The sequence below is a fragment of the Centruroides vittatus genome, unplaced genomic scaffold, assembly GCF_030686945.1.
Source record: "Centruroides vittatus isolate TY-2023 unplaced genomic scaffold, ASM3068694v2 contig_796, whole genome shotgun sequence".
Lineage (NCBI taxonomy): Eukaryota > Metazoa > Arthropoda > Arachnida > Scorpiones > Buthidae > Centruroides > Centruroides vittatus.
The window spans coordinates 642-144,820 of NW_027122513.1; the positions used below are offsets into that span (position 1 = coordinate 642).

A 144,179-nucleotide genomic window follows, 5' to 3' on the forward strand; every position below is an offset into this window, starting at 1 on the left:
CCCAGAACGGTAGGCCAAACTTTCATTGGTCCGTGAAAGTTTGACCCTTGACCACTCGGTCATCAGGTCGTCACTTGAAGGGATAAAAAAATTTCTCTCGTCCACTATTTTTGGTTTTAAATTGCGTTAAAGTAAAATCGCAACGACTAAAACAAAATGTTCTTGTAATTTTTTTTGGATAGGGTGAAATCGAAATCTGGCAATTCGAGTACAATTCAAATTCAAGATTTGGTATTTTAAATTTTCATATTTTAAAACAAACTTCTTAAAAGTCTCATTCATTATTAAATTTATCTGGAAAACCCTTGCACATTCGTGCAGACTAGACCCCAGCTCATTGTATACAGTTTAGTTTTATTTTCTTAAACTAATTCTTTAATTTAATTATTCAGTTTGTCACGCACGATAACCAATCGTAAAACGACTTTTATGATAAAATTCCTTTTATTGTTACGTTGCAACATCCTATTTGCTGGCAACAACGAGTATCCCGGCGACAGATTATGACAACAATCCGAGTTAGTAGGCGTGTACTTTATGAACGTGTATAAAGTTATCTTTCTCATTTATTTAGTGTCGATAAAAGGAAACATCGCTGGTAAGTTTATATCCAGTTATTTGCTTTGCTATTCTAAATTTTTTATTCTATAAATTCTTATTAATACCATTATCTGCCTTCCTGGTAACTGCCCACCTCTGTATCGGTCCCTGCATTTAAGTCTGTTTTGAGAGAGCACCTTTGAGATCGCTTGATAATGCTGCCTTATCCGAAGTAATAAGATCGATTATGGTAGACTCTGGCTAGTCTAGCCATTTCTTACCCAGAGGTGCTGGATTGCATAAGCTTAAAGACAATGAATGAAGTGACCTACACCCTTTAGTACCGATTCTTTTTTGCTGCAAGTGTGTAAATAATAGAGCACAATGAAATGCAATACTGTACACAGAAATGAATTCTAAGTAAACAGGTAAATGTGGTGTATGACATGACTAATGTTTTCATGTTCTTATATTTTAATACCTTTTTAATACATAATTCCTTCTTGTGTGTTCAATGAAATCAGTCATGATTCTGTGGGAAACCTTTTGACGGTTAATGTTACCCTAAGTATCGAGATGGCGGCTCGTCTCCGATCCCAGCAATCAGAAGACAGAGAACAGTGGGGACGCACGTTCTAACCTAACCTAACCTATTCATAATAATTATGGTAATTCATTTACCATAACCTAACCTATTCATAATAATTATGGTAATTCATTTACCATAACCTAACCTATTCATAATAATTATGGTAATTCATTTACCATAACCTAACCTATTCATAATAATTATGGTAATTCATTTACCATAATAATTATGAATAGGTTAGGTTAGGTTAGAACGTGCGTCCCCACTGTTCTCTGTCTTCTGATTGCTGGGATCGGAGACGAGCCGCCATCTCGATACAGGGTAACATTAACCCTTTTGACTGCCTAAATATTAAACAGCTGACCAATGAAAGTTTTATCAAATCTCCACAACATATACCATAGTGTACAGTATATAGACAGCCCTGCTGTCATGTTCTTTGAGTAACGATATACTACTGTAAGACTAAAGATAGATCCTTATAAATGTTCCTTAGCTCTCGTATGCTGACTGTTGCACTAAAAGTGTGGCAACATGATGCTCATGTAAATGGACTGCTCTACTATCTAGTGCACTGTTAACCTTTCAGCAGTGGGAGAGTCAGGTATGGTTCTACCCCTTAGTAGTGGAGAATATACCCGAAAAATTTTTAAAGTATTTTTTCACGCAATTTTTCTCATTTCCGTTTTAGAAAAAGTATTTGTAAACAGTTATGTCTAGTAAAGAAAAGTCTTTTTTTATTGTTACATAATTCATTTTTTATGTGAATTTTTTTTTTGCGGTAGTTTTTGGCTAGATTCTGGTGATACCCCCAAAAGAATTTAACGTATATATACGTCCCTCACCACTGCCACACGATCGCCCTCGACGTATATATACGTCCCTCACTGCTGAGTGGTTAACAAGAATTCTGCTAATATAAAATATGGGAGAAAATCAGGAACTGGGAGAGTGCTCTCTCATCGAATGCCCGGTCGTACATTGCTTGCCACGCCTTCGAAAGTTGCTTTTCATCTTTAAAGTTGATAGAAAGGCCCAGGCAATCCTCTTTAAAGATCTCTAGCACCTCCAAATACTTAAGGTGGTGTACCTGCCTGGTTCTCCGTATCAAGGTCGCTTGCTGCAGCCCGGGTGTAATGCCGTTTTCATTGGCATATACAGCCAAGGCAATATTGGTCTTTTTCTTCTCGATATCCGTTTTATGCTCTCAGATGCGCTGCCCGAGGGATCTTTTCGTAGAACCGATATACACCAGATCCCTATCGAATCTGTCATCCTGGAGTGGAATTCTATATACACCCGGTGCCCTTTCAACGGAGCTATTTAAGGTTATTAGAGTAGACAAATTTACAGTATAATGGTAGATCACCTAAACTTTGATTTAGAAAAACAAGCCAACCTTAAAGCTGTTAAGATTAATTCTAATTTATTTACTACATAAGTGCATATTGTTGATTAAAATAAATTAGGAAAAGATTTCAATCCAAAGAGAATTAGAAGGGCTATAAAAAAGGAAGAATACAGTATATTGGAAGAGACTAGAAAAAATTATTGCATCTATGTATTAAACAAAAAAAAATAATAAAGTTTGCAAATGAATATAAAATAATGATATATTATTTCTGAAATCGATTGATTTTTAGCAATGAAAATGGATTGAAGATATTTGGCTCTGAGAAATGAAATGTAATATGGAGGAAACTTAGGTATCAGATACTTCATTTTTATCTCAATTCTAAGTTAAATATGGTAGAGACCAGTTTTAGTTTTGGGATGCATATTTGTATCTGGCATTGGTTAATTAGTATTTATTGATGGAAATATTTATTAAAGGTTATATTAGACATTGATAGAAATTATTTGTTTGAAAGTGCTGAAAAATGGCTCTTTGTCACACCAGAAAAACTTTCTACTATGACTCAAATCATACTGTTTGGGAAACTAGGTGTTTGTTCTATAATGTCTTATTGTATTACACCACCTCAATCATCATATTTAATCCAATAGAAACATTTATGAGCTCATTTGAAATGTAGTAGGATGACTTATGAAATATATTTCTGGTAAAGGTCTTAAAAGGATTTTAAAAATGGAAGAAAACATTTCAATGGAGATATGTAAAATATACAATCTTCAAAGATTTCAGACCATTATTAGATCTAATAATTACCCCACTAGGTATTACATTTTAAGTATATGAATCAATTAATATGGTAATTTTATTGAAAGATTACTGGTACTGTAATGCTTTTAAGAGTACAAATAAGTACAGATTCTAGTAAACATTTTGTATTTAATATAAAATATAACTGTCATAATCAGAAATTATATTCAAAAGTATATAATATAAAGTTTATTTAAAAGTTTTTAAACATTTCTGCTGTTTTCTTTGAAATATAAATTATTATAGAAAAAAGTGTTTTTGTATAAATAATTTTTTACAGATTCTGTAATTAATTTTGTATTTTTCCTGTTATGAAAGCGGAAATTGCAAAAATGACTTAAATTGCTTTTATATTTTCTATTGTTATGAAAATATCAATAAACAAATAAACATTAATATTACTCAGCGTATGGTATATATAATTGTGTAGTATAATGTCTGTATAAATTAAGTGTCATATATTTATTTAATACATTATATAGTATGTAATTTCTATAAATATATATAAGCTTATAAAAGTAATTAGTGTAAAAGTTAATTTTATAAAAATTGCTAAAAAGGCTCTTTTCAACTTTGTTTTAACTTTTAAATCTGAAAATTATATTTACAGATTATTATTAAATTGGTAATTTTTAAATATTTTATTCTATATTATTAAACTTAGATTTAAATATAAATTGTTCGGTTTCAAGATGAATTGAATTTATGTATTTTTTTGAAAATGTCACACAAATGAAAAATATTTTTCTTCCATATTAATTATGGTACTAAACTTAATTGTAAGATGTTTAATATATAATGAAGTACATGTATTAATATAAATCTGTATAAGGAATATATTGAAGCATTCAAAATTAATAAATTCTAAAATCCAATATTTAAACTTTAATTTTGTTTTAAAAATGGCTGTGATAAAAATTTTTTCTTACCGCTGTAGATTGTCTGAAATCTTTGATTTCTCATTAATAGTTAAAATGACAATTTCTTAAAATTAAAAAATAACATGATTCACATCATAACTATTCATTTCAATAATTTGATATTAAAAAATTATTCTTTTTAATCAAATATCTTGTATAAATGGATGCAGATATAGACATAAGATGGAACTTGTAACTGAATTTTCATCTGTCTTACTGAATGCAGATTTCACTATTTTTGATTAATAATAAAAGATTTTTGCTTTCAAATATTATTGATGCATTTCACCAGATATTTTGTTTTGGCAGTTGTATAATGTCTCAGAAAAAGTGAATAACAATAAGATATGAATAATCACAGAATAAAAATTCAAACAAAAACATCTGAGATGTAAAAAAATTGCATCAAGTAAAAACTTATGACAATTTAGACGATTCAAAATTTTTTTAAAAGTTTTTCTTTGGTAAAGAAAAGCTTGGCGCTTGGAAACGATTTGTAGACAACAATAATACAGATAAAAATGTTGTAGGTCTTGTGGGTACCGCTTCAAAATGCCAAGCTTATCTTCACCAAAGAAAAACTCCTAAGAAAAAGTGACTCATCTAAATTGTGATAAGTTTTTATTTGGTGCAATTTTTTTTTACATCTCAGATGTTTTTGTTTCAATAGCAATTGTTTTTTGGTAATTAAGATATACCATAATTAATTACGTAGAAACGTATGGAATTTTCTTCCGTATATAATCGACAAACACAGGTTTAACTGATGATAGAACATGAACAAAAAATTAAAATCTCAGAACAGAATGTGTTTTTTTAATTACAGATCGAACGCGCAAAGTTGCGCATGTCATATACGATGCATTGAATTAGGTGAACTCAAATAATGCTCTCCAGGCAGACGAAATTGAGTTTCTCCCCTTGAAGTTAACTCTCTCCCAATGGCTTTGTAGATTCCTATCCTTTTTAGGTGTTTCAGCCGAGGCATCATTTTCTCTCCGTGGGGTCGTTTTCATTTCTAAGTAGTGAGAAAATTGTTGGATTTCTTCTAAAAACAATTTTATACTTACTACATCAGACTAAATTATAAAAAGTACCACCTTTCTAACAATCCAGCAAATTATTTTTTTGTCATTTTTTGAAACCGTGTCGTATTTTTTATATTTGTTCTATAAGTATGATATAGCACAATAACAATTACTTGGCACGATTCACTTCTTTATTTCAATTTTGTTGATTATTTTATTTACAAATTACTTTTTTTACGCAAGTGCACTTATTATTTTTCATAATTTTAATTTCCTTATGTTCTATCAATATTTCTTTAATGTCCTTTTTATTATTATACGTTTAACTGATGAAGGCCGTTAAAGACGGTCGAAAACATTTTTACAGTATTAAATAATCTGCTGGATTGTTAGAAAGGTGGTACTTTTTTATAATTTAGTCTGATAGTCTAATTCCAGTATAATTTATTATAGCTGGAATTAGACTATCACTATAGCTGGAACAGAGGACCTTGTCATATGTGATTGTGGACAATCACCATGTGGACAAACTGCCTTGGCCAAAAAACCTGGAAAAGATAGAAATTTACAAAGTTTTCAGGAGAAGAACAGCATGAATATATAGTCCATCTGGAGTCATTGCCATGACTCCCCGCCAAGTAAAAAAAGTGACTGACTACATAAACAGGAATCAGAGTTGATGATTTTCGGAGGTCGATTTCTCTGCCACCAAACACTGTTGTATTTTTTCATTGTTTCTCCACCCTACAAACTGGCTGGCCAAATCCCAAAAACAAGAAAAGATCGGACATTGGCCATTTCCCGATTTGGCTGGACACTTTCCATTTTGGCCAATTTCGGGCTTTGGCTGTAACATAAATCTTCTTCTTTAACCATCAAATCGTGTATGACTATTGGTGACTTCATAGACGAGTTTCCTCCAGCAAGTTCTGTGTAGTGCCCAGTCTTTCAGGTATTTGAGTTCCAGGCTGGTGTCTGCTTTGATGTTGTCTATCCACCTGGTACATTGCCTTCCCCTTCTCCTATGTCCCTCTACCATTCCCAGCATGATCTGTTTTTCCAGGGAGTCAGCACGAATAGTGTGACCAAAGAACTTTGCACGCTTGAGGTTAATCATTGCTTCCAAGCAGATCTGTGGTCGAATTTTCTCTAGGACTGCTTTATTAGTTGTTCTATCTGTCCACGGGATTCTGAGAATCCGCCACCAACACTAAAGTTCGAATGCATCTATCCTTCTTGTAACATAAATAATATAATAGAAATAGTGTCTCACATTTAGAATGGAATTGATTTATTTATACTAAACATTATTTAAACACTTTAGTTAAATTAAGCGGTTATCCTAATCTTCGAATTCTTTCCATGAGACATCATTCAAAGAAATTTCAGAAAGAAGTCACTTTTGATCCATTGACATTAGGTTTTACACACAACATTAATGTTTTCTCTATTCTCAAAATTGTTGCAACAAATGTTTGCAGTTTTCTTTTTCAACTAGACAGTTAAATAACACGCAGGAGTCTATTTGAAATTTATTGAATACAATGTGTTATTTTCCCATATGTAATAAAAAACCATTTTTGTTTTCCGCCATACGTAGACTACAGTATGTATACAGACTGCTTCATTTTGAATGTGGGATGGACTAGTTTAATTTTAAATATAGATAACTTGAAATTTTTTGGTGCAGTATTTCCCATATTATTTGAATTATTACTTTTAAAAAAGTGGCTGTATATATATGGTACTTAATAAAAATATTGTTACCTTGTCTAAATTGCATAAATTATTCACTAATGAAATGTGGAAATAATAAGAATTTAAAAAATTACAGTAGTGTAAAAATTTTAATGTAATAATGTTACAATTACATGAGTAGATTATCAAAAGTTGTTGTTTTCCAAATAAATATAGTTTAATAATTAAAAATGTCTTAAAATAATCTTTTTATTTTTTCAGAAATGAATATAAGTGAAGAATCAAGTTTGAATCCAACTATGCAGTTTACATTTGAATTATATAAAACAGTTGTAACTTTAGAAGAAGGAAATGTATTAATTTCACCTCTAAGTGTAACTGTTGCTTTGAGTATGACTCTAATGGGAGGGAAAAGTAATACTGCTGAACAAATGAAGAAGGTTCTAATTATGGAGGATAGCGAAGAGACATTTTCTAAATATTCTGAAATTATTTTGCACTTTAATAAAAATTCCGATACTGTGAAAATTGCAAATCGAATGTACTTACAGAAAGATTATTCCATTGAATCAGATTTTACGTCCAGCCTTAAAAAAATATTTCAAAGTGATTGTGGAATTGTAGACTTCATAAATGATTCGATTAATGCAAAAAATAGCATAAATTCATGGGTATCGTCAGTAACAGAAAATAAAATTAATGATTTGCTTGGTGATGTTGAACCATCAACCTGTCTTATACTGATTAGTGCTATTTATTTCAAAGGATTTTGGGCTAAGAAATTCTCCACATCTTTAACCAAAACACATCCTTTTTATGTAACAAAGGATAAAATTGTTAATACTGATATGATGTATCAAGAAGGAAAATTTGGATACCTGGAAGATGAGGAATTACAAGCTCGCGTACTTCAGTTACCTTATGAGAAAGATGCATTAAGTATGATAATCATTCTTCCATCTGAAATAGATGGACTACAAGAAATTGAGAATAAACTGAATTCAGATAAATTCAATAGTTTATGCAATGAAGTTAAAAGTAACGTACAAAAATTACGTGTCTTTTTACCTAAATTCAAGTTGGAAAATGCAATAAATTTAAAAGCTATACTGTCAAAAATGGGTATAACAGATTTATTTGATCCAAGCAAAGCAGATTTGTCTGGTATCAATAATAAGAGAGATTTATATGTTGATGAGGTGATACATAAAACATTTATAGATGTGAGTGAAGAAGGAACAGAAGCAGCAGCAGCAACTGCAGTTCGGATTCAAAAAAGGAGCCTTGAAATAATACCAGAATTCAAAGCAGATCATCCTTTCTTATATTTTGTTGTTGATCATAAATATAACAATATTTTATTCATTGGATCATTAAAATCGCCACATTCAGGAAAAGAAGAATTTCGTGATGAATTATAAATCATAAATTACTATTTTTCTTTTTATAAATGTGTGATAATTATTTTTAATTAATAATTTATTAAAAAGGCATTAATACTGTTGTTGTTCTTTTTAAACAGCCTATATATAGGGTATATGTTTAAAAAGAATAATAAGAGATGTGAAAAGACCGATTTTGAGTTGTTAATGATTATAAAAATAATATTAGGTTGTATAGAAATGTAAATGTATTTTTATATTTATTAATTGATCACAAATTCAAAAATTAAAAAAGGGGGAGGGGCAGTGGTGATATTCGGCGGGTTCGCACAGGTTCGGCCGAACCCGTTGTTAAAATTTTCAGTTTCCCGAACCTTGTTAAACACACGGAACATTTCTCAGTGGGTTTGTTTTTTTTAAAAAAATATATTAAAATATGCGTATTATACTCTGTAATACTACTAAACTAGAGCCTTATACCCCGTTCGTACCGAGCATTTCACTCTAGATTTTGAGCAAGGTCAGGGAGTATGTCTTGGTGCGATGTCTCTCGACCGTTTCAATCGAGGTTTAATCGCGATCGATTCAAGAGTTCTTGAAAGTAGATCCAGTGATAAGAGAGATCCCAGAATGCCACGCGCACGAGATAATACAAGATGGCTGTCGAACACGTGTCGGGCTATGGATAGCGAAAGAAAAAGTATAATGTATCTGGAGAGATGACACGTGTGTATTTCGAGAAGCGCGATTTCGCGGTAAAGATTACCCATTACCCCTGCCTTAAAAAAAAGGTCGACAGCCCTAAAATATTATCGTTACCTGCCCTTCACCCATGGCTCGTTACGTTCCAAGTACGCCACTGATTGTTAGATATACGGTTGCAAGAAAAGGTGTTGTATTTATTTCTAGCCAAAACTTCCATTTCATTTGTCGGTGATTGTCAGGGAAAAATTTTCTGCTAGCGAACCCCTTGTTAAATATTTCGAATATCACCACTGGGGGGACCCAACTTTTGTAATAAAAGTTAATAAATACTAAAATTCGGAAAAATAATTTACATATAGAGTAATATAAGTTTTGTTAGTTTATATTATTCCATATTTAATTATTTTATTTTAGCAGGGCAGTGTTATGTTCATATACTCTATCGTAATATTTCCCAACTTTTTGGATTAACGATACACTTGATTAGATTCCTGCAACACATCATAATTTTTAAAATAAATGACGATTGATTTAAAAGTATGTTGATAATAAGGAAGTTAAAGCTTACCAAGTCAAACTCTCATAATTTTACAAATTTACTATAAAAGTAAAGCCTATTTGTATCAATGCGTAAAGACCTAGTATTGGTCTTTGAACTAGTAAGCCGGATCGCCGGTAAGCGATACAAAGATGAAAGATAAATGAAACTTTGAGAGTGCTTATTCAAAATTCCAAAAATCATTAATATTTCTTGGCACATTCGAGACAGGTTGGGAAACACTTATATCGTATATAGGGCCGTCAGTAGCTTGTGTGAAGCCCGGATGTAGAGGGCCGTCTTGCCTCTTAGCGAGCCCGGTTTGTTTTTAAACAAATGGAATACGTAGAATGTTTTTTAATTAAGAAAAAGTGCACTTAAAGTTACACTTACAGAAAATATTTAATTTTATATGGGTAGCATAAGTAATTTTTACTATAAATGGAAACAAAAATGTTTTACTATTGAGATGAGTTTGTTTTCAAAATTGCTTGCGTGTTGAATATTTTCTGTACTTTATTATTTCAAGCAGCTATAAATTTATATTGTGAAATATCCGTATTTTCGTTAAGATTGTATAAATAAATATGAAATTATATTTATTTTACTTTTATTAATACATTAACGTTCAAGCATGTGTTTGCGAATAGATATGATATATTAAAATTCGTTTGATATATTAAAGATATAATGAATTATCAATAAAGTATTTAAATTTCTCTCTGATTACATCTATCGTATTAACTTTTTAAAACAATACAAAAAATTTATGTTGGTCCCTCCATTTAAACTTCGGTGTATAAAATAATCGGCTGGCATCGTTCAAGGGCTAGCCGTTAGTAACAGGTGTCATTGGCATAATTTTAATTTGCAACCAGTCAGCGCTATTTAAGGGCACTCAGAGAAACTATCTACGTAACACAACGATTTTTATAAATATAAATTTTATCCATCGTTTAAGAAACAAACCAGCAACAAGTTACTCGACTTTCTCAGCAACATTTAAAATTTGGTGGCGGCATCTGTTATATTTTAGTTTAAAATTTAAAAAGTGTTTTAATATAAATCGACAAGAAGCTTAATTTTGAGGGTACGGATAAGTTTATAAAAAATTGTAAATACTAATAACGAGTAAATACATCATTAATCACGTCCATTTTCGGCGTCACAGGTTGTCTTGAACAGGGGCGTCTTGAGTTAGACCTAGAGGATTTGATTCCGGGATCCCGACCATTTTTTAGTCTCAAAATTTTCGGGATTAAGTTTTTCTGATCCTGAGATTTTCGGGATTGACATTATTTTAAAAAAGTTGCAAAATAGACTGCATGAAGCGAAACGTTCAGTGCCAGTGCTCTTAACAGAATTGCTTGCCTATCATTTTAATATAAAACTTCTTGTATTTTGAATTAAAATGATAGGTAAGCAGTTCTCACTCGGTTACCTGGTAATATACTTCATTTTTGTATTTTCGCTGGCTCCAATCGATTTTCTGGCGCAGTGGAGAGCACTTTTGGTTGTAACACGACCCTTCAAAAATTCTAACAAGTCATTCAATAGAGGAATATTATCACCCTTAAGTGAGCCCTCCCTTCAGCCTCTGGTTGTTGCATCCAATTTAAAATGAATAATGAACATAAATAATATGCTCGAGAACTCATCTATATTAAAATTTAGAGCTTCTAAGGATCGAATACACTCTGTAGTCGATTAAACAAAATTGTAACATGTGTCAGATGGGTTTGTTATCTAGCATTGATGTACAGTCCACAGCTCTGTCACACGTATCAGGTATGTTATGTAACTGTAGACTTAAAAATGCGGGGTGCGATCTTCCCGCCTACGTGCACAGTTCGTTTTACCTGTCAATGTGTCAGCTATCTTGTTTTGTCAGCGGATTTTAGTAGCGTTTGTTAGCGTAATTATTAACTAAATTTTATTAATATTTATTAAAAGACACTTCAACAGTTTCCTGTGAAATGTATTTAAAGAGTGAATAACAACCTTTTTAGATATCTACTCAGATTCTTAATGTTTAAATTTAACAAAAACGTTTACTTAGTAAAAATTTTGTGCTGGAGATCTACAAAGGTTTTGTTTTATATTTTTTACAAATGCATTCTTTATCTTCAAACTTCCCATTACATTTTGCCCGACTGTTTCAGTCGTGATATAAACTTGGAATGAAAGATGGATCGTCGCTAAACACGTTCAAATAAGTCCTAAAAACAGTTAACTATTAACTATTTACTTGCTGGTATCGCAACCTTAATACTTTTCTAAAAAGTTACTCTTTAAAAAGAGAGCTAATTTCTAGAATAAAAAGTATAATTTTGACAGCCGCGTTTTTGGGCCAAATCTCAAATTACGAAAAGCAAACTAATAAACTAATACATAATTTAATTGGGACAACTTTTCGCTTAATTGGGAAGGTAGCGGAAAAGGAATTCAGCAATTTTTGATATATTTTAGGCCACTTCCGAAAATAATGCTACACTACGATCGCTAATGTGTAGGCCTAACAGTTGGCGATGACAAAGCAATTTTGTCTTTCGCTCGAACTGTTCGGTTTTTCCGGAGGGGGTTAGCATAGCGGGACGTATCCTGTCTGAGGACGACTCGAATTCGAGCTCATTGTTTGTAGTAGCATAATTCAGAATAATTGCTAATATATAAACTAATGATTTTACAAGTCTAATTATCTAATTACAGTCGCTATTCGAAAGTAGTCGTATTATATCCACTGAGAATTCTTTTATCTTTTGCTGAATAAAACTCCATATTTTTAATGAAGAAATATTTATCCAATTGTGGTTATGAAGAAATGTAAACGATCAGTTTTAAATTAAAAGCTTATACATAAAAACAACATATACATTAATTATTTAATAAAACGATTCATTCGATTTTTATAATAAATCGAATGTATAGTCTTATTAATTAAATAACTAATATCAATCAATCAATCAAGTTTATTAGCGTAGTAGGCATTAGCCTGTTACAAGGGGGGTTAAAAATACATTTTTTAGGATAACATAATCTACAATTTTAGGTATCCTTTAACACTGTATACCTTTTCAATTTATTAATTAGCCATAAGGCTTAATTAACTATTAACACATTGCCTTAATAACCTATTGACAATATTATACAGCCCATAAATGTCATTACTATTGACTTTATCTAGTTTTCTATACATATCAATTTCTGTCTTTTGGTTATGACTTTGATCCTTGATAATATTTAAATCTTGTTCTTCCTTCTCGTTACATCCGTAGATTAAGTGTAGTTTTGATAATTTTTTTCCACACTTGGAGCAGGTCTGTACATTGATTATATTCTATGTATTTATTTATAGTAACTAGACCTTTTTGATTAAGTCTTAACTGAATGAAAAACTTTTTAACATTAAATGGGAGATTTGAAAGCATATAGTTGTTGATATAAGGGTAGTTAAGGATTATATTATAGTGTGAGTTATTTCTTCTTTTTCTTATATCTTCATTATCCTGGCTTATTGAATATTCCATGGCTTTATATAGTAATTGACTGATTCGTTGGTCATTATTTTTGAGATACTCAAATACTAGTTCTATCGAAAATCCGTAAGCATTAAAAATCTTCGATAATTGAGTTATTTAATTCCGTTGAATGTTTATATTCCTATATCTATTGTATAATAAGTACATTAGTTTAGATGACAAATCTTCTGCATTAATTATTTTTTGAAGCCAATTAATATATCTTTTTACCGGAATAGTATTAAGTTTGAATCTCTTAAGTTCCTTAAATAACTAATAAAAGTTATTCGAAGATTTATAAAAATTGTTTTAATAAAATTTATTTAGTAAATACAGTAAATTAATACAACAGCGAGTCAATAAATAAATAAACAGCTGAAAAACCATCATATTGCTTTTGGCTGGTTATTTGTCATCCTTAAATCTAAAAACTTTTATTGCCATTTTCATACATATATCCATATATATATATCATTAACGTCATATTAAGCATCATAAACAATAAATTAATAATAAAGATAAAATGAAATATGTGGTATATACTGTTTAAGAATAGAGATAATACAGCACATAGCTGTGACGGAGAATTTAGAATCAATAATAATATCAAAGAAGTAACTGACAATAAATAATGACGCTGGATGATAAATTTAAACTAGAATGTTCACAAACACTTCCGATATGACCAGATTTATTGGAGCATCTAAGAAATTGTGTAATTATCTTAAAAATATAGCAAAACAATAAATTATAAGGTCTGTATAGACCCGAAGATTACATTCGGAATAGTTATTTGGGAATGCGCTCCTAATTACAAGAAACAAACAGTATAAATATTATTGAATAATTTGCGCCATTATGATTCTGTGTCTGCCTATTATCTACAAGGATATCGACAGATCGGGTTACGTTAAGCAACTTTCCTTAGCCATATAGAGTAGACTACTATTATAACTATTACTCCTTTCCGCCTTCTGATTTTTCTCCTTTGCATCAAGAGGAAACGTCTGCAATTATTTTGAAACAGTTTAATGATTGAACCTTGATAATTCTAAATCGAAAAAATGAAGTTAATTTATAAATAACATATTACTTCTTTTTGATAATTTTTGTGGATAACCTTTTCATCAGTTCAGATTTGAAAAAATTTAAATCTTCGTATCAATTCAAGAATGTCGATTATAACTAATGTCAACACAATAAAATATATCTGCTTTATTTAAGTTAATCTAAAAACAGTTTTTCTCAACCAAGTCCATTATTAAATAATACATGACTAGACATTGTTTGGAAATAAAATAAAATATTTTAAGTCTCTATGTAGTGTTGTCACACATCTTACATACAGTAATTTATATATTACTGTCATATAACTTTAGATTTTAAAATTAGAGAGATTAGTTATATAAGACATATATGTTTGTAAATTTAGATATTAAATTTATAGTTTTATAGCATTTAATCTGAATTTTAAAGTAATTCGATTATTTATTATTTCATTTGTTCTGTTTTTACGGAGTTAACATCGAAAAATAAATCGTCGATGTCAAATATTAACTGGGATTTGGATATAGAACGTTACGATGTTAGAAAAGCGTAACTAGGCAAAGTTGTCAAACTGTAGTCCGCGAGCTGTTCTAAGTGACAAGAGTTAATCACGTGTTAATAATAAGACGTGGTTTGCTCTATGACGTGTTAGTGCAAAGAGAACGGATTATTCCGCGAGAAGAAAAGCTGCCGGAAACGCGTCAGAGACCTAGTCACGTGACTGAGTGACGTTGAAATTGGGTCACGTGATACGCTTCGCGTGCATCCGCCGTCCAGTGTGCACCTCCACGACGACGGCAAGCTTAAGTAATGGCGTCTCGAACGGGGCACAATCGGTAAGTAGTCCTATGATTTTTTGTTTATAGCTCTTTATATACGGGTCGGACGGAAAAACGTTATGCGTTTTCCGAACGACTATTAAATATACATTCTTTTTAATATAACATAATTAAAAAAATTCATATTCCCTTAATATGCACAATTGGCAAGCGCCAAATCTGACAGAGGGCGCTCAAGATGGCTGCCGAAACAGGTAAGGAACCGACCATGTGTTTGTTCAATGCCTGAGCCGATTCAGTTTCCATCAGTGACGACTACTGCGATGACCAAATGGAGAACAAATCATTGAATTTATGTCAAATTCTAGACTGTATCGGCGACAGGAAACGTTGTCTTGTAGAAGGTGAAGCCGTTTTGGATGCTGGACACATCGTATTTTGTGGATTAAACTCTAACAACAACACTGAAAGTTCACGTTGTTGCTTTAGTGTTGCAATCTCAGATATTGTCGTTTTAATACATCTCAATTACGGGGAGAATGCACGTGCAAAGCGGGGCTGTCTGGTTTTCGTAAACATGTGATAGCCGAGCATAATACTAAAATGAAAACAAAAAACGTAAATTAACTTATATTTTCAATTAAGAATATTTTTAAAAATTTGACTGGAAAGTTATCTCGACATATGTATATGAAGATAGAAAATTTACCTATTTTCTTTCCGATCTGCGTACAAAAACAATTTTTCGACAGGCATGTCCATTTACAAAAAAAAATTAGACATTTTTTTTCTTTTTATGTAGACGGCTTCAGATTTCAAAAGAATAATTTTCAAACTTGAATTGGAATATTACCGCTACGCCATGACTACATAAGAATTATTATTTAAAAATAAAATAAAAGACTATCGTGTGTAGAATTAAAACACTTCTCACCTGTTACACGTGAACAGTGTTGAGAAGTGTTTAAATATTTTAAGCAGTATACACCATGTTCCAATATAAAAACATAACTATTATGATAAATAAAACTATGTTCAGTGTTGTTGTTAGAGTTTAATCCACAAAATACGATGTGTCCAGCATCCAAAACGGTTTCACCTTCTACAAGACAACGTTTCCTGTCGGTTCCTTACCTGTTTCGGCAGCCATTTTGAGCGCCCTCTGTCGGATTTGGCGCTTGCCAATTACCAATTCCTCGACTGTCCGGGTGAAAACCGGTGGGTGGTAACACTAAGGTAAGGAGATACATAGATTAAAAGGAAAACAAACTCTTTTGTTTTCCATGTATATATTTTATTGTGAAATGCCTTTTACAACATGTCCGATATTAAATGGCAGTCTCGAAGCCATAATACAAGTAATTATGATTTATAATTCACCAGGAAATTATTTTGCAGAATTTGGCAATTTCAATGATCCAATGAATAAAATATTGTTATATTTATGATCAACAACAAAGTATAAGAAAGGATGATCTGCTTTGAATTCCAGTTCTGGACCTATTACTAGGCACTTTGCATTCATCCGAATTGCAGTTACTGCTGCTGCTTCTGTTCCTTCTTCATTTACATCTATAAATGCTTTATGTATCACCTCGTCAACATATAAATCTCTCTTATTATTGATACCAGACAAATCTGCTTTGCTTGGATCAAATAAATCTGTTATACCCATTTTCGACAGTACAGCTTTTAAATTTATTGCACTTTCCAATTTGAATTTCGGTAACCAGACATGTACATCGTCTACACAACTTTTAACTTCATTGCATAAACTATTGAATTTATCTGAACTCAGTTTATTCTCAATTTCTTTTAGTCCATCTATTTCAGATGGAAGAATGATTATCATACTTAATGCATCTTTCTCATAAGGTAACCGAAGTACGTGAGCTTGTAATTCCTCATCTTTCAGGTATCCAAATTCTCCTTCTTGATACATCATATCAGTATTAACAATTTTATCCTTTGTTACATAAAAAGGATGTGTTTTGGTTAAAGATGTGGAGAATTTCTTAGCCCAAAATCCTTTGAAATAAATAGCACTAATCAGTATAAGACAGGTTGATGGTTCAACATCACCAAGCAAATCATTAATTTTATTTTCTGTTACTGACGATACCCATGAATTTATGCTATTTTTTGCATTAATCGAATCATTTATGAAGTCTACAATTCCACAATCACTTTGAAATATTTTTTTAAGGCTGGACGTAAAATCTGATTCAATGGAATAATCTTTCTGTAAGTACATTCGATTTGCAATTTTCACAGTATCGGAATTTTTATTAAAGTGCAAAATAATTTCAGAATATTTAGAAAATGTCTCTTCGCTATCCTCCATAATTAGAACCTTCTTCATTTGTTCAGCAGTATTACTCCTCCCTCCCATTAGAGTCATACTCAAAGCAACAGTTACACTTAGAGGTGAAATTAATACATTTCCTTCTTCTGAAGTTACAACTGTTTTATATAATTCAAATGTAAACTGCATAGTTGGATTCAAACTTGATTCTTCACTTATATTCATTTCTGAAAAAATAAAAAGATTATTTTAAGATATTTTTAATTATTAAACTATACAAAAAATTTAAAAAAACCGTATTATTAAACTATATAACCATAAACCATATTAAACTATACCGTATTTTACGGACTATAAGACGTACTTTTTTCTTCGAAAAATTGCCTCCAAAATTAAGGTACGTCTTATAGTACCTAGCGTCTTATAGTCCGTAAAATACGGTATTTATTTGGAGAACAAGAACTTTTGATAATCTACTCATTCAATTGTAACATTATTACATTAAAATTTTTACACTATTGTAATTTTTTAAATTCTTATTATTTCCACATTTCATTAGTGAATAATTTATGCAATTTAGACAAGGTAACAATATTTTTATCAAGTACCATATATATACAGCCAATTTAATTTTAAATACCTCAATATATGCTTTACAAAAAAATTAATTATATCAAAAACATCAATACTTTGTTATATAATATATTAAAATCTTAAAAATATAGAGAAACAACAAATTTAGTACCACAATTAATATATAAGAAACTAGCAGACGAGCTCAGGCAGAATATAACAGCAAAGATTAAAATGATTAGATTATTTTATACTTTCTATAAAATTATATTTTAAAAACACTTCAAACATTTTTTATACTTTATAAACTAAAGTGGACCTGCACTTAAAATGCATACACTTGCTCCTTATTTGATTACATGGTTAGAATCGATAATATCAGTACCCTTATTATGAAGGAAATCATAAGACTTCATTAATAACTAAGAAACTGAGCCAGACCTTCCTATGATGAGACCCAAAATGCTTGGTTTTTGAGTTTTGTATTAGTATAAAATGTTTTTATTGTCTACACATGAGGAACCATTCCTGAGGCCTTGTATTTTTGAGACACCCTATAAATCAGGGATGGTGACTCACAGCCTGCATTATTTTGTGCACAAAATATTCATAAATATATCAATTTTCCTACTTAAAGAAGTATGCAGCAAAAATTTTATCCTTATTTTCTACAACTTGTGTATGTAAACAGTATAATAAGCCAACAACAACCGGATTATATTGGGCTATTAGTAAAAAGTAAAACAAAAAAAATCAGCTAACAGACTCACATCAAAACTATTTTAAAACTAGCAGTAACTAATATGTTAATTTATAATCATATAGCCTACGAATAAATAATTTTGATTTATTATCTTTTTTTTTTCATTTTTCTTTTTTATGTGACCTGAATCTGTTCTGTAGTTTTCAACGTGGCCAACATAGAAAAAGGTTGCAAATCCCTGCTGACCTTTAATCAATATTTCCATCATAATCATCCAACCAACAGCAAAATTAATTGGGCAGACAATATGTTACAAATATCAATTAGAAATTACATCATTAGGACTAGAGGTAGACATTAGGCTCTATCTCTTAATGAAAACAGTAACTATAATTTGATTTTAACTTTAGAATAATCTGGAAGAAAAGAATCTGCCTGCAGCAGGAGTCTATCCTGCAACCTCCTCTCTGCCAGATTAATTTGGCTGTTGGTTGGATGATTATTAATACATCGGGTTTCTTCGGATGTTTATATATAAATATTTCCTTGAATAAATACTAAATATCCAATGCCAGATACAAATATGCATCCCAAAACAAAACTGGTCTCTACCATATTTCACTTAAAAATGAAGTATCTGAGACCTATCTCAATTCTAAGTTTCCTACATGTTACATTTCATTTCTCAGAGCCAAATATCTTCAATTCATTGTCATAGCTAAAAATCAATCAACTTCAGAAATAATATACCATTATTTTATATTCTTTTGGAAAATTTATTTTTTTTAATACACAGATGCAGTATTTTTTTCTAATCTCTCTTCAGTTATATTCTTCCTTTCTTATAATTCTTCTAATTCTCTTTGGATTGAATTATTTTCCTAATTTATTTTAATCAACAATATGCATTTATTTAATATATTAATTTGAATTTATCTTAACAGCTTTGAGGATGGCTTGTTTTTCTAAATCAACGTTTAGATGATTTACCATTATACTGTAAATTATGTAATGATTTCAATTTTTTAACTTTTTTTATGGTAGAAAGAAAAGGGCTATATCATCTTCCAATTTCTCCTGATATTTTTAAAAATATATTTTATCTTCTTTAAATAAAACTTTTCTATTCAATTATTGCTTCTACTCCTTATTTCTACTCATTTTTAAAATTTTGATAAACTGATTTGAAGTCTGTCTTCACTATTGTTTGTTACTATTGCAATTTCATTTAGTTACAGTAATTGATCATATTATAATTTGCACTTTCTTAAAGAAATGTGAATGAGTATGTGATTCCTTTTGTGAGGAACATTGAAGTTTAATTAAACTCTATTTTCTTTTTAACTAAATGACTAATATTTCCAACTACAGTCAAGTCCACTTAACAGAACATTAGATAAGAGCCTACAACTCCTGCTTACCATGCAGATGCATTGCCAGTTACGCTATCCGGACTATTAGATAAGAGAGTACTCTTCCAGTTCCTGATTTTCTCCCATATTTTATAATGATATTAGCAGAATTCCTGTTAACAGTGCACTAGATAGTAGGGCAGTCCATTTAAATGAGCATTATGTTGTGGCATTTTTAGAGCAGCAGTCAGCATATGGAAGCAAACGAACATTTATAAGGATCTATCTTTAATATTACAGTATATCGTCACCCAAGAAACATGACAGCAGGATTCTCTACACTATGGTATACGTTGTGGAGATTTGATAAAACTTTCATTGGCCAATTGTTTAATATTTAGGTAGTCAAAAGGTTTCTCACAGAATCATAACCGATTTCATTGAACATACAAGAAGCAATTACATATTAAAAAAGTATTAAAATATACTAACAAATAGCACAAATCACGTGTATGCCTTCTCATCTCAAGTGGACAAGAGAAAAAGTGATTAGCAACCACATTTTGGAGATCAAGTGACCTTTAAGGCAGTACTTTACTTATTTCTTTTTATACTGTCCAATTAGAGAGCATTCACAAATTTTGGATAAAGGATGTTCACTTCTTTTCAGCTAGGCCATCTACTGCATTTCTGGGAAGTGAAAATAATTTGAGTATACTGTATTTATTATATGATAAAGCAGTAAAATTGATGATATATACTGGTGGATCCAAGGAAGTTACAGAGGCTTAAGTTCTCTCCATTGACACAAAAATATTAAAAATGTACTTCTTTGAACTTCAAAAATTGTTTTTTGAAAACATTTACGGTGGTAAAAATTGTTTATTGGCGTGTGCAATACAGTCTTCGTGTACACGTTAATAAAAGGATGTTATTAATTATTTACATATTTTTAAGTTTTGAGTTAGCTCCTCCTCCTCTCTGCTATTGATGATATAAGAATGAAAAGAAATATGCAGGTACAGTGAAATTATGTGATACTGAATTTTAGCATTTCCAAGTGTTTTATAAGTTTAAGCAAAACAAGTCTCATTTATTCATTACTTTTAAGCTTATACACTCTCAGCAATGTGGCACCTGTCTGTGCCAGGAATGGCCAGCTTAGTGAGAGTCTACTGTACCATTAATATCACCAAGTGAGCTTGTTACTTCAGATAAGGGAGCATTACGCAGCAATTCCCACGGATGCTCTTAAGCCGACTCAAACGTAGGATCTAAATACAAAAATTAATAGATATCTTATCAGAATCTCAATTTCAACAAAAGATGGTTAAAACTATTAATATTCTATAGTCATTAATATATGTGTTTACAGAATAAACTTTTATCTGTGTATTCAGTAAAATAGAGTAAATATATTTTCATCTGTGACTGTATATTATAGCTAGTCCATTTTTATCATACTATTACTTCATAAATAACATATTAAAACTAAGCTTCTAATCTGCAGACATATTTTCTTTACGATTCTTAAACACTTTAAAAATTACAAAGAAGATAATATTTTACATTAATTTTACTTTAAGGGTTGGTGAAGTAATTATTCTATCAATAACAACTAATAAAATAAAAAATTTAGAATATTAAAACAAATGACGTGTTATTATAAACCAGTGTTCCCAATCTTTTTGGATTAGCGTCATACTTTGAATTTAAATTAATAAGATTTCTGCGACACAATAATTTTTACGATCGATAAAAAAAACTGATAATACAAAACTGAAAAAAGTTACAAGAAAAAAGCGCAATTATACAAATTTGCTATAAGAATAAAAAAGGCTATCTAGATTAATGCGTAAAGAGTGTCGGTTTTTGCGGAGTTTATTAAACATGCTGAGTTGGTACAGGGGGCATCGCATAGAAGCACGCAACTTTTGTGCGGATTGTGCAAAGTTTGCAACAATCGGCAGTTTTGCGAATACCTCTTCCTCTCATCGATCGGCATGTGGTAAAAAGATGAAAGATAAATAAAATTTCTTTAAAGCTTATTCAAAATTTAAAAAATATTTGGAATTTACAATCTTACAACAACATAGTCTACGTAATACTTACTTCCGGTCCTTGCACGAGATGTTCGTGAAAGTTACGAGTTGTATTAATCTGATTGAGGTCGAGTTTCGTCTCCACGATTATATTGCCCCGTTGGTAAGTGCGTATCTGCCTCAAGGGCGTGCCCGTTAGTATTGATAGCGTTTCATATTAGACACGGAATCCCATGTTGCCAAGTGCCAATCTGCAGTTCCTCTGGAACGTTTGACACCGGCAATGATAAAACAGCAAAGGCTACCTTCGAAATACGATAGACACTCGTTAATTCGAACTCAGATTGGGCTGCCTTAAACAGCTCGAATTAAAAAGAGACCATTACTGGATGCTACAGAATAAAATAATAATTTTAACAACATATTAACAGCACACGTCAAGCAGAATAATGTATAATCTGTGAGAAATACAAAAATATCAGTTGGAGAACGTCCTAATCGTGCGCCAAATGATTTGAAATGTTTTAAAATTTTAATTAATTCAATTTTAATTTATCTTTACATTTAATTTTTGGAAATTAATTGTTAGTTTGAAATTCGATGTTTAAATTTCAAAAATAGAAAGATGTTAAGAGTAGACATGAGTCAGACATGGAACTGAAAAGAATGGAAGGTCGTGTGAAGGATCAACAAAATTATTTATGACTAGGAGACCCGGCGTTCTTGTGGCTCAAAATGTATTTATTATAAATGTATAAAACTTCCTTCTTAGTGTACATTCTCTTGACGAACCCTATTAAAACGCAATCAAAACCGCAAAAAACCGCATCTAAAATAGTATAAATAGAAGCAGAGTTCTTTATAGTAAGTCTTATTCCTGTCCCTCTCCCCGCGGGGGAATATCGGAAAATACCTTTTTAGTGTATATTCTGTTGACGTACCCTATTAAAACGCAAAAAAAACCGCATCTAAAATAGTATAATAGAAGCCGAGTTCTTTACGGTAAGCCTTAATCCCGTCCATCTCCCCCGGTGGGTGGGGAATTTCGACACGTATATTATATAAAAACACGTGCGTATTTGAATGCAATGTGGCGTCAAAATTTCAAAGGAATTGGTAGGAACAAACGAACGTTATATTTTATTTATATAGATAGATAGAAAATGATCTGCTTTAGTCCATTCTCACAGAAAGGCATAATGCCTCGCAGAAAAGCAAACTTAGGTCGTCGGAGTTAGCGCCATCTGTTGGACATAAAAGCCTTAATCCTAGATGATATCTTTTAATTTATATGAATGTTTAACGGAATAATATATAGCCTATGTCCACCCTGAAGGTCCATTCTAAATATTGGTGAAAGAATTTTTGAAATCGGATGAGTAGAATCGGAGATTACCTGTTACAACGAAACTTAGTTACCTCTTTATATAATAGTATAGATAAACATAGTGTAAAAATGTTTTAAAAAAGTAAAATATAAAACAGCAAAAAGAGATCAGATCCATGTTTCAACTCCCATATGTAATCTCCATCCTTTTCATCTGACATTCACCCTTCCAGTTTACTACGGTTTATATCTACTTTTTCGCTGCGCAGACTATAACATGCGCTCTTGATTCGAATAAACAGGAAGTCGCACAATCGAGATATAATTACTAATTTTACATTGATTTAAATAGGAATCAGATGGAGACTGATGTTAAGAAGAAATTCTAATTATACGAGTTCGAATTAACTAGAGTCTACTTTATTTTCAAATTTGCTATTTACTGAACAATCCCCGTCATTGCTCACTTCAGTCGAAAAACTGTGCAATTTCTGATTTTTTATTACAAATAGTCTGCCATTCCGTTTTAATAGTTGTAGCTGTAAGATAGCCGACCCGGTGGAAATAGGGGACTTAGAAACCCACTCCTCGGCACCCGTGATAGATTGCCATCTTTTAGATGGAATCAGTTAATCCCGCGTCAAGATAAACTCAAAGGTGGGTTGTATGTGGACCGTGACGGAGGAGGCAAATGATGACAAGTATTTTTCACACGAAAACCGTTTATTTGTTAACATTAGTGCTTACATTATCAATCGACAGTCCTTCACTAATCCAGACGAGAACTTTGGCGTCGGTCGCAGCCCCTGGGACGCACGAGAAGGATCGCTGGGTGTTGGGGATGATCGGAGAGTCACGGAGACGTCTCGGGCGATGACACAATTCACTATGAAGCACACAGTGAACTTAATCCAGAGGAGACTGTGTTTTTACCTTGAAGTCCTAGTTTTTATACGTTTTCTCGTCCACCATCCATATTTCGGATTGGTCCCTCGTCCCTTTTCACTCTTCCTGATTGGTCTCCCCTTTGTTTCCAAGTGCAAAACGAGACCATCTTGGGTCACGGGAAAGGTCCGATTCGAGGTGTACAGTACATCTGATACCTCTTTGTCGACTCTGCTCGGGATTGTTTATAATACAGTCAAACCTGTTTTTATGCGGGGGTAGGGACCGCATTAAAAAAGACGCATTAAAAAAATCGCACGAAACTTCACGAATGGCTGTAAAAAATAGTTTTCGCAACACAATTAAAAAATATTTTTTTTATGCGGTCAACAGGGACCGCATAAAAAAAGTCTCACATAGAAAATAACTCAAAACCGTACGAAATAGAATTTATTGACAACAGATGTCAGCACTTCACTGCATCTTCTGGTCTATCGTCTGTTTTACATATTTTTGTCCAGTTGGTGTTTTGTTGACTTAAAAAGTAAATTATTTCATTTTTCGCATATTCATGCAAATATTACTATAATAAGTGCATTTATGCTATAATAAGTTTATTTAGCTATAATAAGTCAACGTGAGACATGACGAATCGCACGAGACTAGTCGCCAACTATACCGCACAAATAAAAAAATCGCACAAAAAAAACCGCATAAATTAAAAATTCGCATTAAAAAAATCGCACAAATAAAAATCGCACATAAAAAAGCGCATAAAAACAGGTTTGACTGTACTCATGCACTCATGAGTACAGTCAAACCTGTATAACACCTGCACTCATAATTCAGGCCGTTGTTTGTAATTTCTTTGGCGTCTAAAAACTTTAACGATCTTTTCCGTCTGTCAAAAATTTCCCCCTTTTCGAGAAAGTTTATCCCGTCAAAAATTTATAAATACACGCGTCAAAGATCTACCTGTTTATGAGCGCTGGTGCTAGAGTTTACAGATTATTTGACACTTGTTCGACTAGTTCCGAGTCTCGTTGTTTACATTTTTGTGTCGCGTTGCTTAGATCAAAGGTTTTTTTCTCTTTCGTAACACAATTTATCGCTACCATTCTTTCAACGCAAGAATTTCGTGATTTATTCACTTTCGAATTCGTCTGGGGACTCACATAGCGTCTTCGAATTTCGATAACAAAGTACAGAATTGGTAGTAAGTTTTTATTACTGAGCAGTAGTCGTTGCTGGGCTTTTTACCTTCTGAAGAACATTGACATTTTTGGGTATTCGTTTTCTGAGTTCTTGACAAAAAACTAGAAAGAATTGCTTGTATCTTTCTATCACATCTCGTATCTCCTTTGCGACCATTTTTACTTCACTTACAAATGACTCAAAGTCAACCAAAATACATTACAGTATTATTAATTAATAGTATATTTGTAGCGGCCGGATGGCCGAGCGGTCAAGGTTAGCAGCCTGCCGCCCTGGGGGACCCGGGATCGAATCCGGACGGGTCGAAAAATCCCCAGGAATTTTTCGGGGGTGGTCCGTCCGGATATGTCGGTCCCCGTCCCTCACCACCCGGCCGCCCCATTGTGGGCCTGGCCGAACCCATAATGGGCTTGCTATAAGAGGCCCTCTTAGTGCCTACTGGGCGGAAAGAGTTACAAAAAAAAAAAAAAAAAAAAAATAGTATATTTGTTAAAACTGGAGTTCGTTAGTGTTTACTTTTTGGAGTCGCTGAGGCACCACAAGTTTGGTCGGCATTGACATGTACAACAAAATCAAGTCTTCAGTTTGATTGGATCAGTGTTTTCGCCCTGGAAGATCACGTTGACTCTGCCTATCTCTTATAAAATATTTTTGAAAAATATAATGTACGCTTTGTATGCTGAACATTTCAAAATGCTATGTAATTTTTTAAAACTCTTTCCGCCCTGTGGGCACTAAAAGGGCCTCTTTTTGTAAGTCCATTATGGATTCGGCCAGGCCCACAATGGGGCCTGACATATTCGGACGGACCGACCCCGAAAAATTCCTGGGGATTTTTCGATCCGTTCGCATTCGATCCCGGGTCTCCCAGAGCGATAGGCTGCTACTTTGATCTCTCAGTCATTCGGCCGAACTTCTTTGGTAGCGACTCAAATTGACAAATCGCCAAAACATCTTGAGAAATAATGACTCGACCGATTCGAACGAAATTTTGAACTAGATCTAATAAAATGGCGTGTTGTGACGGAGACCGAATTTTAAATGATAATTATTTGTATACAAGTACTCCTAAAATAAGTGTTTAGCCCCCATTGATCTAACAATAGTTCGCAAATACTCGTTTTGCTTCGGTTTGGATGGAAGTTCTCCTAGCTTAAATTGTTTTCCTCACATATTTAAAAAATATATATATTCTGTAGTGTCGGGCTCATCGGTTCAGCAATTTACTGTATTTATTTATTATTATATTTTCTAGCGTCGAATGAAGAACCATCGGGAAGAAAGAAAAGAATCAGTGGCGTAGCGTAGTGGGGGCGGCAAAATTTCACAATAAATAATAATAATATCTTGTAAAAATTTGAACCTGTACAATACACAATAATGATGATTGTTCTTGCTGAAAAGTTCTTTAGAATTACTGTATGTTTTAGTCTTTTAAATTGATATAGCTAAATAAGGGGGCGGCGAGATTTTCTTCCGCTCCGGGCGGCCGACACCCGAGCTACGCCACTGAGAAAAATAAAAAGTAAGAATGAAACAGAAGACCGCTGAACGTTGAGAACGTTTCTAATATTGCAGTAGACAACTTTTGAGTTTTATTTTGCTTCTAAAAGATAATTTAGTCATATCTAAATAATTCTGGTTAGCCATTCTATCATTTCACACCAATCACTTTTTAAAAATCTAATTGGCTCACTAGTGGCCAAGCGATTCCGTTCTCTGAACACCGATTGTGGGCCACGTTGGCCAACAACTGGTCGAGCGTGATTCCACTGACTTTCCAAACACCATTGTCAAACTTCTAGGCTTACAGGAAAGCGGCACTGAACGACCGACGTATACGTTTTCGCGTTTAAAACTTTGGCCTCAACCTCGCTATTCATTTAATGGCCGTTGCGAGTTCTTAAAGTTTAAGAAATCTGATCTAAATAGCAATACGAACTACGAATAAATTCAAAAAATATTTTTCAATTAAAATAAAATAAAAAATAATTATTAAAACTCTAGTTACTGCGGTTCCCTACTCCGTCCGTTACGATATAAAAACTTCTAAGGCCGCGACTCCACTAGCCGTAAAAGGGCCGTAAAACCCCTCACCGTAAAAGCTTTTAATCACGTGACCATGATATTTTACGCCTGAGCAGGTCGTAAAAGCTTTTACGGTGAGGGGTTTTACGTCCCTTTTACGGCTAGTGGAGTCGCGGCCTAACTTTTCTGCTAGACGGAGAAGTTACCTTGTAAATCGTTAGACGATGCCAAGGGAAAACTTGATATGGCGGATTTTTGCTAAACTGGCAACTCTTATGGAGGATGTACTATGCATAAAACGGGACGGAAAGAGTAAAAAAAAATAATAATAATAATACATAAAAAGTCAACTTTTAATTATATACAAATGAATTAATAATTGAAATTTCAGCCGTATCGGGACTTTTTAGAAAAAACAGAATGAAAAAAAAATAAAAATAAAATGGAATTATTATTATTAGAACGATTAGACAGGTTGTAATATCACTGACCATTGGTTTTGTTAATTTCAAATTTGATTATTTGAGTTAGATCGCTAATGGATAATGATCATATTTTTTTCCTATTGTAAAATTTTATTTTTATAGGTTGGCAACACTTATTATTAATAGATGATTATTTCGCTACCCATGTTGTGTATTAAATGTAATAAAAATCGATTTCACTTTGAAAATGGAAATTAAGGAAAATATCCAATGGTTATGCAAATTATTAAATCTGATTGGATTTTCTCCAGTAGTACCAGAAACATTCCGAAAAGCAAAATTTAATCAAGATGACGTTGTGAGTCAAGATTTCTGATAGGTTAATGTAAAATAGGTGGCAATTTCAAGCTTTGATGATGATAATTGAAGATTTCGATTTTGTATTCTGAGCAATCATTTTCTTTCTGAAGTCCTACAAGTTAGCATATTGTAGAATGTCACACAAATAATTGGTACATTTTGATGCAACTTCTTTCAACATTATATTCAGTTCTAAAGAAAACGTAATTGGAGTAGCTAACTAGTGGCTTAAAATGTGTACTGTTAAATTATTTTTATCTAACTGATGCTGTTATCTTTGCTCCAATGAAATTATATGCAGAGCACTGGAAATAAAACTTAAATATACTAGAAATCTATGTATTAGTCAAATTTATATAAATTTTTTCACAGGTGATACTTTAATAAACCTAATGCTAATTGTTATGAGAATATCAATAAATACTTCTAAATAAATCTTTTAAATTAAATTTTGGCATAAAATATGTTTTAATTTTCTATTTTAAATCAAATACTGAGTTATAAGTGATTGTTTTATGTTTTCATACTTAATATATACTAGAAATCTATGTATTAGTCAAATTTATATAAATTTTTTCACAGGTGATACTTTAATAAACCTAATGCTAATTGTTATGAGAATATCAATAAATACTTCTAAATAAATCTTTTAAATTAAATTTTGGCATAAAATATGTTTTAATTTTCTATTTTAAATCAAATACTGAGTTATAAGTTGATTGTTTTATTGTTTTTCATACATTAATATTATTGAATACGTTGAAATTACATAAACTATCCTAGATTAATTTGTACGTTATTCTGGATTTGAGGTGTTTCCATCAAAGTATTTCATTTTATATTTAATTCTGTAGTGTTTTTAGGTAGAAAAACAACTGTCTTGAAACAGTAATTCTTTGATTTTAAAAAGAAATATTTTTATTAAATTTTATAAAAAATTTAGTTCAGTAACATTTGTGTTATTTTAATGATGCTTATCTACTAAATACTTTCAAATTTTTTAAATTAATACTTTGTTTTGTTAAATATTTGAAATATCTAGTTGTAAAATTGATTTTTATTTTTAAAATTTAAAAGGCTACAGTATATTAGTAGAGATTTTGATTATTTTTATAAAAAAATGTAAAGATAAAAAACATTATTGTTTTCAGATATTTCAACTATGGAAATTATTATATGAATTCACATTTTGGTTACAAGAACAGAAACTTTCTTGTTGTAAAGAATTACAGAATGGTAAGTTACAACAATAGTGAATTGGTACATAGCTGTTAAATATTTTCATATATAATATATTAATATATTCTATTTTTTTTACTCTTTTGTTGTTTAATTTGTTTTTATTAGTTTTATTATCTAAATCAAATATTTCTTTTTGCTTTTTGCATAATATTTCTTTATAAAAGTAAAATAAAACATTTTATATGTACTGTAATATATATATTTCTAAAAACCATAAACTTCAGTAAGGCATGTCTTGTTCATGAAGTTTATTCACTAATATGATACATTTGCTTCACGTGTTCAGAAGCTATTTATTTATTTATGTAAAGATTAGTATTTTTAAACCATTTGACTCTTAGGTTCACAGCTTCCTTAGACTTTTTGAATAAGTTTTCAATTTAACAATGTTCTAATAAACAGCAATAGAAAAACATTTCAAGTAAACATACCACCATTTTTGAATAAATTAATGGGAACAGCATTAGAAATTTAAACAAAGAATTTTTCATTTAAAATTGCTGTAGACTTTATATTGATTTTGGCTCAGAAAGTTGAATGTAATTTTTATTAAGGTTAATGTTACCAATGATTCCAAGATGACGGCTCGTCTGATTCCTTGCTGGAATCAGACGAGCTCGTTCTAACCTAACCTAACCTATTCTAATAATTTTGTTGGTACTAATTATGGTAATTTATTAGAATAGGTTAGGTTAGAACGTGCATCCCCACTGTTTCCCTTCTTCTATTTGCTGGAATCAAAGACGAGCTGCCATCTTGGAACCATAGTTATACATTTATAATAGATACATTTTGAGCCACAGCAACGCGTGGCCGGGTCAGCTAGTAGATTATAATAATAGTCATCCATAAAAGTAGAAGCAGTTTATAGCTATATTATGCATCTAATTAATATGCTTAATGATTAAAAATCAGTTTCTTCTTAATGCCAAACACTAAATTTATCACTATACTTGGAAATTGTTTAATTTGTCTTTTTTAAATGTCTGTATCTAATAAATATTTATGCCATTGAGTAGCAGTTAACAATAAAACTAATCAAAATATTTTGTTCTGTGTTTGAAAATCTAACAAACAAAAATTATTACATATTATAGATTTGATTTCACAAATCTATAATATTTAATAATGCCTGTAAATAGGCCATTTTTGAATTGATAAATTTAATTATTTCTAAAGTCCACATTTTATCGATATTCACTTCAGTGAAATTGGGTTTCTAAGACAAGCTGTGTTATATAGTGCATAAGATAAGCCAAAATTCCCTATCAGTGTTCTATGGGAGTTTGTTGAAATTGAGACAAATCAGTAAGGTTTGATATCCAACACTTTGGTCCTTATTGAGTTGTTCATGTGGCTATTCACTTGCCATCTACTAGTAACAGAATCATATAAATTACTGAAAATGATGATTTTTATGGATAATGATGATGCTAATCTAAATAGCAGAATTTTCATACAGGTATTATATGTACAAATCTGTGTATGTATTAATTACATACCAATAGTGACTATTTCTGTTTCTAGTTAAATTTTGATTAAATTATTGAATATGCAATGGTTATTTTAGAGATAGTGACATTTGCATAATGGCATCTTGGAAAAAGGTTTATATTGTTTGTTAACACCTGAACTTGATGCTATTAACAAGTGTAAATAATAATAACTTATTTGATTTGATATGTGTTATGTTATAGAGATAAGAAATAAAATTAGATTACTTGCATTTTTTTTTTTTTTTTTGGATGACACAATGAGTTTTACAGAATATAATGTTATCAAGAGTCGAGTTTCTGAGATGCTACTGTATTGGAAATAAAATATTTTTAAAAACTTTTCTAGATAAATGGTTTTAACTTTATGAAAGTGTCTTAGTTTTTTTTTTTTTTTTTGTGTAAAGTTTCAAGATTCTTTTAACAGTTTCTCCAAAGAATAAATATCATAAAATGTTTTCAAGAGAATTTTTTGCTTGATGTTTATATTATCTTTTTATTAAATTCTGATCTCTGAGTACTAGAATAGCAAGTATGAAATTTATTAAAGTATAGAAAAATTATTAGAAAAAGTTTGAATTTTTATAAAATAAGAGTTAATTAATTAAGAGATTAATAAATAATTAAGACTTTTGCTATTTTTCAATATTTTTAGAAACATTATCTGACTTAAAACGAAAAATGCTATTACTGGGATATAATTCATCAGCATTTTTAGAATTGAATTTAATGACAAAATTTTGCAGTCGAGAATTGTTACTAGCAATTGGATGGATAATAGCAAGATATAATTTAATTGATATGTTGTCTGCATCATTTATCAAATTTTCTTTAATTAATTGTGAAGATACAAGTTGCATTAACAAGGTAAATTATTAAGAATTAATATGTTAATTATGTAAAAATTTATTGTTAGCTAATAATTTTAATATGTTTTGCAAATTATAATGCTATAGTTTTTTCAAAAGCATATACTGTAATTTTCATATGTTAATTTTCATTGGTAGTTTCTTTCGAAACTCGTTTTAGTTACTCTTCACTTGTGATTTCAATTTAAATGATAATGGATTACAATATACAGTATATATAAACAATGTATTTACCAGGATGACTTATTATTCTCCAAACTTGTTTTTATAAAGTAAAAGTTGATTATTTTTGCTTATCACAATTTCAAGATTAAATTATTCAGTGTTGACTCCAATATTAATTTTAGTATTAATTGAGGAGCTTATTTCTAAATGGACATTCAAATTTGTGATATTTGAACTAATGCCGTAATATTACTCATTGCAAGTTCTACCGTTTATATAATAAATTTGTGTCAAATAGGCCCATATACAATAGGGAAAAAAGTCTCTAATTCATGTTTGTTTAAAAATGGATGTATATTCTTTCTACTGTAGTTCCTTATTACCATATGCACTTATATCCATATGGAAATAAGCTCCTTAGTTAATAATGGAGTCAACACTGAGTAACTTAATCTTGTTAATTAATAATATTTTAATAGAGGAGTTTTTCATAGCCCTGTAAACTGATACAGTAAATATAAAATATGCATAACTAAGAAATGTACTTGCACATCATTTATCATTATGGAATTATAATTAGTATTTTATTGGAATATTTCTTTTTGAATTTCAGAATTTTGTTTTTTTAAATTTGAGGCAGGTTTATAAAATAAATCGAAAATGTATGTTTGTTTTAATGATTAAACCCATTTGCTGGAAAAGTGAATAATTTTTAATTTTAGAAGTTGTGTTGGATTTTATTTTGAAACAATTATTCATACAGTTGTTTCAAAGTTGTCATTGCTTATGATCAATTTATGTCAAACTCTAGAATAAAATATTTCATCTGTATGCTTAAAGAAATTAAAACAGCATAAAAACATTATAAGCAAAAAATTAATTAATTCTTTCAAATTCTAACTTTGATAATACGAAAAAACACCAAGTTTGAACTTCATGAAAAAATTCACCAGCAGCTTGGGTGAACACACAGCACCCCCCTTTATTTAACACTTTTATTAATTACAAATTGTTATTTCTAATAAAATTTTGTTTATATTTTTACACTTGCTTTGTTGTAATTACAAATTTATATATATATTTATTTTTATTTTATCATACATCTGTTTGATTTATTACAAATTAAAGTTGTTATTTAAACTTGAATTTATGACTATTTACAAAAATATAAAATTTTCGAGTCATTCTACTTCCTGTTTCACTCCACTACAGAAGTAACAGTGTATTGGCTTGTTCTACTGAAGTTTATTCAAGCCAATACACTGTTACTTCTGTGGTGGAGTGAAACAGGAAGTAGAATGACTTGAAAATTTTATATTTTTGTAAATAGTCATAAATTCAAGTTTAATTGATGATGTCCTGGGGTGTTCATGTTATCATGTGTGCTTGTATGTTATTTATTTTATTATTTTTTAATAATATATTTTAATCATCATAATTCTGCTGATTATGCCTTTTTATAAAAATTTTCCCATATCTTTAAATTAACAAAAAATAATATATGTTAATTTATTTATTTTTTAATTATGATTAAAATTTTCTTTGTAGGAACAAAATGTAAAAAAATTTAATGACGTCACTCAAACATTGGAACATGTTGATCAACTTATTTGGAAATTAAGGCATTTGAAATTTTCCTTACATTCTCTTTCTGCAGTTCAACAGCAAAGAATTAAATATTTGCATGAGGTAAATATATAGGTATAATCTTTAATGTGTATTAATAGAATTGTGTTTATCTAGATCTTAAGTTTTTTTTACTTTTTTGGACATTACCAAATTTAATTTGTTAATGAAAAAGCAATTATTATATTTCTTTGATTTTTATCTATTTTTTTTCATCTAAAATAGAGATACCATATATTTCCACAGATAAGACGATAGTTGAATTATAAAAAAAGGCCCCCAAAATTTGGGGTCGTCTTATAGGACAGATACAAAAAAAATTAGATTAAAATTTATATAAATTAAAACTATTATAAAAAAAACGGACAAAGTGTAATTATTTACTAGTAGAAAGCAGGGCATGTCCACAAAATAGAGTAGCCCGTACAATGTTTTTGTGAATAGTCTAGGTCAATCATTACCCGAATGCCCGAATCAGTGCGAATGTTTGCAACAATTGCAAGGCAGTGCTGACAGATGCAAAAAAATAAAATTTGTTCATTTTGAAAAATTATGAATAGGGCATAATTCTGTATATGCTATACAGTATTATTATCCAGATGATGATCATGATTGCTGATCTAAACTAAATTCATGCGCCGTTGATAATTTGGGGGTCATCTTATAGGACAGATATATGCTAAAACTGTATACAGTTTTAGCATATATCTGTCCTATAAGATGACCCCCAAATATACAGTATGTCTTATAATTAATGATGCCTTTTACATTTTCAACCCAAAACAACAATCACAACATATACTTGTCCATAGGAGGTTTAGATCCATAATGTCAGTTGTAGACCCAAGGAGCAATAAAAATGTTAGAAAGAGCCAAATGGAGGATCCAGATTTCAGACTATTAATTAATAGAACGTGTGGAGGCAGCACACAGAAAACCTACTGGTAGGATGTAACACCTTTTCAGTCCAGTAACTAAAAGATACTGGGTACTCTAGGACTTCTTATCCAAGAAATGTATCCCACCAATGGGAGATCAACATTGCTGGAAGTATTAAGTGGCAGATGTTACTACCATGTTCTTGTGTATTTAATCTATAACTTATAACAGTCCTACAGGTGGAGGTGGACATTTTGGTGTAATCAAGACCTTGAATAAAGTTCAAGAATGATGTTTCGGGATAAAGCCAGAATTGATGTACAGAGATGGTATAGCTCTTGTCATTAATGATGTGAAGTTCATAAAGGACCAAAGATTCAAATGCAAGGAAAGTTATAGAGCAGGGGTCTCAAACTCAAATCAGCAAAGGGCCAGTCAAATATGTGTATATCAGATGTGGGCCATATTCAACATTACCATACTGGTAAACCAAACCATACTGTATTAAAAAAAGACTAACAAGGGCTCTTTTGTTTACTGGTCTTTACAACTTATATAAACAGTTAGACCAATGATTCTCAACCTTTTTTTCATTATGGCACACTTTTAATAATTTAAAAATTTGGCAGTACACACTATTATTTTGGTAAGTACCACAGGACAACTGGTGACGTCATAATAGTGATTTTTAAATACAGTTGGTTATTTAGGTTATGTTTTCTAAACACCTTGGTAACTACTGGCAGTTACCAGTAACACCAGTTACAATTTCCAAATGCTCCCTAGAAAGGTAGAACTGATTGTACTACTTGTCTGACATCATTTATGTATGGATATTCACAGTGGCGGCACACTTCAAAAATCTCGCGGCACTTTAGTGTGCCATGAGATTTTTTTCAGTGGTTGAGAATCACTGAATTAGACATTTGAAATTTTTGTTTTAATGCCCACAAGATGTTAGAAACATTGATTTTTAGAAAAGAAATCATTGAGGTCAAGGGCAGGATATAAAGTCTTAACAGGCTGTATCCACCCTACAGGCCACCACGTTGTGACCATTATAGAGATATAATGCTGGAGCTTGAATGAATAGCAGTGGACAATTTGGGTTCCTTACCCCCATATAAATGAAAGTAACAGGTACTGAAATAATCCATGACCACCACTGAGTGGCTGGAGACATATCCAATCCTTGATGAGGAAGCAGCAACCAAGAAGCAGAGGTTTTAGTACAAAATTGTGAAATTATTTTGATGTTTTATTCCTTGTCCATTCTGATCAAGGAAAGAACTTTACTTTAATTATTTTTAAAGGATTATGTAAGTTATTAGCAGAGAAAAAACAAACAATACTTTTGAATTCAATTGAATTCAAGAGAACACTACATTGGATGTTGAACAATTCTCACCCAAAACCTAATGTATGGTGTCAGAAAAATGCACTTCATAAACATTTTTGGGCTTCTCTGGAGTCCTGCATATGCTCCAACATCTCTTGGTTTTAAATCCATTCCATTCTCAACAGATACCTATGTGATTTGATATATTTTTTGAACATTTAAATTTTTATTTTAAATTAGTGTTCTGTCAAAAAAAGAGCAACATTCACCTGAAGCAGGACTCTGAAGGAGCTCAAAAACATTCGTGAAGTGCATTTTTCCAACACCAGACATTAAGTTTTAGGTGAGAATTACTTTTGAATTCTTAATTAGACAATATAGTAGAGATAGTGATGTAACGAATATTCGGTTACTACTCAGTATTCGGTCTATTCGGCCTATTTTTCGCTATTCGGCCGAATACCGAATATTTAAATCACTATTCGGCCGAATACCGAATACCTGAAAACAGGAGTAAGAAATAACAAAAACACAGTAAATTAATCATTTTGGTAACTTTTATTAATGTTGAACATTAAATTATAATTATTAAAGTTAATAAGAAATAGCATCTAACTCTAGTATTAAATTATTTCGTAATTAAATAATATTATAGCCTTTATCTAGCCTCTTTATCTTATGGCATTGATGGCGTGTAGGTTAGAATGTATCGGGCATTAATGTTATTGTTTAGTTAATTATGTTATATTCATATTCTTGTATGTTTTAATATTTTTTATGATATTTTAAAATGATTTACGAAACGTTTTATTGAAACTTATCGTATTTAATGAAATAATTATTTATTTCTAGAAGATGAGTAACTACTATATAATTTATTTTATATATAAAGCAAAGAATGAGCATTTCTCATTATATGCAAAAGATAACATTTGAAATCATGTTAATTTTAAAAATATTGACAAAAACAATAGCAACAAAATATCACAAAACTTCACAAATAGAAACCCCCCAATAATATATTTGAACTGTTCCACATCTGGGGAGAAACTAGACCATATGTCTCCACTAAAGTACATATCCTTAGGGTATTATTCAGTCTACAAATACGTAGTAAAAATAAAATTTTACTGCTTAATTAAAGAGTTAAAAAGATCGATTGCAAATAAAATAACTTATAAGTTATAACTTACATCTAAATACCAACAACTGCCGAATCATATCGGGCTATTTACGGCTATTACATAAATTATAAACCAATTTGGTACTAGAAGTAGACGTTAGGCTCCATCTCATATTAAGTTTAATAATTATAATTTAATTTATTAATTTAAATAATTTAGACCTAATGGAAGAAAAAATTGTAGTGACAGCGGGCCAATAGAGAGCACGGTGCCCGATCATTGCCATAATGCGGTTTGCGCGCCAATTTTCGTACGTGCGTTAATCAAGCCGAATAGTTTGGCCGAATATTCGGCCATTCGACCACGCTCCTGGCCAAATATTCGATATTCGGCCACGCTCCTAGCCGAATATTCGGTATTTGGTTGAGGACGAATATACTATTCGTTACATCACTAAGTAGAGAGGTTCAACCATACTGTCATGAATCACTTCTCATTGTTTGTAATCAATCATAATCAACAGAATTAGGACCAAGTTCTACCTTTGTTAGCTTATTGCAGTGTTATTCCTGAAACTACAAGATTCATTTCATCTCAGATAATATTTGGGAGAGATCTTTGACTACCATGTATCATACAGTACTCTTCAACATTCTGCATGATGCATCTCTACAACCTGAAGAGTATTTGCAAGAATTGCAGGTATGAACTGGAAGATGTTTATTGCTTTGCCAGAGATAGGATTAACATTGCAACTAACAAAATGAAAACCATATATGATACTATATCAACTGGTCATATATTTTAAGTAAATGATAGTCTGATTATGGAATCTGATGAGATGGAAAAATTTATTTCCAAAGCTTTAGACTTGATGAGAAGGATCCTATATCATTGTCAAGTGACTGAACAATGTAGTGTTCCAAATTCAAAGAACTCTTTCAGCAAAACCTAGGGTTGTGCATATTGATCACCTGGCTCTTTATTTAGGAAATGTTGTGACTATGCGCAATAACACAGAAAGGGTTGAGACTATGAACTATGAACTTTATTGTTCATTTAGGAATGGGTACACGGTTAGTGGCAAGACAGGTAGAGACATGATGGGACAATGGTCCAACAACTCTCCGGTTGCACTGTAGTGATCCATCACTTAATATAACTGTTTTTCCCCTGCATTATGGATGTTAGACTTTTTTTTTTTTGTCGGGTTGTAAATTTTGTATTATTATTCACGTCCGTTTTTGTTTGTGTCGGGAGTTCACTTTATATGTAACCTCACGGGTCTCTTATTGGTTATGTGAAAGTTGACGTATACGAGCTATGACGTCAACAATGGTATAAAAGGGAAGTGCTTGACTGGAGACGGGACTTTTTGTTGACCTTCGGACTGGATTCGTCGGAGATCGTCGTGTACGATAGGAAGAGAGATTGGAGACCATTTTGAATGTGAAAGGAAATCCATTTTCATCCAAGGCCTGCCTGAAGACATCTGTACGAATTGGGTACATATTTTTTTTATAACTACAAAGGGACACATGTGAGAATGTTTTATTAAGGTTTTCGAGTTTGTGTGTATATAAATTTTTGTTACCCATAAGCCTGTAGTGTCCAGAAATAAACCTTTGTTAAGACCTCACTGTATGAGAAAGTGTAAAGTCCTTTGTTTTTCTTTTTTATTGTATCGCCTGTTTCCCAACCGTGTACCCTGTATACCCAGGTATATCAGGATCATAACACACGATTCCACTAATTCCTCTTTTCGCTATTGAGAGGCACCCTCGTAATCGCATCCCTCACATCCTCTTCACCTTGGTCCTCTGCTTCTAGTGGGAGGACCAATTGGATGGGGCAGCTGATGTGCTTCTGATCTGGGAGCCTCAGACAGCATGTCTGCACGCAACCATCATGGCAGACAATCAGCTCTTCGATTATGGCTGTCCTACATATCTGTCTTCTTCTTCTTCTTCTTCTTCTTTCCCCCGGTTCATATGGAGGCTATGGCCGATTGTCGGCTTCTCCTCCGATGGGCGCTGCCTGGCGGCTAGACGAAACGACCAGATCTCTGAATAAAGCACTTCAGGGAGAGGATGTGGTTGCGCGGTTTGGTTGCTGCACTTGGCCAGTATAGTTGGTCGAGGTCCCAGGTTAGATCGAGGGACAGAGTGCGGCCCAGGTTCCTTCGGGTCTCGTACGCTGGGCATTCCAGCCAATAATGAGTGGAGGTCTCCTCCACACCGCAGTGCGGACAGTCTGGAGAGGAACGGAGGTTGTGAGAGTAGAGGAAGGAGTACAGCGGGGCCGTGTCGGTCCATAACCTGGCCAGAAGCGATTCCGTGTTTCGCGATGATGCCAGGTGATACGACCAAAGAGCAAACGGACAGAGGTGGTTCCTCCCCTTGAGCCTAAGAGCATTCGACCAGGAGTCCATGAGGGAGTGAAGGACAGAGTCCTGATAGAGATCTCTGTCGGTATGAGCGAGCGGCTCCAAGAACCTGTAAGACTGGGGTGGCTCGCAGCGTAGTTTGCATCCTCATTGATCGCTGTGGCCGGGGGCACATCTGTCTAGGCAGTGAGTCCTCTTTTAGAAGAACAAGAGCTCCTTCACAGGGTGGTGGCAATTTCTTCCTGACACTGCAAACATGATGAAAGCTTTGTAAGTCAAGCAGATATTCTTTCTACCATCGTCTCCAGAAGCTGTTGGTGACGCCACTGTTTCACGAGGTCATGAAGTGGGGGATGGTTGTTAGGCTCTGGAAGGTTAACTCTTTTCCCTATCAAGAAGTGTGAGGGTCTCTGGCTCTTCCGTGTCATAGTTGTGTACCAGGGGCCTGCTGTTGAGGGCGGCTTCTACTCCGATGAGTATGGTAGACATCTCTTCTGCATTTACTTGGCTTTTCCCCAGTATCTTGTGGAGGCATCTCTTCATGCTCACCACCATTCTCTCTCACCATCCTCCCCACCAAGCCACCTTCTCAACATTGAAGACCCAAGTGATGCCATGGTGAGCAGGGTAGTGGGCAATCTCTGAAATCTTGCGAGGGAGTTTATTCTTTAGTTCCGAATGAGCGCTTATGTTTTGAGCACCGGATGATTTTATTTCTGCTGTCTCCTTCCTATTAATGAGATGAGTTTCTTCCAGTTCTTTTTTATGTTTTCTAAACTATTTTGGGAAAATGTTTCTCCAGCTTTCAATATGGCCTTTGCTTGTTCTACTATCTCTATTCTTCTCAGTGAGCTGAATTTCTAAATTTTTCACATTTTCCTTCAGCTTTAATATTGCATCATCATGATTGTATTTTGTGGCATGAGATGTACTAATGGTTGAGGGAGCAAAAACTGGAGCAGATGTTGTAAGTAGGGTTGTTTGTTGTATTGGTCTGTTAGCTGTAACCATCATATTGGTCTAAGTTGGATTTCCCTCGCATATCGAGATATGATGATTGCGGCCACATCGTCAACATGTTAGTTTTCCTCATCAGGGGCAGTTGCGAGCAGTATGATTTTGGCCTAAGTGCAGAAAACAGCAGTTAGTGTCACGCAATTTCCCTGCACGTTCTCTCAGATTTGTTATAAGTGTGCAGTCAGAACTGAAGTGGTGGAAGCTGTTGCAGAAGGCACATGGAGGATGGAAAGATCCTCTTCCTTTGGTGTTTCTTCCCGTAGAGTTATTCCTTGTCCGGACTGCTAGAGCAGCTGCCGTAGTTTGGGGTTCTTCTTTCGTGAGAAACTGATCACGTGGTCCACGGATTGTAGCGGCAGTAATGATATCGTCTATTTCATCTCCCAGAAACTTCAGCAATTGTTCCAGGTCAGATTCACTAGTGCCCTTATGACAGGCATGATGAGCCATCGTTCACACAAGGAATCTGGAAAGGCCTGAAGGATTTTTGTGTTAGGATGTGTCCGTAGAGGCTGATGGGCTCTCCCAGGGCTTTTGGGGCATGCATTCTCTTATTGCACTCAACGAAGAGGTCGTTCAATTCAGTGGCTGTAGGACGGATCAAAGGTTGTAGACTCTCTAGGTAGTCAATGTGTGACTGAATTATATGGTTCTTATCTCTGTATTTCTTCAATAGTCATGTCTTAGTCTCAGCAAATGTTCCTGCAGTTGTGACGATGCCATCTACTAGGCGCTTAGCCTCTCCTCAAAGATATCCCCAAAGAAAGACATGCTTCTCAATGTCCGGTATGTTAGAATCCTCATCAATGGCTGCTGTAAACTGTTTCCAGAAGCATTGCCATTTAGCGATCTCACCTTCAAACAATTCAAGAACCAAGATGGGCAATCTAATGCGAGTTGCTGCCTGTGGTTGACTGGTAAAGGAAGGGGAGTCAGGACTGATGGGGCTTGCAGGAGTGAGGTCGGATGTAGCATTCCTATGGTCAAGAACTCGTCTGACTCTAATCACAGCAAGTCTGGTAGATTCTTTCCTCTCCACAGGCAGCGGCATTGGTTTCGTATTCCACGTTCTCGAGTTTATCGTGACTGGTTTCATCTAATATCTTTAATTGCGGGACAGTTTGATTTCATCAAATGACGTCAAGTCAGAAATGGCATTGATCTTGCCGTTCATCTTTGTAACAAAGATGATCAGCAAGATCAATGCCATTTCTGACTTGACGTTCTTATGGTATTGTGGTGGCATTGGAGCTTGCTCAATTCCTTGTTGGAATTTGAATTCATTCTGGTTGGAGATGTCTCGGTCATATTTCAGTCGATGATGATGGTTGGGTAATGAAATCAGTTCTGCCAACAATGGAGAAGAGGGGGCAATATGGCGGATGAACGCATGTGGCGATATAACGGTGAAGGTATGTAGCAATTAGTGGGATGACAACGGAGCAGATAACGGTGGTAACAAGTAAATTTCATACCTGTCGGCATCAGTTCTGTCCAAATTTCGGGTTGGAAGGTATGAGCAGTAATGTTCAAGTTAAGATGGGAAAGTTCTTGATCTTTGTCGAGTCTCACAATCCTGGTCACAGTACCAATTGTATGCACAATAACACTGAAAGGGTTGAGACTATGAACTATGAACTTTATTGTTTGTTCGGGAACGGATACACGGTTAATGGCGAGACATCGGTAGAGACATGATGGGACAATGGTCCAACAACTCTCTGGTCGCGTGACTCCACTAATTCCTCTTCTCGCTGTTGAGGGGCGCCCTCGTTGTTGCACCCTTCACAGGAAAACTGCCCAAGACATATGGTTATTGCAGGCCTCGGAGTCGCTCACTTTTCTCACTTGTACTCACTTTTCTGAAGTATCCTCACTTTTCTCACTTTTCAGGTCATTTTCTCACTTTTCTCACTTTTCAGGTCATTTTCTCACTTTTCTCACTTTTTTGGTCATTTTCACGTGCTTAATTAAGATGTGGGACAAACCAAAAATAATTTTAAAGCCAAACGAATTGCCGAATTATCGGACTATCGGAATAGAACTTTTTAGAAGAAAATACGCGGCCCTGAGCAGACTCAAATTGCAACTGCCGGCTCAGTGTCTTTAGGTTATAGGAAACAAAAATTTATTTAACGTATTTAAAAAAATCTTTTATGCACTTAAAAAATCCCTCTCATTACAAATTCAAAAGCCAGTGTTGAGTAAAGTTATGTACTCATGCCATATTTTCATTATTCGCCAAAATCTACCTTATCCGAATTGCATTTTCTTCTACAGAGTTTAAAAATAAGTATTCTAAGCATCCCGCAGTTTTGGCTGTTTTCTAAGAAAATCAAAATCTAAAGTCTTTTTGCAGGGGAAAACACATTACGCAGAGGGATTAATCTCTCAAGCTGACAACACTACTGCCGCTTTTAAATTCAAAATATATAATTATTAAAATTAACACGAGATGATAGCGTAACCTCCTACCACTAAAAAAGATTTCGTTTCTGACCATTTAGTTATCCTGGTTATAGCCCAATAATTTGGCAGATTATTTGGTTTTAATTAACAATCGGGTTATGGAGTTCTCGTTTACAAAAATATTTTTTTACTTGATTTATCTTTAAATAATTTCATAAACTTGAGTTTAATAAAATTACTTTAATGATTTCATAGCATATTGTTAACGTTAAATCACATATACATCTTCCCATAAATGTATGTTTAAATTGACTACAAGTATAATTATTCCATATAGTAAGTGTTATTTTCATAAAATGTGTGATTACTTTGCTTGTGAAATATCCATTTTTTAATCTTCTCTTATGCCGATTATAATTGTGCATTAATTGAGAGACTAAAAAAGTAATCGAAAATGTAAATTCATATTTACATATAAAATTTACCAAATAAATTAAAATATTCGAAGTGTTGTAAAAAGTACAACACGTAATTGCTTGTGAGAAAGATTTTCACACGCTTCCCAAAGGTTAACAACTTTGCAACGATGTTGGTTTTTATTCATCTGCAGGAAAAAGTTCCTTTTTATTTATGAAATCATTAATAAAATATTATTTTACTTATATTATTTGGAGTATATTTATTTCAGATTTATTATTTTATTTGGAAATCAATATTTACACATCTCGAAGCATTAAAAAGTAAACAGTTTCTGATAATGATAAATATCCGGTCATATTTCAGTCGATGATGATGGTTGGGTAATGAAATCAGTTCTGCCAACAATGGAGAAGAGGGGGCAATATGGCGGATGAACGCATGTGGCGATATAACGGTGAAGGTATGTAGCAATTAGTGGGATGACAACGGAGCAGATAACGGTGGTAACAAGTAAATTTCATACCTGTCGGCATCAGTTCTGTCCAAATTTCAGGTTGGAAGGTATGAGCAGTAATGTTCAAGTTAAGATGGGAAAGTTCTTGATCTTTGTCGAGTCTCACAATCCTGGTCACAGTACCAATTGTATGCACAATAACACTGAAAGGGTTGAGACTATTAACTATGAACTTTATTGTTTGTTCGGGAACGGATACACGGTTAATGGCGAGACATCGGTAGAGACATGATGGGACAATGGTCCAACAACTCTCTGGTTGCGTGACTCCACTAATTCCTCTTCTCGCTGTTGAGGGGCGCCCTCGTTGTTGCACCCTTCACAGGAAAACTACCCAAGACATATGGTTATTGAGGTGGGGATAATGTTGTAGGGGCATACAGTTATTTTTATAATAGATTCAAACCAAGACATTTGAAACAATATATAAAATATTCAATTTAGAGAGGACATTTGATTTTAGGCCTGAACAATCTAATGATGTTTTTATCTGTATAGTTTCTGTTGTATAATTGTTCTTGGTATTTTATTCTTTAATTACTATTTATATATTTAAAATAATCTTTGTTAACTGTTTAAGAAGAGTTGTTTTTATAAAAACCTAACAATACTATGGTCAGATTGTCATATATGAAAATGCTAGTTTTCTACTGTAGTTGATCTTGTTTTGAATCTGATTCAGATCTTCATACTGTATTTTTTTGATTAAACCCAGGGAATTTGTTTGAAGTCCCAGGATTTACCTTGCAACAAGGGTAAAACTTGAAAGAAATACCTTAATTCTTAATTTTCAGAACTATCAAAATCTTTTATTTCTTGTATTTATGGGTTATGCTATATGAAATAATTACTGTTTTCATAGTTAATCTGTTCAGCAACTTCTGATTTGGTTGTTGTGTCAGTTTTGATGATGATGGAATTAGGATCTTGACTACCATTTTCTGATTCAAGTTTACTGTCTCCAATTTGAGTTTTCCTATTTGCCCTTCAGTTGATAAGCTCTTGATTTAAAAACTCAATAATGACTTTCTCAAGCTCAATATTCAACAAAATTTATAATTTTATTTCCAAAAATGTTCTCATGAACCTTGGGATAGGAAGTACTGTTTGACTCTAGATAACATAAAGATGTAGAATTTTAGGTGAATTTCTTACCTGTCACTCTAAACTACATTATCCTATACTTTGCAATACTTCAAGTTTTTCATGCTTTCAACCTTGGGTTTATTTTTAACAGCCCTTATTCCCCAGGGTTTATTCAAAGATCAAAGTTTATTTGAATCCTAGGGTTTTAATTGAGGAAATACAGTAATTTAGCATAGGTAGTACAAATGTGGTAGCATTCTCATCCTTCTTGCATGATTTCATCTAATAAATTCAGTAATAGATGTGAGGTCACCGAACTGCATGTGACGTCTGAATGTCCAAGTCATTCCAAAGTCATTTTGCATAGAGACAAACTCCACAGTTACAAATAGTTACCTGGTTTATTATAACCAAAAGAATATGCTTAAGAATATGCTTAGAAGAAGAACAGCTACAACAGTTGACAGTAGGTGAAGTCAGGTCTTCTAATTTGTTTCTTCCCTCAAAGCACCCTTTGAGGGAAGAAACTGGAAATCCCACTGGAACTATTCTTTTGGATCCCTTTTGGAAGGTCACAGGTCCCAGGGCAGTGGAAGGAGAAAGTCCGTCATGAGGTCGAGGTGCAAACCAGTTTGATACAGATATGCAGAGGCAATTTCCTTTTCAGTGTATGGTGCCACACAATAGGAAGACAGGGAGAAGCTCCCCGCATCCTTGAAAATGCCCATTTTATAAGTTTTTTCCAGATCCCAGACCAAACATTCCGATAGGTCATTTCCAACTCACCTTCGCTTTCTGATTGGTCTTCACTTGTTATGAAATGTAACAAGATCAGAACCCAGATCGCAGGAAGAATCAACACCGGCTGCCAACTCGATCCCTATGGAAGATGTTTGATTTTTGAAAGATCCCTTTGGAAGATGTTACATTATTCTTTTGTTTTAACCTGAGAAGTATGTCTTTCTTAGAAATTTCCACCAACGTGTCCTTTTATGAACATAAAATTTTCTATTTTGTTTTCCTCCCTTTTTTTGTTGGTTTATTTTTTACAATATTTAATTATTTTAAATTTTTTCTTTTATACAAGAAAAAATTTAATTTTTCTATCCTTGTGATTCTGGCCACTTTGGGAGCCTTACATAGATATAATTTTAAAAAGTAGTATGAATTATAAATATATATCATATATCTTCATTTTACTTTATAATTACTGATGAACTTATTTAATCATTTATAAATTTTCTTTTTAGATACATAAAGTAACTCTTGAGAAAAGTCTGGCTTCTAGTTATTCCCATTTAAGTATGTTAGAGAGTATAGTGATTACAAATGTAAATCTTCATGAAAAGGTATGATATTTGTATTAAAAATTCCATAACAGTAAATAAATTTACAGGAGGCACTAATTTAATATGATTAAATTTCATTATATAGAGAAAATGAAACAGTATCTGATTTAATTTTCAGATAGGCATGCATGAAATACTACAGTGATACCTCGATTTTCGTCGATAATTCTTCCAAAAATAATCAATGAAATCCAAAACCGAGACAAATTTTTCCATAAGAATCAATGTAAATCTGATTAATTCGTTCTAGAGACTCCAAAATACACACCAAAAACACATTTTTTACAGAATGAATATAGTGTTTAATACTAAAAACAATAAGAAATGAACATAAAATGAATATATAAGACTAATATAATAAATAAATGAACATTTAACATGGTATTTATCTTTTTGAAGACTCTTCTTTGCGCATGAAAGACTGTGAGGAGTATTGGAATCAATGATTGAAATTATTGTTAAATGCTATTCGACATTGTCTCCGAAACAGAATCGCCATCTAACTGTTTTTGTTTGATCCAAATTAATAATAACTGTTCAACATTTTCAATTGTTTGAGATCTTTGTTTTGTCAGTACATTTACTCCTTTCGCTACATTAGCCTCCTTTATCGCTTCCTTTTTCAACACAATGGAACTTATTGTGGATGGAGACTTCTCTGTACATGCGGCTGATTTCAGCAATCTTAATGCCACTCTCATATTTTTCTATGATTTCCTTTTTCAATTCAATCATGTTCCTCACCTTCTTCAAAGGCCTGCTGGCTCTGGAAACTTTCTTTGGGCCCATGATGGAGCTAACAGAGTCAACTTACTAAACTTGATGTGCAAAAAATTGCAACAAAAACCAAAGTGCCAATGATTGCTAATTGTTCGTATTACATATAATTTTGTTAAAAAAACACTTTTGGGAATTGCACCCTGTCGTTGGCAAGACAATGCCTTCTCTTTAACAAGATGAAAGCTGCTTCAATTTTCCTGCCTAAACTGTCCTTATATATGCGTGCTGGTGGCCAGCGGTCCTCCAATCAGCATCCCCGCTCGTCTGTAGCTCTCTGTCAAGTCCGCCGCTCATTCAAATCCAACGGATTGTATGGAATGATCACTATTGGTCCGGATTCGATCAATCCTAATGAGATAAGAGCCACCACAACAAACAGGAAATGAAAGCAATCAATTGTTTTGCTAGAAGTGCGGGTTAATGCTTGCACAACGAGAAACAATGCCATACTGCAGAGGAAAATGTGAGTCGCTTTCTGATTTCGGCAAGGTTGCATGGGTACACCAACGAAATCCGAGACAACTGACGAAAACCGAGACAAATTTTTCACGAAAAAAATGGACGAAATTGAAACCAACGATAACCGAAGTCAACGAAAACCAAGGTTTCACTGTATATGCTGTTTATTTGATCAAGAACAAACCTATACAATAGATTTTTGTTTTCTGTTTACTTACTCAGTTAAGAAATTATGAACTGAATTTCTTAAGTTGTCATCTTGTATTAAATTTAATAATTAGAATTAAATTAGAATATAGTAGACTCCTGTACAATGTGGGGATACGTTCTGCATTGTAGGAAATCACATTATAGGGGACATACATTATTGGACCAATTTATGCAAGTTCAAACATGTCTCTAAATTTTAACTGTTATTGCATATTGCTAGTGAGATGTGAATTTAGAAGATATAAATAAAGGGTTAATTCACTACTGACAGAGAAATATAGTTTTTGAAAGCAAAGTAATAAAATGATCAGCACTTTGTTGTTGTTCACAGTGGGGACCGGCAGAGTCTATTACTTTTGCCGGAGAAAATAAACGAAGTTTTACTACCCTGAAGTTGAAAAATAATATGATTCTGTGAAGTTTAACAAATCTGATGTCAATAAGTGAAAGTTGAAATTATTTATTGTGAGTTGATATTTGATAAGTTTAGTTTTTGTCTTTTTACTTTTACAGATCTAATTACAAAAAATATAAATAAAAATTCATTTTTTTAAACCCATAACATAAGTATTTCATACTGTTGGATAATAGAGAAAATATAGAAATTGAAGATATAATTGTAGTCAAGCATATATATCAGTAAAATATAAAAATTGCATTAATTTGCTTTATGTTCATAATAAACAACTGGTAAGTGTATATTTTTGCTTTTCTAAACAAAAAATCTAAAACTGTGAAAATGTTAAATTTCTCTTACACGTTATACGGGACTGTTTATCATGCTGTATGAGTTCTAGTAGCAAAATTTTCATCATGTTATACGGCAGTCTACTGTATTATGGAAGAAAAGATTGATCTGGAGTGGGACTCAAACCCATTACACCTGCTTACCATGCAAATTCTTTGTCAATTATACTATCCTGATCTTTATTTGATCTTCATTTCCAGACCAATTAATTAGCTTCATTGCCATCCTAGACTCACCTCAACACAGGTGACTGTTTAAACATCAAGTATACTGTACATTTTCAACATTAAAATCTTTTCCTATTTCATTTTTTTCAAGATCAATTTTCTATTTATTGTTATGTATTTTACTGATAATATTTTATTAAAAAAACAGCAATGAAGTGAAACAATTAAAAAATTTCATCATTCAGTGTTCACTTTGTATTTTTGATATAATTCAGTTTAGGTGTTTCTGTCTCAAATACAATATTTTTATGTTTCATGTATAAATAATTACAACTACAATGAATTGCTAATGTAAATAAAATCAAAGAGTTGGGGAAATGGAATGTTTGTGACAATACCATCCAAAATACAAATCAGCAACTTTTGGGAGATGTAGGACATGTGGTGGTAAGGGTTATGTAAAGATTTTAGTTTTGTTTTAGTAGTTTTTGATGGGATATATGACATGCCAGTATGGATTATGTGTCATTCTGCATTATTTGCATAAAATTACAGTTCTTTTCTCCAACTTTTATTATTCTAAAAATAATGGCGAGAAACTTTAACTGTTATTTATTTTAGAGAAAAACTTAAAATATTCTATTATTCTGAACTTTTGTCTAATTTTTTTTCATAGAATCATCATAACAAAAGTTATAGTAATTGTTGAAGTCAGAAATTGTTGAAGTAACTGTATTATATTATTTTACACTATATTATTTTTCATATTTTATATTTAGTTTTTTTTTAATAAACTAAATATAAACTATAAATATAATAAAATATTTTAATAAAAGAGTTGAGTTTATTAAAATCAAAACATTTTAGGCGTTTTTGGATTGAAACATCCTTTTTGAAAATTTTTATGCAATATTCTAAACAGAATGTTATGAGAATATTTTCTTAATAATTCTATTCTAATTCAAAAAGTTCTGTCTTCAATCAGTTTACATTATGACTTACAAAATGTAATGATTGTATGATTTAATCAATATTGTTACAGGGACATTTTTAAAATGTTTATCATCTTAGATGCTAATTAATTTTTATATTATAATAATTAATTATTAATTTACTATTATTTTTATATTTTTTATCAGCATCAATAAACTCTAATGTTTATATTGTTAAATAAAAATAAGAAAACAAGTATTAAATACTTATTCATATATAAATGTTTTCTTTACAGTTTATTGAACAGTTGGAAAAGGAAACAAAAATTCTAGTGGCATATATTCATTGGAAAGAAGGAGAGGAAACTTTTTGGAAATGGATGGTAAGGTTACATTTAATGTTTTTTGGAGTATTTTATTGGGTTGTTGCAAATGAAATTGCTGTTTTTCAAAATTTAAATTTCCACCATTGTAATTCTTTGTTTAAGGTTAATGTTCATTCCTGACATATAAAGGCCTTGGGGAAAATCAAGAAGCTTGACAAGTGGATATCACACAAATTCATCAAGAAAGACAATGTATGTCACTTGAAGGTCTGCTATTCTCTGATTATCTGGAACAAAAATAAATGTACACTGCCTTGTATTATAATTTGCAATGAGAAATGAATCTTCTATGACAATCATTCATGTTCTGTGCAGAGGTTAGATATAAAGAAGCACTGAAATTGAGCTATCATCTGTGCAATGTTATGGTGTCTGTATGGAGGCATGATCCATTTTTCATTTCTCCAACAAGGTGAAATGATTAATGATGAGATATGTCATCAAGAAATTGAAAAAATGTATGATAAACTGCATTTTCAGAAGCCAGTATGGTGAATAGATATGGTGTACAGTGCAGTTGCATAACAATATAAGATTACATGTTCCAAAGCAAACCATAAAAAAATTGACAAAATTGAATTGCAACATTTTTCCTCACACATGTTATTTTCCAGACCTTTTGCCAACAGATTACCATTTTTTTTTTTTTAACATCTTGATAGTTTTTTGGAAGGGAAACTCTTCAAGAAAGAGGGCACTGCATTCAACAGCTTTTTGGCCTTTCATTCTCCTGATTTTTATCAACTTGGCATTAATGCACATATATTGAATTGAGAGAAGTTTACTTGAGTTGGTGGGGACAAATTTGATTAAAATGTGTGTATTAAATTCATTTAATAAACCTTTAAAGTCAAAATAAAAAGACAACAATTTCATCTGCAACAACTCAATAATAAAATAAAATTATGTGATACAAAGAGTTCTAAAATAATTTGATGAAAATATCATGAGACTCCCCAGAAATAGTGAAAAAAAAAAAAAAAAAAGGAAATATAAAATTTATTAAGTTAAACCATCGAGAAAACAAGTTATATAAGTATTGAGTTAGTGAAACCGGACTTTGACATCATTGTTCATAAAGAATAAAATGGAAAAACAAAATTTTAGAATAAAAGAAAATTAAAAAGGGAAATTTTTAAAACTTAAGATGCAATAAAGAAAAATGAAATGAAAATGTAATAGAATGGGCATAAGTGTCACAGTCATCGATAAAGCGTGATCAAAGTTTGAATGACAATTTCATTTTTTTGCAGATCAGTAATTTCATAGCATCAGTTTTGATGAGCCAGTTAGACCATTTCCTTTCAATGATATCATGAAACTGGATTGCCAGAATGTGTGGGGAATTTGTCCACCTGTTAGTATCACATCTATCTGGATCAAGCTCTCTATTAAAGAAGAAAGAGGTGGAATTGAGCCTTCACAGCAGATTTGGGACATTTCAATGTCAATGTTTCAGAGAAACACCAAAACCCATGAAATGAAGGGCTGCTGATGCTCTCATACCTGTAGTAGGTGAGCCCTGGTGATGCTGGATTAAGTGGTGAAGTGGGCTGAAGTGCCCTCAAAAAAGGTAGTTGAGAAGGAATTTTGTGGCATGGATCTGCATCTGGTTGTGGAGTGACATGTACCGGTATTCAGCTTCAGAGTAAAGGGAGATAAGTGGTATGGAGTGGAGATTAATTGCCATCTGCAAGGCTGCATTGAGCATTGGATCTATCTGGCAAAGAAGACTGGGAACATCCACCAGGAGTGGCACCTTGAATTCCACCATTGGGCTTAGCATGGTGTAAAGCAGGTACTTGGTCCTTGTCCCATTTAATGATGATGCAAAGAACTTCATGAAGAATCCCACCCAGGCCAATTTGGTCCTCAGGAACATCCTGTGTGTTATTCAAGTGAAGGACTAATGGAAGTGGACCCAGGATCCAGAAGCTGGTTAGGGGATGTCTTCTGATTGTAAGGACAGTGCAGGGGGGGTGACTCTGTCAGGGAGAAAACTTAATTTATGCATTTTTTCTGTACCAGGAAGATCAGGCCCCAAGTGGCTGCCCAATGCTTGAAATTTCCAGGGCAATCTGTGCCCAGATTGCCACTGGAACTGGTGTGTAGATTGATGATAGCTGGCTTTGAGGAACAGATCATTAGCATACAGGATCCCTGTGATATTCTGGGGTAAAAATCTATAAATCTGCCAAGTAATAGTTAAAAAAGAAAGGGGATCAAGACACTACCCTGGGGAACCCCTGGCTGAAGTGTGATGATGTGATATCTGACCTCTCCAGTCAACCTAAAATGTGCAGTTGGTGATGACATCAGTAAGCCAGGTTTACAATCACCAATCAATCAACCAATACACTCAGTTTTTTTCACCAATCCCAAGGCAGCCAGTTTCTCCATGAGGCCCTGTTGACAAACTCCGTCTTATGTGCTCAACATAGTTCCAATGTCTTCTTAATCTTACTGCCACAATGTGGTGACAAAGAGGTTGGTATGGAATTGATGTCCTGGAAAAGTGGGTTTGAAGGCTTTTTAAGATCAGTCTTTCAAAAGTTTTGGCAACTATAGATGTAAATGAGATAAGACAGTATGACTGAGAGCTGTGGAGCCCTTTGGTTTTCAAATTGGATATAATCATGGCATTTTCCAGATAATAGGCTCTTTCCATGTCCCAAATCTGATTGTGGCCCTCTGGGGAGGTGTTTGATAAGTGAGGCACTGATCCCTTCCTGGCCTGGGGAGTTTGAGTGAATTATATGAATTACAGACGAGGTCAGAGGTGTGGAAAAAGGCATTCATCTTTCCACCGATGGTGGTCAACTTTCCTTGGTTGGGGACATAGGTCCTGATCTGCCTCTGGCAATCTCAGCCTGAGAGACTGGATAAATGATAGAAGTTCCATTGTATATGATGACTATATAGGTATCTTCAATCTGGGAGTGATGTCCAAAGAAAATAAAAGATTGAAAAAAGGGATGCACAGAACTACTACCAATATTGCCTGCTTTCACTGCAAACAGTCCTGAGAAGAGTGCTCAGTGTTTTATAATTTATCCATCAATTGATGGATTGAATTGCCTTTTTGAAGGCTTGTTTGACCTGAAGGAGGCATTCGTTCATAATTTTATTAACGTAAACAAAAACATACATATATGACCTCACACTGCAGAGCACAGTCAGGCTTTTGGAAACTGAAATTTCTGAAAAACATATTTACATTCAGTTCCACAGCATTTTGTGTGGAGAGAAAAGGGGGGAAAATAAACAAATCACAACAGAGAAAGAATATGAATCTAAAGTATGTATAACATATGTTACTGTGAATGACCGATATCTGGCAAATGTCAACATTCTTTGGTGAATGTCAGCATTCACACAGTCATTTCGTGTATGTATGAAATATTTGCTAAATATCATTATTTCTCACGTACACTGGCAAATGTCAATTTTTAGCATGCACTGTTGGTGAATGTTGAATAAAAATATTTTTATTACGTTAAGACAAAAACGTAACTTTTTAATGTCAAAATAGGAGAAAGCTTAAGTAACAGCACATGTAAATAAACTGTTGAACCTAAAACAAACAGTACATTCTAAATCATTAAAGAAAATGATATAATAATAATCACGTAATTTATGTGTAAGTTTAACGTTATACAATCTTATTTATTGCAACAACTTAAACTGTTATGGCACTTTGAATTGAATGAATGAAATTGAATGACACAAGAGTCCCTTGCTTTTACAACTGCATTTATTTGTGGAACATTTCTTTTTGCAATGACAGTGTGTATAGCCTTGCCCTCCACTTTTCGAATTAGCTGCAGCTGCTTCTTTCAGCAATATTTCTTGAGAAGAAATCTCATCTATGGAATCTTTACAAATTATGAACTGATTACAGGTATAAAGCTGACAAACTGATCCCCACCTCATGGGATCAAAAGAACAAAAATACCATCCAGTGACAAAGTGGGCAGTTTCCACCAAATCATTGCCGGGAAAAGAGGTACGACCTTGTCCTACTTCCTGCTACCCATAAAGAATTTGGCGACAGACTGTCGTCTCTCTGTCGACATTGGCTTCTCGGGTGTCGTTTTGACCTCCATCAAAGCTTATCTGTGCTTGTTGACATACACCAGTGATTGTTCAAATGTATAATAATATAACCAAATATTTGGTCTTTCACTGACATATTTTGTGTGTCAACATTCACCAGAGAATATTGATATTCTCTAATTTTGGTCTTTCACAGTAACATAGTGATTTAGACATGTTGATTACATGCTGAAAAGAGTTGGAGCACTTATCCTGTAATTGTACAATCTATAGAGGGTTAAGTAATGGGTGTTGCTGGAAGTATTTTCTTATCAGGTGTAAGAGAAACTCAAAGAGTTTCTGATCAGTTGTCAGATCTCCACAAGTACTGTACATGGCCATGTCTCTCCTTTATGCAGAATTGCTGTCTTAATTTGGTGTCTTTCTGCTCCTGTAATTAGAAACTTGAAAATGTAATACAGACTTCCATCTGCAACAGTACAGATTAGGCACAGATTATTGTTACTATGAGAGAACCTATGGAGGTAAGAATTAAATTTCCTGTGAACTACATCATTTGATGTTTGAACCTGATCTATCTGCTACTGAAGATTTCCTTGATATTGGGAAAAAGTGGTGTGTAATGAAGTCAAGGTTTTCATTCAACACTCTCTGCCAGCTCTGAACAGCATCCTTCCAGAGTAAATTCTTCAGGGTTTTGATTGAGATTTGATTGTATTCTGTGGGGAGATTATAGTCTCTGGCTGCCTCCTTGGAAAAAGATTCTGCTCTCTCATTTGCTGGGAATGCCTGAATGAGAATGGATTTAGTTAAGGAAGTATTTGTTGGTTGTGTTGCCAGGGCTCTTTTGGATATTGGTAGCAATGCGGTGAGTAGTTTTCCGTTATATCGGTATCAATGTGAAAGTACTATCAGGAAAAATAAGAATGTTTTTGTTAGTGAATGAGGTGTTACACCACTCCACTGCCTGGTCACAAGCAGCTCTGTGAGGCCCCAGAAATAGTTCAAACCTAAAAAGGATTCAATTCAATTATTTATTTTAAGGTGCAAATGCACATACCCTGGCCCGCTTTATAGCATTACAGGGATATGTCTCTCAAAGTTTATAATTAAAATTACAGAATGAGTATGTTTAAAAACAATAATCTTTAAAAAATTGTAAACTTTTTAAAAATAAACGAGTTTTAAAAAACAACTCTTTTTTATCTGATTTCGAAATGAGTGAAGAACTGAGATGGACACCTTAAAAATTAACAAATATTTCTTACTTTATTGTTCATTATCCATACGTTATTATCCAAATTATCCAAATGCATTTCACAAAATCGTTTGCCTCTTCAGTGGATATTACACCTTTACAACACTGTTACATTTATATTCTATCAAACTATCCCAGCATGCATCTACAGATAAACCAGTATTCAAATTGATAACATTTGCATAACTTTTGATGCAATAATGTTCAACGATGCATCTCGTTACAATATTTTCTATTTTATACAATATCTTAATATTATTTCTATTTATGATACAATTCTTATTTTTACAATGTTGATGCCACGGAGATTCGGTTCTTTTTAGTCGAATTGCCGCTTCATGCTCTTTAATTCGCTGTTCAAGCTGTCTTCCTGTTTCGCCGACATAGATTTTACCTTCTGGACATGTGCATATTAATTTGTAGACGACTCCCGCTATTTTCAAAGGGTCCCTTGAATGTCCTACCATTCCTCTATTCACCACATAAATACTTTTACTTAATCTATTTTTCTGTTCACCCACTAAATTGACAGAACAATTTTTAAAGTTATTTTTATATTTTTCAAAAAATTTTTTAATATATGGAATTTTAATGTATAAATTATTACTTTTCTCTTTTTTTACATTATATCTACTAATGGTATAACAATTGTACCACTTACGTATTAATTGTTGCGGATAATCGTTAAGCAAATATTTTTTAAACAGGTTTTCAGTTTCAAGTTCTATATGCTTCTGCAATGTTGTTCTATTAAGAATTTTTCTTAGTTCCATCAGAAAAACGTTTCTTTTTATACCTAAAGAACAGTACGATTTATAGTTGATTACTTTATCATTATTACAACTCTTTGCATACTTACGAAATAGTAGTGTTTTTTCCTGTCGTGTGATTGTAACATCTAAATAGTTAATTTCATTATTTCTCTCTTCTTCGTAGGTGAATCTAATATCATTGTTTAAACTGTTTGCATAAGTTTCAATGTTTTTGGCTGTAGTAATATTGGAATCATACAGGATCAATATGTCGTCTACATACCTGGCATAAAAGGAAATACCTTGGAACTGGAAAATCTTTTGATCTAGTGATGTCATGCATATATCTGCAATCTTCGGGCCTATAACGGACCCCATTGCTATCCCATCTTTTTGTTGATAAAAGTCTGTAGAAACTGAAAAATAGTTGTTTTTAAAAGCAAATTGTATAAATTCTAAAATGTAATTAGGTAAACAATAATTACTTAAACATTCTGAAACAAAATTCCACTTAATTGATGGGTACATTGATTTCACATCCAGACTCATAAGTCTAAAGGATTCCTTACTTTGGCCATATAACAGATGCGAGATTAACTGATCTGTATTTTTTATACTGTATCTAGAATCTGGTATACACTGTAAATAATTTTTTATATAATGTTCTAAATTATATAATTAGAGTACAGTCAAACCTGTTTTTATGCGGGGATAGGGACCGCATTAAAAAAAACGCATTAAAAAAAATCTCACGAAACTTCACGAATGGCTGTAAATAATAGTTTTCGCAACACAATTAAAAAATAATTTTTTTATGCGGTCAACAGGGACCGCATAAAAAAAGTCTCACATAGAAAATAACTCAAAACCGTACGAAATAGAATTTATTGACAACAGATGTCAGCACTTGACTGCATCGTCTGGTCTATCGTCTGTTTTACATATTTTTGTCCAGGTGGTGTTTTGTTGACTTAAAAAGTAAATTATTTCATTTTTCGCATATTCATGCAATAATATTACTATAATAAGTGCATTTATGCTATAATAAGTTTATTTAGCTATAATAAGTCAACGTGAGACATGACGAATCGCACGAGACTAGTCGCCAACTATACCGCACAAATTAAAAATTCGCATTAAAAAAATCGCACAAATAAAAATCGCACATAAAAAGAGCGCATAAAAACAGGTTTGACTGTATTTAAAATCCACAAGAGGTCTATAAACATTTCCTACTTTATGAGTTTTAAGTTTAATATTAAGTTGCGGTGTACGTATCTTGTTAAAATCCATTATCTTTTTATAATCTTGGCTTGGACAATTCTTTCTTATACATTTTCATCAACTTTGTTAATCCTTTTTTAATATCTTCGATTGGATTATTATGTAGCTGTTCATATTCATCAGTAGATACTATTTCTTTTTTCTTTAATTGTAAATCTGAATTCGTGATAATTATGAGTGCGTGAGATTTATCTGCTTTAATGATAGATAATTGTTTATTTTTAAAATATTTTATTAATCTATTCATCTTACTAGTTATATTAATTGCTTTTTTATCTACTATACAATCTCTATACGCACCTTTTCCTTTAAACTTGTGAAGATCTTTACTTAAATGTATTCTCAACTGTTTTTTATCTTCCGGTTTTCATGGGATTCGTCGAATGGCACTCTCTATTTCGGCCACAACTTCAATTTACTTTGAAAAAATGGGCATGTTCATGTTATCTCCATATGACAATAACCGTAAGTAATCATTCGGGACATCAACGCTTGTTAAATTTATAATTAATTTATTTAACCATTCTTCTTTATCTACTATTGAAGGGTAATCAAATTTTTTCGTTAATTTAATACTCTTTTTTACATTATACTGATCATTAGTATTCTTATTATTACTATTTTTGTTATTACTATTTCTGCTATTATCAGTTTTCTTCATTAATTTAATTTTTTTAGATAATAAATACATCTGAAATATTGGATTTTAACATTGATTCCCGACATAACAGTAAATAACACAAGTATAATCACCTAAAAAGGATGTAAAATTTAAAACTTTAGAACAAATAATGCAAAGAAAGATAGCTATTGCAAGGTGTCGAGGTTTACCGACATTGAGATGGTGACGCCAGACTTCGATACCTTTGCTGTTAGTAAGAGAAAGGATGGTGTCAAATAAACCATCCCGGATAGACCTTTCTTGCAGCCCGAACTGGTCTCAAATTCCACCTGGATACAGGTGAGAGACCAATACGGAAGTCTGACCAATGGGAAAACGAATCAAAAATGAAAAACTTACGAAAACTCCATTGTCCAAGGACAGGAGGGCATTCCTCCTCTGCTAGTCACCTTTTCTCTGTGCCATCACCAAGATGTATCCAGCTTACTGTTATCATGTATGCCACCTCTATACTCCAGACTCTAACTCACTACTGCCCTGGGGTTGCCCCATCAGGATGCAAGAAAGAGTCTTCCAGGAACAACTCCACTGATGGGATGTCAAAATGTTGGACTTTGACAATTATAATGTGTAAGCATAAACTATGAAAAATAAACAGTTTTTTTGTAAAACACTTATAATTTCTGCATCCACCTTCAACACCCAAATACACAAGGCCCTAGGTCATCCCTGATGAGAGAGTAAAATTCTCCTCCCCCTCAAAGTGGTGTACTTACAACCCTGCCTGGAAAATAGTGCAATGAGATCTCAGCCAAACTTCCTATGGTGAAATTTCAAGCTCATTCTCATCATAGACAATAAAACTACCTCCAACTTGCACTTACATCCATCCATGAAAACTGATATCAGGTTGTCAGGAGTACCATTGCAGAATGGAATATTATTCCAAAGGTTTGTTGTGTTTCAAAATGGAATGTGTCTTTCAAGATTTTCTGGTAAGATTGTGCCAGAATGCAGTTCAATGTGGTTTCTCCATTTGATATGCCATGTCCTCTGGTAGAGCTGAATAATTTTGTCTATGGGAGGTCTTTGTGCAGTAACTTGCAGGTTATTGTTTGAGACAGTTCTGTATGTTTTGGTGATCAAAATAAGCACTTTGTGCTGGGCAGAGATAAGTCTGCATTTTGGATTGACTTTGTTCACAACCTTGTTCCAACTCCCACATCCATAGGTGATGATGAGAAAAAATATCCTATCATAAATTGTGCCCATTGCTTCTAAGTTCAGGTCCCGTTTTCTTTGTGCAACCTTAGAAAAAGCATGAAGGATGGGTCCAATTCTATCAGTGATGTAATGTATGCTGATGCCATAGTAGTCTGTGGTCCAAGACTATGTCAAGGTATTTAATCTTTCTTGATCAGGATATGATGGCCATTCATTTTCAGGGAGGAACATGGGCATAAAGGTTTGTCTGGCCAGGTTTATTGAACACAATTGCTTTTGTCTTATTTGCATTAAAGTGCATTTTGTTATGTCTGCTCCGTTGGAATATATTGTTAAGGGTGTGGTTTGCCCTTATCTCCAAATTTGCCTTTGAGCGGTCTCCAATTAGCACCAGGACGTTGTTGGCATAGGTCACGTGATTGTGCCCAACAATGAGAGGAAACATGAAAATGGGTTGTTTTTCTTTAGTTAGTTGAATTGAACATAATTTCTTTATCAAAAATTTTTAATTATTTAGTACATACTTTTCTAATATGTACTAAATAATTAAAAATACTAAATAATTTTTAGGCATCCTTTTAAATTATATTAAAATATAAAAATAACAAATGTCTTCTGTTTACTGGACTGAATTAATTAATGAATTAGTTAAATTTAAATTGATTATTAGATGCATCAGTTAATTGTTGTTGTGTGTATCTGATTTTAACCTATTATTTATAAATTTTATATATGAGACAATGTGTATCTAAGGGTTGAGATTCTCTTAAAAACTATGTTACTTTTAAAAAACTAAAAACATTTTTTTTGTAAATTTTATTTCATAATTTTTCAGTACTCAAAAATTTTTATAAAATTATTTATATTTCCAGGAAAGTATTATAGTTCTCAAAAATAAGGAATTAAATATAATTGAAAATGGAAGGAAAAGTGCTACATTATGTTCTAATGTATGTATGAGTAAAATATTTTATATATAATATTTTTGATTTTAGTTTAACATTGTAGGCACATCTCTTTACTAAATCAAGTGAAAATAGGGTACAATTTCCTAAAAATATTGAAGGCATAAACATTGATTACTTATACCAAAAAGTTTGATGTTTATGAATGTCCAATAGCAAAGTAATGGTATTTAATTACTAGTATAATGTAAGATGTAATTTATGTATAAAAAAATTGATTTTAATGTTTTTATTAATTTCAGAATATGAATAAGGAAAAGTTTTTACAAGCAAAATGCATAAATGGCAACCTTTTTGGATTTTCATTACAAGAGCCAAGATTGAATTTTCAAAATGGATATTATGAAAGTAATAGAAATGCTATAGAAAAAATTAGCAAAGAATTAAGAAGGTCTAAAGAACTATATAAAAATGAATTAAATTCAAAACATCAAAAGTATTTAATGATGTTTGAAGGATTAGCTAACAAGTTTCAAGATGTAATTTATATTCCACCTTGATATATATTTTATTTAATTACAATAAATTCTTTTAAATTTTGATAAAATTTATTAAGCATCAGAGTTGATTAAAAAAAAAGAACTATTAATTGAATAAATTGACATTGAAGAATCAGAATTGATAAGATATAGACATGATAAGGCAAGGTCTATATAAATAGGTCTTGACACAAATGTTACTTTACTTATGAAACCATCATTTTGGGGCCTTTTAAATATTGCAGGTTTTAAACAAACTTGTACAGTACAAGCAGTTAGTTTTATATGACATAAACTAAACTTACATAAAACCAGTGAGATTCCTATCTAATAATAATTTTGGATGATTGTGCAATCATAATTTTATGTAACTTGATCAAAATAGTTTAAAGTAAAGAACACCCTTATAATTTGCTGTCTTGATTGAAACTAATCAAATTAACAGTTGCATTAGTTTTATTGTCTATGTATGCATTTCCGAAAGTGGTGCAATGATTGCAAAGACTGCAATACCTGTGCATTTGCTGATAGAATGTTTTATTAAGAAATGTTGTCAGCCTACTCCCATAGACCATCATCAGGTTTTTAAATCTGTTTTTAGAAAATGTTCCTGTAATACAAACAACACCTTAATGCTGAGAACTTTTTATTTTAATGATAAACAAACGTTTTCGGCTCATTCCATGAGCCATCGTCAGGCTAACTACATTCGAATACTATTTCGAACAAGCAGTTCAAATAAATAGAACTCACGTGCGTTGCTAAACTACGCAAACATAAATGATATAAATAACATAGATAATAAATAAAATAAAATAAAATATGCCAATGGTACACGTATACATTGTAAAATCTATAGTTCCGTAGGCAATCCTTTTCTCCTAGTTAATGCCTTCCTGTGAATTTTTTAATTAGAAACTTCCAAGCTGACGGCAAAATCGTCGCATCCTTGTAATTTATGCATTTGTTGGTTAAGCTGGACTTATAAATTTCACATTTTTCGGTTGTAGCTGCCAGTGTCGGCGAATGTATCGGTGTTATGATCCTGGCCTCCTCCCATTTAACAACGGACCCCTCAGCTTGCGCCATTTTTGCCAACGTTGTTGTGCATTTACTTTTTGCCACGTCATATCTGTGTTCCTTAATCCTTTTACTTAGGCTTCTCGTCGTGACCCCGATGTATTCTTTATCAATCCTTAATTGGTTCTTGCTGTACGGTATCGAGTACACACCTGGTTGCTCATTACGTTTAATTCCATCCTTGTCGTTCCTTAATAATTTATAAATCGAGGGAGCTCTTTTGTACACAACAGTGCTGTTGCTGCGGCCCGCAATACCCTCAATAACCGAGGATAGTTGTTTATTATAAGTGAATTTCGTGATACCGTTTGTCAGATCTCTTTTATTCTTGCTTTCTATAGGATTCTTGTAAGCGGCAATCAAACGCTCAACCGTTCTTGGACCAAATCCCAACATCCTAGCTACCTGCCTAATTCTATCCAGCTCACGCATCGTATCCATTATGTTAGAGCAATACTGAAACGCTCTTCTAATTAAAGCTCTAAACGCTGATAGCTTATAATTAATAGGATCATTTGATGTTGACGGTATATATAGCGGGTTGTGTGTCGGTTTGATATAAACTTTCGTGTTTATTGATCTGTTCTTAAATGTAATACCAATGTCCAAAAAATGCAATTCGTCGCTACTGACTTGCTCTAAGTTTAGCTTCAGGCCATGATCGTTGGAATTCATGTCACTTAAGAATTGTTGTATTCTTGCGTGGTTCCTCCATATAACAAGCACATCGTCCACATACCTTTTGTACATGATTATGTCCTCTTTGAAGTTGATAAGCGTGATGCGCTCCATTTTTCTTACCACCAACTCGCACAGCAAACTCGACATTGGGCTGCCCATCGGGACACCTTTTAACTGCTTATAGACTTTACCTTCGAAAACGATTGAACGCATACCAGACTTGCCATCATCTCTAGGTCCTTACTGTATGCTGCTGCCGATGGATGTAAGCCATATAATACTTCCATTAGTGCCTCAAAACATGAAGATGGTTTGATTGATGGATACATGTTCTCGAAGTACATTACCAACCGAACTTCGTTGTCCATTAACGCCAATTCCTGCAGATCCTTTACAACATTCATCAGGTTCTTTGTAACAAAATGGTGATCCCCAATCAACTCCGATAAATACGAATGCATGCGCTTTTCCAGTTTATACGTGGGGCCTTTACACTTCTCTACCACAGGTCTAATTTCCTTATTGGTTTTGTGTCTTCGCGAAACCAAACAACCTGGGTACACCTGGGTTCATGACGTGCACTCCTTTCAGGAATGGGAAGATCGATGCCAAGGGAGATTTCTCCAACCTTTTTACCTTTCTGTCGATTTTTCTTACTATTTCATGCCCTACTTTTTCGCATTCCGTTTTTCTTATGTATTCTTCTAGGGCCTCAACATATCGTTGCTTTTTCATTACTACCAAATGCTTGCTTTTATCCGCCCTGGTGATTACCAAACCATTGTCTGTCAACCATTTCTTTGCGCTTTTAATATCAGTCCATTCTTTACTCTTCCCTGCACATTTCTCACTTCTGAATGCAGCTTTCCATCTAAAATACTCTTTTTCTATCTCATCCATACCCAAGAGCCCCCTTTCGATCTCTGCAATCATGCCTCTCCAGTTTCCATTACTATCAAGAGCATAATTAGGTCCTTTGTCAAGGAGGCGTTTGACATTTTGGGGAATTTGGACCTGGTCCCATAATATGTACGGGGTTGGCTTCACATTATTCGATTTTTTATTCGGTTGTTTTAAACATAACCACCGTAGCTTCTTCCTGTACTTCCTATTTAAACGTGTTTCTATCCGGTCCGTTAATTCCACTACTTTAAAATTGCTATTTGCCAAATCATTCGGGTCCTCCGTAAACATTAGTTCTTCCAGGTCTACTAGATCCTTAATAGCCTTATATTTCAAATTTTTTGTATTCCTAATTGATTTATTCAAACAAACCGTCAACATCGAATGATCCTATTAATTATAAGCTATCAGCGTTTAGAGCTTTAATTAGAAGAGCGTTTCAGTATTGCTCTAACATAATGGATACGATGCGTGAGCTGGATAGAATTAGGCAGGTAGCTAGGATGTTGGGATTTGGTCCAAGAACGGTTGAGCATTCGATTGCCGCTTACAAGAATCCTATAGAAAGCAAGAATAAAAGAGATCTGACAAACGGTATCACGAAATTCACTTATAATAAACGACTATCCTCGGTTATTGAGGGTATTGCGGGCCGCAGCAACAGCACTGTTGTGTACAAAAGAGCTCCCTCGATTTATAAATTATTAAGGAACGACAAGGATGGAATTAAACGTAATGAGCAACCAGGTGTGTACTCGATACCGTACAGCAAGAACCAATTAAGGATTGATAAAGAATACATCGGGGTCACGACGAGAAGCCTAAGTAAAAGGATTAAGGAACACAGATATGACGTGGCAAAAAGTAAATGCACAACAACGTTGGCAAAAATGGCGCAAGCTGAGGGGTCCGTTGTTAAATGGGAGGAGGCCAGGATCATAACACCGATACATTCGCCGACACTGGCAGCTACAACCGAAAAATGTGAAATTTATAAGTCCAGCTTAACCAACAAATGCATAAATTACAAGGATGCGACGATTTTGCCGTCAGCTTGGAAGTTTCTAATTAAAAAATTCACAGGAAGGCATTAACTAGGAGAAAAGGATTGCCTACGGAACTATAGATTTTACAATGTATACGTGTACCATTGGCATATTTTATTTTATTATCTATGTTATTTATATCATTTATGTTTGCGTAGTTTAGCAACGCACGTAAGTTCTATTTATTTGAACTGCTTGTTTGAAATAGTATTCGAATGTAGTTAGCCTGACGATGGCTCATGGAATGAGCCGAAAACGTTTGTTTATCATTAAAATTAAAAGTTCTCAGCATTAAGGTGTTGTTTGTATTACAGTTTAATAGAGTCTGAGTGAAAGTAGAGAAAATGTTCCACAAATAGAACATTCCATTTAAATTTTAACTTTTGAAGTATTCTAAATACAAATTTAAAGTTAAATGAATTAAATAAATAAATTATGTAAAATATAACGTTAACAAAATACAGATAAAAATGAAATTAAGAATAATATAAAATACAACAAAAGTCAAATATGATTATAGGGACACACATAATTCAGAGGTTTTTTTGAATGATGTATTTCCAGGTTGAAGGTAATGTGCTTGCATCCCTTGCTCTTTTATACTTCACTCAAGACTACTCTGTTTATTCGTTCAATGTTTAACTTTCTCCTCTCTTAACATCCAATTGTTATCATTTGACAGTCTGTTGTTAGAGTTCTCTAACATTTGTGGACGGAAGTGCGTCATTCACTCTGTTTTCCAGTGATGTTTTTCTAACAATCGCGATGAAGAATTAGGCTTAACAAGTTTTCTAAACTTTTGCAAGATCAAACCTTTGGTTCTCACATATTTATATAAACCTTGTGATAATGAATTTTCCTACTGCTGTAAGGGACTAATTTGAATCCAATTCAAGATCTTTATCATGATATTTTGATATAGATATAATTCTCTTTCTTACCATGTTCTTCCCAATGATGTTACCATCTTATTCTAATCCGAATGCTACATACCATAATAAATCAAAACTGGTCCATAATAATACCATAATAAATCCAAATTCTTGGTGCTGAGAATATTATTTTAAAATGTCATCCATAATTTAAGAAATCCTTATGTTAAAAATGAAATTTCTGTAGTTTTTCCATAGACAGTACAAACCCGTTAATCCAGCACCTATGGGACCAGAATGGTGCCAGATTATTGAAAATTCAACATTACAGGACATTTTTATATTTTCACAAACTTTAATCAAGTTAGTGTACCAATGCATGCTTCTTTGTTTCTGATTTGTTTACACATGTTATTTAATCGATCTATAAATAATACAGTGCATGATTATATTGTGTGATTATATTTCCTTTTCTAACTGAGAACGAAAGTCGTAAGAGAAAGGTCCTTCGATGTTCCTTTCGGAGTCGACGGCCCCGGGGCGTAGTTGTAGGAAGTCCGAAGTGGGGATGTTTGGTCCTGTTTTTAGTTGAGGATGAAGATAATTCTTCCAAGGAAGGCGTGGCACAATAGGAAGCAATAGAGAGAAACTCCCAGTGTCCTTGAAATTCTGATTTTTATAACTTATTTGGGTTCCAGATCGACCACTCCGATTGGTTGTTTCTACTCACCCCGTTTTCTAATTGGTCGTCACTTGTTACTAAATGTAGGTTACTCATTTCCCGGTCTTTTGCTTGTCCCGGGATTCCGGGAAAAAAGTGAACTGTTTCCCGGAATATAATTAATTATTTTTAAAATATAAAAAGTGTCTTGAAATCGAATGATTTAAAAATGAAATATAATTATAAGTAATTTAATACGTTCTGCAACCTCCAAAATCATAATATTAATAGTGCTGTGTAAAATATATATTAAAATTACCTTTGAATTACGTAGAAATTTTCACAAATAGAAAAAAATTATGGTTGTACTATAGATTACTATCTATGGAATTTCGGGACTTTGAGTATATATCTGAACTGACGGGACCGAGACGAGTTCAACGATAACCTATTTTTGGACCGGAGACGAAAAATAAAAAAGTTATCATACTTTTTCACTTACCATACTTTCTTAATGCTCTCATGAAGACGGCACCATAGTTGCTAGTACTGCCATCTTGCGGTAAAGTCTGCAAACCATGACGTCGGACTACGGTCGTCTCCAGTAGGGTTAAACACGCGATACGAGAGCGGAGAGAGCGACGCGACTTCCGATCATCGCGCGATCGCCATTTCGGTTAATGTTACTTATGGCAGCAAACATGGCGGCCCGACTGACCTCTCGTATGGGCGCCACCACACGCTGCCATGTGCTAAACTAGTGATCGATTCACGGTAGTTCTTGAACAAAGTAAAAAAGGGGGAACGTCTACTAAAGGCAATTTTAACAACAAGCGACGGGACTCCCGATCGCGATAGCGAGGCCGACTTAGCGGAGAGCGACGCGACTCCCTATCATCGCGCGATCGCCGAAAAAAGTATGGTAACTTTTTTATTTTTCGTCTCCGGTCCAAAAGTAGGGTATCGTTGAACTCGTCTCGGTCCCCTCAGTTCAGATATATACTCAAAGACCCGAAATTCCATAGATAGTAATCTATAGTATCCCCAAAATTATTAAAGTTTATTGGAAACTGCTTACAAAAAAAAAAAAAAAAAAAAAAAAAAAAATGCCTTTGAATTGTTGAGTTTAAAATTTAAAGAAATAATTAACTTAGAAGGTAATTTTCGTTTTTTAATTAAACATAATACAATATATTATTGTAAATTTTTATAATAATTTTGAAAACCGAAGGTGGTCAATACTCCGATCACTCAATCTGGTTATTATTTTAATAGCGAAAAGTCCCGGTACCGAGAATGCCCTTTCCGATTCAATGGATGTGGGTGGAATCGTCTTTAATGCATTTAAGAGAAGACAAATGTTACGTGTTTTTTTCACCCGTAGCCTGGAAGATTTCTAGTTTCGTTTTCGTTGCAGTGCTACTTTTGCTCCCAACTATTCTTGATTTGTCTACCTTGGCTGCTTTAATAGCGGTATCGAGCTTACAGCCTGATAATTCGGCAGTTCGTTTGGCTTTAATAATCAGGTTTATGAAGAAAAACTTCATACTTGCATACTTCGTACTCGTTTGTATCCTTGCCCAATTTGCACAACCTGGCGTTACGCAGTTATTAAAGCTACTGGGCATGGTTAAAAATCAAGAAAGCATAAGCACAATTATTCCAGATATTACAGGCTCTGACAATAAAGAATTTTCAGAGTCCTGCCACAAATACATATTGATTATTGACATTATGTGAGATATCATAACAAGCAAAAATTTAAAAAAACGAATAAGCGAGCTTAAAATTATTAAATACAAATGTATTCTGACAGTTTATGAGTTAATTATGCTTTCTATTTGCAAAATTTTCGTATAGACTTATTACAATTAAATATATAATCCTTATTGATTGACGTATTTCAGTTTAGCACACCCTCGATTTAGTACTAATTTCATAAACGAGTGGCAACTACAGTGGCAATGAATGGCATATACAGTCAATCGAGGTTTGACTGTATATTGTATATATTTATATTCCCGAGAGCCACAAATGCACCATACTTCCCTGATTTCATTTTTTAAAGATTCACTATACAGCAAATCTGTGGCACTTAAAAAGTACACTGTAAAGGCATTTTAAATTGAAATAATATCCAATTCTTAAAAGTATACAATTAATAAATAAATTAATAAAAACTTAAATTGTTTCTGGTCGTACAAATTGAAATCTGTAATACTTCAATAAGCAAAATTCATGTTTAATTTTTTTTTTAATTTTGTTTCTAAATTATTAAAACTCGCCATTCCATTATTAACGATTACACTTGACTAATGAGAACAAATAAATAAATATCAATTTATGAGTTAAACGTATTCAAATTTTTAAAAATATTTTTTATTTTGAAAATAATAACAAAAATTAAATTAATTTATTTCCTATTATTTTATTTTATTAATGTATTAAATTTATACTTCACTACTTACACCACTACTGAAATAGGTACTACTCGACTGTCTCTTCTAAAATGTAGATTTATAATATATTTTATATTAATTTATATATGCAAAAATGAATAATAATATAACAAATATAACTCGAAACTATTTTCAAATATTACTGATATATCTATTTTAATTTAAACTGCTATTAAACCTATTAGCCTATATACCAGTGGTGGCAAAAGAATAAAAATATATTTTATTCTTTTTGAAATCATAACGATACACAAAAGATTTAAATTTCTAATTTCGTTATGGCAAAACAGAATCCACTAATTGAAAAATATTGCTTTGAGAAACTATTTTTGAATGTAAATGTCAAAACGTATCAACAATATTTGAGATAACGTGAAGTAACAATTCGAAATAATGTTTTATGCAACAATATCCAACAATCGGTTTAAGAACAGTGCTTCGTTATCGAATGAAAAATCAGACAAGATAAAGAATTTCCAAGAATTTGTGCATTTGGATACTCGCATATTTGACATTTCTATATATTTTATCATGAGTATATCATATAAACATATTTAAATTTCGTTTTCTTTAGTAAGGGAATCGATGGAGTCTTCATCATTAATGTTTGTCTTTCGTTGCTGTCTGTTATTTGTTGCATCTTAGATTAACGAAACAGTTAAGAAAAATTTCATTTTTTCTAATTAAATTCTTAATATTTTTTTAAGTTCAGATTAAAATTTATTATAATTTTTAATTTAGGACAAATAAGGATTTTGGAAATCCTCATACCACTACTGAGGCAGTAGAAAAAGAGATTGATCTTAAACGGAAAAAGAAAATTGTTTGTTTTGTTATTAAAAGGTTTGTAAAAATTTGTATAACTTGTGTTTGTACATATGTATTATAGGTAATTAAACGAATCTGTGGCCCGTGAGAGCGAAGATCCTTCGGGAGTCAAAATACATTCCGAGGAAACAGTTCTGATCGGTGACGCACAATCGACAAGAGAGAAATATTCCAGTCAGGCAGGTGATTTACAGCATTGTACCGTGCCCGAAGCCGAATTATTTGCCATTTATAGGGCGCTGTCCTATATCCTACACCTAAGAAATTATACTGGACGGGTTAGGATTTGCACGGATAGTCAAACTGCACTGCGAAGGATCAATGGTAACAACAGACAATGTCACACGACCAATCACATTCATAAGATTTTAAATACTATCAGGAACTTCAAAGTCAGCTTTTCCTGGATTAGGGGTCATGGTGGAATACAAGGAAATGAAGAGTCCGATAAAATTGCGAAACAGTACGCCAACAATACTGGGGAAATTATTTTTCCTCATCTTACGTATAAAAACATCAAAACTCTGCTTGAGAATACGGCGTTGCAACTCTGGCAAACCGAATGGAGTGCAGGTGATACAGGAAGAGTCACGTTTGATTTCTTCCCCAACGTGCTGCAGCGGCTTCATATGAAACACTTCAAACTGAACCACATCATAATGCTAACGCTTACTGCCATGGTAACTTTAAAAAATACAGTGGCGTGCCGTGACATTTGATGATAGGGAAGCTGTTTCTGTAAGAAGCCGACTTTCAGGGGCAATCAATTAATTGCGCGTCAGGGCCCGTTCGTATTCGTTTGTTCGATAAGCCAGTAAAAACCGTATACTTCTTTAAATGTATTTTTAATAGATTATCTGACGTACTTAATAAATAAAAAAGTTCAATATAATTACCGATATCTTACACCTAAGAGATATCTTACACCTGTTATTAGATTCAATAAATTCCCTACGCCCTCTAAATGCCAATTCTCGCTTTGAGAAAAAACATATAACATCTATTAATTTAGATATATCTATTAATCGTAATTATCTTGTTATAATTTTCAATATTTATTTTATATTGTCTACCAATGTTAAATTCTACTCCGCTTTGATTTCCAAATCGCTTCAATTTTACGAAAGAATCGTCATTCGTCATAAATTTTATCGTCAAAATGTCGAAATTTTTTTGTCGACGTATTTATATTTAATTCAGGCATTGGTCTTTCTCTTTTAATAATGTTTTCTTTTTCATTATATGGTCTTGAGCCAAAACTTTTTTAAAATAAATTTTTTAATCACTAGCCACGATATAAGGGCTAAAATTAAAATTATATAAAAAAACTTACTTGGTAAAACAAAATGTGTGACGAATATACACTGGATGACAAAAAAATAACGCACCATGAAGGACTTGTTGGATTTGAATAAAAATTGGTATGTTGCATCATCATAGCTAGATATGCAAATGATTAGCTTTTGGGATCAGGTTCTTGTGTTGTATCGCCACCAGAGGGTAGAAAAGTGCTTCATCTGTCTGGTATAAAGGTGCACGCTGTGACGACTTGTGCATATGTCCTGCTCCTTGTGTTGATGGTTGTGACTTCGTTGAGTGAAAGACATGCCTTTACGACACATTCGACGGCCTTACACTCAGTTAAGTGAGTTTGAGAGAGGCTACATCGTTGAATTGAGAGGAGGAGCATGGTCATATTGCCAGATTGACCACCATCTGAACCATTCTGATGGAACTCTTAGGATGTGTTATGAGCAGTGGGTACGTAGGGGTAAGCATGAACGGCAAACACTGGGCTCCGGACGCTATCGACAGACCACCAGGTGGGAGGATCATCTCATTGTACGTCAAGCATGGATAGCGCCTACAGCTTCGTTGTCTACCATTCATGCAGCAGTGGCACCTGCGTTACAAAACCGTGTATCCAGCCGCACCATTTCCAGGCGCTTAGTAGAAGGCGGATTGGTCTCCCGATGCCCAGTATGTGTTCTACCATTAACAGCCACCCACCAATGCCTCCGTCTGCAGTGGTGTCTTGCACGACAATCATGGGCAGCCACCGACTGGCAGCGTATTGTCTTCAGCAACAAATCCCGCTTTTGTTTGGGGACTCACAATGGCTGTGTGAGGGTATGGCAGCCCGCTGGTTAAGGCGTCAATCCAGCCTATACTGTGGAGCAGCACACGGGCCCAACCCCTGGTGTTATGGTGTGGGGAGCCATAACATATGACAGTAAGACATCTCTAGTTGTCATGTGTACTACCCTCACAGCCCAACGATATGTGCAATGCATCCTCTGGCCACATGTGTTGCCCCTCATGGCAGGGCTTCTGACAGGCATATTCCAGCAAGATAATGCCCGGCCACACACCGCAGCGGTCTCCCAAGCATGCCTACATAACATTGCCACACTTCCTTGGCTGGCACGGTCTCTAGATTTATCGTTAATTGAACATGTGTGGGACTACCTGGGATGCCAGCTATGACAGCCGCGGGATCTGACGCATCTTGAGTCCCAGTTGCATCACGCATGGACAGATATGCCACAGAACATTATACGCAACCTTTATGCCTCCATGCCGAGGCGTATCACAGCTTGTATCCACGCTAGAGGCAGCCCAACAAGATATTAATGCCTGCACTGTATTGAACATTACTGCAAAATAAAGTATGTTTTTGCTTTATGGTTGCAATCATATACCTGTCTAGCTATGACAATGTCACATACCAATTTTTATTCAAATCCAACAAGTCCTTCAAGGTGCGTTATTTTTTTTGTCATCCAGTGTACATACCTAGTACAAAAAATTCTTCAATTGTATGAATATACTTTTAAAGAAAATTATCATTAAATATAACTTTGTGAAGAAACGTACATAAAAATAACAAAATATTCTTTACTTTTTAAATCTTAAAATAATCCACTTAGTGAAATAGCTCCCTACGAGTGGCTAATGAATGGAATCGGAGACGGTCCAGGTAGGTGTGTGCGTGCCAAATCCCGAGGCTGCCGATACCGGTCAATGTCAAATGCCTCTTTTGTCGCATCACTAGTATATATCAAAGGACGCGACAGGATTGCTGTAGATTTTAAACGTTTCTCACCATAGCTGTAAAAATCTAAATATCTTAAACTTAACAGATTGTCTGTCATTCGTTTTAGGACCAAGTGTTCACGGAAATTTCCAAAATTTACAACTTTTCAATCACTCTCATTGAACTGGAAAAATTTCTCTTTATTACATCTAATATTATGAAGAGAGTGGTTCGGTTAAGCTTCTGTTTAAGTAAAATTTCGGCTCTTTCATCAGGGTTTTAATTATGTTTCTATTACTTTTTATTGAATTAAATAACTTTACACGTGGACTTCACGAGTAAACGACATGGCTGACTTGCATGCCGGTTGTTTACATTAAAAAAAAAGTTAACTCTGCTGCTACGCGACAGAGGGAGCCTTGCCATATTTTTTCTTATTATTACAACAATTCCTCCAAAAGAAAAAACAAGACTTGCTTAATGATTACATGGTTACAATCTTCGTAAACCAATCTTTTCTCTCAGCAGTTCAAATCGGACACGTTCAAGCGGCTTCTGTCAACAGATCGGCCAATTGGTTCTTTCCGTCGATGTGCTCCAATTTGATTTCACCATTTAAAAATCTTTCACGTACATAAAAGTGCCGAACCTCGATATGTTTGGACCGTTGATGAAATTCCGGATTCTTTGCTAGCTTTATAGCACTTGCGTTGTCAATATATAGCGTTGGAGGCTGCTTTGGCATTTCAATCAATTCAGACAATAAACGTTGTAGCCAGATTAATTCTTTTGCTCCTTCACTTGCTGAGATAATCTCTGCTTCAGTTGTGGAAGTTGCCACTACTTTTTGTAATTGGCTAGTCCATGATATAGCTCCATTCGAGAATTTCGCGATAATTCCAGTTGTTGAACGTCTTGTCCTCTTGTCACCAGCGAAATCTGAATCACTGTAGACTTTCAGTTCTTCTTCTTTATTATAAATGATGCCCCAGTTCATAGTACCTTTCAAGTACCGAAATATACGCTTTACCTGATTCCAATTTTGAATAGTTGGTTTCTCTGTAGCTCGAGCAGCTTTATTCACTGCAAAGGCGATATCTGGACGAGACGCAGTTGCAAGATACATGAGACAGCCCACTGCCTCGCGATAGGGTATATCAGATGACACTGCCTCGTCGAGATCACTTTCTTCACAGCCAACAGGGGATGAGACTGCATTTGATTCAGCCATTTGGAATCTTTCTAATATTCTTTTTGTGTAATTTTCTTGACTTACTGTAATTGATCCATCTTCATATTGTTTTATTTTCATCCCAAGAAAATTGTCGAGAGACCCTGTCGTTATATTAAATTCTTGTTGCAGAGCTCTCAAAAAATCAGCGATCTCTTTCTTGTCACTGCCGACAATAAGACCATCATCTACATAAATTGCAATATACAATTGCCTTTTATTCTGGTTTCGATAAAAAAGACAAGGATCTGCAGTACTGTTTTGAAAACTTGCTTTCTTCATAAATCCGATAAATCGTTTATTCCAGCAACGTGGTGCCTGCTTCAGCCCATACAGACTTTTTTTCAGGAGACATACTCGACCGGTACCATCATCGAAACCCTCTGGTTGTTCCAAATACACTTTCTCTTCAAGTATGCCATTGAGGAAAGCTGTCTTTACGTCAAACTGTTCCAATTGCATATTCTTTGCAGCTGCAACCGCTAACAAGGTTCGAATGGTGTCATAACGTGCGACAGGACTAAATGTTTCCTCGTAGTGAATTCCTGGTTTTTGGGCATAACCTTTGCAACCAACCGAGCTATGAAGCGAGTGCTTCCATCACTTTTAGTTTTCTTGCGCAGAACCCAACGATTTTTCACAACCTGTGCATCTTTCGGACGTTCGACTAACCTCCATGTGTCGTTTTCTTTTAGAGATTCCATTTCTTCATGAATGGCATGCATCCATTGTTCTCTCTCGTTCGATTGCAATATTTCAGAAAATGAGTTTGGGTCTTTGTATTCCCCAGCAACAACTCCTGCTATCATTAAAAATTCATTGCTTTCCATCCAGGATGGTTTACCTCGCTGTCTCTTGCTTCTCCAGTTTTCTTTGTCAGAAGTTTCATTATTTTGCTTCGATAAAAGTTCCGTTGATTCTTCTCTTTTATCACATTCACTTTGATTTTTGCTTCCTCCAGAAGAAGACGCCGTGACGAATTCTTCAGTTTTGATTTGATTTTCTCCGTTTCGGCATGTGACCTCCTCCGGTTCCTTCACCTCAGACAACGGAGTGCACCGACCCGATGTCGGCTGCTGCTCTCGAGGAAAGTCAAATTCCACAGTATCACTTTGCCGATTGCAGACTACTTCTGGTTTGAATTTCACATCGTGACTCATAATCACTTTTCTTTGAGAAGGAATCCAGACTCGAAATCCATCCTTATCGTTAACATACCCAACCAACTGTCCGAAAATAGCTTTATTGTCAAACTTCGATCGAAAATTCTTGTTTACATGTACGTAGCATCCAGTGCCGAAGATTCTCAGATGATCAAGTCTTCCTACTTGTCTACCATACCATAATTCATAAGGAGCTTTGTTCTGAACTGAAGATTTTCCAGTACGATTCAAAAGATATACGGCAGTGTTGCATGCTTCTGCCCACAATCCTTTCGGTAATTTGCTTGGATTCAACATAGAACGTGCTGTTTCCACAATGGTACGATTTTCGCGTTCAGCTGCACCATTTTGCTCAGGTGTATAAGGTGGAGGAATCCATTGTTCTATCCCTCTGTTTGCGAGCAATTCAGCAACTCTTTTGTTGACAAACTCCGTACCTCCATCACATCTGAATTGTTTGACAACATGTCCATTTGTTCTAGCTTCATTTAAAAATTGCTCAAGCACATCACATACTTCGCTTTTCTGTTTCAAAAAGAAAATTCGTCGAAACTTGCTGAAGTCATCCTTGAAACATACGTAGTAACGTGCTCCTCCTAAAGATTCGGTGGACATTGGTCCGTTCACATCTGCATGGATCAATTCGCCAGTAACTGTTGGACGATTCATTCTTTGCTTAAATCGTAGTCTATGCATTTTTCCCAAAGCACATCCATCACAGAATTCTTCTTTGCAACCTTCCACGTTGATGTTCATTTGCTTCAAAACATCTTTTACATGCTGTTTATTTTGATGACCAAACCTTTCATGGTACACCTGTAGAGTATCAGACGCTGTCACAAAATTCACCCGAATGTTTTTATATGGTTTTACAACGCGTATATCGAGCATGTACAGACCATTTTTCATGTAACCAGTCATGACAGTGTTCTTACCAATTTCGTCTCGAATTTTAACACTTTTCTCATCGATTACTATCCTGTAGCCGTTCGATGCTGCTGCTCTGACAGAAAACAAGTGGACATTTGCATCAGGGACGTACAAAACATTTTTCATTTCAGCATTATACCAGATATTGTTTCGTCGAACTTGAATCCTTATTGTTCCTTGGCCATGTGCATACATACTCACATTTTGCTTTCCAAGTGAGATTACTTCAGGAACAACAAATTCTCTATATGAGACGAAGTATTGTTTGTTTGGGGTAATATGCTTGGTTGCGCCACTATCACAATACCATTTATTTGCATCAATGTAGTTTCCAACCGACGCGCCCATGACATGTGAAATGAATACATTGACACTTCGTTGCTTATTACTCCCGACACCTGTCTTTTTCTGCGGACAATCTGCTGCCCAATGACCCAATTGTTTGCACTTGTTACATGGAAATTTTTGTTTTTCCAGAATTCTGCTTCTTTTTATACTCGCCAGAAGCGACAAACGCATTTGTTTCAGTTGTGCCTTGATCACGCAGTTCAATCGTGCACAGTTTTTCAATAAGTAAATTCAAACTTTGATTTTTTGACGGAATCGTATCCCAAAGGTCTTTGAAATTATCATAGTCTTTTCCCAATGTAGATAAAATTCGGCCGTTTAATATTCTTTCAGACAAAGTATTTTCTTCGTGTTTCATTAATTCGTCGTTTAAATCAACAAATAACTTTTGCAATTTGGCAACATGCGTGCTTATGTCCTCCTTCTCATCCCGTTTAACTCGAAAGAAGGCTTCAATTAACATGTTCAAACGTTGCGTACTGCTGCGCTCAAATCGCGCACGTAATTTATCCCAAATTTCTTTCGCACTGTTGCACGTCAACACGAGCTCAGCAACTGGTTTACTTAGCGTACTTGCTATTAAACTTGCCGCCCTCGCGTCGTCTTTCTGCCACTCAGCATATGTTGCCTTTTGTTCATTCGTCGGTTCTGTTGGTAAGGCCAGGAACACACATGCGTAAAATTCAGCGTAAAATCTAGTATAAAACAGAAAACGTAAAAATTTTTCTGAAATTTTGGCTGAAACAGAACTGAAAATAGAGTAGAGCGTGTCTCTACTTTTTACGCCGTAAAATTTTTACGCCAAAATTCCTCCAATAAAGAGAAGTCTTTTCTGTGACGTCAAAGCAGACACATGCTTCTTATTCTAACAATGGCGGCAACGAGGGTTAACCGTACAATTGTGACGGTCTCGAAAAAACAAAAAAATAAATGAAATACAGGGGTTTATCGAATCCGTTCGACCACATCAGTGTCATGCATAAAGACACTGTATTTAAACAACGTTTATGGATGGCTGTAAGTGCAAAATTTCAAACAACAGGTAGGTCTTGTAAAATTGATATATAGGCCTAGTATTTAGATCTCACGTTCTTTATTTGAATTCGGAATATAAGTCTATTAATTTAAATTTTCTATATTATAGCAGAGGAAGTGGAGAAAAAATGGAAGGTACAAAGGGATAGATAGCCTATATGAGAGGAAAAAGTTAATAAAATTAGCACTGTTGATGGCAGTAGTGTTTCCTATTCGGCCAGAATTTTTACGTATGGCCAGGAACACACATGCGTAAAATTGTGTGGCAGAAAACTGAATCAGAAATCAGCTTTCAGTTCAGTTTGTTTTACACTTTTATGCCAGAACACACATACGTAAAAATTCTAGCCGAATAGGAAACACTACTGCCATTAACAGTGCTAATTTTATTAACTTTTTCCTCTCATATAGGCTATCTATCCCTTTGTACCTTCCATTTTTTCTCCACTTCCTCTGCTATAATATAGAAAATTTAAATTAATAGACTTATATTCCGAATTCAAATAAAGAACGTGTGATCTAAATACTAGGCCTATATATCGATTTTACAAGACCTACCTGTTGTTTGAAATTTTGCACTTACAGCCATCCATAAACGTTGTTTAAATACAGTGTCTTTATGCATGACACTGATGTGGTCGAACGGATTCGATAAACCCCTGTATTTCATTTATTTTTTGTTTTTTCGAGACCGTCACAATTGTACGGTTAACCCTCGTTGCCGCCATTGTTAGAATAAGAAGCATGTGTCTGCTTTGACGTCACAGAAAAGACTTCTCTTTATTGGAGGAATTTTGGCGTAAAAATTTTACGGCGTAAAAAGTAGAGACACGCTCTACTCTATTTTCAGTTCTGTTTCAGCCAAAATTTCAGAAAAATTTTTACGTTTTCTGTTTTACACTAGATTTTACGCTGAATTTTACGCATGTGTGTTCCTGGCCTATGTGTGATCTGGCATAAAAGCGTAAAACAGAAACTGAACTGAAAGCTGATTTCTGATTCAGTTTTCTGCCACACAATTTTACGCATGTGTGTTCCTGGCCTAACTCAACGCGTACACGTTTTCCGTTAATAATATCTTCTAATCCGTATGAACGCAACACCATAGAAACGTGCCATTTCCATTTTGCCCAATCTTCAGGCCCTTCGAGCTTATCTACGTTTACCTTGTAATCCCCGCTGGCAGCCATTTTCCTTCTATTCGTTCTCGTTCGCACGTATTCAACCAAGTATAACTTCAGAGACGCTCCACAGTGATCTCTTTCATTCAAAACTGTACTTTTCTTATTTTCACGTGGACTGGGCCCATAACCTATTACTTTTTATTGAATTAAATAACTTTACACGTGGACTTCACGAGTAAACGACATGGCTGACTTGCATGCGGGTTGTTTACATTAAAAAAAAAGTTAACTCTGCTGCTACGCGACAGAGGGAGCCTTGTCATATTTTTTTCTTTTTATTACAACAGTTTCTAATTCCCTAATCGCTTAATTATTTAACTACTTCTTAAGTAGAATAAGTTGAAACCGGTTACTTTGTACTTGAATATCTGTAGTCTTGGGAAAGAAGTGGAAAGAAATTTTTATGACAACCGATACATAAATCGTAAATTTAAGGAAAATAAATTCTAGAGCTTTTTTTTTGTACCATTGTACATACGTCTCATTCATTAAATTTGGTTGTAAATGATGCTGCCAAAGTAACAATTAATTTTTTAACACTGTACTAGAATTGTACACGTTTTTTCTGCATCCCCTTACAGATGGGACATACTAAATCGTAATATCACCGGTTTAACATTGAAATCCGTAAGTAATATAAGATGGGAGAGCAGAATAAACGCAGAATAAATATATCAAATATTTTAATGGATTTTTTAACTCCTGTCAACTATACAGAACTATCCTAAAAACGTGCCAGTAAACTCCTATCGGTTGGGTTAAGTTATAAATCTAGTCTGCTCATGATTCACATAATCGGGCAAGGGCGGCCGAACATCTAGCAGGCAGGCGGCTAACAGCCTACAACCGGTCCGGAATATAAAATTAGAAGCTTTATGTGTGAAGCATCCACCAGCTAAACCGGGTAACGTTGGTGCTCTGTAAAGCGCATGCGCCAATGCCTATAATCTGGCTGCTTGGAAGTTGACAGGCAGGCGGTTAACAGCTCAGAACCGGTGCGGGATATAAAATTAGATGCTTTACGCGTGTGTTGCTTCTACCAGCTAAACCGGGTGAGGTTGGTGCTCTGTAAACCGCATGTGCCAATGCCTATGTAATCTGGCTGATTGGAAACTGACCCGGTTTCGACATTCCTTCCACCACTGAATTATTCGAATATACAATAGCAATCTTATCGTTTTTTTCACATGTAGTATAGAAATTTGTAAAAGATACATGATGCAGTTATAATAAAATATTAATTTTAATTAATTCAAAGTACGTTAAAATATGAAAATTTATCTATATATATAAAAATGAATGTATGTCTGTGTGTGTGTGTGTGTGTGTGTGTGTGTTTGTCCTTCATGCATTACCATACCATTTATCCGATTGCCATGAAACTTTGGGAAGTTGTTTAATACACTCCCACAAAGGTTTCTGGCATATGTGAAGACCACCATTTCCCCCCTTCAAAAATATATTTATATATGGATTAAGGCTTTTATGTCCAACAGATGGCGCTAACTTCCGACGACCTAAGTTTGCTTCTCTGTGAGGCATTGTTTTTCTGTGAGAACGGACTAAACCAGATCATTTTCTATCTATCTATATAAATAAAATATAACGTTCGTTTGTTCCTACCGATTCCTTTGAAATTTTGACACTACGTTGCATTCGAATACGCACGTGTTTTTATATAATACACATGTCGAAATTCCCCCACTGGGGGGAGAGGGACAGGATTAACGCTTACTGTGAAGAACTCAACTTTTATTATACTATTTTAGACGTGTGTTTGATTGCGTTTTAATAGGGTACGTCAACAGAATATACACTAAAAAGGTATTTTTCGATATTCCCTTGCGAAGGAGAGGGACAGAATTAAGGCTTACTGTGAAGAACTCGGCTTTTATTATACTATTTTACATGCGGTTTTTTGCGTTTTTAATTGCGTTTTAATAAGTGACGTCAACAGAATATACACTAAAAAAGAATTTTTCGATATTTTCCAGCGGGGAAAGGGACAGAATTAAGGCTTACCGTGAAGAACTCGGCTTCTATTTATACTATTTTACATGCGGTTTTTTGCGTTTTTAATTGCGTTTTAATAGGTGACGTCAACAGAATATACACTAAAAAAGGGATTTTTCGATATTCCCCAGCAGGGAAAGGGACAGAATTAAGGCTTACCGTGAAGAACTCGGCTTCTATTTATACTATTTTACATGCGGTTTTTTGCGTTTTTAATTGCGTTTTAATAGGTGACGTCAACAGAATATACACTAAAAAGGGATTTTTCGATATTCCCCAGCGGGGAAAGGGACAGAATTAAGGCTTACCGTGAAGAACTCGGCTTCTATTTATGTGGGTTTAACTGCGGTTTTTTGCGTTTTTAATTGCGTTTTAATAGGTGACGTCAACAGAATATACAGTAAAAAAAAATTTTTCGATATTCCCCAGCGGGGAAAGGGACAGAATTAAGGCTTACCGTGAAGAACTCGGCTTCTATTTATGTGAGTTTAACTGCGGTTTTTTGCGTTTTTAATTGCGTTTTAATAGGTGACGTCAACAGAATATACACTAAAAAGGGATTTTTCGATATTCCCCAGCGGGGAAAGGACAGAATTAAGGCTTACCGTGAAGAACTCGGCTTCTATTTATACTATTTTACATGCGGTTTTTTGCGTTTTTAATTGCGTTTTAATAGGTGACGTCAACAGAATATACACTAAAAAGGAATTTTTCGATATTCCCCAGCGGGGAAAGGGACAGAATTAAGGCTTACCGTGAAGAACTCGGCTTCTATTTATACTATTTTACATGCGGTTTTTTGCGTTTTTAATTGCGTTTTAATAGGTGACGTCAACAGAATATACACTAAAAAGGGATTTTTCGATATTCCCCAGCGGGGAAAGGGACAGAATTAAGGCTTACCGTGAAGAACTCGGCTTCTATTATACTATTTTACATGCGGTTTTTTGCGTTTTTAATTGCGTTTTAATATATGACGTCAACAGAATATACACTAAAAAGGGATTTTTCGATATTCCCCAGCGGGGAAAGGGACAAAATTAAGGCTTACCGTGAAGAACTCGGCTTCTATTTATACTATTTTACATGCGGTTTTTTGCGTTTTTAATTGCGTTTTAATAGGTGACGTCAACAGAATATACACTAATAAGGGATTTTTCGATATTCCCCAGCGGGGAAAGGGACAGAATTAAGGCTTACCGTGAAGAACTCGGCTTCTATTTATACTATTTTACATGCTTTTTTTGCGTTTTTAATTGCGTTTTAATAGGTGACGTCAACAGAATATACACTAAAAAGGGATTTTTCGATATTCCCCAGCGGGGAAAGGGACAGAATTAAGGCTTACCGTGAAGAACTCGGCTTCTATTTATACTATTTTACATGCGGTTTTTTGCGTTTTTAATTGCGTTTTAATAGGTGACGTCAACAGAATATACACTAAAAAGGGATTTTTCGATATTCCCCAGCGGGGAAAGGGACAGAATTAAGGCTTACCGTGAAGAACTCGGCTTCTATTTATACTATTTTACATGCTTTTTTTTGCGTTTTTAATTGCGTTTTAATAGGTGACGTCAACAGAATATACACTAAAAAGGGATTTTTTGAAATTTCCCCCACGGGGGAAGTGTTACACATTTATAATAGATACATTTTGAGCCACAACAACGTGTGGCCGGGTCAGCTAGATATTTTATAAAATACAAGGGAAGGTCATTGGAAGGTGGAAGCAGCGCTTCCATCGCTTCCAGTGACAGCACACCACTGGATTCAATTATGGAATTTTAGTTTTATAGAGGTGGGGTGGTGAACTTCTTATGCTTTTTGCAGTGCCAAAATAATACTATTTGTGTAGAATGTCTTTATTAAGTTGTATACAGTAGAACCTCGATTATTCGGACTAATTGGGATGAAGGTAGTCCGGATAAGGAAACATCCGAATAATCGAAAAATAATACTGTACTGTATTTAAATCGTGATCAAATTTTCAAGAAACAAACATTCGTTTTGTATTTGGACTACTAATGACCACTAACACTGCCTATTGTTTAAAGGCCTCTGGTGGCGCAACAAGACAGATTTTATAAAATAAAAAGCAGTTGAAACTGTCAAATTTTTATTCATAAAAATGCAATCTATTTATGGTTTTATGGCGAGTAAAATGTTTTCGTCGCGTTCACTGCTTTTAAGTAATGCATAAACCTTCGAGGCGCGAGGCCCCTCGGACCGCGAGGCCGAAGGCGGTGGCTCACGTCGCCGAAGCCTTACACCGCCCTTGGCCATAGAAATGATGTAATTTGAATATAAATTATTTATAAATATGTATGTCAAGTTATATTTTTAATACGACGCAAAATGTATTAAAAAGTTTAGGACCACTGTGCCGGGTGAGACGTTGTTGGGACAAAAAAGTTACGCATTCCATCACGTACATAAACAGTGTCGCAATGGCCAAGTGCAAATCAGCAAATTTGTAAAATTTTCGTTTATTTTGAACAATCCGGATAATCGAAAAACCGTATAATCGAGGTTCTACTGTACAGTACATTCAAATTAAATATTAAAATGCCTAAAACAAACTTGAAATTAAAAAAGAGTATACAGTTTTTAAAAAACAAATCAGTTTATGAAAACTTTGAGTTACGTCATAAACTGTTTTATATAAAAATATGAGAAAATGCGTTTTGCAAAAGATTCTCAGTATTCAAACCAAACCATTATTGGTTATGAAAAAAGAAGTCATTGTACCAGCCTTGTGTGTTAACATCCTGTTTTTGGTTTCAATTGTGATGTCTTCGTCATCATTACGGTCTACTAATAGAATCTTTCATGTATACTATTTTTGTATTGTTATGGCACCAAAGATTGAGGGACTACCAATAGTCCGAAATGCATATTAGGTATAATTTGAACATATTATACAGTACATATTGGTTTTTAATCTTTGTAAAATCTCCCTTTGTAACTGTACGAATATATTGAATCTAATAAATTTTGTATTCGTGTTGACGGATGTGATAAGCCCTAATATAAATTAACTGTTTTTTAAAGTTAATATAATACGTTTAATAACTTAATAAATGTTATCGCAAAATTAAGAAGCCGTACCAACATTCACAATGGAAACAAAATGAGCGTAAACATATTTAGTAAACATGAAAAAACAACATTTCAACAAAAAATTAGTTGAAAATCGTTGAAATTCGTTCGAAGTGAATCGTTCGAAGTGAAATTAATCGATTTTATCGAATATTTATTGTCTTTTACGCAGCCCTGAAAATGGCTGTTGCCGGTCCCAAGCCCGGATAAAGGAGGAGGGTTGGCGTCAGGAAGGGCATCCGGCCGTAAAACATCTTGCCAAAACTACATGATGAGTCTCAGAAACTGTGATAGAAGGAGAACTAGGGCGTACCCTGTAGGCGACGCGCAGCTAGATCGCCCTAAAACTGCGAAAAGTGGGCAAGGGCTACCTCACCAGTGGCGGATGAGGTTAAAGAAGCAAGCCCTACATGAGGAAAAGGTGTTGAGAGTGGGAACACTGAATGTGGGAAGTATGACGGGAAGAGGAATGGAGGTGGTGGATATGATGCGGAGAAGGAGGATTGATGTACTGTGCGTGCAAGAAACGAGGTGGAGGGGAGACAAGGCGAAGGAACTTGGAGATGGATGTAAATTGTTTTATAGCAGTGCAAACAGGAATGGAAGAAATGGGGTTGGAATAGTGGTGGCTGGCAAGTGGAGGAGCGAGGTACTAGAGGTGTACAGGAGAGGTGATAGGATGATGCGAATGAAACTGAGTTTTGGAGATGATCTACTTGTGGTGTTTAGTGTGTACGCACCCCAGGTAGGATGTGCAACAGAGGAGAAAGAATGTTTTTGGAGTGAATTGGATGAAGAAATGAGGACACTGGAAGGAGGGGAGAGAGTAATTGTGGGAGGCGACTTCAATGGGCACATAGGGGGGCGGAACATGGGCTATGAAAGGATCCATGGAGGCCATGGGGTTGGGGAACCCAACAAGGAGGGGGAGAGTATATTGGGTTTTGCTGTGGCTTTTGATCTGGGGATTGTGAATTCGTTTTTCACCAAGCAGGAAAGTCATCTGATAACTTTCAACAGTGGGCCTCATAGTTCGCAGATTGACTATATCCTTACTAGACGAGAGCACCTTGCGACGGTGATAAACTGTAAGGTTATACCAACAGATCAGGTATCGGCGCAACATCGGTTGATGTGCATAGACATGAAGTTAAGAATGTATAGGAAAAGTGGAAATACACAGATGAAGAAAATCAAGTGGTTTCGTTTGAGGGAGGAGAGGGCGAGGGCGGAGTATGTGGAGAGGGTGCTGCTACAAATCTCGCAAGAATGGGAGGGGGTGCAGGACTGGTGGGCATATAATGCCCAGGCTATCAGGAACTGTGCGGAGGAGGTGCTTGGTGTAACATCTGGAAAGATTAGGATGCAAAAGGAAGGTTGGTGGTGGAATGAAAATGTGCAACAAGTTGTTCAGGTAAAGAAGGAGGCAAAACGGAAGTGGGACAGGTCACGTACTGAGGAAGATAGATTTGCGTATAAAACGGCAAAGCGTGAAGCTAAGAGAGTAGTGGCACAGGCAAAGGCAGGAGCATATGCGAATTTATACGAGGAGTTGGATACAAGGGAAGGACAGAAGAAAATATATCGTTTAGCCAAAATCAGGAATAGGGCAACGAAGGACATCTCGCATGTAAGGCAGATCAAGGACACAACGGGGACGGTCCTTCGAAGGGAGAACGATATACGAGAAGGATGGAGGGCATACTTTGAGGGACTTTTGAATACAGAGAATGAAACAAAGAACAGAGAGGAAGGAAGCCAAAACATGGGCATGGTACAGATGGTAACCAGAGAAGAAGTGGAAAGGGCCCTAAAGAGGATGAAGAACGGTAAAGCGGAGGGCCCGGATGGAATTCCTGTAGAGGTGTGGAAGTCATTGGGGAGGAAGGGCATTGACCTGCTATGGGACCTATTCAAAAAAGTCTTTGAGCAGGAGGAAATACCTAACGAATGGAGAGAAAGTATACTTGTACCTATCTACAAAGGAAAAGGGGATGTTCAAGAGTGTAAAAACTATAGAGGAATAAAGTTGATGTCCCACACGATGAAGATTTTGGAAAGGGTTTTAGACGGAAGGTTGAGAGCAGAGGTGACCATTGCAGGAGAGCAGTTTGGATTCATGCCAGGACGGTCAACAGTCGATGCCATTTTTGCCCTTCGGCAAATGTTGGAAAAATATTGGGAGAAGCAAACCCAGCTGCATATGGCATTCATTGACCTGGAGAAAGCTTATGATACGGTGCCTAGACAAGAACTCTGGAGGTGTCTAAGGGAAAAGCTAGTTCCTGAAAAGTATGTTAGATTGATACAGGAACTGTATAGGGATGTGGCCACAAAGGTTAGGAGCTGTGTTGGAGTGTCCCGGTGCCTCAAGGTGGGAGTTGGTTTACATCAGGGGTCAGCACTGAGCCCCTTCTTGTTTAACATGCTGATGGAGGTGATCACGGACGGGGTCAGAGAAGAGGCGCCTTGGACCATGTTGTATGCAGATGATATCGTTCTGTGCGCCGAGACTAAAGAGGAGCTGAGGGTTAAATTGGAAAGGTGGTTGGGCACGTTGGAAGGGAGGGGCTTGAGAGTGAGTAGGAGTAAAACAGTGTATATGTGTAGTGGGGAGGTGGATGGTGCCCAGGAGAGGGATCTGGAGTTGAGGGGAGACGTATTTCGCAGAGTCAATACCTTTAAGTACCTGGGGTCAACTGTGGCGGAGGATGGAGGTGTGGATAAGGAGGTGACAGGCAGGATTCAGGCTGGCTGGAGGAATTGGAGGAATATGTCAGGTGTGTTATGTGATAAGAGGGTGCCGCTTAGGTTGAAAGGGAAAGTTTATCGGGTGGTGGTGAGACCAGCTATGCTGTATGCTATTGAGACTGTGAGCTTGAGGAAAACCCATGTCAAAAGGATGGAGGTGGCGGAGATGAGGATGCTCCGCTGGATGTGTGGGGTTACGAGAAGGGATCACATTCGAAATGAATGTGTGAGGGGGACTGTGAAAGTTACGAACATAGAAGCAAAGATACAGGAGGCAAGGTTGAAGTGGTTTGGTCATGTGGTACGAAGAGAAGAAGAGTATGTGGGAAGAAGGGTTATGCAGATGTCAGTGAGGGGAGGAGGAGGCGGGGACGACCGCGGAGACGGTGGATGGATCTTGTGGCGGAGGACTTGAGAGGGAGGCATCTGAATGTGGAGGCAGCCCAAGACAGGGAGCAATGGAGGCGACTCATCAGAAACAGCGACCCTACATAGAGTGGGAAAAGCTGAGGAAGAAGAAGAAAAAGAAAAAACAACATGCTCTTCTTTCATACTTCAAAAAAATTGGTGTTTATATATTGATTTAAAGCTTTGCAGTTTATGGATATAATTAGCGCTGAAGCATACATGTTACACGTTTTGCATCAGAACGTTGGAAGTGCAAGCACGGGCGATGGTGGGTTTATTCGTTGAACCAAAGAAGGATTCGGCAGCTGAACTTCCATAACCTCTATGAATGTGTCTTGTGTAAATCATGTAAGCAAAAAAATAAAGGCTTAGAGTTTGCAAACTTTCATGTTAACGTCTATGTTTAAGTTTAAGTTTAAGTTTACACTTACGTAATTCATTGCGAAGATTTCATCAAGTAACAGGTTTGAGGATTTATATTTAATTTCATTGTGAACCGATCTTTATTCCTGTATCGTTAATCTTAAAGCATCATTGGTTTAATTGTTGACTAAACCGAAAGGAAATTTAAATAGAGAAAAGCGCACGATCGATATCAATTTAAATATTCACCTAACAGAGGAGTAACGAAATCAGAAGTAACTTACTACAAGTGTATATTACTACAAGCGAAATCATAAATGTAACCTAAGAAATTGTCACGTGAGATTAGAACTTTTGCTGATAAAGAATACAATGATATTTTCACACTGTTACTTCTGTTTACTATCTTGTACAGCAGTGATTCTCAAAGTGGGGGTCGCGACCCCCAAGGGGGTCGTGAAAAATATTTGGGGGGTCGCTGAAAAATTGATGCCAGATCAATTTTTTCAAATATTTTATAAATTTACTATGGATTCATGTTTAGAAATAATAGAAATAAAAAATATATAAAATAATTTTTACTTAAATAAATTGCACATATAAATAATAAAAATAATATAAATATTTAAATACGAGCCTAACCCCCTCCCTCCGGGATGTTTTTTGACACATACTGTACTTATTCTTCGGGGTCCTTTGAAATTTTTAAGTGCAGAAGGAGGGTCTCGGTCCAAAAAGTTTGAGAAACACTGTTGTACAGTATATGCTGGATTTGAATAAAATTAAAATAAATATGTCAAATACTTTTATGAACTTTTTACTCTTTTTTAAACTTTTTTCGACCAGTGGGCACTAAGAGGGCCTTTTTAGCGCTGAAGCAAAGCTCACTTTTTAGCAAGCTCACTATGGGTGTGGCCACAATGGGGGCGGCTAGCTGGTGAGGGACGGGGCCCGACTTATCCGAACGGATCACCCCAAAAAATTCCTGGGGATTTATCGACCCGTCCGGATTCGAATCCGGGTCCCCCAGAGCACCTTGACCGCTCGGCCATCCGGCCTGTCTAATTAAATTCTGATAGAGGGTAAGTGGAGAAATTTTTGAAATGTTTTATTACGGGTCATTTCACGGCAGACATTTATAATTATGAGAAATTATGTAACTAAAAGAACTTTTATTTTTCAGCTATGGAAGAATATTAATATTTGTACAATAGAAAATTTGAAATTATTTTGAAAAGAGCTAATTATAATTTTAAAAAGTAAATAAAATTCACAGTTGTATAATTATTAATATTACTTACTTTAGATGAAATGTTATTCTTATAATTTTAGTGATAAATATATTAATTAAAATTTACTAAACTTTACAGTTTACATCCGAGTTGAGTTCATCACGGACTTGAATTTCTGGTTTATTCGTGTTTGTTTTTGTTTTTTTTTTAAATGTGTCGGAGTGTGTTTTAATGAACTTTATTCTGAAACTATTTAATAGAATAATAATTTATGTCATAGGAGTAAATATATTTAATGCAATATCAAAATAAAGATCCATTTATAATTTTCTCGTGATTTTTACCCGGCAACGACGAGAACGTGGGAGATTTTCAAATATTGATGTAAGTGACAAACATGTTTGCTTGTATACAAATAGAATTCTTCGTAATCATAAATATATAAGTATGTAAGAATTTTGAAATGAATAAATATTTTAAAATTTTCATTATTATCAATTCGTAAAGAAATACTTCTTTATTTTCGACAATAATGATTGTTTCCCTACTTATAAATCTAAATATTAGCCATCAATTTTGCTTACAATTACATTTACTCAGAGCTTAAATTATCTGTATCTACTCTGTAAATATAACATTTTGAGAAGACAAATAAAGGTGTAAATGCTTTAGATTGACTAGATTAAATTATCTAGTTTAACTTTCATACATAATTTTAAGGTTTTTGAATATTTCAATGCTACAGATATGATGATAAGAATAGAGTAAATATAGCAATTACAATGCTACAATTTCTTATTGCAGATTTGTTTTGATTAAAGCATTTTTTCCTCTTTAAGAAGAAAGTTATACTTTATCATCTGTTTAATTTAATACATGTGAAACATTGTGTATTGCTAGTAGTGCATTTGCATCTTTTATTTAATCCATCATGTTCCATTAGTAGTGCACCACCATACACCATAATAATGGTACTTAGCTGGACTACATTTTTATATTAGGAGTTTATCTTTGTTTTGAGACAATAAATAAAGCATCTCTACAATTGTGTATCATTTTTGGAGTGTGTTAACATCTATTTTGATAATACAAGTGATGTATGAAGTGCTTGATTTCATTTATGATACAGAATTTCTATTAAACATGATTACATACTTATTAAACGTGAAGAAGTGAACTTATAGGAAAGAATAGTTAAACTGATAAGCTGTTAAATGTTTATCAAATCTTGTTCCCACATGCTTTTGCTGTATGTGCTTATAAAAGTACAGTACATAGAAATGGCTATGATATTCTGACTGTTTCTTGTCTTCTGAATCTATAACTCAATATTTTAAGGTTTGATGATTTGAAAATAATGATGGAAGTTAAAATTTAATTATAAAACCTTGTATGTTGTTATTAATATGAGTAATTTTATAATTTATTGTTTCATGTAACAGATATATGTCTAAAATATCTAAAATACTTTTAATTTATTTATTATTTGTAGGGCAGAGACAAATGGATACCATAACAGAATTTACAAATTTGGAAAAGAAAAGTAAGTTAATAGTAAGTTTATGTATTGCTCAAACACAGTAAGCCTGGAATATATTATCACAAAAAACAGCACACATCTGAACCTTATAAGAATTTCCAGGATATTTAATGCAAACACAAATGTTTTCAATCTGCACAGATCATCTTCAGATTAGAATGTTTTCAAAATGGAAAGCAGAAATTGTTATGTATCAGGTCAGTCCATAAGTCCATGTGCATTTTTATGACCTTGAGAAAAATCTTGTTTTGCTGTTAAAAATGTCAGTCTAATGTGATAATTTTTACACTGAAGTGTTAAATTGGATCTCATTCATATAATACTGTTCAGAATTGTGAACATTTCAGTTGTTTATTTTCGTTAAAATGGAAGTAACTGATGAATATAAAAGACATGTTTTATACTTTTTATTTTTAAGTGGTGAGAATGCTACAAATGCAGCCAAAAAAATAAATACTGTACATAATCAAATTGTAATTAGTGCAAGGACTGCGCAGAAGTGGTTTGAAAGATTTAGAAACAATGATTTTAGTGTGGAGGATAAGGCTCGTAGTGGAAGACCCATTGACTTCGATGATGATGCTCTCTCTGCACTAGTTGAAGCAGAACCATCTTTAACAGTTGATGAAATTGTGGAACGTTTAAATTCATCCCATGGAACTGTTCATAGACACCTACAACAAATCGGAAAAGTTTCAAAGCTAGGAAAATGGATACCACACGAACTGTCAATAGCTAACTGACAACAACGTATAAACATTTGCACGTCTCTATTATCCTGTATTGCTTTAGAACCTTTTCTTGGTAGGCTGGTTACTGGAAACGAAAAATGGATCCTTTATAATAATGTGACGAGAAAAAGACAATGGATGGATCATGACAAGCAGCCAAAACCGACTGCAAAAGATGGGTTGCATCCAAAAAACATTTTTTTGTCTGTTTGGTGGGATATGTCAGGTGTAATTTACTTTGAGCTGTTAGAACCTAATCAAACAATTACATGTATTGTTTGATTAGGTTGTATGTATTGTGAGCAATTAGAGCGTTTAAATGAAAAATTGAAAAAATTGACTGTCGTTAGTGAACAGAAAGCAGGTTCTCTTGCAGCATAACAATGTCAGACCACACGCTACAAAAATAACTGTACAGAAACTTGAAAGCTACAAATGGAAAATTTTACCTCATCCACCATATTCGCCAGATATTGCTCCCAGTGATTATCATCTTTTTTCGCAGTTTGCAGAATTTTTTAAAAGGGAAAACTTTTGAGGATGAGAACAATGTAAAAAAGGCTATTTCTGAATATTTTGATTCAAAACCGAAATCATTTTACGAAGACGGGATTAAAAAGCTACCATCAAGATGGCAAGAAATTGTACAAAATAATGGTGAATATATTATAGATTGAAATAAAATTTAATTAAAATTTTCTGCCTCTTTTTTTTGTAGATAAAAATACGCATGAACTTATGGACTGACCTGATATTATGTATTATAAAATTAAATTATCTAATTTTTACATCACTGTCATCACTGTAGAAAACAAAATTACAATACTTTCATTAAGTTTATGAATCAGATTATTATAAAAAGTTAAAAAACTTTTTGTAATTATCCATTTATAAGTTATATGTATTTTTATTGATTTTTATTAAGAATCAATTTGCAGATAGTAAATAATTTATTAATGCAAATCTGGGAACAATGAATAGTCAAAAAGGGATGACCAACAACGAAGTCACCTGGATCTTGTGATAGATTTTTAAAATTTATATATAATTTTAATATTGTTTTTAAAAATGTGAAAATAAAACATAAAGCTACATAACCTTAAATTAGTTACAAAAAGTAAGTACTAAGAATGACCTCATTGCTTCAAACTTTGGCTTAAGTAAAGGTTTTGTCAAAATATCAGCAGCTTGATGTTCACTTCTAACATATGTATTCTTAATTTTTCTCTTTTCCCATAGGTCATGAATAAAATAGTAACCTATATTAATATTACGGTTTTCAATTTTCTTGTGCAAAAAAGGAAGACATTGCATGGACTTTACATGATGAAGGATATTTATAATAAAACAGCTAGTTATAAATATTTATCAACTATCTGTAAGTTATTAAATATGAAATAGACATTGTAAAAAAATTTTAAATATACAATATTGAAGATGTATACAAAAAGAAGTCTTCTAAACAATTTACATAGATATAGTCAGGGAAGAGCCCAAAAAAGAAGGTAGACTTTGCCAGTGTTGATTTCATTTCTGTGATTGTGAAAGGATGTTTAGAAGATTTCGAAAGTTTTCTTTTTATATAAATCTTCAATGTTGTCTGTTTAATTTAAAAAATGTAAAAATATACAATAAATAGGGTTTCCACTTGGCTGGCAGTTGACAAAAATATTTAAATGTTGGCAAAGAGTTTAAAGTATGAATAAAATTATATTTTAATTGAAAAATTGTTATATAAAATTATTTTTAATAAAAAGTTAAACTTGTATTAACTTGATTCTTGATTAATGCTAAATGATAGGCCACGTTATATCGTGCCATAATATGGCTACTATTAATAATTAAATAGTCAGTAATTTCGCTCAGAGGTAGGCATAAGGTGCCAATCTTGTAATAACTTTATTTATAATTATTAAAGTATTAATATAAACACTTTAATACTTTAATAAGTGAAGTGTTCGAAAACCTCGGTTTTTAAACACTTCACTTATTAAACAATTTGGTTCACAAACAGGATTTTGAACTCATAATTACACTGGTTGCCATATTTTTATACAGCAACCAGGGCAGTTATGAGTTCAAATAATTTGGTTGTAGAACAAGCTATTTGGCAAGAGCTGGCCATAGATTAGAGAAACACAGATGGTCAACTCCCTATAGTTCCTATGTTAAAGAAATTCAATGGTCTGACCAATCACACACTAGTTAGTGGTGCCAAGATTGCCTCATGTCATTAGACATCACCACATGAATCATCATTGATGTTGCTATTTAAATTAGATTTCAGTGTATGTGCAGGAATGATACTATTTCTGTTTTTCAGTACATGCAGTCATTCAATCTAATTAATTAATAAAAACCACATTAATTGACATTCACGTAATGTAAATGGAATTCAAGAATTTGTGTTTAAATATGCTTAAGTTAAATTAAATAACAAAACTTATTAATATTAAAATTTAAAAATATTAATATAACATTATATTATTAGCCAATGAACCTGGCGTTGTCCAGGCAAAAAATAACAACACCAAAGATTAAGATTAGAAGTGTGAAGTAATCTAATAGATTATTTTGTATTTCTAACCTTTCTATTATATTATATTATAGTACTTGATTTATATAACTGCAAAGGTTATCTTACATAAGGGTTTATCACACCAAGTGACCAATCTAATAGGTTTTAAAAATTCTTTAAATTATGTACAGTAGAGAAATAAAAAATTTTTTAAATGGGTTAGATTGGATACTTGGTATGATAAATGCTTATGTAAGATAACCTTTGTAAATACAGTGGAACTCCGGTTAACAAACTTAATTCGTTCTGTGAGTCCATTCGTTAATTGAAGCAATTTTTCCCATAGAAATTAATGCAAATACAATTAATCCATTCTAGTCATCGGTATTTTTGTAATTTTATTTGTAAAATGGGTTTTCTTTCATGAAAATATAAGAAAATGCAGTATCTGTCATTACAGCAACAAATATGAAAATTGTATTTAATAAAGTAGCACTGCACATACCTTTGTTTCTATGCACATATCTTTGTTTGCTTGGATGAGGAATCCTTCTCCATAAGAATATCGGGTAGCACTGAATCAGGAGATTCTTCGAGTTGAGGTCTCTTTTGATAAAGAACAAGAAAGTGGTCAAAAGTTGATTGTCTTACTCTCTTAATCAAAATTTTTCTAAAATGCGCTAGCGCAGTGTTGTTCATTAAATTAATGACTCTTTTAGCTACAACTTTGTTAGGATGGTGCTTCTTGATAAATTCCTGCACATCATTCCATTTTCTGCAAATTTCCTTGATCTCAGCACTGGTGATTTCTTCCCTAGCCTCTTCCTTTGACGAATGCTCTTCTTGTAAGACTTTTATCAGTTCTTCCTGCAGGGTAACCAGCTCTTCTGTCATTAGTTCATTTTGATGGTCTTTCAGCAACTCCTCCACGTCTGCATCATCTACCTCTACTCTCAAACTCTTGGACACGATTTCATGCACTACATCAGGAGAGTTCTCTTCTTCAAATTCCTGAAAGTTTCACTTTGGGACACAAGTTGGCCAAAGTTTCCTCCAGGCCAATTGCAAAGTGCGGTGAGAGACCTCACTCCAGGCTTTGTCAATAAAGTTGACACAATGCAGGATGTTAAAATGCTCTTTCCAAAAAGCTCTAAGAGTTAATTCGGTATCATTGGTAACCTGAAAACACCTGGTGAACAGTGCCTTGGTATACAGCTTTTTAAAATTGGAAATCACTTGCTGATCCATTGGTTGCAGTAATGGAGTTGTGTTGGGTGGAAGGAATTTGACCTTGATAAAGTCATGTTTACTATCCATGTCTTCCTCCAAATTTGGTGGATGTGCTGGAGCATTATCCATTAAGAGAAGACATAATAAAAGGAAGATCCATTTCCTGAAGATAATTTTTAACAGTAGGAGCAAACTCTTCTGTGAACCAATCCATGAATAAAGTCCAAGTTACCCATGCCTTGCTGCTTGCCTTCCATTGTACAGGCAGTTTGGACTTTATCACATTTTTGCTTTTAAAGGCACGGGGATTTTCAGCATTGTAGACTAAAAGTGGCTTGATTTTGAGGTCACCACTTGCATTAATGCAAAATAAAAGAGTGAGTCTGTCCTTCATGGGCTTGTGCCTGGGAAGTGCTTTCTTTTCTTGGGTTATGTACGTTCATCTAGGCATTCTTTTCCAAAAAAGACTGGTCTTATTGCAATTAAACACTTGATTCGAGACGTATCCTTCACTTTTTACAAACTGCAAATTCATCTACAAATGCTTTTGCTGCTTTTTCATCTGAACTTGAAGCCTCCCCATGTCTTATGACACTGTGAATGTCAGTTCGTCGATGAAACCTATCAAACCACCCTCAGCTCGCTTTAAAGTCCTGCCTGTCTGTACTTGTACTGGGTGTCTGGATCAACAAGTCATTGTATAAATTTTTAGCCTTTTCACAAATTATAGCTTCTCTAACACTGTTTCCAGCAAGTTGCTTTTCATTGATCCATATTAGCAACAGTTTTTCAACTTCATCTAAAACATTAGGTCTTTGTTTCGATATCACATTCATTCCTTTAGCCACTTTGGCAGCCTTAAATGCTTTTTTTTTTAATAATTGTAGAGATAGTCGATTTTGCCACATTATATTCTTTAGTGATGTCAGAAACATGAATGCCATTCTTGTATTTTGCAATAATGCTATGCTAAAATGTTTTCTATTGCCACTATCACTTTTCTGTTTTTTTGGTGCCATATTGATTAAATATGTAAATAACAAAACTAAAAAATGAAGTTTAGCACACTTTGAAAGCAATGCTTACCTTGCACGTGCCTAACAGCAACTGAAATTTGTGAGGTCCAGAACGACTGGAAACTATAATTTAATATCCACATGTTAAAAGCAAAAACACTATTGTTAAGTCAGACCAAAGTTCATGTTAGATATAGTTAAGGGAGAGGTAAGGAAAAAAACTGTGGTTGTCAAAACAAACGCAACTCGAAAATGAATGATGTAATGGATCAGGTGGAATGTCTGCGGGGATGATGGAACTCTGACAGAAGCGCTCATAAACAGTCGATCTAGGTTAAATTTTCGGAAAAGGGGAAAGACTTGACAGGTATAAAAACATCGCGTATGATCGTTAAAGTTCTAAAATGACAGATAGCAGAAACAACGGGCTATATTATGAGCACAAGTCTTATAGGTTTATCAACAGTCTCCGATCAGAGTCGACAAATAGGTGTCAAATAAATGCTTCGGTTTAAACCTTTCTTGTGACCTGATATGGTTTCGGTTTTCACCTAGAGACAAAGTGGAAAACAATCGGGAAGTGAGGAATAGGACGCAGGACTAATCATAACGTGAGATTCAAGGAAGAAATACTATAAAAATCCTGAATCTCAAGGTCAAAATGCAGACCTAAAAATTCTATGGTGATTAAATGTGTCGTCTTCATCTGGATTAAGCCTGAAGTTGTGCCTGCTAAAATTTGTGTTGTGTTTTGTGGATCGCTCCAGTCGTCGCAGTTCCATCACCTACCATCGCTTCTGTGACCAAGCAAACCCATCTTGTCTGTTCTGGAGCTACGACTGATCAGCTTGCACTATTGTAGGACCAGCAATATGCCGCTCCTCAGTGCCGGGAGAAAATACTGTAGATAAACCATTTCTAACCACCTCAAATATGTAAGCATCTTCCCATTCTAATAAGCGATTTTCACTGTAAAATACTTGTCATCTTTGTCTCCTCTGCCACCACCAACATACGAATGGATCCTAGACCATCACCGACGCACAAGTAACTGATTCCCTCTAAAAGTTGGCAAGCTTACAAATTTGATACAAAAAGCCGTTAAGTTAGTTATCCAAATTTCGTTTGTTATCTGAGACAAAATTTTTGCAAAATAAAAGTTTGTTAACTGATTTGGCTGTTAACCAGGGCGTTCATTAACCGGGGTTCCACTGTATAAATCAAATATAGTAGAGAGTCGTTAATCGGAATCAATTGGGGACTGGGGTTGTTCAGATTAGTGATTTGTTCCGATTACCGATTATGTATGAAAAAATACATTAACCTGTCCGATGTTCAAATTTTTCTCCATTGTGTGTCGCTTCATGTTGAATTTTTCTCCGTTGCATGTTGCTTCATGTTGAATTTTTGTTGATTTTAAGCCTAACGAAAATTTTTATAATAATAATCGAGGCTATCGTATTGTTAAACATTATTTCTTCATTTTGTACAAACAAAATAAATATATTGAAGAATATAAAAACATGAAAATTATACTTTAGAAGTAAATCTAGTATCAAAAATGTTCGATTCAGCACGACACAGTCCGACTGAAAATCATTCCGATTACCAGGGTTCCAATTAACGACTCTCTACTGTACTATAATATAATGAACATTAAAACAAAAACCATATAAAGAGTTTGGTTAGTTTAGCCAATGAGTGTCATGTTTAATACAATGCTTGGATGGAGCAAAATGGCAAAATTTTATTGGTCAAGTAGACACCAATTGAAAATATATCTTAAATTTTTTCATATATATTTTTTCCTAATGTTAACTCTAAGAAACTATACTATTCACAGCTAAATGTCAAATAGTAATCTGCTAACGAATGAAATTTTACAAAAAAAAAATCGGACCAAGTATTTGAACTCAGCACCTTCAAAAACCACTTAAATCATATTTTGTGCTGGTTGGTAGTCTTATATTATGTAATTTTTCTGTTTGAATGTCACCATACCACTGGTCTCATGGAAAGAAGGGACTGTTGCAGAAGAGGGTTGAAGTTAATTCGACCAAAAGAAGTCGTTGACTTCCTCCATGAAAAGAGAATGATGAAAGACTACTAATTAATACTGGTCGACTATTAACACTAAAAAGTGATCCATGTTGGATGGGTTATGATGACCCCGCACATGATCAAAGATGCTAACCTTAACATTTGAAAGACTTTGTATGATTTGTTTAGATAGGTTAATGTTGAGACCAGATATCGAAAGATTATGGACAGGAAGCCTAGGTTAACTTCTGGTTTAAACTGGAAGTCAGGTTAGTTTAAGTCAAAATTTCACTCAAAAAAATGTTAGATAGATACCAACATGTCTCTATTCCTAACAGGAAAAGTATGATGTACAGGCACAAGACCATCACTAAAAGAACTGAGAACATTGTGACAAAAAATTGCAGCCTAGCATTGTGACAATGTCACAATAAATAATTGCTTGTTAGAATTAGTTTGGTTTATTTGGTTATGGCAATGCGACATGCAAGCGATCTGCTGAAAGGGATGCATCCTGGGAAGAATTCTATGGGAAGCTGGACCTTATTTAGTGTTACTAACATGAAGAAAAGCCTGAAAACTGCATGAGGCCAGCCCATTGGCTGTGCTTAAACCCACGACAAACTTAATACCAGAGTTTGGTGATTTTATCCATTTGGCTACTGGAGGGCACTTATTAGAATTAAGAAAGTACTGTTCAGAAATAAAAAACCTGAGTTGTTAGATGTGAAAAATTAAATACTTATAGGTTTTTCACAGGCTTAAACACTTTAGTGCTGTAAGGAACTGAGTCTGAACGTTATTTTTATTTTATTATTATTCCGTTTTATTATCTTTTGTTTGGGGTTTATGTTTATTTAGGACGAAGGTTCCCCACCACTCTCTTGTTAGTAATGAAAAAAAATGAAGATAGAACAACTCACGGAGAAATAAGCGCCATAGGAAACATCTTGCGCACTTGCGCTGCCCGGCGGAAGTAACAGTCTGCAGAAAAAAATGGAGGGGGGAGTCCCCACAATCACTAGTAGAGAAATACTTGATAAACCGTCTTAAACATCCCAGAAAATTATGATAAATCTTTTGTAAACGGTTTATAAGCTTTGTCGGAAACTTAAAGCTGCCAGAAAAAGAAAATTAATGTTAGCAACTAAGTATGTAAATAAGGGGAGTAACCCAGTTCAAGTGTGACGTCACCTCACAGTATAAAACCCGTACGTTAACCGAAGAAGGAGAGGTGAATTCCAAATCGAGACGACTTTGAGAGCGAGGTTAATTCGAAAGCGAAGTATTTTCTGATAGAAGTCCAGATTGATAATTGGACGATCCAAGGTGTTAAAGAGGAGTTCGATTGACGATTTGACGATATCGAAAGGATTGAGGAAATAGTTTCTTCGTATAGTGAGGTGACGGATAGACGTTTAATTAGTAAGAGATTTTGTTCATAGTTTCTAAGTATTTGATTGTCGAATTTCAAAGGGGAATTAATATTAAGTTAAGCTAAGTAGCTGAGTTTATTGTCGGGTTGACTTGTTGATTTTCGTTAATAAACTTTGTTTGGATTATTGACATTTGTACGTAGTACGTTCTAGTTGCTAATTAAATATATTTGAACTTTTGATCTGACTTGATATTTATCGTTATTATTACTAAATTTTCGGTGCACGCTTAAAAGCCCAGGCCTGGCAAACTAATCTCGAATCCGCGTAAAGTACCCGTTAGGTTAACGGAAGTTTTACCGACCGCAATTTTAGTCGGTTTCCTAAGCTACTAAAAATAGTACTTTACAGTGCTATATGCTACCTGTCTCAGTAATGGTATAGACCAGAGGTGGGCAAACAAGAGTTCAGTGGGAGCTGAAATGTAGGTTTTGCAAAATGCGTGGAAGCTGCAGTTCTGTACTGTCATGGCGGAAAGTATGGTAAGGCTGGGAAAGATAGCACTTTCAGCAAGAGCCGCATTTGCCCATGCCTGGTATAGAGCATCTATTTCTTGCTCTATCATTGTCACAATAATTAAGATAATAATATATATATATTTTGAAATTATATTCGTTTTTGTAAGAATTTTAAACCCCTGAATTATGGGCACTTTATAATCATATTTAGCTATTGTGTTATACTCTCATAGTTTTTTGTATATATTTTTCTTGCTTGCATATTTATTTGTATTATGTTAACCTTGTATATTTTTTTAAGTTTATTTTTATTTATTATTAACCTTATATTTTTCATAAGTTATTTATTTAACTTGTGTACATTTAAATTTGTATTTAGAATTCTTGAAAGGTTAAAATTTAAATGGAATGTTCTATTTGTGGAACAGTTTTTAAAAACAGTTTTAAGAAAACTGATGATGGCCTATAGGAGTAGGCTGAAAATGTTAGTATAGTAGAGCATCGATTATCCAAATACCGATCAATCGAAACATCGGTTAACCAAAAGTGTTCCAATCGGCAAATTCAAATTTCCACTAGTGCTGTGGCGCTGCAGCACTCTCTCCCTCCCTGCCAACCTAAACTATAGACTTACTTTAATGTACTACTTTATGTAAGGTATGTATTTGTAAGACGTGTGATACAAAATATAGATAGTACAGTTTTGTGTTTAATGTATTTTTCGTAAATGATCAGTTATCTGAACAACCCCAGTCCCAAATTGTTTTGGATAATCTACTGTAATTAAAAATTTTCTCTCAGCAAATGTGTAGCTGGTCACAAATTTATAAAAATTATATTTAGTTTATTATTTTGTTAAATTTTTGACCCATAGATGGCAGTATGTGTAACTCATCAAATCAAATGTAGATTCAAATTAATTTATAGAAATGCAATTAATATTTTGGGGTGGGATGTAAAACATTATCTAAGTTAGAAGGATTTGAACATTACTGCTGTGTTTTGTAGCAATTGATTGAATGGTCTAAGAGTGTGTAGTGAACAAACAAACAAACAAACATTCTCATTTATATACATAGGCTGTTTTTTTCAAGCTCTGATAGTCAAAAAAAAAAAAAAAAAGACAAGTGTAAATAACAATGAATTTATTACCAAAAGTTAGGTACAAACATGGTTATTTCTTGACATAATCACTGTGAAGATTGAGGCATTTATCATATCTGTTGATGAGCTTTTCTAGCCTCTTGTCATAGAATGTTGCTGCCAATGACTTGAGATGGGCCCTAACTTTTTTCAAAGATCATCATTAGTCTTGAATCTATGCCTTCCTAACCACTTTTCCTGTTCAGAAAAGAGATGGAAAAAGTCGCTTGGCGCTAAATCGGGGCTATATGCAAGGTGTTTAAAGGTGGTGACGACTTCCACCTTTCAGACTTTCACCCAGCTTAAAACTTTTTAATATGTGAAGACTTCCATCTCTTTCCTGAACTGAAAACATGGCTAGCAGGGCAGAGGTTTGAGACTAATGAACTAATGACTATCAAAGCAATAAACCAACCAAACCAAATAATTATAATTTAATTAAATAATTAAATTTAGCAAGAGATGGTGCCTAACGTTTACCTCTCCCTCACCACCCGGCCGCCCCATTGTGGGCCTGGCCGAACCCATAATGGGCTTGCTATAAGAGGCCCTCTTAGTGCCCACTGGGCGGAAAGAGTTACAAAAAAAAAAAAAAAAAGTCTACCTCTAATACCAAATTATCTCATAATTTATTATTAATATAGCCGATTCCAGCCCAAAAATTTGGCTTTGGTTGGTTTATTGCTTTAATATATTGGGTTGGATTTTGACGTTTATTTATATCTAATGACTATCTTCAAAATAACGTTGTTAAAACCATCTCAATTCACTGGTGGCAACATTCTTTGACAAGGGATGGAAAAGCTCGTCCATAGATATGACAAATTCCTCAATCTTCACGGTGATTATGTTGAAAAGTAACCATGTTTGTACCTAACTTTTGGTAATAAATTCATTTTGTTATTTACACTTTTCTTTGTTTTATGGACCATTGGAGCTTGAAAAACACAGCCCTTGTATATATAGATTAATATTTATTAATATAATACTTTCATTGCCATAAAAATTAACAGACCAATAAGGAGTTGTCGTATTAACTTGGCATGCAGATAAGTCTCAAGCAGATATGGAAATGATTAGAGTTATAGCATGATGGCTCATTGCATAATGCCAGCAGAGGGCATTAAAGTGTATTCCCTCTGGCCTGTAAAAAAGTTCTCATAGGCATCTTGTCTATACCTGTTGCAGAGGAATGCTGTATGACTAGAGATGCCTTTACATTGTAATTGAAGACCATATGAACAACTAACCAAGTTTGAGAAGAGAGGGATCATCAGGTTGAGAGAAGCTGGATGGAAATCTCGTTGAATAGCCCTCCACCTAGACCATTCTGACAACATTGTGAGGAAATGTTGTGACCAGTGGACGATAGAGCTCATACATGGCATCAAGTTCAGGATGCCTTTGGCAGACCATTTACTGAGAGGAACACCTGGTTTTCTGACAAGTATGCACACAACTGACCATATTGTTGTCTGCCATCTGGACATAGGTGGTGCCATTATTACAACTCCCTGTGTCTGTTTGTACTATTTCAATCCACCTGGGTGAGGAACATTTTGTATTGCAGCAGCCATTACATATGCTGACATTGAAACCACCCACTGTTGCCTCCGTTTGGAGTGGTGTTGGTTCTGATGGGATTGGACCACAATGGAATAGAATTTGGTCATCTACAGCGACAAATCCTGATTCAGTTTGGACACTGACAGTGATGTGTCTGGAGGCCGTATAGTGAATGCCTCAAACCTGCCTACACTTTGGAGCAGCACACTGCTCCACAGTTGGTGTGATGGTCTGGCATGCCATCGCACATGACAGCCAGTCACTTCTAGTAGTGATTCAAGGGACTATGATAGCCCAGCAGTATGTTAGTTACATCCTTCAGCCATATGTGTTGCCTCTCCTGGCAGGCTTCCAAGAGCCATTTTTCAACAGGACAATGCTCAACCACACACAGCAAGGGTGTCACAGGACTGTCTCTGCCACATTGCCACATTTCTCTGGCCTGCCCAATCCCCTGATTTGTCACTGATTGAACATGTTTCGGATCATCTGAAATGCTAAGTTGGACAGCCTAGGAGTTTGGCTGAACTAGAGGACTGCTTGCAGCAACTGTGGACTGAGATGCCGCAGATCCCATATGGCACCTGTATGCCTTCCTGCCCGCTCATATCACATTGTGTATTCATGTTAGAGGTGGCCCAACAGGGTACTAGAACTTCCTTCTTTTGTAGTTTTACTTCATATTTTCATTTTGTAATCACTTATTTATAACCATTACACTCACACATGTACTGTACATGTGAGGGGGGCTAGTAGGTTAATTAATTTAATTAATTAAAATAATATTTTAATAGTCCAACTTTGAATAGATTACATCATGATTAGTCATTTTCCTGACAAATGGGTATAAAAAGGGGTTGGATACAGATCTCTGGGCAGCCATAAACAAAAGACTATGGAAGAAGTCCATCTGCCATATGCCACAGCGGACATCAACCAGATATTCTGGCCTGCCACATACTCTACGACCACTACCTCTAGCCTGAAGATCTCTGTTACTCCACAAGATTCGCCACTCCAGAAATCCATACACAGCGAGCATCATGAAATATATTTTTATATCATAAGCTCTCTCTCCTCTCTCTGCAGAATAGTTTTAAAATAGATGAAAAGTTTCAGGATGTTAACATACGAACGGCACATGCATCATTGTCGCAACGCGGCCGATAAATAATGTTAATTTAGTTATACGCTAGAATAAGTAGATTATAAGCTAAGTTTATTTTTCATTATTCTTGTATATGTTTGTTTGCATTATTCAAATAAATTATGTTCTATTATGTCAAACCTGTCTCATCTGTGAGTACGGCAGATGCCTTATCATGACCTCACTAACCCTCCCACTACTTTAAACACCCTCCTACAGCCATCCTAGACTAAAGAAGCCGGTAAGCAGGGTCAAGCCTGCAGCTTAACCCCCTCAGTTCTTACAAAGTGGTGTCAGAAGTGAGGTTAAGTCCCCTTACAGGCTTCGGTAAGGTAAGGTGTCAGCGATAGACAGGTTTCTCACCTTAATCAGGTTCTAGTTTGGAGCGTAATCGCTTCCTCACACTAGGTGCCTATTATACTGGTCCTAAGTAAATTTTCATAATGGAAACGGAAAATCCCTGCGGAGCCACCCTTGGAGGACTAGGTGGTCTACTCCCTTTGCTGCCTTCCTTTACGGGCAAGTCAGATGGTCCTCGCATAAGTGAGTTTTTCGACTCCTTAGATGAAGTGGCAAAGTTGGCTGCATGGACAAAACCCCAGATGTTAGCTGTAGCTAAGTTAAAGCTGATGGGAATAGCCCGTGAATTTGTTCACAAGGATAAGTGAAGTAGAGGACTTTGATACCTTTAGGGACTGGATGATTGAAAGATTTGAATGTGTTCTGTATCAGTTCTGCCTTAATAAGTTTTATGCCTGTGTGCAACAAAAGGACGAGGACATGTAGACCTTCGCTTACAAGCCCTAGCTAGCGAGATTGAAATAGAACAAGTAGTAACAGACGAGGCAGAAGCGAGAATAATCCAGAGAGTCCAGAATCATGAATTGGACGAGCGATTAACGGCCCAATTTTTGAATGGCCTAGACCTAAGAATCAGACAGAGGGTAATGAGTCATGAGCCTATCTCTTTTGACAATGCATTGCAGGCCACTGTTAGCGAGGAAGAGATTGAGAATCTCACTGCCTGCCCTCGCGGAATTCTGAGGACAGTTACAGAGGTCTCCCACCCAGAGGAAGATCCTCAGGATAAATGGGACAAAGTAGCGACCATGTTAAAGGGACTACAAGCATAGGTAGATGAGTTAATGAGAAAAACCTCTCAGGGTTGAGAAAGAGGTCTGAATGTTAGACGACAAGCGCCTGATATCAAGTGACGAAGCAATGTTAGAAGTATCGAGGGAAGTTTGTGGCAAACTAGAGCGTCGGGAGATGAAGAAGGTCCTCAGTCTAGATGGACTGGCCGAATTGGTCTTATACAGACTCAAAGGAAACCCATCATTATGGGTTATGTAAACAGGTTATCCACACTACTTTATAGGTACTGGTATAATATATACTAGACTCACAACAACTTTTATGTCACCAGTAAAATATTTAATTATAAACGAACGTTTTCGACCGTAAAATTTCCGGTCTTCATCAGGTTAAAAGTTATGAGATTCGAATAGCCGCTGTGCTTGAAGATTTAAAAATATTTTTTAGAATGTATGTAACGTTGTGTATAGAAATTCATTATGTGCATGCGTATCAAGCATAGCATGAATAAAAGAATATACAAATGAAAGCAAATATTAATATTAATCTCTTTTTATACACAAAATGGTGGAGAGCTGTACTAATAGGAGTAACAGAAGGTTTTCACCTTCATAACAGATCTTCCAAGCATTAGAAATATTAATCGCATCCTTGGAGTTGATGCAGTTATTGCGTAACCCCGATTTGTACATTTCGAGAGTTTCTAGCGAATGTATGTGTTCTCTTTGGTGTGATATTTTAATTATTTGCACGTTATGTAGGTCAGCTCTTATGCCCGGGGTCGAAGCATAAGTAGATAGGGCAGTGGTAACTTTGTTATGATCATTGTCATACCTGTGTTTGCGTAAATGCTTATCCAGCAAACGTATCATAGAGCCAATATACACGAGGTCCCTTTGAAATCTGTGGTCCCATAATGGGACAGAATATACTCTTGGAGCCAATCTTTTGTCTATGCGATCTTTGCAGTTGCGGATGATGTCATAAATCGTATTACGCCTCTTATATGCGATTTTTTTGTTTGTAATTGCTGCAATTTTTCTATAAATAGGATCAAGGTGGTGGTTATATTGAACTACAGCCCAAGATTGAGTATTATTCAAGTTGCTAGTGCATGTGTTAATATTTGATTTCATTTGTATATTCTTTTATTCGTGCTTGATACGCATGCACATAATGAATTTCTATATGCAGTGTTACATACGTTCTAAAGAATATTTTTAAATCTTCGAGCACAATGGCTATTTGAATCTCAGAACTTTTAACCTGATGAAGACCGAAAATTTTACGGTCGAAAACGTTTGTTTATAATTAAATATTATACTGGTGACATAAAGGTTGTTTTGAGTCTAGGTTATGTAAACAATATCCCCGCAAAATTGCGAGTAGATCCGACAGTTGAATATACTTTTATCTCAAAAGATTTAGAAAATGAATTAAGGAATAAGGCTCCTATAAAATTTGGGCAAAAGGGCAAATTAAAGGATGCGACAGGAAAACCGATTACAGTAATAGGATCAGCAATCCTGACATTTAAACTATGGGGAAGGAAATTTGCTATCCTGTGTGCGATAGTATGGGCCGAAATAACCACCCCATGTGAAGGAGTGATAGGGTGCAATCTTCTCAAATCTCAACGTCTACTCCTCAATCTCATGAAGGAATGACTTTTAATATCTAATGGAAAAGTGGTGCATTTTTGCTCAGCTGTTGCACCCTGCGTAAGAACTCCTGAAGTGCTGAATACAATCCCGCCAAGGGAACAGTTGAACGCAAATCTAATTCGTGTTATTAGAGTTCACAATAAGGGGATTGCAGACAAAACTGTTTAAGGAATAGATAGGAGAGTTCCTAGCCCATCAAGAGGGTCTGAACTTCGAGGAAAACCCAAAGCAGGACCCATACGAATAGCCCATCTGATGCGACGAAGGAAGCGCAAAAGAGGACAGTGACCTCTGTCAGACAGTTGTACCCATATCGACGGAACTTAGTTTAGTTCCCCACAGAACAATTAAGAAAAAGAAAATAGAAGGAGAGAAAAAAATTCCTCCTCTGTTCCCACATGGTCCAATAGAGTTCACGAAAGTCCGTGAAGACTTGATCAAAATCGAAGGAACTGGGGAACCCCAAAGCGATCTATTAACAGAGATCTTAAGTCTAGAAGAGACGCTAAACTTCCAATTAAGATTTAAATGAGATCTCATACCAGAAAAGCAATTAACTATCGAGTCATGCGAACGTCATGCGTTAGATTTTAGTCCTAGATTCTAAAATTTTATCTTAGAATTTAAGTTATATTAGATAAAATAGAGAAAAGTTTTGTTTCAATCTGTATACCTCATTCACACTCTGAGAAGAAACCAGTTAGAATGGAGCATCCATGGGTCAATAGAGTGACAGTCAACTACAAATTCACTCTCCCGTGATTTTCACTTCATTTACCTCGACGAGGGAGTCAACCAAGGTGTTAATGTCACAGGTATACAATGAAACTTTAGGAGCATCCTACTAACAAGAAGAGAAAACGGGAGATGAACGGACCTTCAACGTTCGAAATCGTGGGTGGCGCACCAATACTTTTCCATAACCTGGCCAACACAGCGAGACGTCGATTTTTTTCTTCCCGATTGTATAAACTTTTGAATTGTGTAGTAATTCGATACTCCAACAGAAGAAAGAACATTTTAACAAGTAAACAATCAGCATAGGCAATGAAACGTCGACTTCTGATCAAATGAACTTTTGAACTGTAATGTAATTTGATCTTTTGATTAGACATTTTTTTCTGTTATTTAATCTATTGTGTTTTAATTTTTGAAAGTTTGTTATTACTAAGATATAATAACATGTTTTGATGTAGATTTCGGAGAGAGAGAGAGAGAGAGAGAATTGAACTTTCTTACTACAGGGGATAATGGACTTCCCCTTTGCACTTTGCAAGTTAGTGTGAAAATCACATACAATTTCATTCAATTCTGACAATTTCTTGTTGTGCTAATTTTTATGGCAATGAGAATATTATTATATATAATATGCCTACAAATGCAATATATAATATTGGATTTGTAGACATTTTTATGCACTAAATACTGCTAAAAAAGGAAAAAAGGCTTTGTTTTGAGGTTAAAAATGGATTAATCCATTTTATGTTGTTTCTCATGGAAAAATTTGTTTCGATTTTAGAGAAAATTGGTTTTCGAACAATTTTTAGGAATGAATTAAGTTCAAAAACTGAGGTTTGACTATATTTAATTTTTAATTTAGAAAATTTTAAAAGAAAAGAATTCGCCTGAATCAGACTCGAACTGGCAACTATTATTTACCCTGTGGATGCATTGCTAGTTATGCTATACAGACTTTCGTACAATCTTCACATCCAGAATTATTAATGATTTAGATATAATCATACTGGTTACTTGTGGTACCAACTGGGGGAACTTACATGTCCAATTAATAGCCTCTGTGGCATTCAGCTGACTACTGCTTTACTCCAGCATGGTTTATATATATACCATGCTATACATATAGACAGGGCCGGATTTACATAAGGACATTTGGGGCAGGTCCCCAGGGCCCCCACAAAATAGGGGCTCCACAAAACTATGTTTAAACATAATTTTATTTTTTCTATTACTGCTAGTCTAGTATGGCCTAATCATGAGGGCCACAGGCAAAGAAAATCAAACTCGGGAAAAAACCTATGAAACATCAGAAAATTTCGGAAAAAAATTTTACATAGGTATTTTTCAATTAAATTAAAATAATTAGTTTTACACAATAAAATATATGTATTTTTACAATAACCTTATTTTTAAATGAAATTTACAACTTTCTAGTTGAAAGTACAGTATTTTGTGTAAATTTTCTAAATCATCAAATTTGCCTACTCTTAAAGGGGGCCCCACCAAATTTGTGCCCAGGGCCCCTGGATTGGTAAATCCGGCACTGCATATAGACATACATACACTCCTCAAAAGTGAAATTGCAACACCATGAAGGAATGCATGTAGCCACATGCACATTGCAGGATCAGTAGAGGTGATGGAGATATGCAAATGATTAAAAGAACAAGTAAAAATATGCAACAGTTACTTGTTTATTCAGTAATATGAATATGGCCCCCATGGGCAGCATACAGGCATATGGTAAAGCATACTATCAATGAGGCAATTAATGGTTGTCTGAGGTAGGCCTATCTCTTGCCAAGCTATGTCTACTGCAGTGCATGTGTTGTCTATGCTATGCAGCAATGGTTCCCAGTGCACCTCATGTTGGAAGCGGTCCCACAGGTGTTCAATGGGAGAGAGATCTGGCAAGCTGCTGGCCAGATGTGAATTCTGTTCAGGCTGGTGAGTTCACCATGTGGCATGTGGTTGGGCATTATCTTGTTGGACACTGTGTCAGGTGGGAAATAGTGGGAAATAGACTCAATTCAACAGGAGTCTATCCAACATGTTCTCCAGAACAAGAAGTATTCTAAGGCTGATGGTCTTTGTCACATGTTCTGTGTATATCTTGATCGTTCCTGCAATGCTTAGCTACATAGCCAAACTTTTGACATTTGTAGCATAGGGTCACTTCCTAATCCTTCAGCTATATACATTTACATTTACTAAAGAATTAAAAGGCCTCCACCAATAGGTATAGCCTTGGAAAAGGAAAGATGAAGAGTTATAGTAGAAGTGAGAAGAGTGAAGAGAAGAGAAAGGTAGATAGGAAAATGTGAAATATGACATCTCATAACCCCTGCCGAGTGCCATTTATTAAACACAAAAAAGTACAAATAGTCAAAATACAGTGGTATACAGTACAACTGCCTGTAGGCTGACTTGTCTTGGAGCTCAACAAACAAATATGTGCAAATATACAATTGATTGGGGCATAGACAAATCCTCCATGCCATGGGAGGGAACAAAAGAGAACAATCATACATACAAAAGACAGCCTGTAACCGAATGAAAAGACCCCTAATGGCTAATTTGCCAAAAGGCCCTCACACACACATACACATGAATGTACTGTACAGGTAACCCACGTATAACACAGCACATCTATAGCACGGATTCGCTCTAACACTGTTTGAGAATTGGAAACATCCCCATATAACACAGTGCTTTTATAGCACGAATTCACTCTAACACGGTTCAAGAATTGGGTAAAACCCTTGTACAAAATGAAATGTAATGAATTGCGACCCGAATACTAACCCTCTGGTTTTTACGTAAGTGTATTTTTTGTAATAAAAACTATTAAAAGCAAACTTTATCTAATTTGAAAATAGAGAAATCCCTGTACAATAGTTCAATAAACGTAATAAAGCTTTTAAGTGTGAAAGATACCTCATTTGACATTTTTCATTCAATTGCGTACATACTATCAGATTTTCCTGCATAATTTTCATGAACTATTAGTACTTAACTACAGTATGTAAATTTTTCTCCCACCTTCTATCCATACACGTGGTCCTTCTCGAAACTTGTTTCAGTGTTGCCAGATTTCGACGCTTCTGCTTTTGAAGATGCCAGATGTTTTTCCCTTATTCCATACTTGTTTTATTCAGTCACTGGTTTTTAGGCATTGAAACATGCCTCCGACCGTTGGGACAATCCACACCTTTACAAGTATACTTTAAGACTGTGTCTCATTTTTGGCTATGTAGATTAAAAATTTTTGGTTAATAGTGTTTAGTGATGACAAAGAAAACATTGTTTAATTTATATCATACTACTGATGTATCACTTCTTAAGAAAATGTTAATAAAGATATTTATCTTATTTATGAAAATATAATAGCATGTTTTTTTAATTTTTGGAACCTAACCCCCTTTTTCTTACTAGTTCTTTGTTTCGTATAACACAGATTCGCATAACATGGCAATTTTTTGGAACATAACTCCCATGTTATACGGGGGTTACCTGTACAACCATCCCCCATTCCTATGGATGGAACAAAAGAAAGTAACTGCTTGTAAAAAAAAAATAAAAAAAAAGCCCAACAGCTTGAAACCAGGCAAAATGGCCCTTAACAGCTACCTTGCCAAAGGGTCTGCACACAAACAAATGTGTGTGTACTCGTTACATCCCCTATCAAGGGGGAGAGAACCTCCATGGCCTTGGAGGGTACAAAAAATGCGAGCAACAAATTCTCCCATGAAGGGACCAGGACAATGACATTGTTCCTTCAGGTCTGGTGGTGCATGCCCAAAGGGTGGTTAAGACACCAACCACCTTAAGACAAAGAAAAAAGAATGGTGCCACAATTTATGCCCATTGACAAGCTTACCTTGCAACACCATGAGGTGCAAACAATATTAGGGGCAGCCAGAACCACATAGTCCCAGAGCAGACTTTCACAGATGCCAAACCTGAGTTGATTGTTACAGGAGGGTAGGTTACCTGGTGGACTTCAAGGTGTCTGTTGCCCTGATGAAGTTTCGAAAGCCTGGAGGGTCCTATGATTGGTAAAGAAATCTTTCATCTAGCAAGGCCAATGAAAGCCAATGTCAGCCAGGTTGCCTGCCAGAACCCTTCTTTCTGCTTTATATTTTGGACACAAGAAAATTATATGCTTTGTGTTCTGGTCCTCATCTGTAGAGCAGAGGCATTTTGTGTTCTCTTTATTAAGAAACCATTTCAGATATCCTGAAAAGTTTTCATGGCCCATTATGAATTGTGAGATGGTGAAGTTGGCTGGCAGAAGTTCGAAGTATGTCTGTCCGTAACACTCTGTAGAAACTTGAAAACGTGTTGGCCCTTATCCTCTGATTCTCATTGGTGTTGCCACAGTTGCATTATGGCATTATGGTGTTGTTTAGCTTGGTTTTAATGAGGCTTATTGGAAGAGTGCTTAGTGAGATGGGCATGTCTAACCTCGTGGCCCTTTTTGCCAACAGGTTTACCTGTTCATTTCTGCTAACTCCTGAATGTCCCTTAACCCAGTGAAAGTAAATCGTCGCTCCTTTGGAGTGTTTCAAGAAGGTTGATGATTCTTGAACAATATACAGTCTTGTTCGTAATTGTTTGAACTGAGCAAGTGCTGTTTTGCTGTTACTGAATATATTGATTGTCTTATTGTGTAGTCTTGGGTTGTCTTTTATGTAATAGAGAGCCCTGAGACTGGCCAGGCTCTCCACCTGGTTGTTTGAGTAATGTTTTTTTGAGTTTGTAATTAGCATGGAAGATGAATCTGTAGTACTTGTTACACACCACTACAGCACATCCCACACCTTCTGTTTACTTTGATCCATTGGTGAAGATTTTGTATCCACTGTTGCTATCTTCCCAACTCTTCTTAATTTCTGGGCATGGCTCTGCTGGATTTACGATGTTGCTCCTCTGTGCTGTGTTGAGGCCGTATTGTTGAATGTCCCTGATAAGGTTGCTTATTAATGGATGGTGGTTGGAAGTTTGCAAACCATCAGCTGGTTGTCTGAGAAGTTGATATATTCAGTGAATTTTTAAAACATGTAAGTCAAGAGGCAGTATGTTTGTAATTATCTGTAAACCATTTGAAGGGGTTGTCCCATAGGCCTTTGCAATGGGGATAAAGCTCATGCATTGTTTTGATAAAAGTTTCCTCTTGATAATCTGCTTAGTAGCTGCTTTTCCCCAGATCTCTGCCCTGTAAGAGACTGCTGGCTTGAAGGCACACCAGTAAATAATCCGGCTAGTGTTACAGTTGAATTCTCCCATGTATTCCGAGAAATGCACCTGAGGGAATGTGCACAGGTTGGACATGTCCACAGCCTTGCTGTGGACATGTCCAACATGTGGCTTCCAAGTTAACGTTTCATCAATGTTTATTCCCAGGTATTTATTGACTGTGCTGTATTTTATACATGTGGCCAGAAAGTTTGATTGCAGGCCTATTAACCAGAGGGTGAAGTTGTGGAAATGTGATACAGGCACATTTTACATGGATTTACAAGTAGTTTTTTTTCTTTTTTAGTCCATTGGTTTATCTTACTAAGAAGTTTTTTCATTTGAACCTGCAGAACTTCTTGATTTTTATAGATAGACAGCGTCATTTTTACGATAATCTCATGTGTATTAAATGCATGTTGGATCGTTCTCAATTATTGCACGCTGGAGATGTTCTATCATTTGAATCTCAAAAGCATTCTATTTTTCATCACATTTTATTTTCAAAACCATCAAAGAACCTGACGAAGATCTTGGAGGAGAATCAAAAACATTAGTTGGTTATTAATTTTCGTCTTGGGTACCGGAAACTTATATGCCATAAGAACTACTGTGTTGCGAATCCAAGGATATCTATCGTGGTATCTCTCAGAGGGGTGTCTTACTTTGAAAATATATTTGTACAATGCCAGCCACAAGATGGGCCCTGACCTTGACCTTGTGGGCACCCTCTGTTTATCTTTTTGATGATGCTGCTGGTTCCAGTCATGATGCTGGCTTTCCTTTCTGATAGGAAACTTCTATAAAACCCATATATTCCTGGGACATTTAATTTCTTCCAGAGCCATGCCACCATGCGTGGTCGAAGGCTCCTCGAAAGTCAATTGCCATGGCCAGCATGTGTTTGTTATTTGTTTTTGCATTGTCAATGATTCGCATTGATTTTGCATCTGTTATAGAGCAGTTATGGTGCTCCTGTGTTTGCAGAAACCATGTTGGTTGTTATGTAGAACACCTGATTTCTCCATTACAAATTCCAGCCTTTTTGAAAGTAGTGTGTTCAGGATTTTGCCAAGTATTGGTAACAGTGAGATTGGATGGTAATCTTTTGATGTTGAAGGATGCCCTGACTGTGTTTTAGGTATAAGTTTTATCTCTGCATGCTTCCATGTTTTGGGGAAATATTGCAATTCTAGACATTTATTGTAGATAACAACCATAGATGATGGTACAGCTCTAAATGTGTGCTTAGCAATGTTACCTGTTATGTCATCTGGGCCTAGGGCCTTCCTCCAGTTAATTTCCTGGAAAAGCTTAGTTATTTCACTAGGACTGAAGTTAGTGTCCAATTCTGTCTTCAGAGCTAGTGAGCACATCTCTCTCACAGTTGCATGATAGTGTTTGCATGTTTCTGTCTGGTCTGTAGGAAAGAGCTCAAACAGTAGATAATCGTAAGTCTCTGTAATTGTCTTTGTAAAGTTTCTATCCCCTTTTCTTACTGTGGTTTGCACCTGGGAATGCTTATACTTATTGAAAACCATTTTAAAAGGTTTACTCATGGATTTTGGTTGCCACTAGTTTTGCAGAAGTCCTTCCATGAATTGGTTCTGCTGTTACTGATGAGTGTCTTATACTTTTTCTGTGCTCTACTATACTCCTTGTGGAGGGTTTCCCTCCGTGTAGGATCTGAAGTTTTCTGATAGGCCCTTTTCTTTTTTGTCACATTCTGTCTTGATTTTTGTAACTCAATATTTCACTATGGCACTTTGCTATTATGGTCTTTAATGATGGTTACTCTTGTGTAGGCCTGATGTAGGACATCATTAAGTTCTTCTATTTCTTCTATTAGTATGTCTAAATCTTCCTTGGTTTTCAGTCCAATGAATGGTCTTGGTTTCCAGGTTTCTTGGATGATGTGTCCGTATAGTTCCCATTTTGTTTGCTTTTTCTCAGTCACGTTAGCAGGCTGGATAGTATGTGCAATTTCTGCTCTGATATAATGGTGGTCACTCACTGTGACCTAGTCAATGGTGTAACAAGTGCCAATGTTTCCTAAGAGGGAGCTGCTGCTGAGGCAAACATCAATCCAGCTTTTCCCAGTTGTTGAAAAGTATGTAGGGAGGTCACTGGTGTTCAATGAGTATAGTTGCTGATCTTCCAAAAACTCTCATACTGCCTGGCCTCTGGGGACCTCCCTGGGAGCAAACCTTAGCATTAAAGTCCCCAGCTATATGTTTGTCTGTGGAATTTGCCTAATTGTCTCAGCAAGGTTATCCAAGAGAGTCTCGATATCCTCGTAAGATAGACAGAGATAATGTAACAATGAAAGTCCCCAACCTCAATTTGAATGGTACACTGGTGCCAGTTGCTATAATTCGGTACGAATTGGGCGTTAATGTGACAATTTGCTATGACCACAGCAGTTAAAGTTTGACCTGGATGATGGGGGTAAATGACTTTATAATTCTCCAGTAGTGCTGGTTTATCTTGAGAGGTATACGGCTCTTGTAATAATAATATCAATTTTCTTCTGCTGGATTTTGGTTAGTAACTGTGACATAGTGGCCTTGCACTTTGCAAATTGATTTGAAGTATGGTAAGGTTATGGCCGGAGTACAATTGTTGATTGAACTGTGATGACTGCAGGATGGTTGTGTGGTAGGGTCAGTATTTAGACTGTTATTTGCTTTAGTCCCCATAATTTGTTTGCATGATTACAGCTGTTTTTATTTTTTGTAAAACCAGGCACCTTTCCTGAAAGGCATTGTGACTTGAATTGTACCTCTTACCACCTTGAAGTTTTTATTAGTTTCCTGGGAATTCACACATGATGGCTCTTGTTTTTGTTTTTGCATTCGGCATAGCTGTGTTCATTTGTGCAGTGGCTACACTACTGTTGATTCTGACACTCCCGTGTGGAATGGTTGTAACCACTGCACTTAAAGCATCTAACTATGTGAACAAATACTAATCTGGAACCTGTTACTGGTATAATTTGCATGAAAAAGCCTTCCTTTCATAAACGTTTTTGAACTTTTAAGATAGTTCTTCTTCAGGCAAAGAAATTCCTTTGGAATGCTTCGAAAAATGAAACATGGATACTTAAACAAAAAACTGAATATTCGCATAATGGAACTCGTTGTGATGGGCATGCGCATTCATGCACGGATGTTGATATTTAATGATTGCCATTTATAAGGGAAAGCTACGCTAGAGAAGGATTAAGCTCATCTTTCCAATTTATACATGTAGTCACACAGTTAGATGCACTCAATCGGCCATTACAACCCTGGCAAGGTATATATATACAAATAACTCTCTAAACCCAATAACATTAAGCCAATACATCACCAACTGCCATAAATAATCGGGCTAACTTTTGGATATATATGATTAAAGATTATAAATAAATTTGGCACTTGAGTTAGGCGTTAGGTGCTATCTCTTATTAAAATTAATAATTATAATAATTTAAATAATTTAGATTAAACTGGAAGAAAGATTATTTGTATATATGTGTCTTGCCGGGGTTGCGATGGCAGACTGAGTGCCTTGAGTTGATGTTTCTGGCCGTGGGCATGGAGATGTCCCCAGTCAGCACCGTAATAGCCGTCGATGGTTATGTCTTTGGCTTATATATGCTGGAAGAAGAGATCGGACCAAAGGTCCAGGTAGCGTAACTGATAACACACACCGCATGGTAAGTGGGAGTTGCGGGTTCGAGTCCCACTTCGGGCCGATTCTCGCTTTGGGCCGATTCTTTTTTTCCAGTTTAATCTAAATTATTTAAATTATTATAATTATTAATTTTAATAAGAGATGGTGCCCAACGCTTACCTCAAGTGCCAAATTTATTTATAATCTTTAATTGTATATATCCAAAAGTTAGCTCGATTATTTATGGTAGTTGGTGATGTATTGGCTTAATATTATCAGGTTTAGTGAGTGTTTATTTGTAAGGTTCCTTCACAAGAATAAGATCAAAATCTTTTAATTTTGTTGTTAAGGAGGAAAGTGGTGCGACCGAAGGGTCAGAGTCTCTTTGACCCCTTGTCAGGATGTGACACCACCGAGTCTGTCAAGACTCGGAAATCGCGACGCAGAGTTCTTATGTTACGCGAGCGGTTGCGAGTGAGCGGGTATGTTCGCTGAGGAGGTGGAGGTAGGAGAACCGAGGAAGTGAGTCACTCGGGACACTGGCTAAGTAACAAGAATAACTTTAATAAAAATGTAGAAAAATTTACAGCACGATGCATAGCTCATAAGAACGTATTCCGAGATACACAAAGAGAGAGAGTTTACAAACGATTCGCGAGTTGATAAATACCTTGGTTACGGAGATGTAAGAGTCTCTGAGCCGTTGGGTATCCATGATTCGAGACGGTACGTTCCTCAGAGGTTCCCAATCCACAGAATAAACAGTCCACAATATAAATCATTCTGCACGGTACTATTTTCACGGTGTTAATTCCCGGTCTTCTAGGTGGAGTAACGCTTCGGAAGTAGATCGGAGGGTTGCGGGGTCTGCGAGGGCTAACCAAACGACGTCTGACTGGATTTGTCATCGTTCCCTCGTATTATTTTTCCACTTGGGTTTTTTCCATGAGGTCAGAATCTTGTTGTTAAGGGTCGGGTGTCCAATACGTGAATTACTTCTGAAAGTTCCGGGTGACATACGTCCTAACTAGATGGATCATCCTCAACGAGGAAGCAAGTTTGTGGGAAATAATTTTTATGGGTTTTCAACAGATCTTTTGATAAAATGGAGGGACAAAATCGAAAAAATTTTTGGTTGAACACCTTCGTCCCTTCGTCCGTCACAGTGGTGTTGATGCCATGCCCAAGATTGATTTGCAGGATGTTAAAATTGAAAGTGTTATCTGGATCCATAGTCGGTTTTGGATATGATGCGTTTCAGCATTTTTGGGTAGAGAGAGCAGGAATGGTCACTTGCGTTGTGATGCATTTGTGCTTTCTTTTTTACAGTTATTAATGTTGGATTCTGTTCTTTATTAGGACATGTCTTAAATGTGTGCTTGCCGCAGCACTGGCTGCAGACTGGCTTTTCCTGATTACAATGGCTACTGGGGTGACCATATCTACAACACTTAAAACATTGTAGCACTGGGTAGAAATCACAAACATAGCAGCACGACCATTGGATGTTTATCTTAGAAAACCTAATTAAAGGCCTGCCCGACAAGCAAAAAGAGTACTATAGGTGGATGGCCATGCTCAGAATCAAAGAGGCTAAGGAACCCTCTGAAGTGACGGAGTTAAGAAACAAACTACGGCGCACAACCAGGTAGATGCGGCTTAACAACGTAACTTTGATCAGAGCAGATAAGTCTAAGTCATTAGTGCTTATGAAGCGTACCACTTATGAGTGAAATCTAATCGAATACCTTAATCTCACACAATGCAACAAGGTGGCAGATGATATGGTAGACAAACTACAATTTAAGGTCAAGAGACTAGCCCGTTCAAAGCTAATTAAACGCCTGGAATTGGGTAACATTGTTGTTGATTCCCCCGACACCCCCAGGCTCTTTGCATTTGCCAAGACCCATAAACAAGGTCGGCAACTACGATCGGTGGTGGATAAAGCCAGAGCCCCTATTCGTAAACTTGAGAGGGGAGCACACACATTAATAGCCCCCCTATTGGATGGCTACTTGTACTACATCGCTAACTCGGTGGACCTCATTTCTATCCTTAAGGATCTTCCCTCTCCTTCAAGATTTATCACTGTTTTGGATTTTAAATCTTTATACCCATTACTGGAGCTCCCCCCAGCCTTTTGCACTCTCAGGGACCTTCTCCTTGGAATTGTAGGAGACCGCACTTTGCACAAACAAGTGCTGGAGATGGCCCACATGTTGTGGTATAACTCTTTTTTTCATGTTCAATGGAGCTGTTTACGCGCAAAAAAGAGGAGTGCCTATGGGGACCCCAGTGGCGGGAGACTTATGCGAGATGGTCATCAGACAATTGGAACAAAAGGTCCTATCGCACTATCTTCCTGACATCATCTTGTACAAGAGGTATATTGACGACATAATCATACTATGGAGAAATGTACCTGATGTGTCGGCAGGAACAGTTTTTTTTTCTGTAAAAGAGGTTAATAACAACCCTTACGGCTTGACAGTAGAATTGGAACAAGCTGACAACATGGGGGTCCACTTCTTAGATCTAAACATCTGCATTGAAGGACTGTCTATACAAACTTCGGTCTACCGTAAACCTGGTACGCCCTCCCTTTACATCTCGGTTGGGTCGTGTGACCCATTCCAATACAAGTCCGCCGCTTTCAACACGCTAATTAAGAGGGCGTTTTCGCATTCGTCCACTCCAGCAGCACTGGCCATCGAATTGGAGCACATCAGACAAGTAGCGACCATCCACGGGTATCACAAGCTTATTAATAAATTAGTTAACCATCACCGTCGCACAGCACGTATCTCCGACATCCGCTCATGTCTCGGCAATCAACCTGAGGATGAGACACGGATCCCCGTCACATATAATCCGTACATGGCGTCGTTATATAAGAGGATTACCCACAAGCGCCGCATTAAGATCACATACAGAAGATGCCCCACTATATTGGACATCCTCCGTAACGGGAAGGATTCTCCCGACCCCAACAGACTTCCGGGCGTCTACTCCATACCTCTTAAGGATCACAGGTTTGATAGAAACCTTGTTTATATCGGCTCAACCAAGAGATCCTTGGGAATCAGAATACGTGAGCACAATGCGGATATTCTCCATGGGAGAAATTCTACGGCTCTCTCTACTTACGCAACCGATCCGGACATCGAAGCGGCCCTCAACCAAGCCAGACTTATCATCACAACGCCTCACTCTGAACACCTGAGATGGTTGGAGGCTATCTCCATCTACAAACACAGCCGCGCCACCACCTGCATAAACTATAAAGAAGAACTCAATTTATCTACTGCCTGGCAGGCCCTCATCGACACGGACCTTTAATCGCCTTCCACTCGCACCGAATGCGCATGTCTAATCAACCGGCTGCAACGTGATGCATTCGATTCCGGTTTAAAATATAATTCATTCCATTATTCGATCTCCGTTACTCGTTTTTTACCGTCTGAAGAAGAACTACCAAGTTCGAAAACGTTTACGACGATCTTTCGTTCTGTATCCAACACCGGTAGAGCTTCTTGAAAGTGTGGTTTGTCTTACCCATATCGAGCAGATTTTTACAAAGGGTAGAGGAGACCACAGCAACTTAGTTAGTAAAGTTGGTGTCTTTTTTGCCAGTTTTAAATTTTACTTGGAATTGGTCTTGAAATTTTACCATTTCCATGTTTGAGTTTAGGAAATTATTTTAGGTGTAAATGCATTCAATTAGTTCCTCTTTAGATAATGATGCTGGGACTGCAGAGACAATAATGTTGGGCAGATGTTTACATGGGATTTTAGTGCTGAGTTCTGGTAGGGTTTCTTTGATAGTACAGAACGAAAGGGGTTTGAGTTCTCCAGGGTTTCAACATCGGTGGGTTTATTTAATTCAATGGCAAGCCCATTGTTTTGGATGCTCTTCACTATCTGGATAACAATCTTTAATGCTGAAGGGTTGATTTTATGCTCCAACAACTTTTTGGTAGCCTGGCTACTATCAGAGTTTGCACCAAAAACAAGCAGAACATTGTCTGCACAGGAAATAGTGTGGTTGGGGCCATGTGAATGGACGTTGGCCTGTTGGAGATGACAACATTGCGGTAAGAAGTTGCCATAGCACCAGGCAAGTGTAGGTGGGTCTTTTCCTTGATGCTGGAGAGTTTCTCCAGAACAGCATTTTGTTTGTTTATCAGAGATTGGTTATTTTCCCCAATGATGATCAAATCAAGTTTCCTGTTTATCTCAGAAAACTTAGCATCATTCTCATATATGTTCACATGTATAGGAGAAAGGACATCAATGAGCTGGACTTTGCATTCCAGTAAGTGCCACCATTTTATTTTTTCTGCTCCAGTGATTTGAGGTTACTTTGGGCCCCAAATGTCCAGTTTGAAATCCATGATGAGAGGCTGAAGTTGGGGGTGATTGTTTTTGATTCATTTTTACATCTTTCACTAGCTTCAGCTTTTGTTTTCTGGCAAGCAGATAGTTGATTTGGATGTGACCACTGGCATAAGTGATAAGGTAGGCTGGTCTTTTTTTAAAAAACACAAATTCATATGTTTTGTCCACGATATGGTTTCCATCATCATTGCAAATGCTGAACTCATTTTCTCCATGGTACTGGTTGACCATGGAGAAAATGGTCAATGATGATGATTCAACAGGACTGTTGAGTTACCTCATAATATCAGATTCTTCAGGGCTGACAGTTCATAGGTAAGCATCCAGTCCCTCTCCAAATTCATCCTTTTCATCTGCAGGGCATCCTGTTTGGGGGCATAGCATGTAACAACTTGGAGGATGGTTGCACCAGACAATTTTGATGGCCTTGAGTCAATCTGACATTTGGTGCACCTTGACTATGTTAATAATTAATGCTCACTACAAACGTTAACCAGTGCATAATACCACTAAGTGATGAATAACCCTTATAACCCTTTGTGGATTTTTCTTCAGGTTTACTTAATTCCAAAAATAAGCTCGATCTTCACAAATCATTCATAAATATAAATTCAAACTAAATAAAGGTGGAAAAAAGCCAAGTGGTTGTTATTAACACGAATTTGTGTTTGATACTTCGATAAATTCAAACATAAAATCAAGCATTAAGATGAAGAATTCAAATAAAGTGAACTTATGCACATGCACTCCCGTGTCAACTTTAAATATGATGGAACACTAAATATTGTTGGGAATTTTTAGAAGGGTCTAAAAATATGTTCGATATTCTTCAAAAATGCAAAAATCTGCATTTAAAATAGTACAGTAGAACCCAAGTTCTTCAAGGTAAGCCTTAACTCTGTGGGGGGAATTTCCAAAAATCCCTTCTTAATGTGCATTCTCATAGCACATCCTATTGAAACATAGTCATAATCACAAAAAAAAACACATCTAAAATAGTACAGTCAAAGCTGAGTTCTTCAGGTTAATACTTAATCCTTTCCCTCTCCCCTCTCCCCTGCAGGGGGGAATTTTGAAAAATCCCTTATTAGTGTACTTTCTCATAACTGTATACTGAATTTCAATATTTAATTCCTAACCGTTTGGGCTCTTCACTTGTTATTATTATTATTATCATTATCAACCCATCTCAATTATAAGATTGGCATGAGTTTCTGTCTGTGTTTGTGGGTTTTACCAAAAGCAAAGATTTTGGAATATTAGGATTCTTCTATTGCTCTGTCCAATTCGAAATGTCTGGCAAAGCTTTGTATGCATGAATATTATTACTCTGGCCTGAGCTTGTCTATGTAGTTGTCTTGTATGCTACTATGTTTTCACAATATACTGGTTAAAATGCTTTTGTCTCTCATCAGGACCATTGACTTGTTCTTGTCCATCTTTAGAACAACTACATTGTTTTGTAAAATCTAATTGGGTTTATTCAAAGATGAGAGCCATCATTTTGAAATTAATTTAGAAAATTTAATAAGTGTGCATTTATAAGTTTGATGTATAGAAATCTATGATATGCTTGTATGCCATATGCGATGTCAAATTGAACCTTGCATGTTTATATGCATGTCACATCTATTTTCTTTTTCTCATATATAGTTATGATAAGCAATCAAAAAGTTTTTTTCTCAAATAGGAAATGTGACAGAAGTATGACACTTGCCCTACTGTTTCACCCATTTTTGTGAAGTTTGAGGGTGCCACAGTATTGTGATGGGATTCACAGATTTGCCACTAGGGAGCAGATTGTATAGAAAAGTGTCATCATAGTGACTACAGAACACAGAACTATTATTTGGTTCTTGAATTTGCAAGGAAAAGAAGCAAAACAAAATTTACAAGGAGATGCAGCAAGTGTAAGGAAATTACTACCTGGCTTATGGTGTTGTGAAAAAGTGGAAGCATGAATTTCTGTGGTTGTGTCAGCTTGTAGGACAACTCATGCAATGGATAGCCATCATCTGCTTGGTATGATGAGATAGCATCAAAAGTGGAGGAGCTGATGCTTGCAGACAGGCAAATCACCATTGATAGTATAGTGCACAGATTTTGCTTTACTCAAGGATCAGTTTGCAATATATTGCATATTGCATAAAGATCTGCACTTGTTCACAATGTCAGAATGGTGGATTCTAAAAATGCTGACTCTTTTCCAAATGCAGGCACAATTTTGAGCTCTGTTACTTTAATCCAGATGATTTTTTGACCATCTGATAACTATGGACAAATGGTGAGTTTATCTATTTGATCCAGAAACCAAACAGAGGAGCTAACAGTGGAAGCACTCCATCACTGCTACTGAAAAAGACCAAAGTGCAACTGTCATCTGCCCTGGTGCTGCTGTCAGTTTTTTGGGATTCTCAAGGCATTATCTTAAGCAACTATTTGAACATGGGATAGATTATCACTAGTGAATGTTATAGTTCACTTCTTGCTATGTGAGGATCTGAAGAAAAAAAAGATGAGGAACATTGTGAAAGGGTTAATGTTGTTACACAATAATGCTTTTTTTTAGGTAGTCAAATTCACCACCAAATATGCTTGTCAGTATGGATATGAAATTTTGCTGCTTCCACCTTATTAGTCAGATCTTGCACCATCAGACTTCTTCCTTTTCTGAGAAATGATGAAATCTCTCTGTGGATGCTATTTTTCTTCTGAAGAACTTGTTTCCAAAGTGGAAGAATGGTATTCATCACAAAACATTGAGTTCTATTCTAGTGACCTCCTACAAGTAATCCATCAATGGGAAAATCTGAGACTTTGCAATGCAGCTACTTGGAAAAGGAATAAGCTACATGCCAAATTTAAACTTGCTTCACCTACATGTTCTATATGAGGCATGAAACCTTTGATCATCCCATGTAATGTAGTATTATTTATTTGTAATAAATATGTAATACTTATACTTATTAACTTGATTGTGTTTTTTTTTTTTTGCATTAAAGCATATAGTAATATGTTTGTTTTTAAATGTTGGTGTATCAATTTTTTTTCTGCAGCATACATCATTTGCCTATGGCACCAAGTATGCTTGCACCAGCCCCGTTTACAATGCAGATGCATTATCAATTACACAAGCTGGACTTCCATTTGATCTTTACAATTAGATCTGTTAATTTAAGTGATAAAATCATACAAATCATATAATTTGGCATTTTAATGATTTTATTAGTAATGTTTGAACTTTGTTTTATATTTTATAATTTCATTTAGAAATTCAGCGTAATATTACTAATATTGAATTGTAATAAATGAAATTTGTTAACAATTTTTGAATAACTACTAAAGATTTTTTCATTTTATAAATTTCAGAATGTATGCTTTGTATGAGCAGTTATGAAAATGATTTGCAATATGGAGAAATGAAAACTTTAAATGATATAACTGTTCATTACTATTGTTTGGTATGTATATATTCTATAAAACAATATATAAATAAAAATATGAAATGATGTATTTTAGTTTTTTGAGAAATATGCAAAAACTATTTAATTTGAAAACTATAATTGTTTTCAAATTAAATGGTTTATACAGTAGGGTCTTGTTTTATGCAAGATATGCCATCTAGAAAAATATGTGGTTTCATATTTTTGCAGATGGCAAATGGTTAAGTTGCCCCACTTTTTATCATACTGAATCATGTTTCTCCAGCTTCTGACATACCAAACATGGAGAACTATTGAATGCTACTCACTATGATTAATACTTTGGTTTGCATGTACAGTTGAACCTGTCTATCTTGATGTAGAGATTCCTACACAGTAAACAGTAATAGGTTAAATTGGAGGTATGATATTTTATTAATACCATAGCAAGTACAGTACATAAAATTGATGTAATTCATATAAATAAAAATTTTTGACTTATCTTAACAGAAATAGTTTGTCAATAGTTTTTGATGTCCGACTTTCTTCAACCAATAAGACACAAGCCAAACTAGTAGCCAAGAGAAAGGCAGTGTTAATTGCAACTATGAGGGGTGTTTAAATGAAAAGGTACGAAATGACACTGTGGGTATAATTGAAGTCTTTATTCAAAGTAATCACCAGAAGCCTGAGCACAACTATCCCACTGTTTAATGAGCCAAAGGATTCTCTGTTTCCAGAATTCCTGTGGCTGTGACAAGAGCCAGTCCTCCACTGTGTCCTTCAGTTTGTCATCCGAGTTGAAGCACTTCCCTTTGAGATGTTTTTGAGCAGACCAAACAGATGGAAGTTGCACGGTGACATGTCCGGCTGTAGGGTGGATGCTTAAGCTGCTGCCACTTGAACTTGGCCATTGCACTTTGTGTGACTCTGGAGACGTGTGGATGCATGTTATCGTGGAGAAGAATCACTCCCTATGTGAGCAGCCCAGGCTGTTTGCTCTTGATGGACTTGCGTAGGCTACTGAGTGTCTCACAGTACACATCACTGTTAATGGTTTTTCCGTGCTTGAGGAATTCGATGAGTATTGGGCCTCAGATGGAACATACAACTGCCAGCTTCTCTCCTGCATCATGTGCAGGTGCATGCACATGATGCACACCACACTGGACACTACATTTGCTTCCCTAGATGTCTCACTACAGTATCCCAAAGTGGCATATTTCCATTTCAACTGGTTTGGTTGTGATGACTTTTGTACCTTTTCATTTGAACACCCCTTGAATATATTATATTGCAAGAGTTGTTTTTCAATTAGATTTTATGCCATCAAAATGTAGTCACTGAGCTTTGAATTTGTAATTGACATTTCAGTCTATAATTTGAAATATAGATGAAAAGAGAAAATCATTCCAGAGAAAATCATTTGAGATAAACATGGAAAATATATTGAATTTAGGCTGAAAATGCAGGGAAAAAATAAATTTTGAGGTAAAGAGGTTTTCAAGATGTTTGAGATAGACAGATCAACTAGTTTCCTTACTATGTTATATGAACATTTTGCTTTATACATGAAGAAACATTGCACTAAATGTTATTCATTATAGTAAAAACATACCTAAGTAAAATGTTTTATACATACTTTAACACTTTTTTGTTAATTGTAAATGATTATACAAGTGTTTAGGCAATTATCTGGGGCTACTAATTTACATGGAATTTTGTTTAAAACAGTACCTGCTTAACATGGAACCCCTGTCTAAAACAAGACCATACTTTTGTCAAAATGTAAAAAACTTCAAATTAAAACTCAAATAGTGTAATTTCTTGAATAATAAAAAATTAGTTTAAAATTGATATTTTAATTAATATTCATACAGTGGAACCTAGTTAACTCAAATTGGTCAGGAAGAAAAAATTTGGACTTTGAGTTAAAAAGTTTTAAGTTATGGTGGTTTGGCAAAAGATCAAGATTTTGTGCATTGGTTTACTGTTGATCCTTAATAAACTATCCATATGATATTTCTGTGGATCTTATTACATAGAATCTTTGTGTCAATGTTGGTGTTGTTTGGAAACTCAAAAAACTTAATGTATGAAAACATTTATCTAAACCTTTAACTTCCAGTAACAAAAATTTTTTATGTAAAAAATTTCTGAAGAACATTTTTGACTTTAACGAAGGTCTGCCTCAGGTAATCAATAATATTCCAAAATTGGAATGCACAGAACAAAAATTTTTTTTTGAAATATCATTGATGACCTGAGACAGACCTTGGTTAAAGTCAAAAACATTCATCAGAAACTTTTTACATTAAAAATTTTTGTTACTGGAAGTTAAAGGTTTAGTTAAATGTGTTTACAGATTAAGTTTTTTGAGTTTCCAGACAACAATTACTTTTACAATACTTTTATATGATATCAGTTGTAAATATTTATTAGCAAAGACATATAAGTTATAAATTTATAGTTAATCTATTATATTCTATTTACTTAAGCTTTTGGCAACAGATATTGAACAACATGGAGATGATGATGAAGGAATTTTGGGTTTTTTGCCACATGACATTCACAAAGTAATAAAAAAAGGAAGGAGAACTGTAAGTGTTTTAAAATATTATTAATAATAAAGTACAGGTATCCCTCATACCACACAGTTTTGCTCTAGCACAGTTTGAAAATTGGGGATATCCCCATACAACACTATTTCCAGTTTCACCTAACACTGTTTTGGAAATCTTTCATACAAAATTTCACAATTTTTAAGTGTAAACTTTGTTTTTCGATATTTTTTAAAAATTCAAGTAAGCATGCGTATTGTCTCAAATTTACTCGTGGATTTTAGAATATTGAAATTTTCAAATTATTTTGTGCTTTTTGTCAGGTTTACTTTAATGAAACTGATAGTGCAATTTTTCTTCCTTGTCCTAACTTTACTATCAACCAGGTGTTGGTTTTATTGTTGCTTTCAGACATTAGCCATTAAGACTGTCAGTGTTTTCTTTTTATACATTAATCTTCATATTTATTAAACTTTATTTAAACATTTTTAGGTAAGTGATATTAAACTATTTTTAACCATGGACATTACCTACAAATGATTACTTCATTTATAAAAATAACGAAGGAAATCAGCTGTATCTCAGTACTTGAAAAATTCAGCATTTGTACACAAATTCTGGAAAAAAGTTACTCAGTACGCAACTGAACAATGCAATCTGCTAGAACAAATTTTCGATTAATAATATATTTTTATTTTGTCATTCATAAAAATTTTTTACGATAAAAATAAAAAATATGAAAATGTTGCTGATAGACCTACTTCTGATCAATATCAACAAAAAAGCTGATATGATGATGATATTTTGTAAAAAGAAAACACTCTCATTTAACTAAAATTAATATTAATGCATAATACAGTATTTTATTGTGATTGTTAGTTAACTATTGATTGGAAATAAATTATTGATTTCTTTAATAAACATCTTTCCCTTAGTATACTTTAGATTGCTATATACTTTAGAATAGTATACTTTTGCTTAACTGCTGTAATGTAGTCCTTTGTTTTGTATAGCATGGATTCACAACACTGCACTTTTTCAGAATGTAACTATCAAGGGATACCTGTAGTTTATAAATTTTCCTTTACAAAAAGTTATTTGTTAATTAAGAATTGTTTGAATTAAAAGTTATCAATTTTTCATTTAGTATACAGTATTATTCTTCCCACAAATTTTTACTGGATAGGAGGAATGGAGTAATAGCTGGATTTACATATAATGTATAATCAGTTTATAAAAGCTGATGTCTTCTGATCTTCAGACAGTTTTTCTAGTTCGTTCTATTCATATATATATTTGTCCCATGATGTCTGTTTCCTCCATTATTTTTCATATACCTTCTTCCCAAGACTTGGTCTTTAGTTCTTATTTTTTATGGTTTGGTTTCATGGTTATTTTTGGCAACTTGTATCCTCAAATAGTTACACCATATTAAGTATCTTCTTATTTTATCAATAATCAGTTCCTTTATGTTCATCACTTCTTTAATTTAATTTTTTATTTTGTATATGAATAATAAGTTTATCTATGTAAAGATTTTCAACTATGTTTAGCCAGCTTCCTTTCATCTGTTTTTGATATTTCCTACATTTTGGCTCCATATAATACACAATATGCTTCTCATAATATTCCATTTTCCTTTATAGATTTTGTCATTCTACCAGATTTCGTTCAGCCTCTTAAACTGCTTGTTTCTTGTTTACTATTGCTCGGTTGTCTCTTTCATCTTGACTTAATTCGACACCTGAATATTTTTAATAGCCATAGTTGTACTGTAAGTTGTTCATTTTCTATTTTTATACCAGTGTCTATAGTGCCCTCATACAGATAGTTCACTTTTTTTTCATATTCGTAGATAATCCATACACAAACTATATTGAAATGTGTTTGAAAGAGATTATGCAGAAGTTAATTAACCATATAGACAAAGCTGCTGCAAAGAGGGTAATTGACAAATCTGTTGTTGATTTGATATCTTCACTACTATGTTTATTGTTTCTTGTTGAAGTTTAGCAATAAACCAATAAACTGTTTATTAGCTTAACAAGAATGTTATTTTCTGGCTTAAAACACAATTTAACAAATAAAAAAAATTCTATTTTCATGCAAAGTTTATTTTCTGAAAATGTAGAATATCCAGAATAACATCTATTATACAGGGAGAGTTTTTTTTATTTTGAGACAATGAAATATCTTAATTGGATCTCATTATTTCGGAAAAAGGTTCAGACATAAGTTGTAGGGTATTGAAGGGACCTTGGTGACCTTGACCTTCAAGGTCATTTGAAGGTCAAATCTGTTTTTTTTTAATGGGAATACATATTTTTGACCTGGGCAATGGAAAGAGTTGGAAATTTCACAATCAGATATACCCTTGACCTTAAGGTCTAGGTCAAAGGTGAAGATTATTTTAAGATTAAAATTAAAAGTGTTTCCTAATGGGAAACCATAGGTTTTATTACTGGAATAGACAGGGAGGTAAAATTTACATTTTTTCACAATCTTATTACTTTGACCTTTATAAGCATTTACTACTTTTAGCACTACCCAGGAGTACATGGACATAGTTTCTTGCTCTCTTTGAGGTGCTTATTTTCAGTGAGTCCCCTTGCCTCTCACTATTGGGGTGCTTGTTTTCAGTGAGTCATTTTACTTCTCATCATTGCTTGAGATATTGGTTTTGGGGAAAAATTTTATAACAAATGTTCAAAATAATGCCCTTCCACTTCAATGCATTTGTTTAGCTACGCTTGAGATGACCTTTAGAGCTCAAATTCAGGGTACTCAAGGTCATGGCTGATTGTGAAATTTCCTGTTCTTTCCATTGCTGATCAAAAATATGTATTCCCATAGAAAAAAACAGACTTGACCTTCAAATGGCCTTGACTGAAAGGTCAATGTCACATCCAAGGTCACCATTTGATTGCTCCTTCAAAACCCTACAACAGAGGTGGGCAAGCAAGAGTTCAGTGGGAGCCGAAATGTAGGTTTTGCAAAATGCATGGGAGCCGCAGTTCTGTATCGTCATGGCAGTTAGTATGGTAAGGCAGGGAAGGATAGGGTGTCTTTCATCCGGATCGAGAACTTGTTTTAAAAGAATAGATTTGAAATGTCAATTTAATTTATTGCACCAACTTGGAAATAAATTACTAAATATTACATATATATAATTACATATTTTCATAAAATTGTGGAAATAAAATTGTAAAAATAATAATAATAAGCAGAAATTAACACTTTCAGCAAGAACCACATGTAACTCAAAAAGAGCTGCATTTGCCCATGTCTGCCCTACAACTTTTGTCTAAACCTTTTTCCAAAATAATGAGATCCAATTAAGATATTTCATTATCTCAAGATAAAAAACTCACTCTGTATGTATTATTGAAATTATGTTAGAATTCCAAGATGAATGGTAGTATGGTTGATAGCAATTTGATCCTAGAGGGAGGCATTAGGTGCCATGAGATGGCACCTAATGCCTGTATTGAATTTAATAATTTAATAATAATTATTATGTTATACGAGCAGATGATATACAGGAATGGTTGTAGCTTTAAAGGTATTGGGATTCATATGATGTTTATATTTATATAATTTAGGTGTTTTTTTTTATTAGCATATATATTGGCCTAGCTTCTGTCTAATATTGTTTATTTGTGTTTCTATTCTTCTTTGCCAGTCAAGCTTCTGAAGTGTTTTTGATTTGTATGTTTCTGACTGTGGATGCAGTTTTAGTCTATGGAAAGTCACTATTTTGACTGCACCTGCATAGACTGCATCTGCATAGACATAGAGTGTGAATGTCTGAGAGTGTAGAAATAGAATGAGTGCAATCTGGTAATATGTAAGTATTCACATTAATATAGTGTTTTCCCTACTAGTTTAGAGGTGTTAACTTTGGGAATCTGAGGCCATCGTGCATATTCAGAGCCTGTAAATTTAGTCAGTGCTTCTTGAAAAAGAAGAAAGAGAGTATGAATTAAACTTGAATCTATTTCAGGCAGTGAAGAAGTGTTGATATTGTCAGCATCAGTGAAAATAGTGGTTGCAGGAACAGTATTGTCAATGCATATATCTTGATGGGTAATTTGGTTGTTGTTGATGTTGGGAGTGTAAGGACCCGGACCGGGGTCGACTTGGAGGTCTGAATGGAGGTATTAATGAGATCTTAAAAATCTCCTTTTACAACACAAAAAGGAGGAATTAAAGGTCTCATTTGAACAATAAAGGTTTATTTTGTACAACATCAAAACAAAGGAAGAATGGAGTTGAAAAGACCAAAATCTTGGAAAATATGGTTAAAGAGGAGTCGGGTTTAGTTGTGAAGTTGACCTCTCCTATACCCCTAGACAGGTGTTGATTGGCACCAGGTGACAAAGAAAGACCAATTAAACGGCTACTGTGGGGAAGAAACTTATATAAATGCAGAATTCAAGGACGCGAGGTTCTTGGCTCGCAGTTCATTTAACTCAGACGTGGGTGCTTCTGTGAGGGTTTCCCAAGAAAAATTGCAGACATCGCCATAGCCAGCCTCCATCTACTGTGTTTTTCTGTGTCACTCCAATTCACCTAGTCGTCGAAGGAAACTGCCAGGAACTGTGACGTAAGCTCTGGGACTAGCAAACTCATTGATGACAATACCAAAACAGAGAAAACATCTTGAACTTTCAGACTGTTATTGCAGACATACTCCTAGCATTTGGAGTTGTGAATCTTCTTAATTCAAGTGATATTTACTGTAAGAATGTTTTTATGTCTTATTAAATGGTGAAATGATAGAACTCTGACTCAGTGATTGTGGTCACTCCCACACATGCTTGTCGTGACATGCTTGTCATGCTTGCCCTTTCCCATCTTGACATTTCTCATCCCTGTCAGCATCCTTACACGAGTATTTTTTGTTGGTGTAATTGTTCTGCAATTTGTTGTTTAATATGATATAGTACTGTTTGGGGTATGAGATTATTATTAGTGATGTAACGAATAGTATATTCGGCCTCAGAGAAATACTGAATATTCAGCCAGGAGCGTGGCTGAATGACCGAATATTCGGCCAAACTATTTCACTTGATTAACGCACATATAAAAATTAGCGCGCAAACCTCATTATGCAAGGATCACGCACCCTACTCTCTATTGGCCCGATGTCACTACTATTTTTTCTTCCAGTAGGTCTAAATTATTTAAATTAATTAATTAAATTATAATTATTAAAGTTAATATGAGATGGAGCCTAACGTCTACCTCTAGTGCCAAATTGGTGTATAATTTATGTAATAGCCGTAAATAGCCCGATATGATTCTGCAGTTGTTGGTATTTAGATGTAAGTTATAACTTATAAGTTATTTTATTTGCAATTGATCTTTTTAACTCTTTAATTAAGCAGTAAAATTTTATTTTTACTACGTATTTGTAGACTGAATAATACCCTAAGGATATGTACTTTAGTGGAGACATATGGTCTAGTTTCTCCCCAGATGTGGAACAGTTCAAATATATTATTGGGGGGTTTCTGTTTGTGAAGTTTTGTGATATTTTGTTGCTATTGTTTTTTGTCAATATTTTTAAAATTAACATGATTTCAAATGTTATCTTTTGCATATAATGAGAAATGCTCATTCTTTGCTTTATATATAAAATAAATTATATAGTAGTTACTCATCTTTTAGAAATAAATAATTATTTCATTAAATACGATAAGTTTCAATAAAACGTTTCGTAAATCATTTTAAAATATCATAAAAAATATTAAAACATACAAGAATATGAATATAACATAATTAACTAAACAATAACACTAATGCCCGATACATTCTAACCTACACGCCATCAATGCCATAAGATATCAGGCTAGATAAAGGCTATAATATTATTTTAATTACGAAATAATTTACTAGAGTTAGACGCTATTTTTTATTAACTTTAATAATTATAATTTAATGTTTAGCATTAGTAAAAGTTTCCAAAATGATTAATTTACTGTGACAACACTTTCTGGAACCTTTTACCGGTGTTAGACGCAAAACGAAAAAATGTCCGTTAACGTTTTCGAACTTTGTAGTTCTTCTTCAGACGGTAAAAACGAGGAATGCAGATCGAATAAAAGAACGAGTTATTTTTAAACCGAAATCGAATGCTTCACGATGCAGCTGGTCAGACATGCGCATACGGTGCAAGTAGATGGCGATTAAAGGTCCGTGTTGATGAGGGTCTGCCAGGCGGTGGACAAATTGAGAAAACATTTGAAATCATGTTAATTTTAAAAATATTGACAAAAAACAATAGCAACAAACTTAATTTACTGTGTTTTTGTTATTTCTTACTCCTGTTTTTAGGTATTTGGTATTTGGCCGAATAGTGATTAAATGTTCGGTATTCGACCGAATAGTGATTTAAATATTTGGTATTCGGCCAAATAGCGAAAAATAGGCCGAATACTGGGTAGTAACCGAATATTCATTACATCACTAATTATTATGTATAATTGTTTTTTTTTCATCAACAACTCTTTGTACAGTGACTGTGAGATGAGAATAGTGTGAAAACAAGTGATATAACTGTTGTTTGTATGCTGTCATGTTTGTTTCAAGTGTTATGATGGTGAAGTGAGTTTGGAAGATAAACTTGTTCATTTTCATCTATTGGTATGGTTTACTTGCCATAGTGGTATGTGGCTGGATTGCCTGAGAAACATCAAAATTAGGCTAGTTTTCCACAACTGGTGTGGGCATTTCAGTAGCTATACTTGGACCAGTGCTGGTTTTATCACTGGTGGCCAAGAGAGACTGTGACACATTTTTCAGATGTAAGCCTTTGCCTAACTTATGAATGCAGACCTTCTTAATTCAGGCAACATCTGAGCCAGTATTACACTTGGATTGTGTTATCCACATGGTTAAATCTCTACAGATGGGGTGGGTTCAGTCACTTGACTTTATTTCTCCCCACAGACCTCATTGGCATGAGTGACTCTACCAGGAGCAGTTGCTCCAGCTGCCTTAGCTCTGTGGTTTATCAGAATTACTGAGGTCTCTCACCATAGCAAGGGCGAGAGTTATTATTATCATTATGTTGGGTTTAGTGGGTTATACTCGGTTGACACCGTTGGCTGTGTACTATGCCAGACCAGAGTCAAGGCATAGCAACCAAAACAAAACTAAAATTAAATAAGTGTGTCAGTGTCGGTGTCTGTATTCAGGAATTTCCTAACAATATGGCATGTATTCAATATTGTGACCTTCTGTAGTGTGATGTATGTATTTCTATTCAATTGTAATGTTTCCAGGCTTTTGTGTAGTGTGTGTGGTATCACACCTGTACAGGAGAGAACTACAGGTACAATAAGCACTCTGTTCATCCTCCACAGATGCCTTATTTCCTGGGTGAGTTCTGTGTACTTGCTAATTTTTCCAGTGAATGTGTTTTGTACATTGTGAGTGTTTGGAATGGCTATGTCTATAATGTATGTGATTTTATTGTGTTTGCCAATGAGTGCAATGTCTGGTCTGTTATGGTAAATTGTTTTATCTGTGATTATGGCTCTGTCGTAGTACATTTTGTGCGTGTTGTTTTCCAATACTGTCTGTGGAATATACTTGTAATATGGTTTGTGGATGTCTAAAAATTTGTGTTTCTTTGCAAGCTCTTGGGGTATTATATTTGCTACTTGATTATGTCTGTGTACATAATCTGTCTGTGCCAAGAGCTTACAACCAGAGGTGATGTGTTGTATAGTTTCTGGCATGATGTGACATTTTCTGCATGTGTCATTTGTGAGTGTTGCATCTTTGAGTATGTGTTTTCTGTAGTTTTTAGTATTTATGACCTGATCCTGTATGGCGATCATGAATCCTTCCGTCTCCCCAAAGAGGCATCCCTGAGCTACCAGCTGTTTGACGTAGTTTTGTCAACAAAATCCTGGGCCAGATCATAAGGATTCCTGCCATGGAGTGCCTTTCGAGCCCACGATTGCTTAATGGTGTCTATGCTTTTTATATGTTGTGTCGTGTCCATATGTTGTGAGTGTAAGTTTAATGGTGTGTTATTTGAGTCTGCTAGAGTTACTGCTTTATGTAATTGTGATGTTTCTTGTTTTTTGTAGAAAAACTCTCGCAGTGACTGTATTTGTTTGTAGTGAAGGTTAACTATGTCAATCAGGCCACGTCCGCCATCTTTACGTAGAAGGGTTAATCTTTCTGTGGCAGATTTAGGATGATGTTGTTTATGCTTAGTAAGTGTTGTTCTTGTTTTCCTTTGGAGTTGCTCAAGATCTGTGTGAGTCCAATGTATAACTCGAAAAGAATATGTAAGTACTGGAATGACATATGTGTTTATTGCTTTGACTGTATGTTTTGCATTTAACCGCTTGGCATACTAATTAATTAGAACTCTATATTAAAAACAATAAAAAATACTTAAAACTGATAAAAAAACGAAAGAAACGTGTTAATTTTGAAGAAAAAGCTTCAAAGTACAATTTCCTTTGTCTCGCCTTTCTGCGAAATCTGACACTGATGAGTCATTGTTTACACAGCTGGATGACTTTGAGAACAGCTGGTGTCGTCTTTCGCGGGACATTCTCATAAATGTCTCAGGAGGAGAAGGATAAAAAGTAGGGTGAATACTAGGTGGCGGTATATTTCTAAATATTTTTTTAAAATTACGATTTTAATTGAAATTTCCGACTCCCCCCCGACTTAATTAAACGTATATATAATAAAATCTATTAATTAAAAAAATTAAAAAAGTATTGGATGCTGTTTTTGACATCAGAAAATAGCTTTAAATAACTTTACCGAAGTAAAATCGACGCACTAGAACTTTAGAAGGATGAATGAAGTTTCATAAAAAAATCCCATAAAAAAACAATTAAGCGTTAATTGCGCGTCATTAAAGGTTAATTAAAATCGCAAAAAAATTTTTTTCGTGCAGGTAAAAATTTTTCAAAAAATTTGGAGACAGAAAACATTTGAAAAATCAAAAAAAAAAAGAAAAAAAATTTTTTTGGGCTAAAAGTACCCTTTGTTTGTAACGCTATGAAACTTGCCCGAGTTATCTCGGGTCCGGACGGCAAGTGGTTAAATTAACTGTGTTCTTGAGAATAGCATTTAACCTACTTATTGGTACATTAATTACTCTTTGCTTTATTTGTATATGTTCTGTTACTTTGGCCTGTTGGAATCCTAAATACTTGTAGAACTTCGCCCTCTTCTACGGATTCAATAACGTTCTCATTTCCAAGTGCAAAATCTTCTTTCTTCAGGATTACTTTTTCTATGTAAAGTGTTTTGCATTTGTTAAGGCCAAACTCCATTTGTATGTCATTGGTGTATGAATGTGTGATTTGTAGGAGTTGATGAAGTTGTTTTTGTGTAGATGCATAAAGTTTTATGTCATTCACATACATGAGATGTGACAGTGTAAACTGTGTTGTTTTTTCATGTCTGATATTGTAACCATATTGCATGTTGTTTAACATGTTGGATAATGGGTTCTGCTGGTTCTGGTCCTTGAAAAATTCCTCGCCTAATGAATATTTGGTTTGTTTGTATGGAAGTGTTATGAACCCAGAGATGTAGTGTTGTTCTCCAGTGCTGCATAGTGTTTTGGAAGAATGCAATGAGTGATGGATGTATTTTGTACATGTCTAGAATATATAGCAGCCAACTGTGTGGAACGCTGTCGAATGCTTTTCTGTAGTCTATATATGCCATGTGTATGTTTCTGTGTTGTTTGTGTGCTTGTCATAGAATGACTGAATCTATGAGTAACTGTTCTTTGCAACCCCTGTGATTTCTACAGCAACCTTTTTGTTGATCCGTAAGAATGTCGTGTTCTTTAATATGTTTGTATATTTTTTTTGCGATACAGGATGTCAGTAATTTGTAGAGTGTTGGAAGACATGTAATTGGTCTGTATTATGTGGGGTCTGTGGTATTGTTGTTTTTAGGTTTCATGTAGGTGATGCCCTGAGTAAGAAATTTTGGCGTGTCTTGTGGATTGATGATGATGTGTGTTAGGTGTTTAGCTAGTTCCTGGTGTAGTGATGTAAATTTTTTGTACCAGGAATTGTGAACGTTGTCTACACCAGGTGTCTTCCAGTTGTGTGTTTTGTTAACAGAGTGTGGATGTTGTGTACATTCAGCACAGGGCATAGTTGATATGTTATGCAAGTTTTTGTTCTCCTCCTCAATCCAGCCAGCATCAGCATTGTGTGTAACAGCACTGGACTAAAGAGATGACCAGTAAGTTGTGAGTTCTTCTTCTATTGGTGTGTCACTGTGCTGTGTATCAGTGTTAGTTTTGGTACTGATTTGTCTATAGAAAAGTTTTTCATTGCTTGTGAATAATATATTTTGTTGTTTTTGTAGTGAACCTGTTATGTATTGTTTGAGTCTACGTGTTTTGTCTGCGAATTTTTGTTTTAGTGTGTCGATGTATTCTGTAATGTGTGTTGTGATGTTCATGTTGTGTGTGTGTTTTGTAAATAAACAACAACTAACCCGTTACATATAAAGATCAACAACTGCCGAATTATCGGGCTAGCAAATGGCTATAGTAATATTAATAATTAAAGTTAATTTGCTACTAGAGTTAGGCGCCAGGCGCCATCTCTTGCTAAATTTAATAATTAGAATTTTAATTAAATAATTTAAATAAATTTAGGCCTAACTGGAAGAAAAGAATCGGCCCGAAGCGGGGTTCGAACCCGCAACTTCTGCTATCCGTGCAGACATGTTACCAGTTACGCTACCCGGACCTTCGCTCCGATCTTCCCTTCCAGTTGATACAAGATTACCGTACCACCATCGACGGTTATTACAGTAAGTTCTTCTTCTGTTGGTGTGTCACTGTGCTGGCATTGTAATGACCGTCGATGGTGGTACGGTAATCTTATATCAACTGGAAGGGAAGATCGGAGCGAAGGTCCGGGTAGCGTAACTGGTAACGTGTCTGCACGGATAGCAGAAGTTGCGGATTCGAATTGCGCTTCAGGCCGATTCTTTTCTTCCAGTTAGGCCTAAATTTATTTAAATTATTTAATTAAAATTCTAATTATTAAATTTAGCAAGAGATGGCGCCTAATGCCTAACTCTAGTAGCAAATTAACTTTAATTATTAATATTACTATAGCCATTTGCTAGCCTGATAATTCGGCAGTTGTTGATCTTTGTGTGTGTTTTGATTTCCTTGAAAATGTTTTTGAGTTGTTTCGTTAATTTCGGTGTTATGTTGTTTTTAGTGTATTGTGTCAGATTGCCTAATTGCTGTGTAATGTCATTTATTTGTGTTTCTATTCTTCTCTGCCAGGCAGGCTTGTGAAAGAACTGTGTTTTGTGTGTATCTGTCTGCGATTGTATTTTCAGTCCATGGTGTGTCACTACTGTGACTGCCCCAGCATAAACTAACGTATGAATGTCTGAGAGTGTAGAAATTGAATGAATGTAGTGTGTTAGTAAGTGAGTGTTTACATAATTTAGTGTTTTTCCCACTACCTTTGATGTGTTGACTTTTGGTATTCGTGGTCATTGAGTGGGATCTGTGCCTGTGAGTATTTCCTGAAATATAAGTGAGAGCATATTAACTAAATCTATGTCTACGTTATCAGTGGTGGATGAGGAAGTGTCTGTAGTATCAATTGGTGGTAGTTATTGTGTGTGTGCTGTAATCAGTGCTTGTTGCTGGATTATCCTGACAGGTTACGTGATTTTCATTAATGTTAAATGTTTCTGTGTGTTGATGTATTCAATCAGCAACCTGTTGTTTGATAAGTTTAAGTGTTGTTTGTGGGATAAGGTTGTTGTGTATAATTGTTGTTTTTTGATCAACAACCCTTTGTTCGGTGACAGTGAGTTGAGGATATTGTTGTGTGAATCTATGGTGTAGTTGTCATCTGTATAATGTCATGTTTGTTTCGAGTTTTGTGATGGTGTAGTAAGTACGGATGATAAACTCATTCATTTCTACTGTCCATTTTATCCATTGGTGTGGTTTTCCAGCCGTTGTGGTCTGTGGATGCATTACCACAGAAATACCAAGGCTGGGTTGGTTCCTCACATATGTTGAGGGCATTGCAGTAGCCATGCTTGGGCCGGTGCTGCTTTCACCACCAGTAACCAAGGGAGACTGTGGCCTATTTTTCGAACGTGAGCCTCTGCCTAACCCACGAACGCAGACCTTGTTAACCCGGGTGATGTCCGAGCCGATATCACACTTTGATCTGGTTATTACCATAATAAATATCTCCACAGAGTGTGGGTGTGGTCACTCTTAGTTTCATTTCTCCCCATAAACTTTACTGGCATGGGTGTCCCTACCAGGAGCTTGTGCTCCAGCCTGCATTGCCCTATGGATCAGTAAAATTACTGGGCTCTCCCACCACGACCAGGTGGTGACCACGGGAGAGGGCTCTTCCACCACAACCAGGTGGTGACCATGGGAGAGTTATTATTATTATTATTATATATTTTATATCATTTAATAAATAGAACAAAAAAAGAAGTAATATGATAAAAATCTTTTATCTTATTTTTCAACAGCTAATTCATTCAAACAAAAGACGTGCTTTTTTATGTGGTAAAGACCATCTAATAGAATGCTGAAATTCTTTTTCATTCATTTGATTACTGTTTTAGTGCTTGGAAAATTTTACACAGAGATTTATTTTACTATTGTCTTCCAACTTGAAAGTTACTTAATAATAATTTAAATTTTATATTAATTTCATTTTAATTGTAATGAGTGAATTTCTGTACTACAGGTAACAGAATTAAAAAAATGAAACAGATAAATCAAATAATGAAATACAAATAAATAATGTAACAATGTCAACTTTAGTTTTGATTTTGCTGGTGTAAAAAGCAGAAGAAATGTGCATAAACAAAACAAAACATTGGACGGTTAAACTACAGTTATAGTTTTAAATGTGTTTAAATATATTCATTTTTAGTTGTCTAAATTTACTTTATGACAATAAAAAGTGGAAGAGTCTAAAATTGACTAGAATGACAATTATTGCATTACATATCTTACCTGAAAAGTTCAAAATTCTCTAAAACTGCTTTATTATGTACATAATTGATAACTATTAGACATATATCAGCTTTCAAGATACATATTCAAATAGGACTGTTTAATAGTATCAATTAAAGCATGAACATACAGAAAATGAATGGGAGAGAACCAAATTGGCAGTGAATATGTTTGTAGAACACAGAGGATTTTTTCATGTTTCTAAAGATGCTCTTAAATGACTTTAGACAAAAGAAAAGGTATTTTATGAACTTGTAATTGCAATTTAAAATTGGCATTAACCCAATTCATTGCATAACTCAAACTTCCTTTCAAAATACCTCTCAAATACAATAACTTGTGGGTAATTTGTGTAAAAATATGGTATATTGTCTTCAAAGATAGTGTTAGAGTAGAGTCCTGCAAACTTGACTTAATGTGGACCAAGAAGGTGACAAGTTACTGAAAATGATGTTTTATAGCATAATGATGATGCTAGTCTAAATAGCAGAATTTTTATAAATGTATTTTATGTGCAAATTCATATATGTATTAACTATGTACCAATAGTGGCTATTTCTATTTGTAGTTAAATTTTAATTTAAAAAAATATTGGCTATTCAGTTACTACTTTTGAGTTAGCGATATTTGCATCATGATGTTTTGCATTGACATGCTTCGGCACCACAGGACCGAAGGTTCAACATTGCGTCGGCGAAGACTGCAATGACTAATTTGCCAGGACTGACATCACTGTGTCTTCTAGGTAGACACAGAAACCTAAGTGGTCGCTAATTTCATATTTTTTCCGTGCAAGTGGTCGCGTTGTAGGCATTTGGATCCGATATGAGGGATGGCACAGATTGAGGAAGGGCACCAAACACAATTCTAACAATAACAAATTTCGTTTAAGCTAGTTCTACAAAAAAGGTTATTATCTTATAGTAAGGGTTATGTCTGCAATATTAACTAGTTCGTGAGTTGGAGAGAGAGAGTTTACATATAAGGTTCATAGATACCTGGTAAGGGATCTGAGGCAAATTGAAGGATTGATGGAGTTCACCTTTGGATGGAGGTGTGCACTTTTTCATGGAGTCACTTTAAAGGAGTTCACTTATTCACGGTGTTCACTTTATGGAGTTTATTGAGGATCACTAAGGAAGGAGGGAGGTCACTAAGGTATCTGATCATTGAAGAAACGCTGACTAGGACAAATTTTCGATGGTGGCAGATTCTCGGAATGAACGGTCCTTTTTTTTGGCGGACGAACTCCTTGTCAGACAGACAAACTTCTCCTGTGGACCAGCTGTTGTTATCATCAGTCATTGCCTTTTATTGGGGTCCTCCTTCTTTTCCCCCTTGCCCTTTTTTGGCAGTGTTGCAACACCTATGTTCAATAACAATTTCTTGTTGCCAAGTTCCGTAACACATTTGATTATCATCTTGAAAAGGAAGTGACTCCACAGAGGGATAAAATCATATCCTTTACAATTTTAACAATCATGGGGAAAAATTATAGCAAATTTTTAATTAAATTTTCAGCCAAAAATATTTTTTTTTCTAAGTCCGATCTCTCACATGTATATATGTATGTATGTATGTACGCATGTATTTTTGAACAATACAGTGAGTTTTACTGAATCTAGAGTTACTGAGAGTTGAGTTTCTACTGTATTTTTAAATAAATAAGAGAATTAGATCTATTTGAATCATTAAGTGAATTTTACTAATTAGTAATTACCATTTTATTTATTTTTTAGTTAGTTATTAATTAGGCAGAACAGACATGTATGCACAGTGAGAATATAGTTCCTATAAAATTTTTGTGTGGTAATTTATTTGTTTAAATACTATCAAAAAATACACTTACGTAAAACCAGATAACCGGAGTGATTAGTATTCGGGTCGCAAACGTTTTCGTAGCCTCTTCTAGGATCTTCTTCAGGCTTAGTAGTAATAAATTCGAATATATTCCTTTTTGAAAGAAACGAGTTTCGAATTCCGTCACGTGAAAACGTTCCAACATATTTTTTAAACGAAACGATCGCCGTTCTGTGTAGCGCGCATGCGCTTCGAAGCGGCGAAGATGTTAATATTTAAAAATTATCTTCCAGCAGGAACTGCCACGCTGCTGAAAGGGCCAACTCGTCTTTAAAATTGATGCACGTGGTGTTACATCCTGCTCTGTATATTTCCATAGCTTCCAATAATTTGAGATGTTCCGGGTGGTTAGTGGTGAGGGTAATGCGAGCTGCGGTAAAGTCCGCCGTGACTTCTTGATCGGTGGCATATGTTGAGAGAGCTGTTGTGAGCCTTTTGTGTGCTATGTCCGCCTTATGTTCTTTAATCCTTATCCCCATTGTACGTTTGGTGGAGCCAATGTAGACCATATCTCTGTTAAATCTGTGGTCTCTGAGGGGGATGGTGTATATTCCCGGTAGTCTGATTGGGTTCGGAGGATCTTTTCCGTTACGGAGTATTTGGAAAATGGTCTGGCATCTTCTGTAGGCTATACGGACTTGACGTTTTTTGGATATCGTAGCATATATCGATTTTAATCGCGGGTTAAAAGTGATAGGGATCCTTTCAGTATTGTTTTCTTGAATATTTAAGCGCCTTTCTGTCTGATTGTTACACGGTTTTTGGCTCTTTCTGTACTGTCAGACGTTTGGAAAACATCACTCTTCCTACCTTCCTACCCGACATACTGCTCTATAAACGATACATTGATGACGTCATCATCCTGTGGAAGACGGAACCGAATATAGACCAATTTATTAAAGCGATGAACAAAAATCCGTACGGTCTGGTAATTGAGGTGGAGCAGCATAGTAACTCTAAAATCCATTTCTTGGATATAGATATCGCTTTGGAAGGGCCAAACATACACACTTCGGTGTATCGCAAAACTGATACTGCCTCCATGTATATTCCGATAGGATCATGTGACCCATTTCAGTATAAAATAGCAGCCTTTAGAGCATTGGTTAGGAGGGCCTTTACGCACTCCTCCTCTCACCAGGCACTAAATCAGGAGATCAAACGTATAAACGAAATAGCAGTAGAACACGGATACACCAACCTGATAAGGGGACTATGTAGAAAGTACAGAAAGAGCCAGAAACAGTGTAACAATCAGACAGAAAGGCACTTAAATATTCAAGAAAACAATACTGAAAGGATCCCTATCACTTTTAACCCGCGATTAAAATCGATATATGCTACGATATCCAAAAAACGTCAAGTCCGTATAGCCTACAGAAGATGCCAGACCATTTTCCAAATACTCCGTAACGGAAAAGATCCTCCGAACCCAATCAGACTACCGGGAATATACACCATCCCCCTCAGAGACCACAGATTTAACAGAGATATGGTCTACATTGGCTCCACCAAACGTACAATGGGGATAAGGATTAAAGAACATAAGGCAGACATAGCACACAAAAGGCTCACAACAGCTCTCTCAACATATGCCACCGATCAAGAAGTCACGGCGGACTTTACCGCAGCTCGCATTATCCTCACCACTAACCACCCGGAACATCTCAAATTATTGGAAGCTATGGAAATATACAGAGCAGGATGTAACACCACGTGCATCAATTTTAAAGACGAGTTGGCCCTTTCAGCAGCGTGGCAGTTCCTGCTGGAAGATAATTTTTAAATATTAACATCTTCGCCGCTTCGAAGCGCATGCGCGCTACACAGAACGGCGATCGTTTCGTTTAAAAAATATGTTGGAACGTTTTCACGTGACGGAATTCGAAACTCGTTTCTTTCAAAAAGGAATATATTCGAATTTATTACTACTAAGCCTGAAGAAGACCTAGAAGAGGCTACGAAAACGTTTGCGACCCGAATACTAATCACTCCGGTTATCTGGTTTTACGTAAGTGTATTTTTTGATTGAATCACCGGTGTGTAAGGAAGATCGAGTGTTTAAATACTGGTGAATTTTCTGTGGAAATTGTAAATATTTGGAGTAGAGTTGTTATTTTTATGTTAATCCATTTTGTTTTGATTTTACAATTTTGTTTCATTTTACAGAAATGTGCATATTGTGAATTAATGGGTGCAACTATATATTGTATTATCAAGAAATGTCCAAATGTTTTTCATCTTATTTGTGGTTTGCAACAAGGTACACTTCATCAATATTTTGGTCAGTTTAAGTAAGTGAATTAGTTTTTATACTTTTACTTTCAAAAAAATCTTTATCTTTTATTTTCATAAAAACATTAATGTAATGTTTTTATTAGTGTTATATTACTAAATTTAATCAAGATGTTTTATTAAAATGCAAATGCATTTGATTTTATTTATTGCTGAAAGATTTGATGCATATTTTAGCATAAATGTAATATTTGATACTTAGAAATCATTAGCAACAATATTATATAATTAATATACATTACAGTGGAACCTTGCTTAATGAGCACCTTGCATCCCAAGTGTTTCACATAATGAGCAAAATAAATTGCAAAAATCTTCCTCGCTTAAGAAGCGATGTTTCGCATAACGAGTGGCAAGGAGAGGAGAAGTCCCATATTATGTGCATGCTCCATCAGTCTGTGTGTAGCACTCATTCCACTAGCATCTTAGTGTCGCTTCTGATTACATATTTTTCCAAACTTGTGTTCACACATATTACTTATAAACATCAACAACCATAGTCCGTTATATAATAAACACACCAAACGATATGCCAAGTTCTTGGACTATGTAAAGGCTGTAATTACGTATTAGAAATTAATTAATTTGACTATAGGTAAGCAGTTATGCTGCCATCTCGTATTAAATTTAGGGACCAGTTCCAAATTAAATTTTAGAAATGTCTGAATTAAAAATTAACTGTTCATAATTATTAAATTTAATACGTGATGGAAGCATAACTGCCTACCTCTAGTCAAATTAATTAATTTCTAATATTTAATTATAGCCTTTACATAACCCAAGAATTTGGCATATCATTTGGAGTGTTTATCAAACATATTAGTTGTGATTTTTGTTTTCTTTTGTTTCTGCAAATAGAATTCTCATTCCAGGATAGTTCATTTCACGCTAGAAGAAAAGGTGACGATTCACGCTCCTTAACAATGTATACTGTACAATTTTCTTTGAATAAATGTTATACATAAAACATTTGAGTATCTTTTCGGCATGGAATGCATTATTGTATTTTACATTAATTTCTATGGGAAAAATTGTCAATTAGAAATACACAACTCTTGACTTAACCCCTTTCAGAACCTTTTTATCCAGTAAGATACAATATTTAGATGCAAGAACAAACGTTTTTGACACTCTATCGAGTTCTGCTTCAGGTTTGATATTGCAATGTTGTTCCAACTTTGAAATGCCCAGAGTTCAAATTTTAAACTGTCAATTAATTCAAGTGTTTGAATTATTTAATACGAAATAATTTGGCTATTTGTATCATTCTCCGTTATATAGGCCCAGCGCCCTCATATTAATGTTTTCATTCGAAATTCTGTAAATGAGATGTCACTATTATTGGGGATCCTTCTCATAAGCATATTGCCACGTATATGATATTGTGTTGTTATCTTTGTAGTTTATGCAATTTTCTGCTCTGTTGGCTTTACATATTTCTAGTTTTTTCAGTGTCCTTATGTGATCAGTTCTTTATAAGAGTAGCATTCCTTAAGTCCACATGTACAACAGGTTTTATAGAGACTTAGTGTACATAGGATCAACAAAAAGATTGTTACAAAAAAGACTGAAGGAACATAAATATGACATAGACAAGGGTAGGTGCATCACAGCACTGGCAACATATGCATCAGACCTGGATGTACTGTACATGTGGACTTAAGGAATGCTACTCTTATAAAGAAGTCATTCCAAACCGA

At 34.8% G+C, this 144,179-nt stretch overlaps 5 protein-coding genes and 2 long non-coding RNA genes across 9 annotated transcripts in view; 3 read left to right on the forward strand and 4 right to left on the reverse strand.

The window, feature by feature from the left end:
• The first annotated feature begins 432 nt into the window (after positions 1-432).
• LOC136981820 (leukocyte elastase inhibitor-like) lies at positions 433-9,806 on the forward strand. The gene is made up of 2 exons (XM_067278187.1): positions 433-598; positions 7,201-9,806. The coding sequence occupies exons 1-2, from the start codon at positions 538-540 to the stop codon at positions 8,358-8,360; spliced, it is 1,221 nt and encodes a 406-aa protein (XP_067134288.1). The 5' UTR covers positions 433-537; the 3' UTR covers positions 8,361-9,806.
• A 4,218-nt stretch (positions 9,807-14,024) lies between these two features.
• Positions 14,025-15,658, reverse strand: LOC136981823 (uncharacterized). Its single transcript, XR_010881778.1, has 2 exons — positions 15,618-15,658; positions 14,025-15,506 (listed from the first exon to the last, which is right to left on the reverse strand). It is a non-coding gene; the product is annotated as an uncharacterized lncRNA (long non-coding RNA).
• A 522-nt stretch (positions 15,659-16,180) lies between these two features.
• LOC136981821 (leukocyte elastase inhibitor-like) lies at positions 16,181-22,216 on the reverse strand. 3 transcript variants are annotated; one of them, XM_067278189.1, is made up of 2 exons: positions 21,954-22,107; positions 16,181-17,440 (listed from the first exon to the last, which is right to left on the reverse strand). In XM_067278189.1, exon 2 carries the CDS (start codon positions 17,436-17,438, stop codon positions 16,296-16,298), a length of 1,143 nt encoding a protein of 380 aa, XP_067134290.1. In that variant the 5' UTR covers positions 17,439-17,440; positions 21,954-22,107; the 3' UTR covers positions 16,181-16,295. The 3 variants fall into 3 exon arrangements, 2 of the variants coding, with proteins under 2 accessions (XP_067134290.1, XP_067134289.1); XM_067278188.1 differs by lacking the exon at positions 21,954-22,107 and adding an exon at positions 19,911-19,945; XR_010881777.1 differs by lacking the exon at positions 16,181-17,440 and adding an exon at positions 20,914-21,115 and having other exon boundaries at positions 21,954-22,216.
• A 5,743-nt stretch (positions 22,217-27,959) lies between these two features.
• LOC136981822 (tubulin epsilon and delta complex protein 1-like) lies at positions 27,960-60,431 on the forward strand. Its single transcript, XM_067278191.1, has 8 exons — positions 27,960-28,121; positions 29,275-29,359; positions 31,514-31,725; positions 33,441-33,581; positions 45,943-46,041; positions 49,634-49,720; positions 59,792-59,869; positions 60,127-60,431. Exons 1-8 carry the CDS (start codon positions 28,011-28,013, stop codon positions 60,382-60,384), a joined length of 1,071 nt encoding a protein of 356 aa, XP_067134292.1. The 5' UTR covers positions 27,960-28,010; the 3' UTR covers positions 60,385-60,431.
• Positions 55,374-55,976, reverse strand: LOC136981819 (uncharacterized). The gene is made up of 3 exons (XR_010881776.1): positions 55,897-55,976; positions 55,699-55,833; positions 55,374-55,557 (listed from the first exon to the last, which is right to left on the reverse strand). It is a non-coding gene; the product is annotated as an uncharacterized lncRNA (long non-coding RNA).
• An 817-nt stretch (positions 60,432-61,248) lies between the features above and the next one.
• On the reverse strand, positions 61,249-62,283 carry LOC136981809 (uncharacterized). Its single transcript, XM_067278181.1, has one exon. It carries the CDS (start codon positions 62,281-62,283, stop codon positions 61,249-61,251), a length of 1,035 nt encoding a protein of 344 aa, XP_067134282.1.
• Positions 62,284-87,746: 25,463 nt separating this feature from the next.
• LOC136981829 (G2/M phase-specific E3 ubiquitin-protein ligase-like) overlaps positions 87,747-144,179 on the forward strand; it is a 79,648-nt gene continuing 23,215 nt past the window's right edge. The window contains exons 1-5 of the mRNA XM_067278213.1: positions 87,747-88,071; positions 89,180-89,230; positions 122,675-122,766; positions 125,226-125,327; positions 142,354-142,478. Coding sequence (XP_067134314.1) covers positions 89,191-89,230; positions 122,675-122,766; positions 125,226-125,327; positions 142,354-142,478 — 359 coding nt within the window. The 5' untranslated portion in view covers positions 87,747-88,071; positions 89,180-89,190. The remainder of the gene's footprint in view (positions 88,072-89,179; positions 89,231-122,674; positions 122,767-125,225; positions 125,328-142,353; positions 142,479-144,179) is intronic.

Coding starts and splice junctions, on each gene's coding strand:
- LOC136981809 (XM_067278181.1), bottom strand. CDS start 62,283: ATGGGCAGCCCAATGTCGAGTTTGCTGTGCGAGTTGGTGGTAAGAAAA.
- LOC136981822 (XM_067278191.1), top strand. CDS start 28,011: ATGGAAATTAAGGAAAATATCCAATGGTTATGCAAATTATTAAATCTG. Junction 31,726..33,440: donor ATACAAGTTGCATTAACAAG/GTAAATTATTAA, acceptor TTTTCTTTGTAG/GAACAAAATGTAAAAAAATT. Junction 33,582..45,942: donor GAATTAAATATTTGCATGAG/GTAAATATATAG, acceptor TTTTCTTTTTAG/ATACATAAAGTAACTCTTGA.
- LOC136981820 (XM_067278187.1), top strand. CDS start 538: ATGAACGTGTATAAAGTTATCTTTCTCATTTATTTAGTGTCGATAAAA. Junction 599..7,200: donor GATAAAAGGAAACATCGCTG/GTAAGTTTATAT, acceptor TTATTTTTTCAG/AAATGAATATAAGTGAAGAA.